Consider the following 144,179-nt stretch of genomic DNA (forward strand, 5'->3'; position numbering starts at 1 on the left):
AACAATAGCTTTTGCAATTTCACTCCAAATCATTTTTTAACTAAAAAAATGTATATTGAAGCGTGATTGTACTCCTAATGATTACAAAGAAAATTCTATAAAAATGTAAATTTAAAACTACCATATTATTTTTATAGAGTATTAGTAAACTGTTATCGTTATCCATAAAGGATACATTCTGATAACATTGGGTAAACCTACTTATTTAATCCTCAGCTATTTGTACTTAAATTGCAAACTACAATTGTCAAAACAAGACAATCCATTATATTTAGACTTATTTTTCACCAATTCCATAATGCTAGTTCCAAATCACAATAATTTGTTATTTACCGATTTAATGGAACAATAGGATCTAATTTCCTTAAATCTTTTCAGACGATTTGCTTTCGATTAAGGAATTAAGAGGAACAATGTTTTTGAGTGGTCTACTCGTATTCTTACTTAAGATTTATGGGTTTTGGGGGTTAAAGGCGTTAGGTACTTAATAGACTTTTGCTTTATTTTGCCGTTTCTAAAGCCAATGCTCAGCCACGTGCTTTGGGGACTTTCCGACTCTGAACATCAACGGAGACCAATAACGGAAGAATGGAAAGTGAATCGCTAATTTGTCAGTTGTCTACTAAACTAGTGTCGTTATCCTCGCCGGGTAAACAACTATCTTACTCCATCGTTATCTTGTGCCTGGTGTTCATACCACAGCGGTGAACTTCGGCTGTGCCCAAGTAGAGCGAGTTTTACGCACAGCTAGTAATCAGGTAAGTTAGGCTTATTGTTAAGTATTTTAATAGCGATTGAGATAGAAATCCAGACAAAAAATTGATACTCTAACTTAAACAGCAGTCCCATGTTTTAAAGTTCCCCAATTTCACCTTCTATTAGATTAAAATATTTTAGTTGGTAAAATTACGTAAGAATATTGTGACAAACACAAAGATTGTTATAAGTTTATAAACTGCATTACAACTGAGATGTCTGTACAAGCATTTGTTTATGTCACTAGTTTTGTTTTTACGATATTGACGACGAATTTAATGCGCCTGAATTAGGATTTTAATAGTGTAAATAATAATGAATCCAGGTCAAGATATCTTTAAAAGGTCTCTTCATCATGCTTGTAAAATGCTACACTTTATTTGATTTAATTATAACAATAATAAAAATATCGTTTTATTTTTTAACCATGTTTACGATTAAATGTGAGGTATTGTAAGTTAACCATCACACATTATAAGTCATTGAAGAGACATCAAGTAGGCTTTCGCAATTAAATACAATGGTAAAGTATGTAGTGGTAGCCTATCTAAAAAAATATTAACTAATACAAACTATATCCATCCACAAACAAACTTCCGATATTAAAATTATTACAAGGCATTTAAACGTCACTGTTAACCTAATTTTTAAGCCATAACAATCAACACCTGTACAGTTTAACTTTAACGTCCCTCAACATTATTTGCCCGAGTTATCTAAGCTAGGTATTTACTGTCACACGTAATGATCAGCTGTGTGTGAGATGCTGACGTTGATGAGGTGATGATACAAACTCACTGAGGCGCGAACCATCAATCGTGGCCAACTTTGAATCATTAGACGTTCGTGCACGATGCAAGCTATTGGTTGACTTGAGCTCAAGTAATTACTAAATAGCAGTTTACTTATGTATTGGTTTACAATAATGAGAAATGAAAAGGACAAATCAAGTAAGATGGTGCTTCTACACAGTCTGTGCTGCAATAACGTGCAAAAGCTACATATATGTTCAGATGTAATAATTGCATCAATTAGAGACAAGTTGAATGATTTATTTTGTTATTGTGCTTGTAAATCCATACATACCCTGGCATCATCTAAGACCCTTAAGGTCTACTATACTGACTGGATATTTAAAATAATTTAAACACCACGAATGTCTGAAACAGCGTCTTTAATTGGCAGTATTTGTGTGTTCAAACAGATCCATTTTAATACTTAACGAAACAGTAAACAACAGACGTTGTTGTGTCTTTGATAATCAAAAGCTTTGCAAAAAGGCACACGGCCTTTTCGCACACCCTTTTCTTATACAGTAGTATGATGTGAAATTTTCAATATTTTCCAACTTTTTAAAATTGGATAAAAGGGTATCTCCCTACAAAGTACAGTGACGAGGCTGATGAAAACCCCAAATAATTGCTATGAATGTAATAGTAGTTTGCATTTTTTGGTAACTGAGTTTTTTCTCAGCAACCAATAAATTATTGGAAAACGACTATAATTTTAAAATTTCATGTTGGCATTTTCCGTAATTTTTTACTTGAATTCAATTTGGTATTTTTTAAACTCCGTGGATAGGTTAATTGGACCTAATTGTAATCAGATTTTTTCCTACTATCAGGTATGTCGGTCATTCCGTCATCTATATTTTAATAGGCAAGCATGTTTCTTTAAAATCTTTTTTCTCAGCCTGTTTGCATCGCAGGGAAAATCTACGCATACTGTTAGAAAGATTTATGTTCCTAGAAGTGCAGAATCCCTTTAAAAATTAAAATAGGCTCAAATATAAGCACAAAAAATGGATTTGAAATTAAAAAAAATTAACATGGGCTTTATGGGTTGTCATGCTGGTGCCGAGATAACAACGAAATATAAACAGAAAATCAAAACAAATGGAAGAAATTACAATCACATGTTTTATTTACAGTGTGGGGTGAAAATAGAGAAGCCTGATGCTTGTACCTTTAAATTCCATCCCCATTGTCATCAGTTTTTTAATTAAATTCTAAGTAGTTGATGTGAGCCGCCAACAGATTGCGCTGATCCAAATGACTAATTTCTGTCAAATAAACTATGGTTTTTTTACCAAGTCAACTTTATGGATTGACTTACTGTGAGGTATAGCAACTGTTATGACCCATCAACTTTGTCAGCAACAATAAATAAGGTAGAAAATAGAAATTAAGACACTCATTTGGTGACTGGCTCATACAACTACATGTTTTTTAATAAAAAAATGGCGACAGCTGGTCTATATAGATGGAATGTCTACTTCAGTATCCAATAGTCAATACGTGTACATTACATGTTTTTGGTCGAGCTTTCGACCACTGGACGACCGCTAGTAACTATAAATATTAAGCGTAAAAGTAAATATTAAGTCCAAGTTAATGTATATCTCTTGTCTATTAAATTATAACTCATGTGTTACCCTGTTTGCTACTTTGAAATGTCTTTCTTTTGCACATTGCCTATCATGCTCATTCGTGTTACCATCACATACAGTAGTTAAATTCGAAATGGTTAATTATTCTTTATTTATGTTCTTGTTCTTTATTATGTAATGTTTATTTTGTCATTTTACTGTTGTTTACTCAAGTTGTTGTTTCCAGCTATTACACATTCTACCATAAGAAGTAAATGTATGCATTATTGCAATTTGAGTTGTCCATTGGAAATAAATGGATGATTGAGGTTAATACAATTTTATCACACATTTTGTTTTACCCCGAACCTGCCAGGTAATCTCTCAGACTTCGTTTAAGAGGCAACTGAAAAAACTGAGTTTTTTAGCATTGTTATAGGTCTTTGCACCACGTTATTACGTTGGACCTATGGTCATATACAGACAGTTATGTAAACTGAGTTTTGTAGCATTGTTATAGGTCTTTGCACCATGTTATTACGTTGGACCTATGGTCATATACAGACAGTTATGTAAACTGAGTTTTGTAGCATTGTTATAGGTCTTTGCACCACGTTATTACGTTGGACCTATGGTCATATACAGACAGTTATGTAAACTGAGTTTTGTTTCCCGGTTTAGTTCTGTCCTCTGACCTTGGTGGGCCAGTCGACATTCCGAATATCCAGGTCCAGGTCCAGGTCCAGGTCCAGGTCCAGGGTCCAGCGTGTCCCCTCGTCTGCCTACAACTACTAGTAGGGACCTCAGGGACGACGTCTCCACAGCGAGCACAGCACAGACACAGACAACAGTCTGTTGTTAGTGGCACGTCTGCGACGATCCACCACACTCTGAGGTAGGGCGGTAATAATGACGCAGTTTTTGTTAATTTTCAATCAATGCTGTTATGCATGATTTTATTGATGATTGACAACTAACTCTGTTTGATTTTTAAAATACTATAGTGGTTACACGACTGTAGGTGCTTTTGAGTGTCCATTTTACGATGTTTAAAAAAGGTTTGTAATCAAAAATACCTACTTTTAATTGTTTACTAAACATTTGAGAATGCAATCGTAGTCTATTGTTATAATAGATAAAAGTAACTGTAGGTGTATTAGTTTCATTGTGACATTTTTCATCATAAGTTCATGTCAAATACGTTCCCAGTTAAACTAGTGCATTAAAAACATATTTTTACCTAAAAAATTCAGTTTAAACTACACTGTTAAATCAAACGTTTACTTAAAATAATAAAAAAATCTTGCGTGAACATTGCTAAACAATTAATAATATTATATTGTGAATTCAGACTCCTCAAATATTTACGGACGCAAATAAATCTTAGTATAAATCGAAACATATCACATTGACTAATATCAAGTTAGCGTTTGTTTTATTTTTTATTGAGGTTTTTATACATTGAGAAGAGATGCTGTTTACAAGGACGTCACGTGTTGGATCGATGCTAATTAATTTACGGACATAAAATTGCACTTTTGCTATCATACGTGCAGGATTTCATAATTTTAACCAGGAATTACGAGCATTTTATTACTGGAAATACAAATTAACATGTTGTTGTGTTACACCTTAGCTTGTGTGATGGCGCATTCTCGTCCGTAATAACGATGAGCTGCGCAGCGAGCGTATGTTGACGATGTCTCCACTTATCAGGTTGTTGTAAATTATCAACAATAGCATACACCGTCGCGACTTTGCTAACGACAAATCAAATTATATGTAATAATGTTGTACCTCACAGACAGTAAAAATGCATTACATATTATCTTGAAATAAGATTCGTTTTTGTTCAATCCATTCGTATGTGACGATGAAATCATATGAAAAATGACACTGTGCAGTGGTATAATGTAAATGCCTGTTATTTTAGTTCAGTTATTAAATTAATTAATTTTACTTATTATTATAATAGTATATTATAATAGTAGATAATTATTATAGTTCGAACGGATTTACTTATTTAGTACTCACATAAAACAAATCAAACATACTATCTGACGACTCAGATACTGTATAACCATCGATGTTCAAATACACTATCAGGATGATTCTGTAAACACAGCGATGTCAACAAATGTCAACTAATGTACAAGTAAGGCATGTCGTGGTCTACAAAACATCCTCCACCTGACGAGGAATGACTCAAATGTAATGCGAACAATGGAAAACAAACAAGCTTGGAGGCTTGGTAAAATAGAATGCACTCTTTGTGTACATTCATATTACCCAACAATGTATTACAATATAGGACAAATAAGAAATCTATTATACTATATCATTTATTATATTATTATTATATTATTTACTTTTTTGTAAAGGGTTTTAATTTATTTCAATACCATTTATTAAAATTAACTCGCATTTAATGGCAAATACTATCTTCTTCAATAGTATATTTCATAACAAGAGTAGAAAGTGAGTCATTACACATTTCAGACCATGTTTGAAATACGAGATTTATCGAGCACTTTAAATGGTCGAGAATATGTATAGACCCACATTCAAGCGTTTCTTAATTAAAACAGACTTTGTATGTTTCTTTGTTACAAAACCCATAGAATTTTTTAGGTAATGCCTTCAATTTTAAAATTTATTTTGGTAGTACAGTTTTGGTTGTTAAAATTGAAACAGTTGAGTTTCTTTACGTTGGCAAAATCGAAAAAAGACAGTAAAGATTAATTTCCCATTGCAAACATTCTTTTTCCGTAGTAAAAAAATGTAATGATTAATTTTCACAGGTGATAAACATGTAACGAAAACATGTAATTTCACAGTAGTGAAAACATTATCGCCAGGTTTAAAACTTCAAGAGGACATAGAAAAATGAACCACAAAAGCATGAAGAGGCATTATGCGGGCATGAAGAGTGCTTCTGTAAAAATCTAATTCATTCTTTACTTGTTTGATACTTTGATAGCTTATTTGGCATTAAAGATGCCGCAGTTGACGGCGAGTCGTCTGTTAGCCCAGGTTTAAAAGGTCGGCGTATATGACGGCAGCATACTCTGTCGGTGGCTCGATTGAACTGTGTCAATGTTTTAATTCTAACTGGCTACATCTGTGAAATGGAAATTTAATATTATTGCTGAGTTGAAGAATGTTCACAGAGATGACGGCCCAGAAGGACGGAGCCCCGCACTACGAGGACGGGGACTCGCTGCCTGCCACGGCGGAGGACGGTGGCCCAGAGCCGCTACAGCCGCCAGCTGACAGACTACCCGGCATCAGGAGTCCTCTGCTGTTGATGGTACAGACCCTCGGACTGATGCTGAGCATCCTCCCAGCAATACTGTACAGCGTCCTCAGGAAGATCGTCCCTCCTGCAGGCAAATCCCTCAAAGATAAGGTTGTGCTGGTAAGTGTCTCCTGGATTTTAAACATATTGACTATCGACTTTTGGAAACTAAAGTAAATAATAAAAAAATTAATTTCCTTTTATTTATTATTTATATATTTTTAATTCATTTAATTTTTATAAATTTTAAATTTTTATTTTTATTGTAAAACTCCTAGCATGGGAATGGTATGTCTAATTCTACACACAGTCGATGGCTCAACTAATAACTGTACGACAAGATGCTGCAGGAAGATTTTAATATTGGTGTTGCTTGGTCTCGTGGTCAGTCACAGTCGCAGAGCTGTTGTCTGGCAACACACAGTAGTAATCTAGCAGTTCGTAGTTAGGTTCAAATCCCGAAAACCACTCCCAGTCACAGGAAACACCTACTGTTCGCTAGAAAGTTATACAAGAGGCTGCGGTGGCTGGTGGCTATATACCGTAGTATATTTGTCGTCACAGTTTAATGACCTAATGACCTAATGTGTTGTTCCTCTCTGTCTGGCAGTAGATGTTATCAGATGGACTGACACGTGACGAGACACGAGCCTCAGGGGTTTGTTTACTTCTGGTAAAAACATGCATTGTGTCATCCCAGAAATCATACAATATTAGGCAGCCTTGTTAAGAGTCTTATCCAGGAGTGTTAATCAAATGTGGGTTCAGAAAATAATAGGGGTGCCTACTTTTAAACGTTAAAATAAAAATGTGTTTGCGTAACAGTACTGTAATAAGCTACAATGCTCAAAGCAAAACACACATCCTGCTTAGTGTGACTTTCGTTAAGACGTTACATAACGCCGATTTTTGGATGGGAAAATAAATCTTTACTAAATTTCATCTTCAATACAAATCTATGTTTAGATGAGTCAAAATATTTTATAGATCTGTCGGTGCTAGTGCCGTAAGTAATATTCGTTATCTCCCCCATGTTTCAATACAAAACGAATTTAAATTATGTTAATTTACAAAGTTCAGGCTACGTTTTGGGTAGGGTTTATTTGAGTTTGAAAACACAAAGAGTTTCCTTGAGTTTATCAAGCCGGTTCTTGCAGTCAAGTCTGTAAATAAAAGCAAAGCAAAGAACGGAACCTGTTGTCGGGCAGAATTACTGTGACTGGATCTGAACTTGCACGATACGTACCAAGGTCGTGGCCTTGACAACCGGTCCTTTGACTACGTTTTTAACCAATATTAGTCGAGGATATGACATTCTGTATCAGCTGTTTTTGTTTAAACCCTTATGCACCCACTGACATTTTAAATCGAAATAAATCCTACATATCTGTGTTTTTCGTTATGTGGGAAATTCGATACTACGTCGGCATTGTATTGACTGCAAATGGTACTGTTATTTTGATTGTATCACTCTAAGACCCTATCCGATACATTCTCTATAAAACAGCAAAAAAAATTCTGACGCATTATTTATTGAATTAATTAGTAACTGTAGATTTTATTTTTATTTTTATGATCAACTGTTTCTGTTAGTAGTATTGTGTCTTGATTGTAGGATTACAAGGTCAAAGTACAGTACAGTATAGACTGTCGAACATGGTCGGGAGGTATCTGCTTTATTGAATTGGCGAGAATAGTGGCCGACGTTCGGATGCGTTGTAGTAATACATCTTCACCCCGTTCACCGCAAATTGTAATTTAACTCATGTTGAATTCAACTCTACATGAATCAACAGAAATGTGTTCAATGTCACGATGGTAATTTGAGCAAAAACTTAATACTATAGTCAATGTTATCCATAATCAAATAATTTAACTAATTATAGTACCAAGAATACCTAATCTGAGTGTACATGATATTAAAAAAACATTGCTTTTAAATATTTAATTTATACGATAAGGTATGATATACGGTTGTATCATAATATAAAAGATCAACAAATTAATTAATTAGGCACATTGGCAAAACAGGAACAATTGACTCGGTAGATTGGTACCTACATGATGTACATATACCTCTCTAGGTGACAGGGGCAGGGCGAGGGCTCGGCGAGGGACTTGCCATGAGGTTCGCCAAGGAAGGGGCCAAGGTAGCAGTGGTGGATGTGTTCCCTCAGTCCGCCCAGGAGACAGCTAGGGACATACAGGAGAATGGTGGGATAGCAAAGGTTAGGAGAGTTTTTACCTTTCATTTCCATTATTAAGTTAAACAGAATTCATATTGGCGTTTGGATTTAAGAGTGACTGAACGAACAATATGTCATGATATCGCTTTTTCTTTGCATAACAAGCGAGGTGGATTAAAGGAAAATGTTACATAAAACTAAAACCAGCAAGTTTTTAATCACAAATGAAGTACTGTATTCAACAAGTGATAACAACAAGGTCAATTTTTGAGTGTTGTATTTAGTTCAAAATTTTACTTCTTTACAATCGACCAACCCTTTGAATTACAATTAGACAATACAAACTATGAAAACACTATTACTCAATCTAATACATATTACTACACTACAACATGATCTGGTTGTAGGCGTACGTTGCTAACGTAGCCAAGGTAGAGGACATCCAAAGACTGAGGCGGGAGGTGACGGAGGATCTGGGCCCGGTGGACATCTTGGTCAACAACGCAGGATTGATGTACGGCAACACTGTGACTGACATGCCGGACACGGACCTCCGCGCAGTGGTAGAAGTCAACCTGCTCAGCCACTTCTGGGTGAGGACAATAATCATTCATTGGCTTCAGAAAAGGGTCATAAATGTAGAAAGTTTTGAGTACTTTGCACAAGTTGGTCTTCTAAGAATAGTAAAGCCTGCATTTAAAATTCAAAATCTTTCTACTATTACTTATTAACAAAGATGCTACATTTAAGACAAAACATCTGATGTTTATTTAATCAATCTCACAGCACACAAGACAAAACAGCTGATGTTTATTGCAACAATCACACTTTACACATAATGCCTATCGTAGTGTTTATTGGGACAACATGAATTACTTTCTTCTGTGGGGACTGAAATGACATTAGAATCCATTGAGTCCAGCATCTGCTTCAGTTTCATCTTTATGTGAGCTTTGTTTTTATATCTCCATCATAATTTAGAAAAAGGTATTTCCATCACATAGGTTCAGTCTTCAATAGAGGTATTTAAATATAATTATACTAGCGGAGTACCGTCCTTCGTAGAGGGCTGGCATATAAGTGTAAAATGCTTATTGCAGTTATACTCCAACTTAGCGTTTGCAATAGGGGAGGGCACATTTTGATAAAATTTGCTTCTTTAAATTTACCGTATCTATTATAGCCATTATGTTCTACCACTTCACTTAAACAATATAGGAAAATAAACTATTAATAATTCGCAAAATATCACAAATTTGTCATGCAATTAAAAACATGCACATAACTGTAAACAATTCTACTTTGACAGTTCTCATTGCGTATCACAGTTTTTGTTGCGATTCAAATTAGGCGATTTCATGAATGCAAAAAATAATAGTGCTGCACCCTGTTGGTAAATCTTATAACTTTTTAATACTTTTGCATATCATAGAACCAACTTTTTTAGTTGAAAATATACTTATTGTGACTATCTACTCACTCTCTGCCCTGAGTAATGTATGACTGTAGTACAAATGGCGAAGGAGTTCCTACCCTCCATGAAGGAGCGCAACTCTGGTCACATTGTGGCCATCTGCTCACTCTCTGCCCTGAGTAATGTATGACTGTTGTACAGATGGCGAAGGAGTTCCTACCCTCCATGAAGGATCGCAATTCTGGTCACATTGCTGCTGTCTGCTCACTCTCTGCCCTGAGTAATGTATGACTGTTATACAGATGGCGAAGGAGTTCCTACCCTCCATGAAGGATCGCAACCCTGGTCACATTGTGGCTGTCTGCTCACTCTCTGCCCTGAGTAATGTATGACTGTTGTACAGATGGCGCAGGAGTTCCTATCCTCCATGAAGGAGCGCAACTCTGGTCACATTGCTGCTGTCTGCTCACTCTCTGCCCTGAGTAATGTATGACTGTTGTACAGATGGCGAAGGAGTTCCTATCCTCCATGAAGGATCGCAACTCTGGTCAAATTGCTGCTGTCTGCTCACTCTCTGCCCTGAGTAATGTATGACTGTTGTACAGATGGCGAAGGAGTTCCTACCCTCCATGAAGGATCGCAACTCTGGTCACATTGCTGCTGTCTGCTCACTCTCTGCCCTGAGTAATGTATGACTGTTGTACAGATGGCGAAGGAGTTCCTATCCTCCATGAAGGATCGCAACTCTGGTCACATTGCTGCTGTCTGCTCACTCTCTGCCCTGAGTAATGTATGACTGTTGTACAGATGGCGAAGGAGTTCCTATCCTCCATGAAGGATCGCAACTCTGGTCACATTGCTGCTGTCTGCTCACTCTCTGCCCTGAGTAATGTATGACTGTTGTACAGATGGCGAAGGAGTACCTACCCTCCATGAAGGAGCGCAACTCTGGTCACATTGCTGCTGTCTGCTCACTCTCTGCCCTGAGTAATGTATGACTGTTGTACAGATGGCGAAGGAGTTCCTACCCTCCATGAAGGATCGCAACTCTGGTCACATTGCTGCTGTCTGCTCACTCTCTGCCCTGAGTAATGTATGACTGTTGTACAGATGGCGAAGGAGTTCCTATCCTCCATGAAGGATCGCAACTCTGGTCACATTGCTGCTGTCTGCTCACTCTCTGCCCTGAGTAATGTATGACTGTTGTACAGATGGCGAAGGAGTTCCTATCCTCCATGAAGGATCGCAACTCTGGTCACATTGCTGCTGTCTGCTCACTCTCTGCCCTGAGTAATGTATGACTGTTGTACAGATGGCGAAGTAGTTCCTATCCTCCATGAAGGATCGCAACTCTGGTCACATTGCTGCTGTCTGCTCACTCTCTGCCCTGAGTAATGTATGACTGTTGTACAGATGGCGAAGGAGTTCCTATCCTCCATGAAGGATCGCAACTCTGGTCACATTGCTGCTGTCTGCTCACTCTCTGCCCTGAGTAATGTATGACTGTTGTACAGATGGCGAAGGAGTTCCTACCCTCCATGAAGGATCGCAACTCTGGTCACATTGTGGCCATCTGCTCACTCTCTGCCCTGAGTAATGTATGACTGTTGTACAGATGGCGAAGGAGTTCCTACCCTCCATGAAGGAGCGCAACTCTGGTCACATTGTTGCTGTCTGCTCACTCTCTGCCCTGAGTAATGTATGACTGTTGTACAGATGGCGAAGGAGTTCCTATCCTCCATGAAGGATCGCAACTCTGGTCACATGTTGACTTTCTCCTTACTCTCTGCCCTGAGTAATGTATGACTGCTGTACAGATGGCGAAGGAGTTCCTACCCTCCAAGAAGGATCCTAACTCTGGCCTAATTGTGGCTATCTGCTCACTCTCTGCCCTTAGTAATGTATGACTGTTGTACAGATGATGAGGAAGTTCCTACTCTCCATGAAGGATCGCAACTCTGGTCATTTTGTGGCTATTTGCCCACTCTCTGCCCTGAGTAATGTATGACTGTTGTACAGATGGCGAAGGAGTTCCTATCCTCCATGAAGGATCGCAACTCTGGTCACATTGCTGCTGTCTGCTCACTCTCTGCCCTGAGTAATGTATGACTGTTGTACAGATGGCGAAGGAGTTCCTACCCTCCATGAAGGAGCGCAACTCTGGTCACATTGTTGCTGTCTGCTCACTCTCTGCCCAGAGTAATGTATGACTGTTGTACAGATGGCGAAGGAGTTCCTATCCTCCATGAAGGATCGCAACTCTGGTCACATTTTGACTATCTCCTTACTCTCTGCCCTGAGTATTGTATGACTGTTGTACAGATGGCGAAGGAGTTCCTACCCTCCATGAAGGATCGCAACTCTGGTCATATTGTGGCTATCTGCTCACTCTCTGCCCTGAGTGCTCCGGCCAACGCTGCAGCCTACTCTTGTTGCAAAAGTGGAGTCAAAGGTGGGGTATTAATCTCAGAGGAAGGACTGATATACAATATCTGGGCTCGAAGTATCAATGTTTGGTATGGGAATAAAATACAATTTAAAGAAACGTTAACAATTGAGATCAAACTGAATAAAATGAGAAAAGGTAAGGCAAAATGATAAATAGATCAAAGGACCAGAGGGGTAATGAAATAAGAGTTGAGAGTGGAGTGAAATAAAGGGTATCAGCAATCCAACACATACTTTCTCTCATTAGCTTGTCAACAACTCTTATCATGGGTAAAAGGTGGGTTTAACTATAATTTTATTGGAAAAATCACAAAAGATGCATTAACTTTTGAGCAGTAATTTTTATAGCAATTAGGGTTGTAACATTTTGTTTACAGTAAAAAAAAGACTATAATACAGTATATTTCATTTTAATCAAAACCGATTGAGCAGTTTTTTTTTGGAAATCATATTTTTGTTATTTTATGGGTTTTTATGGAAAACAAACACAAAAGAACCCAAATTTTTACAGCAATGGGGTTTATACTCCATTGCACTTATTTTTGTGCACTCTTTAAGAGTTAAAAGGGCTATAATATACTAAACTTGAATTAAAATAGTTGGAGCGCATTTAAACAAAATCTTTTGTTATTTTATGGGTTTTATACAAAAAATCACCGTTAAAAATAAAAATTAAAAGACTAAAAATACCCGGAAATACCGTGTAGTAGTACCTACATACCAAATTTCATCAAAATCGGACCACAGGTCCGATCTGTACCTATGTACAACCAGACACACACCCACACACACGCACAAGGACGTGTAGGAGGACCTCGGATGTGCGAAGTGCCGTTGTATTAGCACATGCGAGGTCTCGTACCGTATTAGCACTTTGGGGGTCTTCAACTAAAACATTTTTTATTTAATTAACAAAAACCATTTAAATTATGATTGCTATTGATTATTCATTATACAGGGTGAGTTTTAATTGTCCCCCCCCCCAACTTTTTTCTACATTTTTTCAGATATCAATCCCAGAACACTTCCAAACGTTGTTGGGTAGTAAGTACTTCATTTTGACAAGGTGATCATTTCCGGCCGCCATCTTGGATCCGCCATATTGGATGCAAAATTTTTTTTTCAAATGTAAAGGTGGGGTTGTGACCCATTATTTCGAACTACATTTTTACCCTGATTACAATGCCGCAAACCGTTTTTAAAAATCTTGATTCATTCTAAAGTTACGAGGGCTTTTTAAAACTTTATTTTTAGCCCATTTTAACATTGTGCATTTACAAACTAAGACCATAATCCCAAAATAGTGCTAGATAATGATAAGTATACACTACCAGTAATTGTCCACCTATTTTCACTTGGTTATGACTGATGTATTTTTTTCGGCCGCCATCTTGGATCCGCCATTTTGAAATGTGATAAATTATTTTAAATATGAAGGGGGTGTTGTGACCCATTATTTCGAACTACTTTTTAAAGCTGAACTCAATTCCATAATTCGTTTTTCATTTTCATTTTTTGATTTTGAAATATTGACATTTTTAACACAAAAATTTCAATATTTCATACATTAAACTTGATAACAAAAAATGGATTGCGGCATTGAGTTTAGCTTAAAAAAGTAGTTCAAAATGATGGGTCACAACACCCCCTTCATATTTAAAATAATTTATCACATTTCAAAATGGCGGATCCAAGATGGCGGCCGAAAAAAATACATCAGTCATAACCAAGTGAAAATAGGTGGACAATTACTGGTAGTGTATACTTATCATTATCTAGCACTATTTTGGGATTATGGTCTTAGTTTGTAAATGCACAATGTTAAAATGGGCTAAAAATAAAGTTTTAAAAAGCCCTCGTAACTTTAGAATGAATCAAGATTTTTAAAAACGGTTTGCGGCATTGTAATCAGGGTAAAAATGTAGTTCGAAATAATGGGTCACAACCCCACCTTTACATTTGAAAAAAAAATTTTGCATCCAATATGGCGGATCCAAGATGGCGGCCGGAAATGACCACCTTGTCAAAATGAAGTACTTACTACCCAACAATGTTTGGAAGTGGTCTGGGATTGATATTTGAAAAAATGTAGAAAAAAGTTGGGGGGGGGGACAATTAAAACTCACCCTGTATATGTATAAGATACCTTACAACATTATTTATTAATTTTTTAAGTCAGTTTGAAAAATACCAACCCTATGCACAAAAGCGAGGTCTTACTTTTCTGTACCGACAAACGAGGTCCTAAAAATGCTCAACTGGATGACCTGATCTAAAGTCATTGTTTAGTAGCAAAATCTGATTAAAAGCTATTAGAGTGGGCTGGACTAGTTGTAGGACGCGGGACTTCGTTCCCAAAGTTCCTGGGTTCAAAGCCCGCAAATCACCAATGTATTTTATCTCTTTAACAATGGCGTGACCCTCTTGCTTAGTCTGAAATAATGTGTAAACTAATTCTTGGCAAAAGCTTAAAGCACCATTATGTGAACGTAGTACAAAATTAAATGAAAAGGCGTCACCAGAATATTGTTCAGAGGAAAGGACTTACCAGGGGGTTGATGGGGTCCAGGAATCAGGAGGGTCTAGTCCTCTTGGAAAATCTTGGAAAAACAAGTGCTCAAAAAAAATATAAGTGAATTTAAAAATGCAACAATTTACTTATGCTCTTAAATTTATTCCCAAAAATATGTCTTCCATATCATGTTACAGTTAATTTTGTGACCCTTCTTCAAGGAAAGCAGCCCCCTTCATGCAACCTTATGCAACCCCCTAAAGCCAGTGGTGGCACAGAACTCTCTACTTATATTGAACACCATTAAGAATTAATGACAATGGCATTTGTTCTTTCTTTAAATATTTTACCTCTCTGAAAATCTTAGCCTACCATTTTTACCTTAAAAACTTCACAAGCACTAAACAAATTAATTGGTACTTTTCGGTGTTTTTAAGACAAACGAGGTCTTTAGCACACACATACACTTAGTCAGGACTTCCGAGGTCCCGTTGTTTTTCCACACAACCGAGGACCTAAGCACCCACATAATACTCAGTCAGCACTTCCGAGGTCCCGTTGTTTTTCCACACAACCGAGGACCCAAGCACACACACACTATCAGTCAGCACTTCCGAGGTCCCGTTGTTTTTACACACAACCGAGGACCTAAGCACTCACACATACTCAGTTAGCACATCTGAGGTCCCGTTGTTTTTCCACACAACCGAGGACCTAAGCACTCACACACACTCAGTTAGCACATCTGAGGTCCCGTTGTTTTTCCACACAACCGAGGACCTAAGCACTCACACACACTCAGTTAGCACATCCGAGGTCCCGCTATTTTTCCACCCATCGAGGAGCCGAGAAAACAATGTAAGTTAAAAGTAGTACATACAGGGCGTTTATAAAAGAATGCCGGGATTTTTAATGGTAATTGCTTGGATACTATTCAAGTTAACTAACGTTTTGTACGTCAAATTGAAGCTAAAATAACTAAGTTATTTTTCCCGTGTAGCAAGGGAGGAAACTTTGACCTTGGTATGCGTAAAACAGGTGCGCGGTAGTAGGCCACTAATATCAATGTACTGTATACAGAACCATATATATAAGGTTCTGAATTTATTGCTAATATAGCGGCCTGCTATTGAGCTCACACGCCTGACGCCAGTGCAATGTTTGTGGCGCAACAAAAGGCACACAGTGTAATCTCTGGTTCACAGAGTTTATATTGATTGCTAAATTAAACTAAATTTAAATCTACTAGATGATGAAGAGATTTGTCGCTGGCTTGATGAGTTTCGTGGCACCGTAGTTTTTTAAAAGACATTCACCTGGCCGGCTTAAATCAAGCGATGACATATAATAGTCTAAAGAATCCGACAATTCTGCAACAAAAGCCTAAAAATATTGATAACGCTGGTTTACGATTTTTTTCGAATAAACATAGATTTATACTTCTTAAAGAGGTTGCCTGGATGTAAACTCTAGCTGGGTTTTTGTTCCAGAGCTCAGAGCTCAGAAGTCAAAATTTTGAAATAGATGGAATAAGATATATAACCTTCTTTTCTAATTCTATTATTTTTTCTTTGAATTTAGTTCGAGCATGGTTCGGGTCTAAAAACTCAGACACATTTAAAATTTGCAATGATAATGCTCTATTTATCATCATATTCTTACACCTAGTTGAAGTTGTATTCTTGCGAACTATTCTTCAGAGGAATTTATCAGAGGTGTAGATAAGAAACATATGAGACCGCATCTGTTGGTTAACAGATTAGAAGGCTAGCGTCTGTATGCCACGAACTGAGTAGAAAGTTATAAATGTTGTTAGAAAGAGATAGAGATAGTCCCAACTCTAGTCAAACTAGTAAAGACGCCACGCGAACATAGGTAGCTTAAAGAACAGTATCAGATGTTATTTATAGAGCATTTAATTTATGTTACAGCTACAGAACAATGCTCCGATACAGATATCTTAATTTAGTTATGATTAATCACAAGATAATGTACAAACATAAGTAAATTAAACAATTTTAAATAATTCAAACCTATGCTGACAGATAACCATGAATATGAATAAAATACCCGGAGACCGAACTTTGCTTGGATTGAATTAAACATTAAATTTATTAGATAAGTTATTTTGCTAAATTAAAGAAATTTTGTTGTACGTTTATCAAATTGAACAAATTTTAGATGATACAAAGAAAACATTTTAATACACCTTTATAAATTCATAGATTTATATACAAATTACCTGTATCGGCTGTTTTATTTACTGCAGCTACAAAAAGGGAATGACGATAACATATCTGCACTTTAAAGGGCTGTAGGGCGGAAACTGGATTTTTTCCAGTGTAAGGGCCTTGTGACCAAATTCAATCGACTTCTCGTAGCCAAATACCCCATAGTACAAAAATTTTAAATCCTTGGACGAAAATAAAAGTTTGTCCGTACACGCGCTTGTTTTAGATTATATGATAACAGCTTAATCCAAAACACCAATCACTTAAATTGTATACTTTGATTATTTAATTAAATTTTTACTCCTAAACACAAAAAATGTTAAAAACAAAAATAAGAACTAAACAAAAATGTTGCAAAATTTCTTTAACAATAAATTAAGTTTATCAAAAAATACATCCAGATCATCAGAATGGTTATTATGAAATCTTAAAACCTAAAAACAATGGAAAACTAAAATGAGTTGTTGATTTATATCTAGGCGGTAAAAAGAAATTTAAATTCCTAACGTTAGGCCTGGGTACATACAAATTTACATTCTCCAGTAAAATCTCACTATCAACAGTACCATTGATAATTTCATAAATAAATGGAAAAAGAGATGACTTTCTTCTCAGAGACAATTTAGGGAAGGAAAAAAGTACTGCTTAAATTATTAACAGGAAAATCAAAGGGGCATGGATGAGAAAACATCTAATGTATAAATCTAAGAAATTTGTTTTGGAGGACCTCAAGACTTTCACTTTCGGATTTAGGAATGTATTACCACAGTAAAGCACAATATTCTAATTTACTTCTTATTAGAGTTTGATATAGTTAAAAAAATTGGTTCTAATGTTTATTATTTCTTTTAATAAACCCTAAAATCTCATAAGAATTTGCTAGCAATCGATGAACATGTACAGAGAAACTAGAAGAAGTAAAAAAGCTACCCCTAGATCCTTGTTGACTAATCATGTTGACTAATTTTAATGGTTTTTACCAATAGTGTGTCCAACTGACGCCCAAAGAATACCTTCTGCCAGAGTATGACATTGCAAAACATTTTCTAGCATTAATAGATAACTTATTATTTGAACACCATGTCTGCAATAGAGTTTATTCCCCTAAATATTTTCAAATTATCAGCAAATAAGAAATATTTGTAATTGCAGTATTAAGACAGCTTAGGTCATTGATAAAAATTTAGAAGAGCAATGGTCCTAAATTTGATCACTAAGGAACACATGAAAAACTAAAATATACAGAGGAAATTACGTTAGAGATTGATACAAACTGGGGGCGAGTCTTTAGATACAATGTTATGAGGCCATTAACAAGCAAGAATTAATTGAAAATCGTAATTTTAATAACTTATTTAGTATGATATCGTGATTAACCTTATACAAGGCTTTAGTAAAATCTATCTAAATTACGCCTAATACCACCAACATCAAGCTCGAAAAAATGTCCAGGCAAAATTTCATTAAATTTGTAGCAGATGGCCGTATAAGCAAATACCCATGCTACTCAGGACAGATCCTACTCCTTACTGCATTGAATATTTGTTTGTACAAAAGCTGTTCATAGACTTTGGCAAATTAATTTATCAAAGATATCGGTCTATAGTTCTCTATATTACACTTCTCTCCAGACTTAAATGTAGATTCGCCTCCTCCCACACGGGAAAACACAAGTTGAAAGAAAAAGATTAAAGATATAAGGTAATTAGAGGACCCATGCTGATCCGCAGCGTTTAAATAAATATAATATCGAAGAAATAATAAAATGTATGATTTTTGATTGTGTAATACAGTATCATGAGCTTAGCTGGTTCAAACGATCAATAGCACAAATTAAAGCTTATAATTTACTGATTATTTTGAGTCTAAAACATATAGAAAAACATGAACAATACTGGATCTATTGATATTTAATCATATACAAACCTTGTGAAAAATAATTTTTATGTTGGTTGTTCACATTGCGTTTGCTTGAAACTCGTCCGATTTGAATAAATAATAGCTTAAATGAAAGCCATTATTTCACTGAAGGTTCTAGACTAAAATATATAGGATTATAAAATTATAACTGGTGATGGTACATCTTAAATTGAAGGAAGAGTAAGAAAATAAATCAAACTATGTGTTTTGGTCGAGTAATACAGTAGGTAAATATTTGCCGATGCTTTATGTGAAAACTTGGCGTGCATTCCTTCAATTTGAGACCACAATCATGAAAATCGGTCGAGTAGAAGGGCCAAACGAACTCGGCAAAGAAAAACCAAATTTAACTCCCATAAGAAATACATGGGGGCAAATTTCGTATACGTATACACCGAGTGGGATTATAGATAAATATATGCCGATGATTGATGGCAAATCTGTACGTGCATACCTTAAAATCGAGACATCAATCATGAAAATCGGTCGGGTAGAAGAGCCAAACGAATTTGGCAAAGAAAAACAAATTTAACTCACATAAGAAATACATAGGGAGCAAATTTCGTTTTCACCACACTATGATGTTTTTGGCTGTATTACATACGTTAATTGGTGGCTGAAAGTTACGTTTTGCTGGCCATGCCAGCTGTCATCGTAATTTGGGGACCGAGCAGGTTTTTACAGGCCGGGGCCGCAAAATCAGCTGTCCGCCTACTTACTTAAAACATGAATGCATTTAAAATACACAATCAAAATCCATAGCATTGCAATAGAATTGTGTTATTGTCACCGTTGCCAAGCAACTATTTATTTTTATTTTTGCTGATTCCTCAAATTATTTCTTCACATAACCTTAAAGTTGTAGTTGTGTTGACTATCAGTGTGCATTATTATGGTGGTGAATAGTGGTAATAGGGTATAGTGTGGTGAAAAATAGCGTTCGTACCACGGACCGAAATGGTTTTGCAGCTCTCGATCGATTTAAGTTCTCGTCTTCGTCTCGAACTTAAAAACTATCTCGAGCCGGCAAAACCTCATTTTCGGCCCTAGGTACGAAATATACTATTACGTATATGCCGAGTGAGATTAGAGATAAATATATGCCAATGCTTGATGGCAAATCTGTGCGTGCATACCTTCAATTTGAGACCTCAATCATGAAAATCGGTCGGGTAGAAGAGCTAAACGAACTCGGAAAAAAAACTTTCCGAAAAAAAGTGTTTTTATATATAAGATTTTGCCAAAACCTCACCATACCCCATACCATTTTCAATCTGTTTACGACATTTGCTCTTCAAATTATCAAATAGAAAATGAGGCGACTGCTTTGGAAAACCTTCAAATATCACCGTTTAATGCAATAGACCATAAAAGAAATGCCATAAAAAATGGCCAAGCCATAAAAGAAATGAAATCTAAGAAGTCATCAGGTCCTGATTGGATACCAGCATATATTGTGGAATAGTTTATTATTAGACTTCAAGAGTATATGTTTGTTCAACAATCACACCTAAATGTAGCAAGTAAATGATTGTACAAAGTAAGCAACTAATAAGTACCGTGTTCTCACGGACCTCAAATATCAATTCAATTATTTATGTGGCAGGGAACTATTTACTTATTTAATATTAACTACTGTAGTGGTTTGTAGCAACATAAGTCCCCAAAAAGCTAAAAAGTAAAACAAATTATTGTAATATTTAAACAAACTCAGAATCAAATTATCTATGTGTCAGTATAGATATCCCAATACAACATACCTTTTGTGAGAAAACAGTTTATTGTTTGGTCTTTGTTTGCTTTTGTTGATGTTATTTCCAATAAATAATTTGAATGACTCCAGAGGTTTAACTCTGTCTGCTAAAGGCAGCAAACATGTTTGTGAATAAATATTGGTTTACTAAGGTAGCTTTGGTTTTTTGGTTAATGATGAAAAAATGGCTTCCATGATTGAAGTATTGGAAATTATCTTCGTAAAATATGAAAAGGCAAATAAAGTTGTGTTGAGATAAACTTTGTTCTTGACCAATACCGCTAAATTAGCACCCCGACCCAGTTATTATTGATAGGTTTATGCTCCTTTTGTAAAGGTTTAACAAAATTATTAGTGTAAAGTAAAGGCATCCCATTGACCAAACTTGACCATAGATTTGTCAATACAGTAACATTAAAAAACTACTATTATTAGCCCAGTGTGTAAGTTTGTGTGGCGGTATTTCTCCTAAAGGTGCGATTGACTTTACACATTCTATCAAAAAAGGGCATAACCAACGTCTGATTACTAACTATTTTGCGACTACTTAGGGTTCCATTACCAAGTTATCGAAAATAATCACGAAATTACTTTTCATCAGCATCGTCGACATGCATAATTTTGGTTAGTTTTAAAAAAGAAACAGAAACTACCTCTAGGTTTTACTGTTATATATGGATGCTCCCTTCACTACCGTGCATGCTAGGCTATATTATTTGAACCTTTTGGCTTGGGAGCAACAGGCAGTATCTGGTTAAGATATCCTCCAAACATAAATGTCAGTAAATTTACAAACATCGTAGAATACATCTTTAACATATTATGTTTTAAATCAAAACAAAGCAGAAGTTTTCCATCTAATCTTGAATAGTTTTTATTATTTTTTAGTCAATGTGGCTATTTCATGTTAAACATTCCTTCCAACACAAAAATAAACCTTCAAATTAGATTTAAATTCAAATAAAATTTTCAGCCATTCTAAGTTCAATTCCTTCGATTTGTGCCATCTCCTGTGAATAATTTACTTAAAAATACACAAGTTTTTAAATCGCACAGTAAGACAGTTGATTTCATCTTTCTTAATGCTTTTCTTAAGGAGAACTACGTTATATCTAATTTTGTTTTAACATTTTGGGAATTTCACTATTTTACCCACTGTCACGGGGTCGAGACCTTTAATTTGAGCCCTCTTCCGTCATTCTATGACCTCCCAGTCGCTCACAATTTTGACGCAAAGAATCGGCTTATGTAATTAATATCTAGATTTTACCTATTTACATGGCCCTATCAATGCCGACGTATGAATGTAATTAAATATTCATTCTCTGTCATACAAGCAACTATTTACTAACTAGGTGAAACCCGTCGAAATCGACGGTTACTTTCAAGGCTCACGTTAATTAATCTAACTGCGATAAATTGCGTGAAATATATACATATTTTGAACATTTAGCATTGTTTAAAGAGTAATAAGTGTAAAAACAATAATGATATTAATTGCGTTAGTTGCCAAATTTGGTTGATCATTAAATGATTAAAATATTTCCCTACTGTACGTCATCGGAGTTATTATTAGTACGTTATATGGTATCTCTTCCTTTGGAAGAACCTTTAGATAGTATTAAAATCGTATTAGTGGATCTTTTGTAGTTAAACACTTCCGTGATTTCGTCAGCGTAATATGATTTTTTTTTAAGAAAATATTTGTTGGGAAGACATATTCTAACTTCAAAGGGAGGTATATCCGTTACAGTGCAAGTTTGATTTTTCCTTCGTCACGTCGCGTCAGTTCATATCGTACTTCTGTGCCAATGACTCTAGCATAGTTTTGAGAAATTGATTGTGGAGTTACTGTTAAAGCTGGAATTCCTTGACATGGGGGATGTCAGTTAGTTGTCTCAGCCTTATCAATTACATCACCGCAATTGCATGGACCTGGATATAGTCGTATATCAAGAATATTTAATTATATAGACCTATTTATAGGGCATCGTGTTTTCACAGACATTCAGAGGACTATTTACCTATTTTTTCACTCTACCTAGGCATATCCTTCAGGATTTTTAAAACGTAAAATTTAGATTTAAGCTATTATCACCAAATATGTGTAATTAAAAAAAACTAAATGATTCTTCAGTGATTCCCCGTACCTGTATTGGATAGTTTAATTATATGTAAATATTACGATTATTTATTGATTCAAAGGTTACCGTGTTTGCCCCAACCAGTCTGATTTAAGATTGCCTCTATTCTGTAAGCACAATACTTAATTAATTTATCATCCACAATTTCCCGGATCTCTTCAGAGTCCAGAATGATTTATTAAATAAATAAGCCTACAAATCTTTACTCACGGTATGATTTAGTCAGTACGGATCTACTCCTGTTTTAGACTATTTTAACTATCTAAAAATAGTCCGTGTCTGTTTTGAACATATTTTTTAATGGTTTAATTAGTTAATATTCCTTCGATAATGTCTTCACCGCTTAACTGGCTTGTTTATGAAGTTAATCCCTTTGGTACCGTGTTTCACGGACCTGTATGATTTAAGGCCTAGCAAAACAATTATTCATCTGTGCATGCCCGAAACTATTGAGATTAATTTTTTAATACTCGACAAATATTATATTTTTAAGGTAATATATAGTATTTTTAATTTGGCATCGATAATCAAACTACGTTCATCAGAAAAAGGTGACAAGTTGAATGCATTTTTTGTAGATTTTTCAAGTACTTCCTATACTATTGATATAAAAATCTCTTATATTAAAACTTTCATCAATAGGCGTCTCGACGCATGTTTTATATGTTTTGAGGAGTAATTATTGTACTACTGTAGTAGTACGTAACACGTCCGTAGCGGTTTGGTGCAAGGGTGGCATTTCAACTTAGTTTGAATCAAAGAAGTCCTCTCCTGTTCAGCTTGTTCGTAAACGAGTTGCCAGAGCTGCTGGAAGGTGGCTGTAATTTCGGTGGCACGAGGGTAAAGGATTGCTAGCCTCCACAGCAACAGCGTTACAAAATAATGATTATAAATACTAATGATAGTTGGAAACCCTTGCAGTAAATATGACGAAATCCAAAATAATTGTTTTCACGAAGGGTGGTATAGAGTTTTGGGTCATGATAAGTGGTGGTATAGGGCAAACAGGTTAAAGTGGTAAATTGCAATAATTATTTGGGAATGTTATTTACTATGTCATAAGAAAAACATTTCATAGAGAAGTAGAGACTAACTACAGTATTAATTAGTTATGGAAAAAGCTGGTAGACAACAACAAAGTTCCACTGCAAATTAAAATATAGGGAGTTTATAATATAATCGTGTTAAAACATTTTATTGACGTTAATGTTAAACAAATACGGATATAAAATATATCAACAGAAAGGAGACTCTTAAATTTGTCATAGATACCCCTACAAGTGCTTAATGTGCCGTGAATTAGTCGTGGAACAAGTTTCCAATCTAGGCTGTAAATTGTCCCATACACCGGCTAGCATCGCAAGGTTGATTGATTCTACGGCATTGCGAATTCGTCCATGGAGCTCTTGGAGTGTTTGAGGCATTGGCGGTACATAAACCTTGTTTTTACATAGCCCCATAGAAAAAATCACACACCGTAAGACCAGGAGATCTAGGGGCCATTTGGGAAGAGTTGTCATCGCCGAAATGTTTTTTTATCATTTTGAAAATTATGCAAATACGTCCAAGAAACCCCGAAGACTGATTATTGAACAGCTGATTATAAATCTTAGAAACGTGCTTTTCAAGCATATGTTTTCAATATTAATGTGGGACAAGAATTGAGTGAGGTACACGCCATTAAAACCAGGGGCCCATTTCATAATAAACTACAAGTTACAAGTTACAACTTGTAACTTGTAATTTCCATTAGATTTGCATTGGGCGATCAGCTGATTTACTAATAATATTAGTTTGTACTTTATTATGAAATGGGCCCCTGAGGATTCTTTTATAAACGTCCTGTATTATGTTTTGAATCTATTTTCAGAGATATTTTTTGCTACGGTGCTCAGTTTGGAAGTTTCCAGAAATTTCTCAGATAGAAAATGCTTGGAACACGTTTATAAAAAGGATGTTTAGATTGCTAAATATCACTTTAACTATACTGTTTACTTAGGAACTTGTTTTGAAAAATTGTATTTCTTTAGTCTACAAACTAACTTGACTTACATTTTAAAGTTTTTTATTTGGCAGAATCTCGTTTACCAAAAGTTATTGCTAAGTCTGTGATTGGGAAAAAATATGTTTAGGCCAAAGAGTGGAAACGTCTAGGACGGAAACACGGGTTTTATATTGTTTTCGGGACAGCAGATGTTTTAGGAGATTAGTGAAGATAATAGAGGCACAGCTGGAGAATGATATGGTTGGCAGGGAGTGTGTGGTGTACATCACAATATCACCAGCAACTGCTTGCCGTCGACCTTGACCTAGGGCCCAGGAATCCTTCTAAGAGTTTTCTCACTATACATCGATGCAAGGTCTTACTTATCTCATGGGTTAGGCCCATAGATATATAATAACAACAACAAATTTTGTTATTATATATCTATGGTTAGGCCTAAGCAGAGCTAGTTGATTGGAACCAAACAGTTTTTCATTTTGTTGCTATTTGCTCTATTTTTATAAATATTAGATAATGCATAAAATACATGAATGATAGGGATTAGCATAAATTGGCAACCTTTATGAGAGAGGCGTAGAAGATGATGTGGGATGTAATTAGAGAATTTAATCAAGAATAAATAATGATGAAAAATATTGTCTATTCTTTCAAAATTCAGGCTATCAATAATTCATTGATTTAATTACGGGAACGGGGTTTTATGGGGGGTTCTACCAATAAAAGTTATTGGTCTCAAAACATATTTTTTCTAATTTCTCTCTAAACTATCTTAAAGAGTAAAAAAAAATAGTATATTAAAGTGTTTTTGTACGTTTATTGGTTATGGATAAAATTCTAAAAGATGTAAACTTAAAATCCCCATGTCATTCTTACGGAGAATAAGAGTAAACATTTGTAGTTTGCTTGTTTATGCATTTATTTAAATCAAAATTGGCAAACTTATTTATTTTATACTAAGCTACGAATATTAAAAAAAAAACACTTGATTACCCTCCCTGTAGCAGCAAACCTAGATACTTATTAAACCTAATGTTATTTAAAAAATATATTTAGGTGAAAATCAAATCATAAAAATGGAAATATTCTTAGGACGCAGTGGTAGTCTGGTGATAAGATATTGGCGATTTGCTGCATCACATCTGAAGGCGCTCGCAGGTTTTGCTGCCACAGGGACATTTATTTAAATAAAAGTCCAATTACCTAGCATAATGTGGGATTACCTACAATTAAAATTACCTAGCATTAATTACCAATTAATGTGGGACTAAGCCAAAGCTTTGTTGAGTATCAAGCATACCCTTAGTCTAAAACTAGCTTAGCCTTGTTAAGTCCTTCCTAAGAACGTGAAGATAAGTAAAAAAATCTAGCCAGGTAATATATAGGTTACGAAAATTAATAATATTCTCTAATAAGTATTTAGTTGAGATATAATTTTTACGGTTATGTAAGCGAATTAAACATTCGACATAAAAGACTATTTTCTTCACATTACCTTCCATATTTATAAATCTATGTATTTTATTATCTTTAGTAATCACATTATTGTTTAGTGCAAACATCTATATCAGAATGTGTGGAATATTTGAAAAGTAACAGTCACAATCATACTCAGAGGTCCTATATGATCTCTGCGTTTCAGTGTTTGAAGATATTACGTAGACCTCGGATGTGCTGACTGAGAGTCAGAGAGTGTGGAGTGCTTGCGTGCGCTACGGGAGCGACCTGGCGGGTGCCCCGGGAACCTCCAAGCACCCCGAAGCACTCTATGTTTACCATGTCACATCCGAGGACCTAGTTGAAAATCGTAAAAAACATACTAAACAGGCTGTAAAGATGGAGAATAACACGAAAAAAACAGCAGATACATCCGAGGTCTCGAGTGCAAGACCTCGTTTGTGCGGTGAGTCCTCGGAAGTGCGCTTGAGGTTTGTGTCAGGACCTCGCTTGTGCGCCGCTACAAACTCACACACACACACAATCACCACATTGAAAACCACCTTTTTGGGTTCAGTGGTACCCAAAACGAATATTTCCACTAAAAACTCAAAGTAGAAAATTTTGACGAAAACCATTCTTTCTCCATTAATATGCCATGTATAAGGAGGGAAAGTAAAAATGAACACACTTTTATAATGGTTACCGAGAACAAACTGTTACGTTTAATCTGATATTGAAGGTCTTACCTTAGCAATACTACATATTATTTTATTTAAAAATATAAAAACATTTAAACTTATCACATTTCAAATTACAGTTGACTCAATAGTACAATAGTTAGGGATAAAAACTATGGGTTTTTTAAATGTCAGGATATCCTCACTTTAGTTTGGGAACATTGGTAACTGTCCAAATCATAGTCACCATGGTTTTGATCACTAACTGTACCATTTTCGTGTCAACTGTAATTTGGAATCGTTATTTAGATTTTTAAAACATAAATGATAACACGTGTTTCATCATTAATGATTAATGTTAATGATTGGTATGCACTTGTTGGACAAGTAATTTAAAAGCACTTTCTACGGGATACTATAGTAAAACCTGCAAGATGCAACTATTATAATACTAGGACTGTATCAAGTCATAAACGTTTTATTCACTTTTATTTGGCGAGTTGGTAGATCAATAGACTATGGGATGTGGGATTATCACAGTGATTTTATGGTTTACATGCTTGTCTCCACTTGCTTGATTGGTAACATTTATTCTTGTGTATTCTACTGTATCTGCTCAACCTGCTTACCTGTCAAACAGTACTTTACTGTTCTTGTTTGTATTTTAAATTTTATGAGTAACTCAATTATCAGTTTATTCTTGTTAACACAGTAGTAACTTATATCCTGATATTTGTTCTGTGTTAGGTTTTATGGAGTCTCTTCGGGCAGAACTCAACTCTCAAAGTAACAACGATATTAAGGTTACTACTGTTCTGCCGTACTTTATAAACACCAGTGCCTCTTATGTGGAATTTTTTGATTTGAGGTGAGAACATTTTAATTGAACTCTTGTCTATTTATTACTTTTACGTAATGATTAAGTTAAAGGGGACAGATATTGGTTGTTTTATTTGTTGTTGTTTCTCTTAAATCTAGTGTGCAAATTATCAATAATATGCTGTTTAAGGCCCCCCTCATATCCAACGTACAATTAACCATTAATTGGATTTTCAATTAGATTACCAAAAATCTTTGACCAATATTAATTTTGTAAATTAAAATGTAATATTTAATACAACTCACAATATTTTATTAGAAGTTAGAACAGACGTACAATAGACTAAAAATCCCAAAATAATATACAGCCAATTACATTGTAATATTTAAAAATCCATTTGTACTGCTGTTTTAAAAAGCTGAACAAAGCCAATAAAAACATTTTGTTTATGGAGTTGTTTTATAACCTTAAATAATATTCAGATTTTCGTATACTTAGGAAAGGTCAAAAGATAAATTGGATACCCCATGTTACATTCCTGATCTTTGAAATTGGACCAAACGTTGATTTGGTTCTTTGGATATTCAAGTTTTAATTGTGTGTTTACATCAAAACGTTAAAGATAAGTATGTTTTTATAAGCTGTAAGAAAGGGGATTAACCCCGTACCCAAGGTGCTCATCTATGCAGACACTCTGTTCACATTACACTTAGTCGACCAGTTGGTGTGAACAGAGTTGAACAGTAGCATGAGCATCGATTTACAAATTCCTTTCCCAGCTGATGTGAGCTAGGCGATGACCGGTAGGGCTGACTTCCAAGAAACACCGTTAACCTATTAGCCACACACCCTATCGGTAATCAGCCAATGAGAAGGGCTAATGATGAAGATGGAGGGGTCAAGACTCTTGGAGCTGGAGGATCTGAAGGAAAACATCGAGGAGATCACCACGGGCCACCGGAGAAAGAAGATCGGGAGTTTGGGAGTGCGTGTATCGGTGTGTGTGCTTCTGGGACAATAGACAGTATGTAGAAAGAATAAAATATCTAACTAACACTTTGTCAAACATAAAAGTCATATAATTTGTCAGTAACTAATTCTTTTATACTTTCAATTGATTTTCTTTTCTTGTAAATTTAACGTTGCAAATTAATTTATCTTATTATTGTTGTTTTTTGCATTTTCTAAGTTTTCTTTTGCTGTTGTAACACTTTGTTACTTTTGTTGTTTTTTCGTAATTTAAATTTTTGTTCATTACACGTTGAGTAACACCCTTAAGCAGTCTTATGTCTCATTAACCTAACACCTCTTGACTAAGCTAAGCGAGTGTAACATTTAGGAAACTTAAACTTAAAGTGAGGCATGGGACTCGCATGGTGGAGGCAGCCGCACGGCGAAGGCTGTCTTTGCATTTTAACTAAACAGTAACGATCCTACATTTATTTTAATAAACTATCTTGAAACAAATTATATGACTTGTGAATTATTTTAGTTTATTTATAGTCAATTATAGTCACTTAAGTTAATATCAGACTCACGAATCGTAAAATGTATAGGGTGTTAGTTTAAGATAAATCTTAAAGATTATGAACAAAACAATATAGGCCACTAACCCAAATAAAAACACGTATCTTAGCTAGGCCAATAACCTTAATAAAACCACCAAATGTAACAATAGCTTATGTAGGTTTGTCACATTACTAAAACTTAAAAGATAATTTATGGATTTAGATTTTGATATTGTTAACATTGACATATATAGCTTAAACAAAACTGAGGCTTTACAACTAGCTTGTCAATATAAAATACAACTCCCACCCATCCCTTAAACCGAAACCCTAGCCAACCTAAGAACAAAATTAACTTTCACCAAAGATGTTTTCAAGACTGCATTTAGACATCCTAGTTTTGCTGAGGCATTAACAGACTTGTTCTTTAACAACAAACTAGAAGACAAAACAAAAGAACAGTTTAGAGATTTGCTAAAATTCTAGAACATACTTCAAGAACCAACATATGACACTATAAACACTTCTGACGACCAAACACAACCTGAACCTGAACATTCACAAAACCTTTATGAAAACAGGTCAATAATATAACACGAACAATTGTTACATAGCTTTAATTCGTTAAACTTAAATCAAGAAACCCATCAAAATCACAACCAACCAGAAACCCCTAACACATCAACACAAATCGTATCTCAACCTAAATCATATATAACCAACAAAAACATGGCTGATGAGTCAAAAGAGAAACTTCCCCTAATAAAAGCAGGCACATACTCAGGTCTTCCTTCAGAAGATGTACATGAATTTATTCAAAAATTCAATATTGCATCAAGGTGCAACCATTGGTCCGAAAAAACTAAAATTGAACTTTTCCCCACACACTTAACGTCTACCCCGTATAAATGGTTTGCACTCTACAAACATGAAAACAATGAAACTAGTTGGTCAAACCTAGAGTCTGAATTTATTAAAGCATTCAGCCCAGTTGCATTAATTGATGACTTACAGACGGTTCTTGAAAATCGAACACAAGGAGAAAATGAATCTCCAATGCAATTCCTATACGAAATCATTCACCTTTCCCACAGAATAGATCCCAATATGAATGATGCAAAAATAATAAAATTCGTAATTCAGGGAATAAAACCGGAAATTTGTAATGAACTAGTGAGGATGGAAAACAACTCCCTTAAACAGCTAAACGAAAATCTGCTAAAAATTGAATCTCAAAGAGCTATTAGGAATAAAAATCAGCTAAAATACCAAACCTCAGCTGAACGTGTTACCCTAATAAAACCTCAAACAAAGTCGGTAACATATGAAAATGACGAATTAGACAACTTAAAATTAGAACTTAGGAACATAAAAGATACATTATTAAGCCTCAAGGCCAAACCTGATGAAACAAACTACCCCAGGGACAATACACACAAAGAAACTTATCATTGTTCAAGATCCACACAAAGAAGAGACATTTCCCCTCATGCCAGATATGACAGGTCAGCTGAAAAATATAGGCCCAGAAGCACTTCTCGAAACTCACAAAATTTATCGAGAAGCTCTTCACCTCACAATTCACATCACTCCAACAGACAACCTATCCCAAGAACCAGATTAGATTACAGATCACCACACCGATCACAGAACACTCCACTCTTTTGTCACATATGTAACATAAACAATCACGCCACAGAAAATTGTTGGTACAATGCTAGAGCTAACCGTAGGAATCCAAAATACTCAAATACACCTTCCAAATTTTGTGCATATTGCAAAAGAAATAACCACACCATTGACCAGTGCTTTAAGCGTCCTGCTAAAAGGGAACAGTTTCCAAAAAACTTCTAAAGCAGGGAAGTCAACTACCACAAAATAGATATTTGGCTTCCCAAGATAAACAAATACAAACAAGATATTTCTGGAACACAACTAAACGTTTCCCACATTTCAACAAATCATCAATCTTAGAAGCATCCAATAATTCAAAATGTAATATATTTTCACCATTAAGCCCTCAATACCAATACAACTTTCCAACAATTGAGGATTCGTTTCGTGTAAAACATAAAGTTAAAGTAACCCCAATAACTAAATCACTTCCTCCAAGAACCACAATAACATCAAGAAATATTCAACACACACAACTCGAGAACCAGACCAACATCATTCCTACAGCTACGGCTGAACCTAAGACGACCTTGCAGCCAGCTGATGGAGAAGATAACGCACCACAACAAACGCCTACGTCACAAGCGTCGACCCACTGCTGCCTAGGAACACCGACTCAGCAACTGACGTCACAGCACCGCACAGCTGATCAGCCCAAGACTCAAGATGTGGCACGTACATCTGTTAACTCTTCACGACCTTCAACGTCGGATGACAACAACAGCTTCAGTACGAGTACATCACTTCCAGGAACCTCTACGGATAGACACGTGGATTCATCAACTGCAGGAGTTTGTTTAACAGCTAGCGAAGCAACAACCCTCCAGAATCAAATTGACGAAGAAGTTTTCCAACAAAGTTCTAAACACCTAAATTTGAGAACCCTAATTAAATGTGATAAAAGACAATCTAAATGCACACTATCGGATATTTATGACTTAATTTTTAATGTTAAGCAAACAAAAACATTCCCTACATTGACACTAAATATTGATATACCAGAAAATGGACAGACTTATTCAGCTACCTTAGATACCGGTTGCAACTATTGCCTGATAAAATCATCAATTGTAAATAACCTATCCCTTCAAACAGATAACTTACCCTTAATTGTAGCTGCTAACGATCAACCAGTCAAAGTATTAGGAAAACTTTTACTACCAATAACAATTAATGGCTCCGTGTATCCAACATACTTTTACGTAATTGAAGATTTGGCAACTGACGTAATCTTGGGAAATTGGTTTTTATTCCAAAACTGTATGGAATTGGATTTTAAGAAACAGGAAATCAGACTAACGAATAAAGATAAAGTTCATTGCATCACAATGGACAAATCTTGGTTACTTAATTTAAAACCGTTTGTTCTAACAACTATAGCGGAGTCTAGTAATGACATGATTGAAATTAAAGTTCCTACGGACACAGTTATTGCTCCCCAACAACACTACAAATTAATGGAAATCTTGCCAGAACATCATCAATATGAACTTGATATAGATTTAAATTACCGAGACAAAAAGAACCTCCACTTTTATATCTCATCAGAAAACGAAAATTCACAAAAGTTTATTTACGCCTCCCAAAAAAAAGTCCCATGCCTCACTTTAAGTTTAAGTTTCCTAAATGTTACACTCGCTTAGCTTAGTCAAGAGGTGTTAGGTTAATGAGACATAAGACTGCTTAAGGGTGTTACTCAACGTGTAATGAACAAAAATTTAAATTACGAAAAAACAACAAAAGTAACAAAGTGTTACAACAGCAAAAGAAAACTTAGAAAATGCAAAAAACAACAATAATAAGATAAATTAATTTGCAACGTTAAATTTACAAGAAAAGAAAATCAATTGAAAATATAAAAGAATTAGTTACTGACAAATTATATGACTTTTATGTTTGACAAAGTGTTAGTTAGATATTTTATTCTTTCTACATACTGTCTATTGTCCCAGAAGCACACACACCGATACACGCACTCCCAAACTCCCGATCTTCTTTCTCCGGTGGCCCGTGGTGATCTCCTCGATGTTTTCCTTCAGATCCTCCAGCTCCAAGAGTCTTGACCCCTCCATCTTCATCATTAGCCCTTCTCATTGGCTGATTACCGATAGGGTGTGTGGCTAATAGGTTAACGGTGTTTCTTGGAAGTCAGCCCTACCGGTCATCGCCTAGCTCACATCAGCTGGGAAAGGAATTTGTAAATCGATGCTCATGCTACTGTTCAACTCTGTTCACACCAACTGGTCGACTAAGTGTAATGTGAACAGAGTGTCTGCATAGATGAGCACCGTGGGTACGGGGTTAATCCCCTTTCTTAACATACTGACAAACATACTGACATAACATATAACATACATAACATACTGATAAATAATACAGTAAATTTAAAATTAGGTATGCAGGTGAAGAAATTAAAATACAAAAAAAACTTCAAAAGAAATCACTTGGTGGTAATCAAAATGAAAAAAAAAAATGAAATCAGCATTAAACACTATATTTTTTTACAATTTTAGAGTAGTCAAATGTATATCATAATAAATATAAAATAAAATATTTTAATTGTTAATATAAAATTAATTACTCGTATGAACACTGTCAAATAATTTCTCTTTGTTATTTTTCAGGATTCCACCAGTGTCAATAGAAGAGGCAGTAGAGGCCACAGTTGAGGGTATAAAAAGAGAAGAAGTTGTTTTTACCATTCCTCGGGACATGTACTTTTCAGTTCACCTATTTCAGTAAGTTGTTGTGTTTAACAAGAGTACTTTATAATACATTTAGGGAATAAATTCTTTTGAATCTATAGTCGACAATGAGCCTTAACTTTCAATTTAAATGTGCACTGCTTCAGATATTCTATAAACTTGTACAGTATATGCCTACCATGCTATAATACGAATCAATTGTGACATCAAAACTTAATTATGGTGCCAACGACGATCTTGCCGATACTAATGCTTACTGAAAACTCAATAATAGAAAACTAGAATTTGATACATATCTGATTGTAATAAGATTATTTTTAATGTTCTTCTTACGTGTATAGTTATGTTAATAGGGTTTAAGACACCCTATTTAAAATAATGAGAATCATATTTTTATTGAAAGTACTCCATATTATATTATTCTCTTGCCGAATAAATATACTGGCTAGTGATGACTTAAACAAGTATTGATTATTTTACTGAATAATTATAACAACTGTTAGGCCTAATGCAAACCAAAATTACCGCATGGATATATCTTACAAATTATACAATGAATATTGTTATATGATTTCAGATTATTTCCACAATATATTATTGACAAGTTTAAAGAAATATTCTACTTCAGGGTTGCACTCCCGTCAGAAGAAAGAAGGAAGAAAGAACCTACACAACATATAATATCTCAACTATCCTCTAAATAACTACAATATGTCAAGTAATCTACTAGGATACATTACCAGTAGGCCTACTGTAGTTTAATCACTAATGGTGATACAGAAAGGAGTGAATGAGATATTTCATCCAACAGTATTAGCCTACTGTTTGAGTTGTTATGTTTATTCAAGGAATCTTAGCCTGGCCTTTGATAAAAATTCCTTTTAAATGAAAGATTTTGATTTTAAAACTAACGTTCATGTGTGAACATTAGCAAAGGATATTATACCTAAATTTAGGTGCTGTACATAAGAATATTGATTAGTCAGTAGTTATATTCTGTTCAATATGATACTGTATATTACTTTTAATTCCTGTAAAATCATACAATTCCGGTGCCAAAATCATCAAGACTTGTTATAAGCAAGTGGTAGAATAGTGTATATTCACTTTGGATAATGTTTTAGATTTAATAGTATTGTACAAATTTATGTCATAGTTTTTAGTTACTCAAACACTCAAATCAAAATTTTAATTTTAAAATTTAAAATAGTGAAATGTAATTAAAAATTCAAACGTATTACAATTTTTCTTTGAATAAGGTTGTGAAATCAAGACACACTTTAAATAGTCTAAGTGACTGGAGGGAACAATCAATGTAAAAAAAAAACATCACACATACATATTTAACAATAGTAATAAACTAATTGATATTGTTGTAGTTTAGTATTGTAATACTAACAAGTGACACAAAATTTACATTTTTACATTGTAAAAAGGGTTAATAAAATTAAATAATAAATGTTTTAGTTATTCTTGTGCACACCTTAAAAACAAATTTGGAATAGTTTCTACTTAAATTAGTTAATGTTTATAGATAAATTAGTATGACCATAGTAGTAATGCAAGTGTAAGTTCACATAATGGAAAAAAGACGTTGAAATAGCCAAAGCGAAACGAAAGTGATTGTACGAGACATGAAAATGATCTGACAAAATGTAATTAATGATTTTAATTCTTTATACCAAATTCTTCCTTTTGAGTGACGTTATTGTAGAAGTAGTATGCATGCCTCATACAGTATACAGGCACAACTGATTATATGATGTAGTATAAAACAATCCATTTTGGTATGATTGTAATGATAGTTCGCATAGTTGATGGGTCATTCTTAATACAAAACGTAAAATCAATCCAAGCATGCCATGTTTTTGTTTTTTAAAGGAAGCTTAAATGCCATTAGGAACCTACAAATAATACAGTTGCATTGGCTGTAAAATCTAAATGTAAGTCATCTAATCATTATAAGATTGATTTTTAAATCTTCACAATTGTATAGTTAAGTACCTCCAGTAACTAATTCTAGTCGATGTGTTAGTCCTTGAGTAGTTTTATGCATAATCGTGAAAAGTAATCATTACGAAAAAAAATTAATATAACAATCTGGTTGAATTATTCCTTACTATTTTCCTTTCCTTCATCTTACCTAAATGCCCAATGTTAATGTTTGGAACAGCTAGATTTCATAAGAGGAGATAGTGTTGGCAGTATGAGAAAACCGTCATTATCAGTAAAGGGAAATAAAATACAACTGATAGTACAACCTGAACACACAAGCAGAGGTATTGGAGCTCAAAGTTTAATGTAGCAATTATCACATTGTATCTGTACATTTTAGGTTATAACCGTGTCTGACAAAATTTTAGATACTTGTTTGTGCGGTGGAAGATACAAAAAGTTTGTGCTAAAACAATAGGCTCAATAAGTTCTTTACGAAACATCAGTGATTATTGGAATTTTGTGTTTAGGAATATTTTGTTAGTCAAAAGAATGGTGTATGATGATGTGTAAAAACAGCTCTCGACTTGGACAAATACTGTAATACTGTTACGAATTTTATTTCATTACTCAATTGTTACAATCAATTGAATATTACAAATTATGGCAGAACCAAGGATAGTAACAGAACATTCTTCTAGTAAAAGAAGTATTTTATTTGTACTGTTAGAACTTGTGTATTTTATAGTTTTGTTAGTGCCAAACATTTTAAGTGCATTTGTACGGAAGATTTTTCCACCTAAAAGCAAACGGCTTGATGGATTAGTCGTATTGGTAAGTGAAAAATTATTTATTGATTTTAACATTTCAACTAGTAATACTATTACAGTGTAAAGTTCGAAATATACATTTTATTATTTTGTTTATTTTATTATTTGGTTGAATATTGACTTTTGAGGGGAAGGATCCGAGCCAGAAGTAAGTCTTACTACATTTTCTTGACAATTTAGTTGTATATTAATTATTCATATCATCCATACATGGACAGAATCTTAACTCTAGCTTAGAGGTTATATTGACAATGGTGACACACTATAATACTATGGGACCTGAGCTTCAAGCATACTAGTTTAACATGAAATTTAACTAACGGTGTTATACTGCTTCTGAATAAATTTTATAATGAATCAAATTTGGTTAGTAAACTTAACCGAATAATCACATAAACAAAATTTAATTCAAAATTGGATGCTAGCATTTTAGTTGTTCCAAAAAGCGGATATTTTTTTGAGAACTAGAAGGCGAATATAGAGAGTAAGAGATTACATTTGAATAAGTAATTAGAGCTAAACTATAAGAAAAATAGAATTTGTTTGATGTCTTTATATATAGCCAAACATATTACACATTTTCTTACCGTACTCTTTCAGTATCAAGTGACATGTTACATGTTTACATATCAGTTTGAACTTGTAAAACTTATTTAATTGTTTAATATACAAGTGTGCTCATTGAGCAAGTTTTATGGGCATCACGGTATAGGTGCCAAACCTTCTCTTTTTACACTACATTCAGGTATCAGTGCCTAGAAAATGTAAATGTAAAATAAAACATAGGAATACTATGTACAAATTGAAATAGCTAATAGTTGGAAATACCTACTGTATTTCAATATATTAGGTACAAAATAATCCAAATATGCACACAGCCACTTCAAAAAAGCTTTTACTATTTCATTGAGACAAAACTGTCCTATCAGAGTTTCACGACCAATTGATGACATAACGTATGAACAGAGGTTTTAATGAGATTGTTCTATTTTCAACTCAAACAGAACTGGCTATATTGAAAAAAAACTTGACCCACCAGTCCTATTTGTTTTGACATTCGCCATTGTTGATCTGTTGAGGTGACTAGTGCTGGTAGTGGCCTGGGGAGAGAGTTGGCCCTCGGGTTTGCCCACCACGGAGCCTCGGTGGCCTGTGTGGACGCTGACAAGAGAGCGGCGTTGGAAACAGCTGAGGAGATTGTCAGAGACGGTGAGAGGGCTAAGGTAAGTCATGTTCAGATTTATTTTACGTACATAGTGATTCTGACCAAAGATCATACAATTTCTGATTTGAACAGCTAACTTGCTGTTTGTTGACATAATTTTATATAGTTTACTAAACGGTAATCTGATCAGTGAAAGTGATTACTGATCGTGATTAGTGTCAGTTTCAGGTAATATGGTTTTGGTAGAAACTAGAACGCCAGAAATATAGTAATAGTACGCCCTAAATAAATCAGAAACAAACAAAGCTATAAATCTATAACAAACTATTTGAAGAACGATATTTTCTTTTGGCTGATCCGCATATGCGGCAGTTGCCAAGCGCTTAACAGTAAATTTACTCACCAAAAGTCTACTCGGCATTCAGTGAACATTGCTTGTCGTTTTCCGCTCTGTGTCGTTGTCGGTCTTTTCCACGTCGTGGATACAAATAGTAGCTCACAAAGTAAAATATTTTGTGCTTGGCGAATGCCTAGTGTACGGGGATCTGCCGTTATGGTAGCTGAACAAATTGAGTTCAACCATTTCCATAAGAATTGAGAGTAAAATAAATTGGGCCCCCAAGGCATACCATACGGATGTGAGGAGCCCAGAGCAGGTTGCCAAGCTGAGTGAGGCGGTGGCTAGGGACCTTGGTCTTTTGGACATCCTTGTTGTCTACCACACGTCCTTCGTCTCACAAGCTGTGGAGGACACTTTGGACTCAACTGCCAGGACATTGGTCGAAGACAACTTTCTCAGCCATGTCTGGGTGAGTAAACATCCAACTAACACAAGCAATCTTTAACAGTTTACTTATTCTCCATTAAAATATCATGGGAGTTTTAAATGTACAAGTTTTTGAAATACAGTATCTCCTTGAAAGTGCCAAAACACTTCAATGTATGCTACTAAATTATTCGTTTTTTTTTAAGCTCTTCATAAAGATTTAGAGAAATTTAGTAATTTTATGTTTTGATGGTCAAAAAATGAGGAAACTAATTTTTACCACAAGAAAATCCCAACAAAGACTTTTTCCCATGGTCAGATCATGCTGGACAAACTCGTTTCAATCCTCCATATTATTTTGCCTTCCAGGTTGAATTAACCATCAATTTAGGTATAGTTGTTGTTACAACCACATGACATGTTTGCAGATGGTGAGAGAGTTCCTGCCCCGCATGAAGCAGCGAGGTGCGGGTCATATAGTATCAGTGACATCACTAGCAGGGCAGGCTGGCTTGGCGGGGGCTGCTGTATACTCTGGTACCTGCTGGGCTGTCAATGGTCAGTACAGCGGGACACCACAATACAGATATCATCACACAGATATTGGTTTGCAGAGCCGGCCTTAGGCATGTGCGAAAGGTGCGGCTGCACAGGGCAATCTTTTAGCTTTTTGTTGAGGATATGATCCGTTTGCTATTCTTAAATCATTTTGTAGATTTCATACTCCTCAAGTGTATCCAGTTCGATACCTTTCCTACAAAAATGTACTTCTAGGCCCATGGTTGACACTCATAGAATGACCATTGTCGACAAGATGCTGGCCAAAAGCAGACTTTTGTTTGTTATTTTTCAAAACTGGCTGGTGTTTTTATAACCTCTTTCAAACTCACAACCAGTTTGTCCAATGTTCCAATGGGAAGTTTTCTATTAACCCCTCAGTTTTTGCGTGCTGTTGCATAGCAGGTGTTTTAGACAAAAAATGCCTTATTTTGTTTTGCAGTTTCTAAAGTCAGTTCAATAACATGTTTGGATAATTCTTGGATTGTTATAACGGTACTTAATTAGAGATTAATTAAGAATCTCTAAACTTGAAGGGATATTTTTTTCATGATGATCTCTGTATCTATATTTTCTATAAATAAAAAGGTTAAATATCTGTTGTACCAAGAAATGATAATATTTTTATAAATGTTTTCTTTTATCGGTACAATCGAGAACCTGTAAAAATAATGAGCAGTATTAGATACTAATAATTAAAAACCAATGGAAGTTTTGTCAAGCATCTTGAATATAATTGTGGTTTGAACTTACGTGTTTGATATCTGCCTCAATGAAACTATTAAATAATGACATTTCTTGTAGTACAATTTAAATATTATTCCAGGTTTTATGGAAAGTGTGAAAACGGAAGTTCTCTTGGAAGGGCATGATAACATACAATTCACAATAGTGAATGCAGCTGTTATGGATACTTCACTATCAAAAAACTACTCACTAAATGCAATGTAAGTAATTATTCATAGTTTTGGTAAAAAAATCTACTCAACATCAATATCTTTGAGCTACCATATCATTACTTCATTTGAAATATCAAACACCCATCAAAACAGGCTTATGATTTCAGACAAGAAGTGTCTATAGCTAATGATATAATCTTATAAGCTTACATTTAAAGAGAAATATGATTATTCATCCATCTACTTGTAAAGAACATTACTCATCTTGTTGATCTATTCTTTAAACACTGCATTACGTAGTTATAAGCTAAAATAGATTTGATTATGTTTGATAGTTTGTTTATTTAAAATATATTTTATCATAAATCTTTTACTACCCTTCTTTTTGCCTCTTCAAAGCATTGTAGTACATTGTAGTGCATTGTATTGTAGAGAATAGGCCTATGATATATTACATTTTTTTTACTTTCTAATTGTTGCTTTTGTTAACTTTTCAAACTGTGGTATAAGTTATTAGTTTGAAATGTATTTTTTTTATTTAATGTACATTGTAAAATCATTTCCCATTCGACTTAACTGTTCTGTAAGCAAAATGCTGTCTTCTCAAATATATAGTAAAATATGTTTAGGCCTACTGGAAATAAATCTTGTTTCTTGTTCCTCGGTCAGCATGGCATAGACTAAGGGAGTATGTTTTATCTATGGTAATGGCTACACAATCCTCCTCAACTGGCGATGGCTCATACCCTAAAGAAGACTTTTCAAATCTTTTTTCATATAATTCATTATACATATGATATGTTCCAGACAGAGGTTAGGTACTAGGTTGCCAGAGGTGGTTGCTGCCTACGTCATCTCTGGAGTGAGAAGAAACCTAGTATATGTCAACATACCTGAGCAGATATACTGGATGTGTATCTTGGCCAAGTAAGTATTTGTATTGTAAACCTCACAAGTGACTGTGGTGACATTTCTGTTCAGAGTAAACAGCTATTTGTTAGCCATTTAAATTACATATTATGAATTATCATATTTATCTTTTAATGTATGAGAATCTACTACAAATTTTAAACAGATTTATCATTTGTAAGTTAGTTATAATGAACAAGTTTTACTGACCTTCTTTTACAGATGTTCTTTCGGATTTGAGGAAGAAGGATTGATCCACATCACATTAAATAATTTATATGAACATTTTTTATAAAATATCCACATTATCTATCTATCTATTCTATATTATTAATACGCTACAAGAAACTTAGTGAACAATAAGGCTTTTTAGTTTTAAGATTTAACCCCACATATTATATACCAAAATGTTCGACTAGTTGTGTAGATTTGCAAACTGACCTTATATTTTTGAAAAAGTCCCTTTGGCTCTACCCCAGTGGCTTTTAAAGTTCCCATGTCATCCTTATGAATAACATATTTGTTTTCACTACACTATCATGTTTTTAGCGGTTTTACATACGTTAATTGGTGGCTGAAAGTTATGTTTTGCTGGCCATGCCAGCTGTCATCGTTATTTTTTGACCGAGCAGGTTTTTACATCCCTAGGACCGCAAAATCAGCTGCCCGCTTACTTACTTAAGACATGAATGCATATTAAATATACAATCAGTATCCATAGCATTGCAATAGAATTATTGTTTTATTGTCACCGTTGCCTAGCAACTATTTATTTATATTTTTGCTGATTCCTCAAATCGTTTCCTCACATAACCTCAAACTTGTAGTTGTGTTGACTATCAGTGTGCATTATTATAGTGGTGAATAGTGGTAATAGGGTATAGTGTGGTGAAAAATAGCATTCGAACCACGGACCGAAATGGTTTTGCAGCTCTCGATCGATTTAAGTTCTCGACTTCGTCTCGAGCTTAAAAACTATCTCGAGCCGGCAAAACCTCATTTTTGGCCCTAGGTACGAAATATACTATTACATTATGACAACCTGAATAATGTAATTGCTGTTAATAATTTAATAATTTAGTTGCAATTTGGAATTTGCTACTAACATTTTCTGACTTGGTTAAAAATAAATATTTACTATTTGAATTTGGGTTGGCGTAGATATTACAATGGAAAAAGTGAGAAAGCCTAGACAATTTGATAAACTAAAATGAAAACTGAACTAACACTGTGCTGCATTTTTGAGCAAAAATTGAAAGAGTCAATTTGCAAACTATGGAAACTTAGGAAGGTCATAGAACATCACCAAGTAAAATAAATACAAATAATATATTTTTTAAAGAATTTATAATCATTATTATGGGCAACCTAATGCAGCTATGAGTGGGAAACATTTGTAGAAAACACTGAAAAAAAGATCAGCTTTTGAAAAATGATAAGATATATTTACAATAAATGTTGATTATATCGATCTGTTATGTAGGTCTACATTGTGAGTATTTCCATAATATTTGAGTCGACTCCTTTAAAGTCATCGGAAATTATGTCTGCCATTCGTTTCAAAATAACACCTGTAATACTTCGCAATTGCTCGAATTCGAGCAACAGGTAGGCCTACACTAGTCTTGATTAATCTAGAATTTTAGTTTAGTCCAAATAAAATTATAATGAAATAACTGACAGTTGATATGGAGTTTGGCTCAAGTAGACTATTTTGGTCAACATCTGTTTTTAATGGGTTTCCAATATCTTGATTACATTGTGTGGTACTATTATTCTGTGTGATATTTTCACAGACTTCTTCCAACTACAGTAGTTGACTGGGCACATAAACTTTTTGGTATGGAACCCAAACCAAGCAGCACCAAGACTCTGTAGAAGATACGGACAGGAAATTTCACTACAGAAGCCTTTCACTCATAGCTCACCTATATTCTAATATATAAAAGTGAGATGGTGAGATAGGGTTAGCAGAAACATAATTATCGTGGTGAAGTTAAACTTTGTTTTTTAACCCTTTCGACTCTCATTTTAGGGCTACGCAAACCATGCCCTAGGTTTAATATATTATGCAGAGATCATTAAGCTTACTTGTATTTAAACTTCAAATCATAGCCTACTAATAATAACAAATAAATAAAAATTTGTAAGAAAATTCATATTTTTTTAAGAACCAAAATTTTATCTTCTACATCTTCATGCCTTTGAAAAGCACGGATGAGTTTGTCCCTTTTTATTATAAGTGAGTGTGTCTTTGTCTGTTGGTTGATGTGTGTAGAAATTAACATGATATTATGCAAATAACAGTTAAATAACAGTTGTAGGCAAAGTAGAAGGGTTATTAAATGTATAGAAATGTAATTACATATTTTTTCCCATTTTACTCTTAATTAAAAAGAACCATTTTATGGTTGACAACATAGTGATTTTATGGTTTAATTGTACCACGTAAATAGTATATGTTAAACAAAACTGACATTTTTGCTTCTGTAGATCACATAATGTGACTTGAAATAAGTTTGACTTAATTTCAAGAAACAATAAAATGAAACAAAAATATCCATCACCATCAACGTGAAGTTAGGACTGACAAATATCAAGGTTAACTATAGTACGATTGATTTCAGTTATAATGTCAATTTATCACTGTTGTAAAACTGTAAACACTAATACATTGATTGGTATGCAATTAAAAATAATGATAGAGTATTATCATGTTTTGAAGTATTTAAAACCTAATTAGATAGCCTAGTTGGTGAAATAAATTTGAGGAAATAATGTAAATAAACTGTTTAAGAAAAAAAACAATCCAAGAAAACTCATTTGCATGCAAACCAAATGATCTGAAAGTCACAGTACGTCTGAAAAGTTGGAAAAGGCATTCTGATAGTGAATGCCTCTAAATAAATCCACCTTCTGTCGTTTTGCAGATTAACCTTTTATGTTGGGCAGAGAGAATAAACAGATAGGATCAGGCGGAATGGCACCAATTTCATTACACTGAGTGAAAAATGAGGGCATAAATTGAGCGGGAAAGACGGAATTGGCGGGAGCGTTGGCGATTTGCATCCGAAATACGGTTTCAACTGAAAGGTTTTCAAAGTTGGAACATTCTCATCTTATGTCACATAATAGATAAGTTCTGCTAAGAGGCAATTTGACTGTTGTAAATAATTCTGTGTAAATTTAAAATTGAATAGCTGAATAATTACAACTAAACTATCTATATTACTTTTATAGATTCAAATGATCCTAGAATACTAAAGAGTTTTTTTATGTGTGGTGATAGCTCCTGCAACTTAATCCAGGCCGACCGCTTATTTATCCATGTGATTTCAGTATTATACAACAACTTTCTATTGAAAAAGTTGTATGTACCTCTAGTACATGTACAAAAGGTAGGATCATCATAATCATTATTATTACATACATTGTATCTTCAACTGTAACAAAAATGAAAAAGTCTGTTCAATAGGCTAGTTATTTCTTAAATAATTGTAATATACACATTTTCTATAATTTTGGAACAGTTTCAAGCGTTTAATAGACTAATGAAGAGTTCTATTTTTAAATTAATCATTACTAAATAACCATTATACTTAATAAATTTAGAGCAATAAAAAATGTTTGATTAGTTTACTTTACATTAAGGTGTGAAAGTAAATATATTTAATAATTTAATATACATTAGGTACACATTAAAACACACTCGAACTTATTTAATAAACTACTACAGCAAATAAACAATACAATTTTTCATATGGCCAACAACATAAAACACACACAAGTTTAGTATGCAACATAACAATAATAATTGTATAATGCCATTTTTACAGTACATTTTTCTGTTTACTCAAGTGCATTGAAGCAAAGAGAGAACTAACGATTAGTATTGTCTGAAAGACTAATCTATTTCATTAATTCATCAGAAAACTCCTCAAATTTTTATTACAATCAGTTACCGTCTTGTACAATAGTTGAATACAGACCTACAGTACAGTAGTACAGAGAACAACTAAGGTTAATAGGTATAAAGCCCAGGCAGTGAGGTGAATGATATTAGCACACATTTACATTGTAACAGCCTTCACTAGAATACACCACTGCACCACTCCATCAACGCTTTGTAGCTCTGCTGACTTGAACTATGTGATCTCTTGAGATGGGTACTTCACAATATCCTTTGAGATGTATATCCCTATCAGATATTGTACTTATAAGGATAAAAAAAAAAAAAAAACTATAGCTTTCATTTTTATTCATCTTTATTACAGCATTTCTCCCAAATACATAATTATGTGTCCGATTTATAAAATGGAATTGAGCATTATCATTGGAATCAATTTAGTTACAGTACACAACTTTTTATATAATAGTTTCATAATTGTAAAGTAGAAGATTCATCACTAGGGCCTAAAGTGACTCTTTTCAACCCCAAATCAAGTTTTAAGATCGAGGAGAAGCTGAGGTCAAAATACCCCCGCCGCAGCAAACCTGCCGACTAAGCGAATTTCCATTTGTCTGAATTGATTTTCAGTTAAATATATTTTAATAACATTAGGTTTAACGAGTATCTAGGTTTGCTGCTACAAGGAAACTAATAAAGTGTGTTTTGAGTAAAATATTGATAGCTTAGTACAAAATAAATAAATTTGCCAAGTTTGATCTAAATATATTCATAAACAAGCAAACTACAACATTTGACAATATTCTCCATAAGAATAACATGGGAATTTTAAATTTACAATTATTTTAACTTTCTCCGTTACTAATAATCGAACAAAAATACTTTTATATACTAAATTATTTGTTTTTTCAAGCTCTTTAAAAAGGTCCAAAGAGAAATTGGGAAATTTTGTCTTTTGAGGGTCAAAAGTGAGAAAAACCAATTTTTACCCCATAAAAACCCCCGTAAAGCCCCGTTCCCATGGTCCGATCGTGCTGGTTCGCGAACTCATTCAAGTTTATCCCGCTTTACACCTTTAAACCAAATTTAATCAAAATCGGACAAAAATTACTCAAGTTATCGCGTTCACGGACGTATATATATATATATATATATATATATATATATATATATAAACATATATAAAAATTTGAACGAATAGTGTTCTTGGCCTCTGGGGACATCAAAATGAAAAAGTAAATCGGTCCCGGGTCTAGGTCTTACCGTGCCACCCACGGTAATAGCTACTTCCCTATAGGGAAATTCGCTAAAATGAGCGAGGGTTGAAAAACCGATTTTTACCCGTGTGATGAACTATATTTTTCACCATATTCCACTATTATTTGAACAAACTAAACTAAAATAGTTTTCATTTAAATGACCTCTCAAAATGTCGTCTACATTGTACCATCGATATCTTGAACTATTTACAATAAGGCAAGAATAAGCTACAATCAATTAAACAATCGATAGGCTACACACTTTCAAACGAGCGATTGTTTACAATCGAAATCTACAACTGAGTTGACCACAGCTGATTTTTACTGCCTATAGAGTAAAAATGCCACTTTAAACCCGCATGAACGCATGCATTAAAAACTGCTGTTTTTCTGCAATATGACGAAAAAATATTACCATTGCAATAAAAAATATATTATCTATTTAGTTGGTAAATAATAAAATTTTTGAAATTGTATTGGCTATATACTGTTCAAACGATAAAAAAAATAACAGTTAAAAACAAACTAACCACTACATTTTTGCAGTGTTTAGGTGCAAAATACACAATTTAAATATATCAACTCTGAAATTTGTTGAAAGAGAGAGAGAGAGAGAGGGTAATTAAAATATTGAAAACCACAACAAACAGCCAATATACCAGTTTATTTAAGTTATGTATAATTATCTTTATACTGATGTATTTCCTCTTTACAACATTTTAATTTAAAGTAGCACTAAAACACAAGCTTTATACGTCCAAATTGAACTAATCAAATTATTACACTTTTCAACAATGTTACTCTTTTAATTGCTTGTTTTTTATATGCTCGGAAGTTAAGTTATGTGTACGATCAGTTAGTTTTTCCTCTTCAGACGGTGGTTTGAGTTTGCAATATAAGATAGAAAACAAATAATTTCCTATATCAACTGGGAGTAATCTACAAACAGAAAAAAAACACAAATTAAACTAATGGTATATTTCATAACTATACAGTGACTATTTTCGACCCGAGCTCAGGTTTACAATTAAAGCGAAGCCTAGGTCGGAAAAAGAGTGAGGGTTGAAACAACACATTTTTCCAGTGTGATTAACTATATTTTTTGTCAAATTGCGACATTATTTAAACAAACTATGCTACAAAAACCTAAATAGTTTTCATTCAAAGATAACGTCTCCAAACTACTTTTGAACTTGTTTTCAATTTAATTTTCCTAATGGAAACAAGCAGCTTTTTAGTAAGTAATTCAATCGTTTTGTCTCTTACGATTGTGTTAGTGTACATTGTACTATTGATATTTCGAATGATTAACAAAATAAAAATATCGAAATATCGAATAAATATCAATGAAATATATTATATATCATATATTATGTATATAATATATCAAAGAAATATCGAATGATTGATATTTCGAAATAAGGCAACAATAAGCTACAAATCGATTAAACAATCATTACATACTTTCAATACATGCGATTATTTACAATCGAAATTTACAACTGAGTTGACAACAGCTGATTTTTAATCCCTAGGGGCTAAAACACTTTTTACTTCCTAGAGAGTAAAAATGCTACTTATAACCCGCTAAACATGCATTAAAAACGGCTGTTTTTGCTGCAGTATGACAAAAACATTTTACCTATTGGTACATGTTCCAGGAAATATAATTGTGTAAAATAAATAAACTCATTAAATACTGTGAATATCAAGAACTGTGATATTTTTTATTGCACTGGTATATTGAATTTTATGTAAATTTATTGCTAATTCTAATAGAAATGTTATATATACCTTATAAGTGTTATACTATTTAAAATCAAATTTAAAATTATTTATAATACTATTAATTGTGTGATTCATTTTACCTGAGTATGATACCAATACTAATTCATCTTTTTTATTACATATAATGTAGTGAAAGAGTGGCTGTTTCAGTAATTAACTGATATACTGAGCCTACGTGTAGAAGCAGGTGGGAAAAGTAATTTACTCAGAATCAGGTTTTGCCAATAACTCCAACGATCTATTTTGTTCTACAATTTTTAACATAGGTAAGAAGATTTTTTCATAAGTTTATAATATGGTGAGGTATATTTCAATTAATAGTATATTTCATAGTATATTATTAATAGTATATTTCATCACTAGGACTTATAGTGACTCTTTTGTTATAGACACTTTTTGCCAGTGTGATGAATTATATTTTTTGTCATATTTTACCATTATTTGAAAAAAATGTTACCAAACTGAAATACTTTTCATATAGCTTGTTTTTAATTTAATTTGCTAATGGAAACTAGAAGCTAATTTATAAAAGAGTTAAATTATGGTTTTGTCTATTACAATTTTGTTTGTGTACATTATACTATCATTTTTTTCAAAACTATTTAATAAGGCAACAATTAACTACAATCCGTTAAACTGTTTTTGCTGCAGTATGAGGAAAACGTAATCATTGTTTTTATTTTAATGAAAGGAGAATTATATACAAATCTTAAAAAGAATTAAAATACCATAATTTGTGTAACTTAAGTTAATTAATTGGAGAGGAATGGACTGAAATAATCGGAAATAGAACATAAATAACGAAAAAAAACTATTGAGTGTTTGTAAGTAGTACATTTTGAGCAATTGGTACAAAGAAAAAGAAATATCATTAAGGATTTAACAAACCATCTTTTGACTGTAGTTGTTTAGGCACTTCTTGCGAGTCTGTCATTCTTGTTTACTGTAGCTAAGGGTGACAAGTTCTTTACTCAAAATTGTTAATAGTATTAATGCAACTATAAATACTGCAATACTAATCATGAAATTTACTTTCCTAAAACATAAAGGTTGTATTTCAATAATATGTTCAGAAACTGTGAATTGTTTTATTTTGTTTCAGAAGTACGTTGTCACAGTTATTTATTTTATTTTTTCTGAGATGACTGTTTTTTATGCAATAAAGCACTTAATTCATTCATCCATGCTGATAATAAAATTGTAGCTAATAATATAAATATAAAGTTATGTATAATATAAACAAATAATCATGACAAGTTAATGGTATGCCAAATTAGGGATTAAGCTACAGTAGTTCTTACTTGATTAGAGAGGTGTAATACATGTGTCTGGGGATGGACAGCAAGACCTCCTCCCTCTTCACTGCTGTGACGATCTCCTCCACTACTTCATCTATAGACAGGGGCGGCAACCTGTGTTAAAATGAACTGGTTATTTTAATTAGTTCTAGACGATTAGGAAATATTATTCATCTATGGTATGTTCATTTGGACAGTTTGAAACTTTAATTTACTATACATATATTATAGATAAAGGGGTTGTTTATTTATATATAGGCACAATTTGCGCTCAATATTCCTTGAATTGGATAATTTTCTTGGAATGTGATGTTTAATTGAACATTTTACATAGTTTTTTTTGCTATTATCATAAACAGCTTTTCTTAGTAACATAATTGGTATCAGTAGTGCACATTATTAACACTAATTTTAACAATCTTTGAAAATTGAAAAAAATCTAATCTCATCTGATTACTGTATAGGATTGGTTATACCTGATATCCCATCTGTTGACATATTGCTCACTAGTATTGATGAAGTATGGCAATATTGTTGTAGTTTTTACATTGTTTTTTGGATTTTGGTTCAGTTCAGCTCTCAAAACCTCCATAAACCCTGAAAATAATCAAATTGAAATGTTCAAGATAGATTTTATTGTTGGATTTGTAACTCACGGTAATACTTGAAAAGCTCAAATGTTCTAAGTTAATTACTTTTACCATAGAAAATAGCGGCACAATGCCACAAGAATTATTGTTGTATTGTGTGGTTTTCCATACCTTCTGATTGCTTCAAATCTGCCAAAAAATATTAATTGGATGGAACTGAACTACTACAAAGTTCATTGCTTTGTAGCTGTTTATTGCTATCCCTATAGCAGTTAAAAAGAGTGTGTATTTTTATAACAGATAACTTATTTTAGCTATACAGTACTCATTTACAGCAGTCATTTAAACCCTAATACAATTTTGGTTTCTGAATTAATGGATTCCAGAATTTGACCTCCCTAACAATTAATAGTACTTCACTGGGAAGAAGCTGTTGGAGAGATCTAATCCCGGGACCGATTTACTTTTCCATTTTTATGTAAGTACATATCATAATGAATCATTATGTTGGCATTATTATGATTATCTCTTTGTCGTGACGTTTTACTCTAGTTCTAGAAAATCCAAAAGTTAAATAGTAGAATTTAACTTTATATAGCACTCCCATTAATTTAACACTCATCAACATAAGCCAACATGCTTTACTGTCTGAGTGATCATAGTTTGTGTAGTGCAACATTAAAGAAACATTTCAAGGACCTGCAAATACTCGTAAATGTAAAACCAAATATTTCACATACAATTCTAACTTGTATAAATTGACTAAGCAACCCAAAGATTGTTACTGTATTGGGATTTATAAATACAAAAACATTGTTAGAATAATCCATTTAATGGCACTCACCGCAGACACCCCATTTGCTTGCAGAGTAAGCAGAACCATTTGCAACCGATGCAATGGCTGCCATAGAACTGATGGCAACAATATGGCCTGAATTGCGACTTTTCATTTCTGTAAGAAATTCTTGGGCAATCTAAAAAAATAAAATTTTCAAAATCATACTATCACAACAATCCCCTTTCAATCGTAGAGTAATTCCTTTTGAAAAAATACTTTATAGTGGCAGCATTAAAAAAGAAAAATTTATGCCCATCTCTGTACAAAGATTCAAGATTATTTATTGTCATAAAACAAAAAACAGTGCATAGACGAGCGCCAAGATTAAGATACAACACATAACTTACAATTCTGTCTAGATTATGTACATTCTGTGATTCTATGATATCAAATAGTGATAAACAAAAAGAAAGTTGAGCTCACCCAAAAGTGGCTGAGCAGGTTAACATCTATGACAGTCCTAATCTCAGCTTCTGACGAGTCCTTAATACTTGCTGTGTAAAGAAGACCTGCATTGTTGATCAGTAAGTCCACAGATCCGAGATCTTTGACAACATTCACATGCAGCTTGCGAATCTCCTCTATTTTTGCTACATTAGTAACATATGACTGAAACAAATAAATTTTTTTTTAAAGCAACCTAGGCTATTTGTGTTTGTATTATTGAGTTGAATCAAATTTTACATTGATTCATTTATGGTAATGCTTAGTAAAAAATTCAACTGAAAAATCAAGTCTTTAACAGTAAAATTCACGATTAGACATGGACAATGGACAAATTGTTTATAAAAACAAGTCCTTTAACTTGTAAGTTAAGCATATTTTAGCAATTAACACTAATTGGGTTGTCCAATACTCTCTGAAAAAGTGTTAATAGTAAAGTTATCTATTATTTTCATTATTTATCCTAGTTAAATGCGCTTAGTATTGTGATATAAACATAACTTTTTAGTTTGAAGAAATGCCAAAGTTATTGATTAATACACCAGCAAAACTTTCAAAAGCTATCCAAACTAAAAGTATTATTAATAGTTCAAATAATTAAAGTAGTAATAGTATCCCAGACGTTACTAGTCTGAAAATAGGTGACTTTGTCTTATGGGATTACCATACGAGTACGGTAAATACATTTTGGACAGTTACATATGAAATTTTCTGCCACTAATCTAAACTAGCAATACAAATATAATAAATGTTCTGATCAACCTAAGGACTTGACAATCACAACTTCTCTGAGAGAGGTTATGTTTTCATTAGGGGCATCACTCACTGCCATTTAGAAATTTAGAATACTAGTCTGCCTAGTATACAATTATTTGTTATTTTATGTAATTAGTTTAATGTAAATGTTGTCACGTTGATTATGACTTGTGTTTACAAAATATAAGTAATAGGCCTCTGGGGTGTTTAATAAGCAATAATAATTAATTATCAGTTGGTGTTCAATCGTTACTGTACAGTAATGTAAGTAATAAAATCCTATTTATCAAGCATGAGGCAAACAGCTGTTTTCTGGACTAAATCCATGGGTGGAAAGTCAATGAAAACAGAAGTAGAGTGGAAAAAATCTTTAACCTAGGGAAAAGAAAAAAATACCACTGCCACAGGATACCTGCCGACTAAGTGAATTTAAATTTGTCTTAATTGATTTTCTATTAAATCTATTTAAATAACACAAGGTTTAACGAGTACCTAGGTTTGCTGCTACAAGGAAACTAAATAAGTGTGTATTTTAGTAAAATATTGATAGCTTAGTATAAAATAAATAAATTTGCCAAGTTTTATCAAAATATAACCATTAACAAGCAAACTACAACATTTTACAATATTCTCCATAAGAATAACATGGAAATTTAAATTTACATTTCTTTAAATTTTCTCCGTTATCAGAAACACTTTGATATACTAAATTATTTGTTTTTAAGCTCTTTAAAGGCCTGAAGAGAAATTGGGAAATTTTGTGTTTCGAGGGTCAAAAATGAGAAAAAACACATTATAAACCCATAAAACCCCCCGTAAAATCCCGTTCCCATAGTATGATCATGCTGGTTCGTGAACTCATTCAAGTTTATCCCGCCTTACACCTTTTAACAAAATTTCATCAAAATCTGACAAAAACTACCCGAGTTATCGTGTTCACGGACACATATATAACTATATATGTATAACTATGTATGTATAACTATAAATGTATAACTATAAAAGTATAAATATATATGTGTAACCACATATGTATAACTATATTAATAAGCAAAATAAAAACCAGAGTACCCTAAAATTCATATTTTATTTAAACTGATACGTATTTCGGCACTAAGGCTATGATCACAGTATGAGTGTTATGAAAGTATGTAAACAATTTAAATAAATAAATAGTTGATAACATATGTTTTAAATTCATAGTAAAATTTTGATTAAATGGTTAGGTATATACAGGGTGGTAAAAAAGTCCCAGGACAGTTAAATATTTTAAAAAATAATGCAGATAGAGCTAAAATACTTGGTACAAAGTTACAGAGCATAAAACTCTATTTTAACACATATTCAGTTATCCAATAACTCATCTTCAGGGGGACGGCCCACAAGGAGTCGGAAGAAAATCTTAAATGGAAGCATAGGTCAATATGCACATCAAATTAACGTTTTTTTTTAGTAGAATACAATACCGCAAACCGCACTTCAACATCCTGCGCAAAATGACAGATGTTCAAAGATTCATTTAATTTACATTGCTATTATACGCTTACTCCTCAGGGGGCACAGCCCTAGGAATCAGAAGAAAATTGTTAACTTAAGCATAGGTCGATACGCACATCAAATTAAAGGTCTTCACTAGTAGATTACGATGCCGTAAATTCAAGCTCAAAAGAATGCCTGAGTAAAAAATGACAGTCGTTCAAAGATTCAAAATGGCGGATTCAAGAAATCTTTGAACATCTGCCATTTTGCGTAGGATCAACCTTTTGAAGTGCGGTTTGCGGCATTGTATTCTACTAAAAAAGACCTTTAATTTGATGTGCTTATTGACCTATGCTTCCATTTATGATTTTCTTCCGACTCCTTGTGGGCCGTCCCCCTGAAGAGTTATTGGATCACTGAATATGTGTTAAAATAGAGTTTTATGCCCTGTAACTTTGTACCAAGTATTGTAGCTCTATCTACATTATTTTTTAAAATATTTAACTGTCCTGGGACTTTTTTACCACCCTGTATATATAATTTTTGTTTTACATGTAGCAGTGTAAGATTCTTCTCTGATTTGTCTGATTTTTTCATGAATTGGATTTTGTTTTTGTTTATGCATTATATTGAGAATTTGGTCGTCGTGTTCTTTTGAATGTAGATATATTCGTAATTCTTTCTTTATATCAATTTTTTCTCCCTTTTTCTCAAAATTTAGAATTTGACATACTCTTCTAAAATTAAAAACACTCTAAAAAGTAGCCCTCAAAAGTGAACAGAACTATAAAAAAAGGATAACTATATATATGTATAACTATATATATGTAACCAAATTTCAACGAATGGTGTGTTTGGCCTCTGGAGACATAAAAATGAAAAAGTAAATTGGTCCCGGGCCCAGGTGTTACCGTGCCACCTACGGAATATATACTTCCCTATAGGGAACTTCGCTGAAAGGAAAAGATTAGAGAAACATTATAACATGCAATAGTATTACTCTGAGCCTGGACCTTCTTCTTGGACATAGGTTTCTACCGTCTCAGATTACTGTGAGCTAGCATTAACCAAATAATCAATTTTTTTAAGAGGTTGGCGGCCTCTTTTAACCTTGCATTTGCCCGTCCACATAGACTAAAGATCTGTGCGTGGAACGTATCCAGCAAAACAAGGGGTGCGCCGGTACAGTACGAAGGTGAACTGTACTGATAAATATTTGTGGCAGTGACCAGGGTCCGAACCCACGACATCGCTTCCTTGGGCCCGAAGTCCGTTAAATGAGCCACCGACTCACCTGGAATCGACACACAATTTCTTGCTGATTATAAGTACCAAAATCCACAAAGAATTACCCTGGCCACTCCTCCAGTTTCCACAATATCCCTGGCAGTCTGAGCTGCAGAGATGCCGTCTACGTCGACCACTGCCACCTTGGCTCCCTCCCGTGCCAGCCTCAGGGCGAGTCCCCTCCCTAGGCCATGGCCTGCCCCTGTTACCTGTCAATCACAAAGTTTTGTGTCCTACAAACTCTAACCGATTGAAACTTGACAACAATCAAATATAAAGAATACTTAACCGAAAAAAATTAGCAAACCTGCAAACTAAGCAAATTTATTTTTGCCTGATTAGATTTCTACTAAAATATGCCTACCCGTATCCTTTAAGAATGTCAGATTTATTTCCTATTCAAATAAAATTAAATTTAATGAGTGCTTAGGTTTCCTGCTACAGGAAATTAATAATGTGTATTTTTTGTTTTTGTGAAATGTCTATCTTAGTATGAACATTTGGTTAAAATTTAAAATACATCCAAACACAATAAACTAGAAATGTTTACTTATTCTCAATTTTGAGTCTATCCTTTTTCTCTATATTCAATTTTAAATTTAAAGTGTAAGCAAATTTCCCTTAGATAATAATCTATTACCGTAGGTCTCAGGAAAAGACTCTAACCCGGGACCGATTTACAGGTTTTGTTCCGTTTTGATATCCCAAGAAGGCAAAAACACCATCTATTCAAATTGATATTCATTTACTATATGTGTGTCTGTTAGCATGATAGCTCAAGTAAAAATAATCCGATTTTAATGAAATTTGTCACATGGGAAATTCATCATTGAAATTTGTTGGCATCTGGGGACATTAAAGCGAAAAAATAAAAGTCCGGATCCAGATCTTATCAACTATCAATCATTTGAGATGGGTTGCATATTTTAACCCAAATATGAGTGAAGGGTGAAGTAAAGGGTAAGTGTAGAATGGTGTAAGTGATCTTTGTAACTTTGATACTGTCTAAGATCAGCTGTTTCATTAGCTCCAGGATCATTTATTTAAAGACCAGGAACAGCTGGGTCCAGTTTCAAACCATAAAAAAGCTACTTACTCTTCTCAGTATCGAACCGGCGATCTTTTGATTGCTAGGCGAGCACTATTATAACCACTTGGTCACCCAACCAATCATGAGACCTACGGTAATAGCTTCATTTCCTATACTAAATCAAGTAAGTACTTACGATAACATTTTTTGTTTGGAGAGATTTTTCAGGTGGTGGATATAGTTTTCTATAAACGGTCAGCAACAGGTAATAGGGGAGGATTACAAACAAAAAAGCCAAAATTTCTACCACCAAGTTAAGCTTGTCTTTTATAACCAATATGCTGTTTGTTGGTGGCATGAGAGAAGGTAGCCTCAAACTTTCTGTTGCTGATGACTCCATTCTAAAATAACATACAATTAAAACTATGGTAGCATGGCAAATACACACAAACAAATATGTTCTAGCTTAGGGAGAGCCTAGTTTCAAAATAATGGTAATATAACCCAACCTTGTTATAAAAATCAGGGTCTACCTTGCATGAAATGGGGTAGTGGGTTTCTTTTTTATGTTGTTTGTAATAGTACCGAGATGCTAAATCCAAATTTTCGATCTCGGCGACCTTCCGGATCACCTCAAAAAAGCTTAAAAACCGGCGGAATTTCGCACTATTTTTACGTTTGTCCGATTTTGACCCTGAAGCATCACTTTTTCATACAGAACAACCAAATCATTTTTAAAGTACATTAAATTACCTATCATTTAAGACCAAAATGGTTATTACAGGCCTTATAGTTTTCTTGATATGTTTCCGCAAACAACGGATAAAATTAAAAAGTTTTAAATTTTTTTAAGTTAGGCTAACGTTAACCCTAAAGCATAACTTTATCATTATTTTTCATTAAAACAACCATAATTACTTTAAAACTACATTAAATTACTCACAATTCAATACCAAAATGGTGATTATAGGCCTAACACATTTAGAGATATGCCTCTTTAAGTTTCATAAAATCTTCCATAAATGTTTGTACTTTACAATTTGAGTTACGGTATTCAATTTGGTAAAATTTTATAAAATAACCATAATAAGAATATAAACAAATTTATTTCATTTCAACAACATATTATAAGTTTTTTTCTTTTTTTGTATGGAAGAAATCTATTGTAACTAAAATGTTATAATATCAAGAGGAATTTATATAAAGAATGAAAGGCAACAGTGAAAACAAGTTGTAACTTTGCTGTCGTTCTGCTATGGTACATAATACTTCTTTTATGCCAAGTTTTCAAATCTGTACCTGCAGGATATGTTGAAATTAGGAAACAAGATGGATTTCATTAAACACCAGATATTTACCACCAACTTCACCATTCGTTGAGCGTTTTGAAAAGTTCTAGACGGGTGTTTGGACGGACATGACTATATTGACTAGAGCAGGTGTTCGTTTGCCTAATGAAAAGCTATGTAGGCTTGACTCGGGACCGTGGTATAGCTGACACCGTGCTCACCCGATGGACAGTAGGAATGATATAATTTACCTGTAGAATTTAAGTGCTGAGGTTGAGGAGTAGGCCTACTGCAATAATAAGGCACATACAACTGAGTAGCATGTAGAAATGAGACCCTCACGAGTCACTCGAGTTGAAGCGAATACAGAGAAGCTGTGTGACTGGTTACTTCGTCACCCTCCCTAATACTGATGTTATAATGTTCTTAAGCAGTGTAATTGTTGGAAGGAAACTGTCAACTGTCATATGACTAGAGATATTGGCAATGAAGCAATGTTGAGCGTTTATGAGAAAAATATGAATAAGTCAGATACAAAAGGAAGAATAAAATAGTATCTCTTTCTTCTGATGTTAATACTGTGACTGTTGGCAATATAAAGGTGACTATTGACCCCCTAACTGTTTCACAGGCTATGCGTTCTGAACCAGTCGGATTAAGAATTAAAGCACTTCTTTACACATGGATTTTCACCATTACCCTTGTCTCAATTGAATGAAAACTATAAATTATAGTTCACACATCCAAACTTCTCAAGTTAGTCATACAAGTCAATCTTCAACTTATACCCCTACAGGAGAAGTCCATGTCCGAAGGTACAAGTATCATCTAATCACAGACGCAGTCGCCCTCAGTGTTCTCCAACCTGCTCCCGCGGCGATACAATTAAATAAATACCGTTCGTCACAGGCCTGTGTTCTATCCCCGAGAACCATTTATTGTAACAATGTACGTGTGTGTTTATGTAGAAAGATACAATAGATTTATTTCTATTAAAGAAAAATTATAACACAATCTGTTCTTGAGATGAAAAATTAGTTTATTTCTTATTATGGTTCTTTTATAAACCTTGACAAAATTTAATAGCTTTAAACTTAAAATACAAGCATTTAGGGAAGATTTTATAATTTTGTATGTAAAACTTTGTAATTTTAGCCGTTGTTTGCGGAGTCATATCTTGAAAACTATTAGGCCTGTAATAACCATTTTGGTCTTAAATGATAGGTAATTTAATGTACTTTAAAAATGGTTGTGGTTGTTCTGTATGAAAAAGTGATGCTTCAGGGTCAAAACCGGACAATCGTAAAAATAGTGCGAAATTCCGCCGGTTTTTAAGCTTTTTTGAGGTGATCCGGAAGGTCGCCGAGGTCGAAAATTTGGATTTAGCAATTCGGTACTATTACAAACAACATAAAAAAAGAAACGTACTACCCCATTTAATGCAAGGTAAAATGCGTTAGGTTACTGGGTTAATAGTCTAGTTAAAGTGTTTGGCTGTGTCCATAACAAATCCTCAAGTTTAACCTTAAATTAGAGGGCCTTAAGCACAATACTAGAAAATTGACTAGTGCCCTCTTAAAAAACGCTGTAGTGAAAAAGTATAAGTACAGATATTTTTTTTGAACTGTACAATAAAATTCTGAATATTATGTTATAAGCATAATGTGACAAAAAATATGTATATTCCCTTTCTGTTATTTTCGAAAATAATATTATCTGTACTTCTTGATGTTATCACTAATTTTCCCTGGAGATTTTATGACTACACCACTGCATGCAAAAGGCTGTGTAAGTATTTTTTCCCCTCAATAAACAGTACACCAGACAAAAAAACAAAATTTCTTTTAAGCACTTTTGTCAATTTATCACTTATAACGTTTATAAATAGTATCGTAACTTAAGTTAGGTACTTACTTTATGTGTCTCTGGAAAATATATTTTTGTTGAATAAACTCACACCATAAAATAATATGCAGTCTGCAGTTAAAATCAAACTTAACAAAACCAATAGAGAACACTTTCAGAACTGCAGTGTTTGCTTTAAGTCAGTGATATCAAAGCAAAGTCCATGGTGATATCAACTATCAGTGTAACTTTGATAATGATAGTTCCAGTGATTTGGCCTTTTGAAATACCAAATAAAGACCAAAAAAATGGAAAAGGTAGTTGAACAGAGTAGTTTTAGTAAATAAAATAATATACATGTAAGGTTGAATCTAAACAATGTGAAACATTGGGTCAGGTCAGATGGATTCAACTCTAAATCCAACTTGCAACCATAAAAATTGACAGCGAGCACATCAACTCGGCTACCCAGACAGTTATAACTTATATAATTATAGGTCTGGTAAACATATTCTTGCTGCAGTAAACATTTACTTTTAAATATATAGGTACAGTACTGGTACTTATAAAATTGATTCAATTTATAGACACACATTTCATTTCTAATATACAGGGTGTTTGGTAGTCAGTAAAACTGTTAAGGTGCAGCTTTTCCATGTTTCTGCTTGTATTCAATTATATAAAAAAAAATACCTTGTATTTCAAAATTATTCTGTAAAATAACTTATATTTTTAAAATAATGTTACCTCGTTCCTCTTTTGATGGCTCATCTACAGACCAAGACCTTTCTTTAGAGACCCCTACCAAGTTTATACACCCAGCCGGTCTCTCAAATTAGCTATGACAAAAACCCCGTTTTCCTCCATAAGAATAACATGGGATGGGAATTTAAAGGCCACTGGGGCAGAGCCCCGAGGAAATTTACCATGTTTCTCTTTTGATGGCTCATCTACAGACCAAGACCATTCTTTAGGCACCTCTACCGAGTTTCTACACCCAGCCGTTCTATAATAATAGCTATGACAAAGAAAAACAGTTTCAAATTAATATATAGATTATTTATTATCTTAATTACCTCTGACTTGTGCATTTATAAAATTCTCTATATTAATGCCCTTTGACTATGTACTATAGTATTAAATATGTAATAAAATATTAGATTTTATAAGTTTACTTGGGGTTAACTTTATTATACAGATACCTTTTGCACAAAACTTTCAATAAATGCGTTCTTGTAATTAATGATTGCAGTTAATGAAAAATATGAGTAATTTTATATTTAAAGCTATATTTCTCCCCTTAGGCTGACATAACATGTCACATATTGCATATCATTTTAAAGGTTAAAATGTGGAGATGTTGTTTATACTATTTGACAGTTTTTAACACGACATGGTAAAAAATTTTCTTAAGCGAGTTGTAGCACCCTTTTTATAGATTTTTCAAAATTTGTTACTTGAGTCAATTTTAAGAACTTTTAATTGGGTTTAGCTGTACCATATTATAGGTGTTTTGATAGAAAACTTTATGAAGATTCTAAAAATGCCATTGGAAATATCATTATGTAGGTTAAAAGTTGAGAAATATGAGATTTTATTAGGCAATGTCAAGAAATTTAGAAAATTCTAAAAATGGCTGTTGCCGGAAGTAGGAGTGAGATATTACTACCCAAATTGTGTATTTTTATAGCAATTTGTGTGCATAATAATGCCATAAAATATTTGACACTGACTACCAAACACCCTGTATACAGAGTGTCCCACGTAAGTGACGTAAGGTGTCTCAAATTTATTAAGAAAAAACGGCATAACGTACAAGGATTAAATAAAACTATTTTCCACTAAATCAACCCCAAGGAATAAAGTAAAATTATTTTTAACTTTTTCCCTTTACAGGGTGTGCCAAAAAATGAGGGTCATTAGTTTAAATCTCGGAATTTTCAAAAGTAAAATGTCATGTTATACATAATTTTAAAGGTATTCAATAGACAAATATTTTGGTCTAAACAGATATTAATTATCTTTTTCCGTTTCAAAACGGCAGCAGTTTTTTTGGGGAAATTCTATAATTTTTAATCCCGTACTCAGTGCTTCCTATAAACACATAGCCCTTCTCCGGTTGAATTTTCTTACTCGTTATGAAATAAGCTTTACTGTGTTATGCTAAAAGTACAGTTTTTTTCAATATATAAAAAATGTGCCGTTTTTCCGTAATCAATTTGAGACACCTTACGTGGGACACCCTGTATAAGAAAAGTTTTACATAAAGATTACATTTTCTTTTTTTTAGTAAACTCTACAACATCTAAGAAAGCCTGGACAGTTTGATATACTAAAAAGAACTGAACTAACACTGTGCTGCATTTCTTGAGCAATAATTGAAAGAGCTGATTTGCAAACTATGAAAACATAGAAAAATCATAGAACACCACCAAGTAGAAGAAATAGAAATAATGTTTTTTTTAGAATGTATCGTTATTATACATCATTAATTACACATCATCATTATACAACCTAATACGCTATGAGAGGGAAACATTTGAAGAAAACACTGAAAAACAAGACCAGCTTTTGAATAATGATAAGATATTTAAAAAAAAGTTGATTATATCAAACTGTTATGTACATCGTGAGTATTTCCATAATCTTTGAGTGGACTCTTTTCAAGTCATAGACAATTATTCGTTTTAATAATGCATTTCATACTTTGCAATTGCTTGACTTCGAGCAACAGGTATACTAGTTATATTGTATACCGGCACATTTATACTGTTTTGTGTTTTGTAATAAATTCAACAGAGAATCATCAATAGCAGAACATCATACGAGGCTGGATTTCGCTGCAATAATTCATGACAGAGTGAACCCACTCTTGCGATCTGATATTATTTCAGCTTGGATTTATGTTCTCATTTCCCAGTTGAATTCAATTTGCTAAACCCATCTCTTTGACACATAAAGAGAGCGAGCTAGGACGTATGTGTCGCTTGCAATGCCGCAGGTTCATTTTATTTTTATGTTCCAATCTGTGTTTCCAGAACAAGTTTATTTCTTGTCAGAATATTGATTTACAATATTTTCAAACAATACTGTTACATAAATTTTTTCCCTTTTGGTCTTTTGAAGTACTGTAATTGCATTTAAATGTTTGTTTATTAGAATAAGTTAACTTAATTGATTTGTTTGTAGTTTATTATGTCTGTATGTAGTTTATTTTTAACATTTGTTATTAGAAAAACTAAATGGGACTAGAGGTCATATACTTAATATTTAAATTAATCCTCATGTACTGTAATCCATCCCAAAGTACCCATGAACTCTTGAGAAAACTACAAGTCACACCCCCATAAACCATATCGTTAAAGTTAAAATGTTTTTCATGACGAGAAACCTTGCGCAAAACCATCCATTATTTCAAACTGCCCTTTAAGGTCACAATTCCTTTCTAAAGGGAACTTTCCATTATACCTAATGTTAAAAATACCCCAGCTATACTGTGTACTTATATGATTTATAAACACCGTCGTGATGCAGTACACAGAGTTCTATTCAAATGTTATTTTACATCTAGAAACATTTTAATTTAACTCTGAAACACTACAGTAAATTGTTGTCAACATTTTCTTGATTTATCAAATAAAATATTTAGAATAATTCTTTGACTAGTTTACTCCTTTACCAAATTATTCTTTAAGGTTCCGGTAGATTTAACTATGGTACTTATAACAAAACCTAGGTACATTCCTTTTGATGACGCTATTGTAACAAATTCACACACACACAACAATCTGATCTAAGGGAACACAAACACGGTCATCTAATCTAAGGGAACCATAGTTGACAAATAGTAACTCAGAACATCATAGAGCTAAATCAAGTAACAATGCTGGACAAAGATCTAAACTTGTAGCCTTCCTTGATTGTTGTTTAGCTTTGGGCTTCATCCTTCAATGCATTGAGAGTAGTCTATTTACATTTCATCAGTGTTTAGCAAAGGCTTGATTGACTACTTTGTTCTGAAAACACTGTAATTGGATGTGGTAAAATTAATAGTCTCAACAAATACTTTTGGAATGATTTGTATAATAAAATAATACGTTAACAAATTGTGAATAAGTTTTTTAGAATTTAACTATTTATAGGGTTTATCACTGAAATCAAATACAACATTTTACAAAACATGATTTTTATTAAGTATAAAAATTATTACAATTAATTATTGCTTACCATGTGACTAGTTATTTGAACTACCCAAATTTAATTGTAATACAATAATTTGAGTAAGTAGAAACTTAACCTAAACACTGATATTAAAATATTTTTTTCGTCACACTGTAGCAAAAACAAGTTTTTTATAAGCCTCCATGTGTAGCAATTAAATTTAATCAATCAATTATTTAAGATTGTGATGGGACGCCACTATATGCATATTTGAACCCAAATATGAGTGTAGGGTGAGTGGCACGATCTTGTTGTCTTGTTAGTGACTAAGGCGACATGTTCCTTAGACACAACTGTTAATAATAGCCCATACAGCCAATAGCAACTAAGGGACCAACAGATAAGTGGAATCCAAACCACGGTTTTCCTTGTAATTAATGAATTGGTCTAATTATCATTGCAGATCTAAGGCAGATCATTTAGTCCCTAGGGAGTACAAAACATTTTAACCCCATACATCCTAGGGAGTAAAAGTCAAATGTAGTAAACTTAGTTGCAAACTTCAATAATAAGCAATTTTATATATCAAAATTATTTATCGAGTGATTTAATTGGTTGCAGTTTATTTTTGCATTCTTATCAATAGTTAGTAGATAGATAGATTAGTGGATAGATTAATATTATATTGTTAGTATAATCATGGATTGACAGGAGTTGATCTTTTAAAGGAGTGTCTACTCCCTTAATCTATGGTATAATGTAGGCTACACTCACACAATTTATTGTAATAGATACACAATTATTTTAATCAATTACCAAATGCTTAATGTAACAATGTGACAAAAAATATAGTTCATCTCAAGGGCAAAAAGTGTCTTATTAACCCTTGCATGGACCACCTCGGTTGTGAAACTTGAGCTTGGGTTGAAAATAGTCACTTTACGGAGTGATGAAATATACTATACAAGTGACCTGAGTATATAAAACTATGTTATAGGCCTACTTAATATAATGATTGAATAATGTGATAAAAACAAATACAGTAGGTATCAGTCATATAAGTAAAATTGTCATGTGACTCCGCTCAACATGGAAATATAAGATACTCTCTTAAGCTGCCTCGGCAATCATTATCTTCCTCTTTACGATGTCGTATGCCGTGTAGTATTGGTAGAGGAATGCTCCTCCCAAGACCCAGGTGTTGTTGGCAGCGGACGGCTCGGCAGGCTGGAATGCGGACAGACAAAGTGTGATCCCGGAGTAGGAGATCTGTAAAGAAGATGTTCTTCAAGAGTAAAGAAAATAGGTGTTTTGACGATTTTATTGCTATGAAATTAATTCATATGTTTTATAAATATTAAAGATAAGAATGGTAGGCTACTGTATGTTACAATTAACGATACAGCTCACATCGAATCCAGGTATTTATAACTTGGTAGATGTTTATTTATATTAAATCGAGGTCTAAGATTGATACTATATTTAACTATTGAAACATAAAAAAATATATAGTTGATTAAAATAAAATCAGTACCATTGGTTACTCTAAATGCATTAGCAACCCTAAATGCATTAAAATAATAAAAAATTACATAACTTGGAGGTAGTTGAAAGATTAGCATCACAATAAAAACCAAAGTATTTCCTTGGTGTTTAGTGAATGACTTAAAGTTTACTGGGGCTGATTACACAATAAGCTAAATGCACTTAACAAAATACATGAAACAGTACCTTCTGGATGTAATCTCTAGCAAGGATCTGGAACTCCTGGTTAGCAATAGTAAACTTGACCTTTGGACCCTTAAACTCATTGATGCATGGTATCTAGAAATTATATTCAGATGTTAAATAGAGAAATGATTATTGCATAATATTGTGTTACTGTAGAATAAAGTAGGGTAGGCCTACACAATAAATTATGAGTTACGGAAATGTGAAATCTTTGACATAGTAAAGTAATTATTCTACTCCTGTTGGTTATGATTGGTTTTACAATGTAAAAAATATATATTTGTTCAACCAGTTTAACATGGTTAATCACTTAACATTGTATTCTGTTAATATAAGACATGTTTTACATTCATTTCCCAGGGTTGGAGGGGTTCATCCCCCTGAAATTAAATCATGAGGCTGCCACTGTATACTCTTAAAGTATAGAAACGTATGAATCATTGCAACTGATTGTTATAAAACAGTATAATCTGTTAATATCGTAATTAAAGTTCTTAATTAATTACTAGGTGATTTAATACTCTTCATAGTTTCATAATTAATTAAGTACTTTAAAGATATAGCAAAGATAAAACATACTCCATGGTTTTAGTTATTTTAATATAGGGAGTAGTCATTAGTTGTAGACCACATGAAAATGGACCTCCTTCATAAACTGAAGAATATTAAAATATTGTTGTAATTCAATTGCTGTTATAAACAGTAGTTGTTCTCAATCTCAATCTGGCCAATTCCTTGCAGTTTATTAAAGTTTTTCTTAAAAACCTCTGTCATATTTTGTAAATCCATATGAACATATCTTTAAGGACTGTATGTATATTACAATTTTTAATGTAGAGGCAAACCCATCAAAATATCAAAAATTATTTGTAGACCCAATATGACTTACAATAAATTAAATTTTAACCATACCATGAATCGATTTGAAAAAAAGATCTCGGTGGCTCCGATGAGTCGGTTGATGTCATTTACCTCGGCTGGGGGACCTACGATTGTGTTGGCGCTGGTGTCAGCAAGAGCATAACATCCACCCTTACAGTACTCTTGCTGGCTCTTCTTGCTCATCACTAGAGTGACTCTGCAGAAACATCAGCAATATTACAGTCAAATTTCCTATGCTGATGTCCAGGGTAAGTTTGTTATCACATCTTACTATCTTAGTTACATTGGTTCAGTAAATTATAGTCTATACTTACAGTCATGTTATTATCAAATAAACAAATTTAGAAAAACAGTAAATGATGTATAAACATTTTATGTTTAGGTTTTTATTGGTCTCCATACAGAAAAATTTTCCAAAGAAAGTTAAATTTGCTTGAATGTAACAAAAAAGTTTAACCATTAAGGGGCATTAACCTAAATTCGTTGGTTGCATAGTAAGACTTAACCAATTCATAGCAAGCTTGTAAAGGGCAACTACATTTTATACACTCAGAGGGATTGCGATTGAGAATGCCTGAATGGAACGGGTGACTCGTCCTAGAGGAACAATCTCAGACACTACTGAGACTTTAAACACATGAAAACTGTGTCAGGCGAAATTGATAAGTCCTACAATGTTAGCGTAACCCAGGGATACAGCGATTGTTTAAAATCGTCCGATGCTATTTTGGCACAGACAGAAATTGTACTAACCCAATAAAAGCAGGACCTCATAACATCTCATCTACTTGTGTTTACCTCCAACTCACGTCCAGGAACAACTCTATTAGGCTATACCACAATCCCTGGTAGAGACCAGGGACAATAAGAGAATAAGAGTATTCACAGCTAACCTGCATATCAGAGAGGACATGGGTGCGCTCCTTAGCAAACAAGCCGACAATGTACATCTCCTCGGGTCAAGTAATAACCATTCTAAGTACAATGGATGTGAAATTTGAACCTTGTTCTTTCCATGGTAAGAATTAAGAAAAACGCAACCAGTAGGTTGCATATTGTAAGTTTATCGGTAACAACATGACTAAATTATGATTCTTACTTGTCCATTTTGAACTGCCAATAGTATTTTGAAATGACGTCTACAGTAGTGAACGCTGTTTTATTGTGTTTAAAATCGATTCCTCCAAAGAAGACAGAGCCTCCTCGTTTTGTAGTAGGATCTCTGTAACATAAACTGTCAGTTAACCTAAAGAGTCTCTGTAAAAATGGGTTTCCAGTAATTTATTTGAGAACATTTTGTTCAAAACATACTGTCTTATTAGTCAGCACTACTGTAATTACTGTACAAGTCATCTCACTCCACTAACTTTCACTCATATCCAGGTTTTTAATATACATCTACTATGTATGGTCGCCATTTCATCAAACAGTATTAACAGTTGCATCTTTGCATCTCTGTCTCAGGACTAACAGCAGGTGTGAACAGCAATTTGTACAGGGTGTTCAAAAAAAGGTGGGGACATAATTTACGTAGTAATTCCTTGGGTCAAAATTAAGAGAAAATCTAGAATATAACATTTTTTCCAAAATGGCTTCGTCAACCAGATATTTGCCATTTTGTATTTTTATATAAACATTTTTATCTTCAAATTTTTAAAACCGATCTTTATGAAACTTGGTATTTATGTTAAGGTAGAAGAGAACCATGCTAGATAAAACAATTGTTTTGATTCAACTTAAAATTTCAAAATGGCAGACATTTTATTTTCTTACTAAATTTTGCTTTTTTAATGAAGAAATGTCAAGAAGACTTTTACTTAGAATTTTTAACATCAAACAATACCAAGTTCAAAAAGATCAATACAAAAACTGAAATATCATAATTTTTAGTTGTAAAATAAGGCAAACCTGACTCTCTTAGCCTTATACTACCCCATTTTACATCTGAAAATCGTGATATTTCAGCAATTTTTTTATTTGATCTTTTTGAATTTGGTATTTTTTTATAGGAAATTAAATTGCTGAATAAAAGTGTTGTTGACATTTTTTCATAAAATCAGCCATATTTCAGAAATTTCGGTTAAAAAAATTATAATGGCCGCCATTTTGAAATTTTTAGTTGAATCAAGATAATCTTTCATTCTGACATGGTTCTCTCTCTACCTTTAACATACAAACCAAGTTTCATAAAGATCAGTTAAAAAAAGTCAAAGATAAAATGTTTATGTAAAAAAATACAAAATGGTGGAAATCTGGTAACAAAGTTAATGTTATTTTAGACTTTCTCTTTATTTTGACCCAAGGAACCACTACGTAAATTACGTCCCCACCTTTTTTGAACACTTTGTATATAGTTATATAGGCTAAAGAAAAGTAAATGAACTGAAAACCAACCTGTGTGGCAAAGCTGATGCCACATGAACAGGTATTCTAAGAAATAACAGGATCTTAGAAAGTGCATGGGTGTTTTTTAGAGATGAGACTATGAGACCTGCTCTACACCATATTCAGTTATTTTTCATGGTGACAAATAAAATCCTTGGTAATATCGCAGATGAATGGTAAGTAAGTACATTGAGCTTAGGCAGAGGGAGGCCAGCATTTATGAAAAAAATCCAAAATCCAAGCCCGTTCAGATGGGGGAGCAGGAGCCCAAGGCCTTGGTTTTAGAAATTGGAGTTTAGAATCTTTTTCCAAATTGGAGTTTCTGTTTCAAATTGAATTATTTACACAGTTCTAGGTTCTAGTCTACTCTACCTTTTTGTTTCTTTTTCATCTTTTTGGTTTTGTAGGCTAATATTAATATAGGGTTTTGTAAGCGAGTGTTGTATTTTTTTCCTGAGCTACGTCACCTAAAGTAGCCTGAGGTTACATACAATACAACTGGGTCTGGTCGAAGGGTAAAATTCAACCTTCCTGGAAAATACCAGTCTCCTAATGGGGCTGGTGTGGTGTCAACTTCGCCACAGCAGTATATTTTTTAAAATTTTATTTCAATATTTATTTTGCACATCTTGTTTATTGTTAAAATGTTATGTTTGGTTTTTGTTATGATATACCTAAAATTCATTATTCTTTTGTTAATTTAATGTTCACATCATAATTTTTGATAATGTAGTGGTATTATTTAATGTAGATATAACATCACAATTACCTGTTTACATAGAAAGAAAATATTGGAGCAAGATTATTCTGGGTGTAGAAGTTGTAGAACAAAGGAGTGACATTGGGAGACAGTTTATCAAATCCTAGTCCAAGAGTTCCATCTGCTTCATACAGAGCGTATATCCATGGTATGTGGTTGAGTTCTGCAAACTTCTGACCTGTGACATTCATCTGGCCTACCTGGAGAAGTGGAGAGCAATGAATGTTTTGTTAAAAAAAATACAGAAATAAGGAACACAGTAATGGGAGAAATTTTAAAACTACTTACCAGTAAGGACTCTAAAGATTTTATTTTATTACAATTTTTTTAATAATTTTTGCATCAATGTACACTAGAGGTGTGGGTTTTGGGTTATGTATATTTTGACATTTCAGTTATCATTATTTCCAGCTTATCTCTTATCAATAGCAATGCATTTACCTTGTAGTTGGTTACAACCTTCTGTACCTTCTGTAGGTTACAAATTCAGTAAATTTGGTAAAAGTAGTGTTTATATAAATACTTATAAGAAACAACCAACTTTAATCATATTTAATTTATTTGTTTTTGTTTACGTATTGTAAATATTATGACTAATATTTTCTGTTTAATACCATTATCATTGGTTTGGTGTTAACATTTACTGTACATTGTATTCATGAAATAGCTCAGGAAAGTAACTTTAATCAAAGTTTTAACTAAAGAAGAAAGAAATATCTGAAATGGTCCCAACAAAACTAAATTTTAACACAACAAAATTAGACATTTAAATAAACTATTTACTACCTTACAGAAAACTTTGTTTGGTTTTAGTTTTCAGAAAGAAAATTTGTTGTATCAAAGCAAAAGTTTGAAAGCACAGGACTAAAAAGGGTAAAAAAACCTATGAAATTAGAGAGCTTTCCGTATGATATCAAATACATTTTAACTCATTAGTGGTTTAAATATCCAATATTTGATTTATGCATCATTTTAAGCTACAGATTTATTTAAAATACCGGTATTTCATTTGATTTAATACCATTGAATAGTTATTATCTTGATTATTAATAATGAAACCTGCTTACCAAGAATAGATCATTGGATAGGTAACCTATGTATTTGTTTGATATGTTAAATGGTGTTCCATCTTCTTTGTAAGTAGAAGATCCCTTATGATCGTATCTTTCATGTCGAGCTGAAAAATATGGTTTTCCTTAATCAATATACTTGCTATTTTAATAAGTTTATATAACCTATATTGAAATCATTGTCTGGAATAGACATACGGCAATGAATATAAACTGTTCTCCCCTGTCATAGGTTTTGGTAAGAAGCACAACAACATTTTAATTTGTTTAGTAGATTCCGTTAAAAACCACATACTTTGCTATAAAAATGACTACAAAATAATGCCAATCATGTTTTTTTTTCCAAGAAAAGATTTTTTTTTTGCAATAAAGCTCTGTTTCGATAGTTTGATCATGCCATTTTGAATCTTTGTTGTTAACATCATACATCACATATAATTCGCGTACACAATTAATCAGACGCTCGTTATTTTGCCATTTTGCACACAAGTTGCGTGGCATGTGTTGGAAAATCTGTGTCCGTGCTACTAACAGTGACATGCTGGCCCATGCGTGGGCCAGACGTATACATACGTGCGTCACAGCTTACGCAGAGCAGTACAGGAACATGTGGTGGCACAATTTTCTGTAAAGTATTGCTTTGCGCCGCAAGCGTCTCAGCATAGGCCCGGCCTTAAAATGGAGAACCTATATGTCTATGTAATTAATTTGATTGTATATAAGGTTGTCAGGTGTAGCCTGAGTAAATGAAGAATTATTATTAATTTCATTTAATTTTTTCCTTATAAAACAAATATGATGTTCTGTTTTGTATGGTTATTATTTTCTCATGTATAAATGAAACAAGATCTTCTAATGTAGTTAATTCTTTCTTTTAGCTGTGTTGATGTAAAAAAAATACCAACATTTTTAATTTGTATAAAGTAATAAAAATAATAATGTAATTACATAATGATTGTGTTACATTGTATTATCACCAAAATAGTTGTTAACATTGCATGGTGTAAACCTTCGTCTAATTGAGAACTTAAGTTTTACTGTACAAACATATGGTCATGAAAAATACCACAAGGAATACTGGTGAGCATTCTACAGACTGGACCCAGGTGGATACCCAAGTGTAATGGAGAAATTAGATTATACATATATTCAAGCACAATACCTGCACAAGGAATACTGGTAAGAGGGCATTCTACAGACTGGACCCAGGTGGATACCAAAGTGTAATGGAGAAATTAGATTATACATATATTCAAGCACAATACCTGCACAAGGAATACTGGTAAGAGGGCATTCTACAGACTGGACCCAGGTGGATACCCAAGTGTAATGGAGAAATTAGATTATACATATATTCAAGCACAATACCTGCACAAGGAATACTGGTAAGAGGGCATTCTACAGACTGGACCCAGGTGGATACCCAAGTGTAATGGAGAAATTAGATTATACATATATTCAAGCACAATGCCTGCACAAGGAATACTGGTAAGAGGGCATTCTACAGACTGGACCCAGGTGGATACCCAAGTGTAATGGAGAAATTAGATTATACATATATTCAAGCACAATACCTGCACAAGGAATACTGGTAAGAGGGCATTCTACAGACTGGACCCAGGTGGATACCCAAGTGTAATGGAGAAATTAGATTATACATATATTCAAGCACAATACCTGCACAAGGAATACTGGTAAGAGGGCATTCTACAGACTGGACCCAGGTGGATACCCAAGCGTAATGGAGAAATTAGATTATACATATATTCAAGCACAATACCTGCACAAGGAATACTGGTAAGAGGGCATTCTACAGACTGGACCCAGGTGGATACCCAAGTGTAATGGAGAAATTAGATTATACATATATTCAAGCACAATACCAGCACAAGGAATACTGGTAAGAGGGCATTCTACAGACTGGACCCAGGTGGATACCCAAGTGTAATGGAGAAATTAAGTTACATATAATCAAGCACAATACCAGCACAAGGAATACTGGTAAGAGGGCATTCTACAGACTGGACCCAGGTGGATACCCAAGTGTAATGGAGAAATTAGATTATACATATATTCAAGCACAATACCAGCACAAAGAATACTGGTGAGTGGGCATTCTACAGACTGGACCCAGGTGGATACCCAAGTGTAATGGAGAATTTAAGTTACATATAATCAAGCACAATACCAGCACAAGGAATACTGGTAAGAGGGCATTCTACAGACTGGACCCAGGTGGATACCCAAGTGTAATGGAGAAATTAGATTATACATATATTCAAGCACAATGCCAGCTCAAGGAATACTGGTAAGAGGGCATTTTACAGACTGGACCCAGGTGGATACCCAAGTGTAACCCAAGTCAAATCATCATCAACTTATCAACCAATTAAATTTGGGGTGCCACAAGGTTCAATTTTGGGGCCTTTGCTTTTTTTGTGTTACCTTAAGGGCATGGAAGATACTTTAACCTACAAGCAAAATTCTAAATTATGTCTCTACTCTGATGATTCTAATTTGATTATATCATCTAACTCTCCAGAAGGAGCTGAAATTCTTACATATGTAGAATTAGAGAATATTGGAAACTATTTCTACAATCATAACTTATTATTAAGTTCACAAAAAACTAAATTTATAAATTTCAGAACAGCACAGAACAGAATTACAAAAGAGCCAACAATAACTTACAACTCGAATAACATTCAAAAGGAAAATCAAATCAATTTTCTGGGATTAACAATAGATGAAAATTTGAATTGGGATAAACACACACAGAAAGTTTTAACCTAAACTAACTCTGGAATGTTCACATTATCAAAAATGTCCTTTTATAGTAATTTGAAAAGCCTAAAAAATATATATTTTGTACACATTTACTCCAATATTTCATTCGGTTTAGCATTATATGGGTCAACAAAAATATTATATATGGATAGTATTCTGAAGCGACAAAAAGAAGCTATCAGAATTATGCTTAAGCTTAAACAAGATGATTTGGCAAAAGAATATTTTAAGAAATTAAAAATTTTTACAGTTTATGGGCAATACATTTATGAAACAATTCTTATCGCAAAAAAAAAATGAATCTGAGCAAGTAATAAATTCAGTGCATTCTTATAATTTTAGGAGGAGAAGAGAGTTTGTCCAGCCTCACAAATTAAAATTAAAAAAACCTCATATGCTGGTAATGATTTTCTAAAATTTGCCCCTGAATTCATAAAAAAAAAAACAAACCTATCTAAATTCAAGAAAATTCTAAAGGAGCATTTAAAATCTAACATTATATTCTTTTGATGGATTTTCCACCTCCCATAAATAGAAATAGTATTTTTATTTTAAGTATTCTGACACTATTCACTTTACCACCAATGTACATGATTTAAGAATAAAGATTAAAAAAATGGAGAACTTAAGTTAGGTACATATAATCAAGCACAAGGAAAACTGGTAAGAGGGCATTCTACAGACTGGACCCAGGTGGATACCCAAGTGTAATGGAGAACTTAAGCTATACATATATCCAAGGACAATACCAGCACAAGGAATACTGGTAAGAGGGCATTCTACAGACTGGACCCAGGTGGATACCCAAGTGTAATGGAGAAATTAGAATATACATATATTCAAGCACAATACCAGCACAAGGAATACTGGTAAGAGGGCATTCTACAGACTGGACCCAGGTGGATACCCAAGTGTAATGGAGAAATTAGATTATACATATATTCAAGCACAATAGCAGCACAAGGAATACTGGTAAGAGGGCATTCTACAGACTGGACCCAGGTGGATACCCAAGTGTAATGGAGAACTTAAGTTATACATATATTCAAGCACAATACCACAAGCTATACTGGTGAGTGGGCATTCTACAGACTGGACCCAGGTGGATACCCAAGTGTAATGGAGAACTTAAGTTATACATATATTCAAGCACAATACCACAAGCTATACTGGTGAGTGGGCATTCTACAGAGGGGCCCCAGGTGGATACCCAAGTGTAATGGAGAACTTAAGTTATACATATATTCAAGCACAATACCACAAGCTATACTGGTGAGTGGGCATTCTACAGAGGGGACCCAGGTGAATGCCCAAGCCGTGTCCATCACCATCTTGAATGTCTTTCCTGGCTTGCCAATGTTGATTAGACCGTAATATTGAGTCTGAAAATTGAAAGTCACATTAATAATAAAGCAAGGTTAAGTACTTGATGCTATCTATACTAGTGATGATTTAAATTACTTAAACTTATAATACCAATTTGAGCACTTAAATTTCAGAAGTTGTTTTACTGATAACAGCCATTGGTGTAGTGTGGCGGGAATGGATGTGATTTCCAAAATATGGCTCAAAAGATTTTGATTAAAAATACTGGGAGTACTTCTGCCTTTAAACAATATGGTTGACATAACATCCATTGATGTAAAAATTACAGTTTAAACGCTTTAGCAACATTTGTGATTTTCCCCCAAAAATATGCTACAGTACAGTTGTTACTCCCACCTCTTCCATTAAATGGTTGTTGATAAACTAATGTGGTAGGAGAAAATATGTGTCGGATTGCTGACAGTTTATTTCCTAACTGATGATGAGAATTACCGTACTGGTCAATTTACGACTACATCCACCTTTAACACCAGGCCGTGGCCTGGTAGAATTGGCAACGTCGCAAGTAGGGTTGTTTAGTGTCAGACGTCCCATAAGATAACATGGCAGACAGGTGACATCAGCCCATTAATTCACACTTTATTGATTTAAATTTAAATTTATGAACATAAATTTATTTAAATTTTGAAAATAAAACATACAGAATTGAAAACCAGAACAATCTGAATTGAAAATCTACATCTGTACATTTAAAGCAGAGTCAATTTTTTCATAGTCCAGTAACCAAGCTTTTGTAAATAAGTTACACAAATACCATTAGCTGGTTCCAAACAAAACAGCTGTTACAACCCAACCCTACTTGCAACGTTGCCACTTCGAAGGCCGTGGCCTGGAGTTAAAGTTGGTCGTGCTACATCACTGATCAAAACCAGCTGATTTAGCCAACGTAAGCATTAAGTTATACATACAAGCATTAAAATATACCTTATCTTCTTCAAGTTTTGATTCTTTAAAGCAAGCCCGCTTTTATAAACGAACAGAATGGGCATATGTCCAGGGACGCCGGTGGTTGAGGGGCGCCTGGCATGCGCCGTACAACTACTGCCCACCCGCGCTGGGAAAAAAGGGGGCCCTGCTTTTGAGTTTGCCCAGGGCTCCACCGACCCTTAACGCAGCCCTGCTTTAAAGTGATTAAACCTTTCTCAGAATCAAACTGGCAACTTTGGGACTGCATTGAAAATCCTCTTATCTGCAATTGACAAGCAAGCCAATGTGATATAATTAAATTAAAAGAAAAAAAGACTTACATCAAAGTATTTGAAGAGTGGCAGAGTGTCGTTGGTTGGTATAGGTTTGCCGTTTTGCATCACCAGTCGGCTTGGCTTGGCTGCTCTGCGTTGCATGTCATAAATACCTTCGATCAACTTTAAGTCAGCTCCGCGTCTCAGTAACTTCTCCAAACCTGTTTCCATTCTTTCCATAGGAATTCTGGAAATTTAATAAAACCAAATACATATTTAAATCCCAAAGTACCCATGAACTTTTTAGAAAACTAAAAGTCACACCACTATAAACAATACTTAAAATGTTCTTCATGCAAGAAACCTTGTGCAAAACTATCCATTATTTCATAAATTGCCCTTTAAGGTCGTAATTCCCTTCTAAAGGGAACTTTCCATATATAATTACCCAATACCAAGCCATATATAATCACTAAGTTATTAAAAGTGAAGGAATTGAGCAACATGTACACTAGTAGTTTTATTAATACGTTAATACTTGTTAATACTTATGAAGTCAAATGGGCTGATACCTAATGTTAAACCTCAGATGTACATTTGTTGGTTTTATTCATTAAATTCATTGCCTTATTAAAATCAGGTGTTAATATTTGTTTGTATTACCAGTAATTACTGTATTCCGTTTTGTTTATTTCAGTTTATCAATCTATTACTTATTTAATACGCAAGCAGGTTTTTTGTGACAATTACTCCTCCGAAACTACTGAACCGATTGACATGTTTTTGTGTCATTGGAAAGAGCTTAACGTGAAGTTGTGCAGGAAACTTTCATTTTAGGGAAATAATTAGAGAGTGAGACCCCGGGGCCCTTTTAAGTTTGATATTTCTCCATAAGATTAACATGGGAAACAAACATTGATATGAAACTCCAGCTGTTGTCAGAAATTAAAAGTGAGAAGAAGAACATTGTGTTAATTGTATAATTGTGACAGAGAGGTTATGCAGAAAACCAGGTTGATAATGATTATTGGATTGGGTGCTATTAAAATAAAAACTGAAATTTTTTAACGTACTAGCGACAATGGGTGATACCATGCAGACTACATTTTCATTGACAAAGACAAAGATGGACAACCTATTGCGGCTATAAGTGGGAAACATTTCTACAATACAAAAGCCAGATCAGCTTTTGAAAAATTCATTAGTTACCGGTACGTAATCTTTGAGTATGCATGACTTATATTTGTTTTTAAATAAGTTATTTGTTTTTATATAACTCCTTTACCGTACTTCTTTGCGATTGCTTGATTTCGAGCAACATGTACACTATAGTAGTTTTATTAATACGTTACCTACTTGTTAATACTTATGAAGTCAAATGGGGTGAAGACCCTGAGTAACAGCTAGTATACAGGGTTAATAAAAAGTCCGGAGACCCCCTGTCAATTTTTTAATGGCCCATACTAGAAAAACTATACTCCTTCACACCTTTATGGCATGTTATGAAGTACTTCTTGGGCATAACCGCCATTCGTGTTTATCCCCAAAATGGGGTATTTCAGGGGAAACTAAAAAATGTTAAATGGTAGGACCCATTGAGTAAACTTACCTCTAATTTTGAAGGTCGTTATAAAATATGGCAGTCAATTGAAATCTTTAGAAATCAGAATTAACTTATAATTTTCCTTTTAACATTTTAATTGACTGCCATCATATTTTGTGTTCAGATAGACACCTATAGTTTGTGTTGTTAGTTTTCTTTTATCACCTTCAAAATGAGGGATCACTCAACGGGGCTTAACATTAGACATTTTTTAGTTTCACCAAAAATCCCCCATTTTGGGTTTGCAAACCAAGTAGCAATGAGGCTCAAAAAGTACTTCACAACATGCCATGAAGGGGTGTAGAGTTTAGTTTTTCTCGCGTGAGCCGTTACAAAATTTACAGGGGGTCTCCAGACTTGGAAAGCTGTATGTTAAATTTCACTTCTGAGAATTTCAATTATGACTTCCTTTTTTAATTGGTTGAGATCCCCTAGTTTACGTTGTTGGTTTTCTTTTATCAGGACCTTCAAAATTAGGGTTACTTGATGCTGGGTCTTACTATTTGAAATTTTTTAGTTTCTCCCAAAATCCCCCATTTTAGGCATGTACACGAAGTGGCGGTTATGTTAAAAAAATACTTCATAACATGCCATAAAGGTGTGCACAGTTTAGTTTTTCTAGTATGGGCCGTTAACAAATTCACAGGGGGTCTCCAGACTTTTTATTAACCCTGTATATAAAATTCAATAAATTAATAAGTCAAACAGTTGCTCGAATTGAAGTACGGTAAGTTAAAACAATTAAAAATGAAACTAGGGTACATGACATTTAAATCAGAAATTTGAAAGCCTTTAGGGCAAAGCCTAGCCTGAGAGGATGGTTTTTGTCTTTTAAACACCTTAAAACGGTTTATCTTAAGAGTAAAAGCTTTATGAGAGAAACTTCATCATTGGGTGCAAAGTGTTCACATTTAGAAATAAAAACAGCTTTAAAATTAAGAAAGAATGAATACTTTAGCTGGAATTAGTTCAGGCTGCTTTACCAGAGGATACATATGCTTGACTTTCTGATTCTATATTGAATTTGAGAAGCCAGTTGGCCTGTTAACCATCCAAAATATATTCCAGATTCCACTAGGCTATAGCAAAAATATGGCTGTATCCGCTTATCACAGTACAAAACACTTATTCCTGCCTCTTTATCATATGGAGAGGAAGCATAAGTAATAAGTTGAAAGTTCAATGTTATATTATATCAGAGTACGTATATAAGATTAAGGTATGTTTTAGTTAGGTACCGTACTAAATTTTAAATCGAAATACAGTTTAAAGCCAAGTACTCATCTCCATTCATACTTGGCTTGAAATAACTACATTCGTATGGTCGCAATTTCAAAGTAAAGTATTAAAAGGGATTAAAGTAGTAGGCCTACAGTAGAATAGAAAAACATACCTGATGAGTTGGGTTTCCTCTGCAACATTCAAGCCTACACAAAACAAAATGTAAACCAATAAAATCTTCATAGTGGTAATTGTTTTCTCTAAGAACTCTAAACCTTAACTGCGATGACAACTAAAACAAGAAAACATCTGCAGTAAAGACGAAATAACCCCCAAAAGGCGACACTAAAGACTAGACCAACGTCTAGACTGGTAAAATACAGACGAGACAATGATACAATATTGACAATGCCGGTGCCGACGGCGCGATAGTGGACGATGACCTTGGGCCGGACCCAGACTGTAAAGTACGGATCAACAGCTGTTAGCTAGCAGCTGGTCCCGGTCACAAACAAAAACAACCGAACCGATGGTGGTTCTGTTGTTCTGTTCTGTGTGGTAGTGGTCAGTGGTAAGTGTCAACGGTGCAGCTTCACACTACATTAATTGTAATCCCTCCACACAATATTCCTTCAGGTTAGGCCTATTCTATGTTTTATCACAGAACTATTTAAAAAAAGAAAAAGGTATTTTATTTGAAACAAAATTAACAAACCGGTAACGAAAAGGCTACAATGAAAGGACTAACAACGGAATGTAGGCTTACAATAAAGTGGAAGACTAATTTGAAATTTATGCCTATTAGGTTCAAATTTGCAATAGTCTAAATAAATGGGCTCTATCTCAGCGTAGGGTGTCGCGCTGGCTTGAATGCAAAGATTGGATGAATTAAATAATGTCCAAATAATTAAATTGTTTAACTTACAACATTCCAACAATGAAAATCAAATTTTGCTGTTGTCCAACCGGTAAGTCCAAATGTGCACAGAATTTACTAAGTTAATAAGTGAGTAAAAAAAAAAATGCACTTATTTTAGAAAATAACGTTGAAATTGAGTCCTCTTGAGGTTAACTTTAATAAATTAACCTTAATAAAATTATCGATTGGATTTTCTTGACGAGATTAAGTTAATTTAAATTGGATGAAATCTGTGCTTCTTTACAATTTTAATTACAGTATGGCTTCCTTCTCTCTTCAGACTCACTATCTGAATGTTCACATGAGTCTATTGTTAAAGAGACTGACTTGTTGAAAACATGGTCTGATCTGTGCTCACTGAATTTTGATTCCTTAAGTACTCATTTTGAATTAGAAGAGACGGGACTGGTTGTCACAATTTTTAAATTTTAATTTTTAATTTTTTTCTACTTAAGTAAATGAGTTGAACTTTATCCCATTTACATTTTTTTCCTTTTTGTGTACATTTGCTTCAATTTTCAAAACGTTATTGTGATTTAAAGTATATTTAAACAATATTTTTAATATTTTTGCAAGTGTGACAAAAAGCCCCTGGGTCGGGGTTGGTTGTCTCACAACTTGGGGTTGTTTCTCACATACATTTTATATGAGAAAATTGTGTCAAAGTCAAAATAACAAAATATTTTTTGCTATGATATTTGTTAAGTACAAGGCCTACTTTTTATGAACACTGTAAGTAGCTAGAAGTATTCATAGAAGAATTATTCAACAATTAACATATTCTGTCCATTTTATTAAGGTTGGGTCGTCATTCACTATCTGCATCAACAAAGTTGCTTTCACATTTTCAACAGACAAAATTTTTGATCCATCTGTGCAAGCACTATGAGCCCAAAGTTTACATTCCATGCACTGAACCCATTCTTCGCCCGGACGGCTACTTGTGAAGGAGTCCAAAAATATTATACAAAAACTTGAGTCGTCTTCTTCACTTTCAAAACCTCCGTCCGCCTTGATTTTTTGTGTTTTTTGCGCACCTCTTTTTTATTTATCTCGTTTCCTTTGAGAATGTTTTTAGAAATGGATTCGGAGTGTGTTGTATTTGTAGCGTCCAAGAAAATTTTTCTTAGATTTAAATAGACCTTTGCATATGTTTTTCTCCAAAAATAAAAATAGTATACGAATATGGGGTTGCTTGTCACATGTGACAACTAGACCCCGTAAATTTGTGACAACCAGGCCCGGCGCCATATTTTTTAAAAAGCCGGCTCTACAGACCTAACCTATCTGCTAAGCCTAGTTTCTAACACACATAAATATACCTCTAAATGTGAGCTTTCATAAACACCTTAGCAATAAACAAATGACTTAAGTACTACAGTACAGTATTGTAATGTCAATTAAGAAAATTTTACTCAGCCAGTCGAAAAAATGATTTTTGGACATAACACAACCACCTGTTTACTTAAGGGTCTGATAATACTTGGAACAAACAACGGAAGGATGCCGCATAGGCTGAAGCACAAATCGGTACATTCTAGTGGAAACTAGAGGAACTACAACCCTTGTGACAACCAGCCCATGTGACAACCAGTCCCGGTCTCCCCTAACTTATATTTTATGAAATTTTGATATATTGCAATTCTTTTACAAATTATGTAAGTCTATGTAATAAATATACAAGTTGCGGGATTTGTATATATATATATATATATATATATATATATATATATATATATATATATATACAGGGTTAGTAAAAAGTGTGGAGACCCCCTGTTATTTTTTTAACGGCCCATACTAGAAAAACTTAACTTGGCACACCTTTATGGCTTGTTATGAAGTACTTTTTGGGCATAACCGCCACTTGGTGTACATCCCCAAAATGGGGGATTTTGGGGGAAACTCAAAAATTTCAAATACAAAGACCCATCGAGTGACCTCTCATTTTGAAGGTCCTGGTAAAAGAAAAACAACAACGCAAACTAGAGGTCTCTATCTCAATCCAGTAAAAGATGGCAGCCAATTGAAATTCTCAGAAGTTAAATTTAACTTACAGCTTTTCGAGTCTGGAGACCCTCTGTAAATTTTGTAACGGCTCACACTAGGCAAACTAAACTCTACACACTTTTTTGACATGTTATGAAGTAATTTTTAAGCCTAATAGCCACTTGGTTCCCAAACCCAAAATGGGGGATTTTGGGGGAAACTCAAAAATTTTAAACGATAAGCCCCATCGAGTGACCCCTCATTTTGAAGGCCCTGATAAAAGAAAACTAACAACGCAAACTAGAGGTCTCTATCTTAACACAGTAAAATATGGCAGCCAATTTAATATAAAATTACAAGTTATTTCTGATTTCTAAAGATTCAATCAGCTTCCATTTTTTACTGGATTGAGATAGGAACCTCTAGTTTGCGTTGTTAGTTTTCTTTTGCCAGGGCCTTCAAAATGAGGGGTCACTCGATGGGGCTTATCGTTTAAAATTTTTGAGTTTCCCCCAAAATCCCCCATTTTGGGTTTGGGAACCAAGTGGCTATTAGGCTTAAAAATTACTTCATAACATGCCAAAAAAGTGTGTAGAGCTTAGTTTGCCTAGTGTGAGCCGTTACAAAATTTACATGGGGTCTCCAGACTTGGAAAGCTGAAGGTTAAATTTAACTTCAGAGAATTTCAATTGGCTGCCATGTTTTACTGGATTGAGATAGAGACATCTAGTTTGCGTTGTTGGTTTTCTTATACCAGGACCTTCAAAATGAGGGGTCACTCGATGGGTCTTTGTATTTGAAATGTTTGAGTTTCCCCCAGAATCCCCCATTTTGAGGATGTACACCAAGTGGTGGTTATGCCCAAAAAGTACTTCATAACAAGCCATAAAGGTGTGCCGAGTTTAGTTTTTCTAGTATGGGCCGTTAAAAAAATAACAGGGGGTCTCCACACTTTTTACTAACCCTGTATATATATATATATTTTCAATTTCAATTTTCAATTTCTTTATTCTCCTGGTTTTCTTATACCAGGACCTTCAAAATGAGGGGTCACTCGATGGGTCTTTGTATTTGAAATGTTTGAGTTTCCCCCAAAATCCCCCATTTTGAGGATGTACACCAAGTGGTGGTTATGCCCAAAAAGTACTTCATAACAAGCCATAAAGGTGTGGCTTACCATAACAAGCCATAATAGTGTCCATTCCATCCAGTATAGGCTGTATGGAATGGATATTATTCATGATTAATATAGCCCTAAAACGCGATTGGTGAAGGCCACTACCTCAGGAAAATTCGTATTTCGCTACACAACTCATTTGCAAATTTATAAAATAAACATTAGTCTAATGGGTTGCTAAGTAACTATGTTGGTCGAACAAAAAAACAAGGAAAAGTAAACAAAATACTTGTAGCATGTGTTTACAACCAGCCATCACAGTATCACAGTATACCAGAAAATTACAAAATACAGTACATATTCGAAGCCGAATATTCAATAAATAGATATATTTATAAAAGAATATTCTGATTCTCGTACATAGTATGTTAAGATTTTGTATACAGTGTTGTTTAATGACAATCGCATGACAATAGCATCGTAGACATGTTCTTTCTGGCAGATCACCAGTGTGCCTAGCATAGCTGCATAGCCATAAGCACCCGGCTTAGTGGCCCTGATAAACTTCTTATCACAGAAAGTTAGCAGCGATAACTGCCCGCCCACATGAATGGTGACTCACAGCTTCATGCTCAAGTAAGTCATATCCTCTGTTGTTATCGTTATCAATGTCTAGGTTATCATTCGATGACCTCAACTATTATCTGAGTTGTGAGTCTGCAACCATTAACGCTTCTAGCCCGCTCAAATTGAGTCAGCGGTTCTGCATTCATTTTTTCATAGATTCTTTTAACATCTTTTTTTAACTTTTTACAGAAGAAAAAGGTTAAATATTATTATTATTAAATATTAAATATTATTTATGTCTCGCTGCCTATTTTGTGCTAGGACTGAGAAAGCTGTCCAGCAAATTTTGAGATAATTGGTTGGGTAATTCTGGCCAATCTCTTAAACCAATCCTCAGTGGCTCGCTTAAAGGCTCAAAATACAGCATCATTCCTACACATGAAGTGGAGGAAACGCTCATTCATTTTTTGGTGATTGGCCTCGCATTAGTGTAGTCAAGTGTATTTTTAGATTTTGAAGAGCTACAGATTACAGCATTAGAATAATTTATCATTTTAGAATCTGTCAGAGCCGAGAGAATCGTGTTAATGATTCATTAACCTCAAGAAGGTGGCGTTTGAATCAATAAGAGGAGGGTTGATCACATCAATTAATCATCCGTCACTGACGCCCTGACACCTTAACCTCCACTTCACTCTCTGCAACAAACTTACGCAGATTTACCATTTATTTCCTAATTTATTGTCGAAAATGTACTAATACTTTCAGATATATTTTAGTGAAGGCGATTTCTACGAATAAAAATGGTCCTCCGTTAATAATGATCGGATTTTTACAAACGGCGTGTCAAAATAGAGTATTTTTATGTAGACCAATTCCTGTATAAAAGCCCTCGGGCATTGCCCCACTGACCATCAAAATCCCAATGTATTTCTTATGAAGAAAATATTTTGTTTACTTAGACGAATTATTTGTATTAATTACAGCTATTCATATTAAACACATGGTACACATAAGAGCGTACATTTTCAGAGAGTGAGTTCGTTTTCAGTTTCGATTACTGGAGTGGAGTGAGACTCGGCCGCCTTGGAGTCAAGTGATTGATTACATTATCTTATTGTTAACTCTTTTAAATCATCGGAAATTATGACTGTTATTCGTTTAGAAATAACGCCTGTAATATCTCCAAGTACACCACAGTGTATATCCTGTGTGAGTGTGTGGCTGCAATTGGTCGAGTTCAAGCAACAGGGGCACTAGTATTTTTTAATAGGCGTTGATGAAATGTTTGTAAAATTATACATTTTATAATGAAAGTGTTTTGTTTTTTGGCCGACTAACTATGTGGCACTTTAGAAAAATATACAGTTCTCTCATTAGGAAACAAATCGAAACTGGTGCGGTTGCCCAACCAACATTTTCACAGAGTCAGCGCTAAGAAAACAACACAACCATTTCTGTCCTTTATGTTTTTCCTATTAAAGGTAAATATTAATTTTAAGAAATATACTCCTTAAATTTGACTAAGAAATAAATTTTTCAAATGGGAGAAAATTTAACTATTAAAAACCTTTTGTGCAACAATAGTAATCTTTCCGCTTAATAGTAAAAACTTTTGTATTAACAATTGCGATTCTACTTTTTTATTTATTTTCTCTATTAAAATTTAAATTAAGTAAAACTGTTTAAAAAGTTGAATCAAATTTTTTAAATATTATTTTTATAACTAGCTGGTGTACCTGTGCTTCGCCACGGCAAGAGGAGCGATTCGGGAGAGATAATGTTGCTCTTCAGATCTGCTGTATAAAATATTACATATCCATCATCGATGTAAGACATACAACCTATTTAGCCGTTTTAGTTTGTTAAAATTATTTTCTTTTGATCAAGTTAAGAAAATTAAAAATCCCTACTCTCTCTTAAGTCCTTATTATAGTGTCACTGATGCAAGTTTAAACCCCCGCCTCAGCAAACCTGCAGTCTAAGTAAATTTAAATTTGCCTGATTATATTTGTACTAAAATATATCCTTATATATATCACATTTATTCCTTATTTAAATGACATTAGCTTAAAGAATACTAAGGTTTGCTGCAACAGAGAGGGTTAAAAAAGGGGTTTTGTGAAATTTAAACATGTAGTTTAGTATGAAGTAAATTAATTATCCAAATTTAATCATAATATGTTCATAAACAGGCAAACTACACCAGATTCTCCATAAGAATATCATGGGGTATTTAAATTTACAATTTTATTCTATAGTGTTTAAATAACATTTGTTAACTAGTACATAGGTTTGCTGCTACAGAGAAGGTAGTATTTTTTTCCTTTTTATTGAAACGGTTATAGTCAAATATAAAATATGTACATTTTCCAAATTTGATCAACATCTATTCATAAGCAAACCTCATAGAAAATTTAGAGGTTGTTTTAAATCTTCTCCTTAACCAAAAAGCGCGGAACAACGCTTTACATATTAAATTATTTGTTTTTAAGCTCTACAAAATGGCATGGAAAGAAATTCCGAAAATTTATTTTTTCAGGGGAAAATGGGAATATCCAATTTTTACCCGATATGAATTTGAACGGATGGTGTTTTCAGCCTCTGGGTCATCAAAACGAAATAAGTAACGCGGTTCTGGGTCCAGGTCTTACCATGAGACATACGGTAATTGCCGATTGCCTAAACGGGGAGTTCGCTAACAAGTTAAGACAGATTATAGTTATAGCTATAGTTATAGTAAGATGATCATGCATACAAACCAGAAGCCAAATTTTTAAAGTTTTCTAGGTTCCTTATTGCTAATTTATGACAGAAAGAATTCTGTGCATGATTCTTTTACGTATTAGTTTATTATTTTGACCTAAATATTAATTTACCACAGTACATTTACCAATATCGAGACAGTGTAAAATAGCGCGTTGTACCTCAACCATCCCACCCCTGGGACACACTACCTAGGGGCAGAGGTGCTGGCGAGGGCGGCTTCAAATTTATGGATTCAATAACGTAGGGGATGATCGGGGTTGTTTTTCAGGCCTGATTTCAACCCTTCCTGCGTTTCTAAAGGAATGTAGAGTCCTGTGCAAACTGCCATGATGAGAACATTTACAAGTACTTAGAAATTGTCTAATAGTTTAATCTCATTTACTGCACTAGTATCAATTGAAAAAATCAGGAAAATTTTTAACCACTAGGATAACAAGCGTACATTGTACTTCAATATTTTGGCTGGATCCTCTTGATATTAAACTGTATTTAAAAGGTATCTGTTCTAAAACTTAAAACTTACCTCCCTGAAAAGTTGGTAGTCATTAAAATACACTGCTTAGAAGTTTTAAACCTCTGAATTTAAACATGCATTATTTCTAATGAAAGAAATTATTAATGCAGGAGAGGACTTGGACCACAGGAGAAGTGAGATACTTATTGAATACAAAGGATGAAGGAGTCTGGTCCATTCAATCTTTCGTTTATACGTAGCTTTACTTGATATTCTACATCACAGTGGTATTTATCATTCAATTGTTGAATAATTAAATTCATTTTGAGGAAAATTGCAAACACATAAAAATCTATTTAATGATGGGTGAGCTGAGCTCATCATAAATACTCATGTGAGTTGCTTATCGTACAATTAGCCTACAAGTAAGCCCCATCACAGCGAGGGTCATTACGCATTTGAGATTATCTTTGGTCTAAATGAGTCATTGTTGTGCAATAGTTGAGTAGACAAAATAAATCATCTCTTGCTTCCTGCTGCTCTTTTAAAATGTAAATATTTATCAATTTAATGAGTTAATTAATCTAACTCTGTATGAATTTCATGAGTTTAAGTTAATTAATCTAACTACAGTAATCTACTATAGTAACATTTATAGGCTTAACACATTTTGAAACCTATATCCATGCAAGAGCTTCCAGGTTGTTTAAATCATTTAACGTACTATGAAAAAGATCCAATCCCCCGTCGCAGCGAACCTGCAAACTAAGTGAATTTCTATTTACCTGAACGGAATTCCACTGAAATATTTTCTCATGTTAGACATAACATTGTTGTAAATACTTAGGTTTGCTGCTACAAGGAATGTCACAAAATGGGTTTTTGTTTAAATGTTATATTAACTAGGTATGAAATAAGTAAAATTACCAAATGTGATCGAAATATATCCATAAACTAGTTTACTACAACATTTGGCTTATTATGAATCTATTATCAAATTAACATTTGAATAAAAACTATATAGATTATTTTTTTTATTTTCCTCCTAACTATTAGACGAAAGTCTATAACGGCACTTCGAGATACTAAAATATTTGTTCTTTTGAGCTTTACAAAATGGTTTGGAATGTAACTGCAGTTTGAAACTTTGAGGGGAAAAAATTGAATCCCCGTTTTTACCCACAAAACCCCCTATTAAACCAATTATGCTGGTTCATGAAGACGTTCAAATAAACGTAGGTTTACACGTTTGTACCAAATTTCATCGAAATTGGATGACTTTTGCCAGAGTTATCGTGCTAACGGACATTTATATGTATATGAATGTGAACAGATGGCGTTTTAGCTTCTGGAGACATCAAAACAAAAAATTAAAGTGGTCCCGGGTCTATGAGACCAATGGTCATAGCGTATTCCCTATATGAGAAATTTGCTCAAATTAAGTACCGGGATATTAATGAGTCCAATACTCAGGCGGGAAAAGTACTTGTGTTTAGAGGTAAAGTTAAGATTGAGAAACTAAATTTGACAAACCACAATAAAAAAAAAAATTATGTAATTATATATGAATATTTTAAAGTAATAATCTTAGTTGGATATATTCTAGTTTTCTAAGTAAAGGCTTAAAATTTTTTACGATTATTACTCAAAAGAGAAATGTCAGAGGATTACATTATTATTAAGGTTTTAGGTTGTAAGGAGGGGGACACGATTACATAAATTAATCATCCATCTACTCTTAACACCGACACCTGCCTGCAAGACCCTTCCAGTCCTCGTCTACATTGTAATGTATTCAACATTCGATTACAGAAGTGTTCGATACAATAAATACATCTATAAAGTTTTTCCAATCCTGGAAAAATTCAGCTTTTTTTAGGAAAATATTAAATATTAAATGTTCGAATTTATAAAGCCACCTATTAACATCCAAAAGATTACCAAGGGTAAACTTAGTTGCATGTAATTATGCTACAACTTGAGTGATTGTTATTGGTATCATCACAAAGAACAAGACTATGCAATGTATTATTTAGGGATGAATTGTATTTTATAGATGATATCGACTACAATGATTATAAAGAATGTTAACGTTTCTTTTTCTATACACTTGTTTACGCATTTTGATAATGATAGAATGTTTCCATAAATGACAAATTATTTCGATATAAATCAGTTGTACAATTTTTCACATCTCAATTCTTAAATTCAATCATAATCTCTTCTAAAATTTGCAGCTTGTTGGAATCCCCCCCCCCCCCTTATCATTTGGCGTAATTTGACAAGTCATACACACACAATTGTTAGTTTTTAACACACACATATGTACCTATAAATTTGATCGGATGGTGTTTTTTTTCTTGGGACATCAAAGCAAAAAAATAATTCGGTCCCGGGTCTAGCTGCTGTTACAACGAGACCTATGGTAATAGCAAATTCCCTCTATGGTAAATTCGCTAAAATATAAAATATTAGATTTTTATATAATAGTATAGATTTGAGAATCATATTAAAACTACTGTATTTTCATAAATAATATGTACAAGTCAAGTTTTGCATTTTAATAGAGGGTTTAGAAAAATATTTCATTCAAGATAAACTTGTAACAGTTAATTGTTGATATGTTTTTAAAGTTGTTAATAAATAGAATTATTTTTAAATTGTAGATTGATATTATTAAATACCGGTACATTGTAGGTAGATTGTTTTTTCCGGGTCAATCAATGGAATTAATTAATATTAAAAATTCGCACGCATCCACACTGATTACTTAATTGTCAACCATTTTATAGGAGCTAATACACAGTTCCAGAAAATATGTTTGGTTTGAAAACATCAATGCTGTAATTATAGTTATTTACGATTCAATTAATTTTTATTTAAACGTTGAATGCAATTTCTCATTTCGATACTACACAAAAAAAAACTAATTGAAAAATTATGTTCCAGTGTGTTAGATTAAACTAGGTTTGCAGTTGTCTGCTTGCAATATGAGCGGAGCTAGCATATTAATCCAACACTTTGCCAAAGTCAATGCTACATCTGGCTAACGTAAATGGGGTGTATACTTGCAGTATCATAAGTCAATGGTTCCAATGGTTCATCTGGTTCTCATAAATTGAAATTGTCTTCTTGCAGTATCCAATGTCAATGATATATTTAGATCACATAAATAGAATACATTTTTACAGTATCCAAATTTAATGGTCCGTCTGATGCTCATTAATAAATTGTCTTCTTTCAGTATCCAAAGTCAATAATCTATTTGATTCACTAAAATGAGACGAGTATTTTCTATTCAAAGTCAATGGCACTGGCAGGTCTGGTTCACTTAAACGGAATGTCTATTTGCTGTAGCCAAAGTCAATCGTATATGGTTCACATAAATGGAATAGCCTATCTAGTTTCAATGGTGCATTCAAGCGCTAAGGGCGCTAATTCAAGCGACCCTAGTTATTAATTTAGTAGTAAATTGTGCTCAAACTATATTAATCCGATTGTTCTTAGATTTTGTTCTGTATTTGTAATGTGCTTTTTTAGATGATTAGTTTACAATCATAAGTTACGAATCTTTTGTTTACCTTTTTAATGTTATCTTGTAAATAATACCATGGTGACCAATAAACCCATAAGGCCCATGATAAAATTCTAAACATTTAAACTCACGTAGAGCAAAGCCCTTTATTACAATTTGTACCATTTCAGATTAATACGTTCCCATAGTTGGTTACTATGACGTGTTAAATTTCGTGCGGATCGCTTCAGCCGTTCAAGAAGAGTATGTAAAAACCACGTTTTTTCTAGTAATCGTGGTAAAAACCAAAGCAGTATTAGAACTTCGCTCGCTCCACTCAACTATACCTTTATAGGCCCTTCTGTTACTTTAGTCTCAAGTAAAACCATTGTAAAACGTTACCATCTTCCTTGTTTATCATATCAATACTGCTATAATTTCCGTAAACGATTGATTGTATCTACATGAAACATTGTTATTTCAAGTGTGAAACTGCAGTTTTCATTCATGGGGAACTCCTCTACGATTCTAACACGTTATACAGTATAATTCTTCCTAATTTTAACTTCAGTAGTCACACAATGGTTATCAAACTTTGTCGATTATTATATAAATGGATTTAATAACAAAAAAGTCAATTTTCAGATCATATCCGTAATATTTTTACATTATTTCACTGAGACAAAATATATAACTTTTTTAAATTAAAATTGCTGCAAGCAAAGCCACGACGGGTTCTGCCTGTTAAATAACTGATGTAATGTGACTGTTATTTACAATAATGTTTAATATAGAATGTCATTAAAGACTCTTAAATAACATTTTGTTTTCTCTGTCTTACCCCAAATAATGAAATAATGTAGCAAAATGTTGATTTTTTTTAAGTTTTCAAGATCCCCGAAAGGGTGGTATGATTAGCTGATATGCTATTGCATGACAAACTCAGTGATACTGTATATCTCACACAGTGTAGATAAATAGTCAAAGCAACCATACAACGGTTGTAGGCCTACAATGTACACTGTACTGTGCCTGCAGACTGTAAACTGCAAACACCGGTCAGAGGTGGCTGTATTGTGCCGGCCCTGCTTAGCTGCAGTATTGCATGACAAACTCAGTGGTACTGTATATCTCACACAGTGTAGATAATAGTCAAAGCAACCATACAACGGTTGTAGGCCTACACTGTACACTGTACTGTGCCTGCAGACTGCTAACTGCAAATACCAGTCACAGGTGGCTGTATTGTGCCGGCCCTGCTTAGCTACAGTTTTTTTCCTAGGACGCTAGGCACGAGCTTGGGATTGTTTTTCACATTACTTCAGGCCAGACCTAGGGGTTGTGGCACTATCACTTAGATAAAATCCATTAGTCACTTGGCAGGGATCGAACCCGGGACCTCAGGGACCCGCGCTCTAACCACTACGCCAGCTCTACAGTACTGCATCACTGAATTATAATAGGTAGTTGTTTTATGATAACCTGACACTTTTACAGTATATAATAACTAAATAAATAATAAATAAATATAGAATGACAGACTATGTTTAATAATTTATATTCTTTGCTTATAAAATATTAGCTAATTTAGTATTCTTCGTTGATTTTGTACTAGAGATAATTTGAATATACTTAATTTGCTCATTTATTGATAAACCATTGACTTTGGACTGTAGAACAGCTTTTGGTGGGTATTGTAATAGAGCTAAAATGTATTAACATTAAATTTTTAATTAGTAAGTCTTTGACTATAAATATATCATAATTTATCACTATACTAATTTTAAATTTTATGGCAATCAATAAAGTATACTAGAGGAGAGGTCGTCCAGTGGTCGAAAACTCTACCAAAAATATGTAATGTAAATTTAACCAATGTTATTCAAAAAAATTGTTTCAGATGGTCCAAAAAGTGTGTTTGACCTAATAAATATTTGTATGCTGTTGTATAAGATATTTTTTATTATTTTTTTATTTACAAACTCTTAACAGGATAAACACTGTATTTTTATTACTTTTATTCTTACTTATTTGCTACTAAGCTTACTAAAAGATTGCTAATCTACTTTTTATACAACTGAAAAATGTATATAACAAGTTACAAAATGTTTGGAATAATTATTTTAAATCTTCACAACAGGTGTTACGATATACCACCATCTTTAAAAACAACAGTTTGAACAAATCATCTTTTATTTAGATTATCGTATGATGAATGGTACGTGGTTTGTTTCAATAGCACATGCTGTAAAGGTGAGTTGAGGGAGATTTCTCTGATAATGAAGCCCACAATGCTATTCTACCATGTATTTTATTTCTGTTTCTATCGAGCAACAAAAGTGACACGATCAAAGTATTGTCTCTTCGTGTATGGAATAGAACAGTGCTTTATCACAGACTATAGAGTAACGAGTCTGTGAATATCAACTGTTTATTACAACTAAGATTTAAACGATACTGACTTCTATTTCTACGTACAAAAAGACGCTATCAGCTCAACATCATCCACGTGCATTAAATTGCTCATTTTTTTTTACCAAAATACCAAGATTCCGGCAAGTCTTTAATAAAAAATTAAAATACATTTGGACTGGACATAAATCCATTTTTAGACCAATTTTGGATACAAAGGTGTTAAGCAAGTTTTTAAACATTAATACCCTTATAAATTTTATTTATATTTTTGAAAATTTTAAAAACTAATGAATTCTGTCTGTTGTACTGTCTGAGAATCTGTAAAGTTAACGAAAAGAGGTTTGTACTTATATATTCATCCTATTGCCTAATAAATTGGCGTTTATCTTTAAATAAACAAGTACAAATTATCTTTTCTGAACCCGGATTGGAACTCCAAAATAATTACAAATACAAATACAAATATATTTATTATGAAAACTACAACAGCTTGGCCTCACCAAGTAAAAAAAAACTTGTCGGTGAGGTCCAATTGATACAATATTGATACATAAAATTGCATTTCCTATAATCCAATCGTTCAATTTAAAATTCAACAAACTTGCGAAAATTGTACATTATACAATTGATGAAGGGAAGATCCCTATAATTTTCCGCTAAATTCACAATCTCTTTTTATGCAGATGAAATAATATATTGCAAGAAAGATTTAAGCCCCCTTTCCACTATTGTACATATATTTATACCTTTTACTATTTGTAAAGAAGAGAATCGGGAACATTAAAACAAAATCGGAAGGTACCCTGTCATGACCAGGCACTTTATTATTTTGTAATCGTTAAATAATAGTTTTCAATTCCAATAAACTGAAGTCCGATTCTAATATCTCGTCCGTTGACGTGTATTCGTTAATTTGTTTACGAAATATTTCTGCAACGGATTTGATTTTTATTATTTTAATTATTTGTTGTAAAAATCTTTGGTTATCATGTTATAACTTTCGAAAGCGTGAACATAACATAAATTACAACAGTGTATCGTAAAAACATACAACAAAATACGAGTTCTGCACTTCCATTACACATTTTATTCTTACAAATAAGAGAACATGTGATCGTCTATCCAACGATCATTATTTGACGAAGAAATTGTAATTTCTTTAATTTATTCATAACTATGTCGGAATTTATTTTAACTTCTTAATAACTTAATATTTTGTTAACTCTAAAATTATTATAAATTTAATAAGTTTTATATTTTCAATTATAACCAACACGTATTGACTACCCAACACAAGGGGTGCTCAACTGACCGCCTCGGTAGCGCAGTAGGCAGCGCGTAAGTCTCATAATCTTAAGGTCGTGAGTTCGATCCTCACCCGGGGCATTACTTTTGTCAAAGTTTAGAACAGAAATATAATTTAATATTATGATTAGAAATCTCGCACGCTATTTCATGTTTTTGAGCTCATTGTCTTTAAGTTTATAACAATGTTAGTGTAACCATTGTATAACTTTTGTCAAATTATTGGGGCACTAATCTACTGTACACCCTTATTCGATATTTTAGCGGTTGATAATGATTATTCTTATTACGAGACAAAGTAATTTATTTTTTTAATGTCTGTTTTCCTTAGTTTCTGTTGTTTTGTGATTCGCGACCATCACACTTAAACTACTGTATGTTTCAAATTAGAAAGATTTTTAACCCACGGCGCCAGGATATTTAGCCATTGTTAGCTCTAAGCTGAATTCAGCCGCTGCCCGCCCAAGCTCTTTACAAAATAACGCAGTTTCATTTTTCATTACGACATTCCCCGGGCGGTCTTAAGGCGAGACGATTTATCAAGTGTTTGGATACTCACAACACGCGGTGCGATATTTTCACGGCGACACATGCTTAATATCTTTGAATGTAATAGTCACAGGTTAATGATCAGATCAATATTGGGTATAATATATTATATGATTGTATATTTTATATTGATTACATAAAACAGCGGTAAAAAGTCACTTGAAATTTTCCTAATTAGTGTTATACAATTTTTCAGGATTAAATTAAATTCAACGAAATTAGAATGGTATTAGATATGTGGTAGAGATGGATTTAACTCTAGCTTAGAAAAACACAGAGTGGATACGAACTTCATGTTTTGTAATATATTGATAATTAGAGTAAACAGGTTGGATAGCTGTTACCAACTATAGCCTACTTGTAGTTTCATTGGGGTACAACACCGTTATATTTATGTTACCTCCTCACACATCCAATAAATTAGCAATAACATAACTTATATTGGGGATATTGGCAATGAATAGTGAAATGTATAATTAAATTTAAAAGTTCAACAAGGCCAATATATAATAAATTATTTTAATCCACTAATTGGATCCACAGTGGATTAAAATAATTTATTATATATTGGCCTTGTTGAACTTTTAAATTTATTTATACATTTCACTAGCAATAACATATTGGAATTTACAATAAAATTGTTCCTATTACTAGTTAAGACGATGCGTTTCCATGCTTAAACTTTTGTATATATTAATTGAGTAAGATATCTGTGCTTGGTTATTCTTCCACATATAAAACCCTGCACGACGAGCTAGACAGCTATACAAGATACTGTATATCTATTTATGACACATATTCCTTTAAAGAAAGCTTACAGGTATCTGATGCAAATATAAGCAAACACCCCAGTAGTTGATCTACTGTAAACGAGCAGTAACACGACTGGAAGAAAGAGCAATTTCTTTTCCTTTCTCTAAAGAAGACATACCTAAAGAATTACCGTAACAATAATATCTAAACAACATAAAAGTAGCAAGTACTTGGCCGCAGTTTGACGGGTTTACGGAGCCCCCCGGCGTCAAGAAGTGCTCGTATTTCGCTGATTAAATGGTTGATAACCGAGTTACAGCCCTCGCGGGAGGAGGGCATAATAAGTTGAACGAATTATGCTAAGTGTAATGCAATAACTCAAACATTACGCTCCAAGATGAATACAACCGTCTGCCCTACCGTACTACTCCTCCAAGATGTTGTATAGAATATGTTTGAAAATGGAGGTGGCCAATACGAGTAGCTTTCTTCAAATTACTTGTGTAACGGTTAGAAATGTTATGTAATTGGACATAAAGGTTTATTGAAGAAATTTTAAGTGGTGGACAAAAAATAAGCCATTATTACGAACAAGCCTAAACGTGTTTGTAAAACCAATGATAAAACTTACCCAGAGGCTATAGAATAAAAACCTTTTGTGGTGTCACAAAAAAGATAACACCAAGCACACGCATTTCAAACAATATTGATCTTTAGCCAAAACTATTCATGTTATGTTCATCTATGTTGTCTCTTAACAGGACAAAGTGCTGCTAAAACTGGGTAAAGGACTTTTGAGAACATGAGGAATCACTTAAGAACCTCTTCAATGCGGGAGAAACTCCCTTACAAATGACCAAACTTCTTAACGAAGCATTCACCTCCCCGATCAGTTTTTCTCCACCTCGGTCCTGAGCAGTGTGCAGTCAATGAAAGGCAGTGATTAGCTGAGTCAGCACTTAGCTGAGGGTGGGACCGAGGCGGACGTTAAGTTTTATATTAAATCTTCCGCGCACAGTTGGCGCGTGCGAAATCTATTTTTGACTTTGATTTAGCGGCCGTCGCACCCATTGTGTCCGTTTTAACGAGCCTAGAAAAAGGGGTGACCCTTGCCCTAGGTCGGAGGGTGACAAGTTATAAGTTTCAGTTCCATTACTGCGACAGATGCGACGCGGCGACATCTGGGCACCAGGACCAGGACCAGACGAAACGTAATGTACACAAACACGTCTTTGATGAGGGCTCTTAGGCACAAATGTCGCTGGAGGGATAGAAACAATACGATGATGTACGGCCTATTGTTGCCTCAAGCCCTCGGGCTAAAACAAATCATCAACTACGTTTGTTACTTATTGGGCGGGGACAAGAAGAGGGTTGAGTTTTAATTATGTGGGTGTTATGTGAAATCATTTATGTCAGTTTGTTAATGTTCTTTTCATACCTTAAAAGTAATAAAATAATAATTGTACCAGAGAACTAGGAATAAAGACATAGATATTGCCTTCATCCCATGTCATGTAAAAAAGATTAATAGACTAATAACAACGGGATTTTTTAGAGAATGCTATGTGTTTTTGAGTCACCTCTTCGTTCCCCAAATATACAAAGCAGAGTGCACACAGTTTTACCCACTTTTTATAATAACAAGGGTATATATATTGTATTTATTTAGTGCATTATTCATAAACATAGACTTATAATCTTCACTGTTAACAGGAAATTTAATAAAATAAACTGTACAATGCATCTCACTCGTTTCTATACCCATCCTTAATTCATGATGTAATGAAACAAATATAAAAGTATATCCAGAGTAGTAATAAATTAGACAAAAATATAAATAAACTCAAATGGAAAATAAATATTAAAGAGCTGTCTGCATCGGGCATGATTGTAATTAAGATCTTTCACTACGTGATCTGTTATAATTATTCTCATTTACATTCAGCTGTCTCGTGACCCGCGGAGCTTCAAATGAATCTCGCGCTTTTAATGTACTACAAAACGCTTCTGAGTTTGTACAAATGTAAAAAAAATTACCTAGAAAACTCATAGATGAGTAAAGGAAGATTGTTGTGAAATTGTGAGGTTTCTCGGTAATCATTTATCAGAGTTGAATACAAAAATTGATATTAAAACAGTTTTATACATTGAATCATAGTTTTCAAGTACAATATGTTTACATGTACATACTCAACCTATAATAAATACAATGTTTTCATTGAAACTATTTCTGTTCCATTTACAAAGTCATCAGCCCTGTCCCAATTAAATCGTTTCCTAAGCACGGCTAACAGTAGGGTAGTTTGTATGAAAAGACGTATTATAATCAAATTAGTATAAGTAAAAATTTAAGTCTCTAATGTGACAGACGTCGGAATTTCAGCCTTTGTTGTCCCCAAGAGCAGAAAAACCTTTGATAAATCGTCAGAGCTTTGGTGACACTTGAAAATGTCGTGGTGAAAAATGAGAGCCGGTACTGGGATATTATACTGGTCTTATAAAAGCCGGTTTAGTGTCCGTTTTAAAAGATTTGAACTTGTTAAAATAATAACACCCATTTAAAGCGATTAGTGGGGGTTCACTTTAATGTATTGCACTCAATTATGAAGCTTAAAGTATTTGTTTGACTGCTATATTGCTTAAAGCAATATAATTTCGGTAAGCGAGCACATTTTGACAACGCAAAGCTTCCCGGGTTTTTGTAGGTAAGTATATAAACGCTTAAAAAATAACATTTAAGACCCCCAACAAAAGGGTGTTTAACAAGTACTAATTCTAGATGTAAGGTTTAATGTTTTAAAAACTATTCTTTGCTCTTTACTCTAAAACCACTCAAAGGCTTAAAACACTATTGTAAATATACCGATTTACTTTTTAATTTTGATGTCCCCAGAGGCCAAAAACACCATTCGCTCAAATGTTTTATATATATGTCCATCCCCACGATAACTTGAGTAATTTTTGTCCAATTTTGATAAAATTTGGTTTGAAGGTGTAAGGCGGGATAAACTTGAACGAGTTCGCGAACCAGTATGATCGGACCATGGGAACGGAGTTTAGCGGGGGGTTTTATGGGGTAAAAATGGGTTTTTTTTAATTTTTTACCCTTGAAACACAATATTTATTAATTTGTCTCCAGACCTTTTTAAAAAACTTAAAAAAAAAACAAATAATTTAGTGTATGAAAGTGTTTTTGTACGGTGATTGGTTACGGGGAAAATTCAAAAAATTGTTAATTTCAAATTCCCATGTTATTCTTATGGAGAATATTATAATATGTTGAAGTTGGCTTGTTAATAGATATATTTTGATCAAATTTGTCGGATTTATTTATTTCATACTAAGCTATTGATATTTTAATAAAAAAAAACACACTTTATTAGTTTCCCTGTAGCAGCTAACCTAGGTACTCGTTACATACATGTTAATTTAATAGATTAATTGAAAATCAATCCAGGCAAATGGAAATTCGCTTAGTCGGCAGGTTTGCCGCAGCGGGGGTATTTACTACTTATCACAGGAATACCTACTGTAAAATAATTTCACGGTTCATTTCACACAAATGGAAACGATGACATCGCTTTTGTCGATATTTCGACGTCTTATATACTTTATAAGACGTCGAAATATCGACAAAAGCGATGTCAATAATACGATGAAATAGCAAACGTGGGTAGTAATACACAACACTGATTTTAAACAATAATACTAGTTTTCAGTTAGAAACGTGGGAATGAATATAAAAATACCAATAATTTACCAGAAAACAAAAATGCCTACTGAGAAATACTGTATTCCAAGCAAATGATTACCATTTTTGCAGCCTTGCCACTTGGACCATTCAAGTGTGTGAACACTTTTGGATGAACCGTATTTATTCGTATTAGGCCTAAATAACTGCAAAACACTCCCACTTTGACAAGACTAATTGGTGATAGTTAAAAACAAAGACAAATTATGCGACTGAATTCTTGAATTAATTTACGTCATATATGCCTTCCTTTGAGACAAACCTTAGAAACTCGTAGTACACCAAAACAAAAATAATGATTGAAGTAAACATACAGTTGTTATTATTCAACCTTAAATCTAGTGTGTACACAAGCAACATCGTGAACTCAACCAGATTCTTCATTTTGCAAATATATCCGTCTGAGTACTTTTTTAACTGATAACGAAACACTTGTTAGCAACCATAGAGGAAGAAGAGTCCTGCTGAGATGTCAGTTTGCTAAAGAGCAATACACACAGCCCCAGGCAGAGTTCACCCTCTGATTAAATGTCTGGTTCCTGGGACACGAACAACCTCCTGGGGGTGAGAAATTAGGGGGTAGATAGGATCGTAAAATTATACCAAGTGGGAGGAATACCTTGGAAGACATGGGTAGAGCAAAATGAGTTCCGGGTGGTTTTTATATGACGTGCTTACGCAAGTTAGGTTATAAAGGCACATTTTATAATTTTACTATAGTTGATGACTACCCCTTTCATCTGTATCCATATAATCTGGAGTATTTTAGGTAATTAGGAGAATTTTTGCTACCACTTATAAGCATGCATTTCAATAGAGAAATCTGCTTAATTCAATAAACAAATACCCATAAGAAGCTAAAAAGCTATTCGTTCATTCTCCTCCACCACACAAAAAAGGTCGAATTTAGATCGAAGCTCAAAGCAAGCGTTAAACAAACAAACCTTTAGATACATTTGTTATTAGTAAAGGGTGAAAATGTCCGTGGGACTACATTCAGATGAGTCATTGGCCACCCAGTGACACATTAAACAACGCTCCGGCTCCCACCCCTCCATCAGCAATCAGTGGCGACGAGTGCTGAAGACAGGAGTATTCAGATTGATCGCCTCAGGGCTTTGGTTTTTAATCAACGACTGTCTCCTCGTCTTCCAGTTTGACATTTGAGTTGGCGAAACACCACAGGGAAAGAGTGGATTGTTCGAATCTGGTCAGTGTTGAAACTGTATGTTGGCACTAGTCTAGGATACTAACACTAGTTAAAAATCTGGATATTGGCATCAGGCAAAGCTCTGAACACTAGCACTAGTTAAAACTCTAGACCCAGGCATTAGCTGAAAGTATGGATACTGAGACTAGTTAAGGATATGATAAATAGCGTAAGTTGAAGCCTTTGATATTGGAACTCGTTAAAACACTGATCAAAGCTCTGGACACTTTTACAAGTTAAAGTACTGAGCTGAAACACACTTTAGAAGTTGATTCGGATAGAAATACTACAAAAATATAAAAACGGTAATGTTCTTCATATTTTACGATATTTTGATAATTATTTGAGGTCCTGTGGTTATTGTCATAGAAATAGTTTACAGGTAGGGAGAGACAGTAATTTATTTCCTTTAGTTATTGTAGTTCCTTTAGCGAATACCTTAGTTGCTCTTTTCCATGTGTATACACTGCATACTGTATAGACAACCTTTTAGCTATATCCTTTTATCTACACCAAACCAATTCACCGGTCAACAGTTTGTAATCAATATTTCTTAGTGTCTGCAATTCGAATGTGGAATTCTCTTCCTGACCATTTAATTGAAAATCTATAGAAAACCGTGCAAGATTTGGAGCAGAGATCAAATCTATTATATTGAGCAGCAGGCGTGAGCGAGTCTCTGGCGCTGGTGTGACGGGTTGTTGGTGGCTTGTGTGAATGGACCTTTATAGTATTTGTAAAATTAATTTTATCATGTTATTATTTTTACCTATATTATATGATACTTTAGATGAGCCTATGTCATTTTATTTATATAAGTGAATAGTTTTATTTATGTTTTACAGGTTAAGTGGGAGAGAGGACTTGCAAGTTCTATCTTCGCCTTTTAAATAAAGACTTTTTTTCATTTAATTTCATTTCAACCTTAGAGTTATATGTGTTGTGTAGACACCTATATGTGTAGATACTTGTGCAATCCTGGATTTGATCTGTGTCATATGTCTATTGTAACGGGTCAAATGTGTAGGGGGTAAAATAACGGCTAAACCACGAAACTTACACAGCTGAATGTAAGCTGTTGTTGTGCCCTAGTCGCGACGCTAAACTGACATCTCACCTAACCTCCAATTCCAAGACAGCAGACGACGTTGGTGTCAGTTTGGTTGTTTGGTTGTTCGACTGCGTCTGAGGGCGGACTACGGGAGAGAATAAGAGCAGCTGATCCACCTTGTGAGCGAGGCAGCTATAAAGCATGTTAAAGCTGTCATATGCCTGCCTTTGCTGACACGGGACTCAGCTGACTCTGTTTGTGCTGACCAATCAGGAAGCGTTTTAACTTTCGTCTCGATTCTGAGACGAAGGTGAAGGAAGAAGAAGGATTGGGGAGAAGAAATGTCATTCGTATTCCCGGCTTTTCGCGAGTTCGTTCGTTCGTCTTGAATTCTAAGTGATTTCGTTCAATTTCTTCGTCGTTTTTAAAGTTACGTTTCGGCAAGCTCTGAAAGCTTAAGTTCGAATAGTTTTGTAGTGAACTTGTGCAGGAACATAGTGGGTTATAATTTCGTCGACTGGTGAGTTTCGTAGTTAACTTCTCTGGTTTTCGTATATTACTTGACCAGCTTTCGTGTACGAAGCTTGGTTGAACTTGAAGACTAGGCCTGATACGCAGACCTAGTCACACGCCTTAACCAACAATTTGAGTAAAGCATTGCAGTTGGTGAAATATATTTTCGCTTAACGTTTCTTAACCCGTCTTGGGACTTTCTTTTTAATTTTTAAAAACCCTTTTTAAAGTTCCCCAAACGTCCCAAAGCTTGTTCCAGCAGACAGGTTTCTGCTGGACATTTTCTGTCGAAGTTGGTTTAAGTTGAACACGTGAGGAAGTTAAAGTTTTAATTTTTCGTTTTCGGCTCAAGGAGCAGTTTTATTTTTAGTTTCAGTTTTTCTCTCGTTTCGTGTCTCACTTGTGCAATTTAAGCCAACTTGTTTTCTTGTTTAGTAAATTCGGACTCTGTGGGAGTTAGACTAGGTTAGGCCTATTCTTGTTCTAACCTTGTTTGTTTCAGGTTGACGACGTAACTCCGTAGGTAAGCGGAGTGACTACTTAGCTTACTTGTTGATTCGTTAAGTTAGCTAGTAGTGTGTCATTTAGATATTTGCCCACAGAGTCAAGTCAAAATTATTTATTTCCCCACAAGCCCTAGGCTAGAGTGGTGATTTCGAGTAGGGTGTTTAGTAACCCGCAACGTTCGTCTCGAGCTCTGACAACCAGGGCTATCAAAGTTAGGCTATCCGAATCACTATCGACTCCTGGGAAACTCCCCGCGACCAGACTAGGGCGAATCCTGGGATCTCGTTTTCTTACCGGTGGCGTAATTTACCTCTTGTCGTCCGCCAGGAAAATTACGTCACATAAATGGCGCCCGAAGCAGTTGGACCAGTGATTGGATAGTCTGATAGTACTTGGTGAGCTCAAGCTAAGATCGCTGTAGCAGCTGACGTCGAGTTGTAAGATTTTAGCCTACGTTAACCGCTCTAGCCTTTCAAGTATTCGCCTAGGCCTACTGTTATTTTTTATTCTACGTTACCGTTCTAGCCTAGCATTTCTAGTTTATTAGGTAGCTTAGGCCTACATATTTTCTAGTTTCGTCGTTGTAGCCTATTGCTAGCCTAAGCCTATTGGTGTTTAGCGTTAAATATTTTAGCCTATTTGTGTGATAGCCTATTTATTTTAGGTAAAACGTTTACTTTACAGTAGCCTATTGCATTTTAGCCTTTTTATTATTGGATTTTGGAGCAGTTTGGACTTGGTCCTATTTTAACAAATTTTCTGGGTTTTGAGTACCTGGTTGGGACTTAGGCTGAAAAAAAAAAAAAAAAATTTTTTTTTTAAGTTGTCTCGTTTGGACTTAGATAGTTCTGTTCAACGTTAGGTTTGAATTTAAATAGGCCTATTGTGGATTTTTCATAATTGTTAAGCAATTTCAGCCTTTTTAAATTGTTGTTGCCATTTGTTTTGATTTGTTGTGCACTAATACTTTGCAGCTATGCCTGACTCACTCCCTGAAGTTTGTACGACGCCAGGAGTTCTAACCACGGCACGTCATCGGTTATCCCCACCTGCTCTTGCGCATCGACGGTTACCACAACATCGACGGTGTACACACGACCGATGACCTCGACCGGCTACTCCGCTCCGCTCGCCCCAACGGAAGATCCTCGCGTTGGATGGATCTACCGGTTGTCTAAACTACAGTTGATCGCTGAGGTGGAGCGACTCGACCTACCCACCCATGGCACGGTAGAGGAACTTCGCAGGCGCCTTTGCCTATACTGGCGGATCAACGCTGGCGCTCAGACCCCCGCAACCTCCCAGGAGGAGGTGCCTATGACTGGCCAGGTGTTAGATAACCAGGCCCGTACTTCGATGCATGATTCTACTCCACGCCCATCGCCTTTTGACTACCGAACGGGGTCCATTCATCATCCTACTGCGTGGAGGCCACCCGGTACCTATGGACTCGTAGGCCTACCCAGGGCTACGTTCCAGCGTCAGAGCCCACCTGCTGCGGTCACCTCGGCACCGCACGAACTGTCCTTCGCCGGACAAGAGGACGTTACTGATGCCCAGCATACCTTCGACTCGGCTCAAGGGTCTCTGCCTCGGGAATACCCCTTCGAGGACCCAATACATCGAAGTTTGGACCGCATACGCCAAATGCTAGGCCTATCGCCCGATGCCGACCTGCACCGCATGGAGCACACGTTAGCCGAGGTGTTGAACCTCGAACGACGGGGCCCACAAACATATGAGGGTGACTACGCCGACCCGCCAGCTAACAAGGTCGACCAGCTAACCTCTCGGTACGCCGTCCCGTCTTGGACAAACGATGCGTATGGAGGTGTACGGTCTTCTCACGTCCTGCGGAGTCATGACCTACATGAGGACGTTGCTAAAACGTCGTCCGCCCTCTGCGACAAGGTGCGGAAGTGGAACCTGCGCTTTGACGGCAGGCGGGACGCAGTGTCATTCCTGGAGCGTCTAGAGGAGCTGCGAGAGGCCTACTCTTTGTCGCCAGAAGACGTTTTAAAGGCGCTGCCTTCACTTCTACATGGCCAAGCTCTCCTCTGGTACAGGAACAACAAAATGATGTGGCGTTCCTTTCACGATTTTAGGCGGGCATTTGAGGTCCAGTTCTTCCCTGCCGGCTATCATCGCCACTTAGATGACGAGATACGGAAGCGCACTCAGGGTGAAACAGAGTCATTTAAAGATTTTGTGATTGCTCTGACAACCCTGATCCGACGGAGCGGCACGTTCTCTAACCAGGAAACCATCGACCTGGTGTACTTGAACATGAGGCCGGAATACAAGTTCATGATACGACGTCATGACTTTGTCACGCTACCTGACCTCATCGAGCGAGCCGACGAATACGAGGAGCTGCTACGGGAGCGCAAGCTGTTCCGCCCTCCCCCTCCAGTCGCTCAAGCATTGGTACCTGAGACTGCCTACACGCCCAGACGCCGAACGGACGGTTTTGTCGATGTTGCGGTGATGGACTATTCTGAGCCCGACCGTAAACCGCAACCTACCTCGCCAAAGACGGGCCGCACTGGTGATAACCCTGCGAGGAGCGGGGGTAACCATCCAAAGCATACGACAGCCAGCGTTCCTAACAATAGAAACCGGGGCCTACCGTCTACGAGCCCACCTCGATCACCGAATAACCGCAACCCTCCGATCTGCTGGAATTGTGATGCACGCGGACATGTCTTCCGGGATTGTACTCAGCCGAAAGTGTTGCGTTGTTACTACTGCAAACAAGTCGGAGTGGCCACTACGAGCTGCGGTTGTCGCGCGGGAAACGCCAGACGGACTCAGGCCGCAGGAGGTCGCCTGAGCCCACGTCCCTTGGCTGCACTACCTCCGAAGAATGGAGCTCATGGCTCCAGTACATAACGGCCTTCACTGAATCGGGTTCAGGCATAGTGAGGTCACTTGAGCCCGCAGCGCAGCCGCCTACGACCTCTACCGAGCTCAATTACGTGAGCACCTCGTATGTGTCGGCTGGAAAATCATCTGAGTCAACCGACATCCGACCTTTTATCGACACCTTGCTCCTTGGAAAGAGATTCCAAGCTCTGTTGGATACCGGAGCAGTTGTAAACCTCGTCGGGGATGAGGTTGTTCGTCACTTCGACGAGTGTGGGGTAAAACCTGAGATATCTTCGGCGGACCTGAGGATGGCTGATGGTACACGTTGTCGGATTGAGACGAAGTACCACATCCCGGCCCAGATCTTAGGTGAAAACCTCATACTCGGAGCCTATTTTGTGCCTGGGCTCACCACGGACGTCGTATTGGGTATGAGGTGTATTCGAAACCTTAACCTCATACGAATAAACGTCAACCACGATGGCACTTTCGACACGACCACGACTCTTCCTTGTGCGACGGGCACACTGGAACCGCTGACGTCAACGGAAGAACGACATCTCCAGAATTTTCTCGAGAAAGAACTTCCTCTCTTCGATGCTGTTGTGGGACCCACGGCGTTGACTGAGCATGTCATCCGGCTCAAACCAAACGCTGTCCCGATCAAACAGCGCCACTACCCTCGTAACCCTGCAATGCAAGCGGTCATCAACGATGAAGTAGCTGCCATGCTGAAGGACGATGTAATCGAACCATCCGAGAGTCCATGGAGCTCTCCGATCGTGTTGATCCGGAAGTCGACTGGGAAATACCGCTTTTGCATCGACATGCGCAGGGTGAACGACTCCTCGATCAAGGACGCCTATCCTTTGCCCAGGATTAACGCCATCCTTGAGAAGCTCAGGCAGGCCAAGTTCATCAGTACCTTAGACCTGAAGCAAGGCTACTGGCAAGTGCCACTGGCCGTCGACAGTCGTCCCGTGACCGCCTTCACTGTGCCAGGCCTAGGCCTTTTTCAGTTCAAGGTCATGCCGTTTGGCCTACACTCGGCCGGTGCCACCTTCCAGCGCCTTCTGGATAGAGTCATCGGGCCTGAGCTGGAGCCGAAGGTCTTCGCGTACCTTGATGACCTTGTGGTGGTGTCGACGTCTTTCGAGGAACATCTAGAACTTCTAGGGGTTGTTTTTCGCCGCCTACGCGAGGCGGGCCTTCGTTTAAACCCCGAGAAGTGTCACTTCGCCCGTAGGGAGCTGAAGTATTTGGGACACATCGTGAGCCAAGATGGAATTGCCACGGATCCTGAGAAGGTCCGCGCCATTCAGGATTTCCCCGCACCCACGAACGTCAAGGGACTTCGCAGTTTCCTAGGCCTTGCGTCGTGGTATCGGCGATTCGTCGAGAAGTTCGCTTCAGTAACCATTCCGCTTCGAGGTTTGCTGAAGAAGAACGCCAAGTGGCTCTGGGGACCCGAACAAACTAAGGCATTCGAAGCTCTGAAGCACGCCTTGGTGACGGCCCCGATTCTCGCCTGTCCCGACTTCAGCCAACCCTTCGTGCTCCAGGTCGACGCCTCGAATTATGGCCTGGGAGCAGCGCTAACTCAGAGTGTAAACGGCCGGGAAGTGGTCGTTGCGTATGCCAGTAGGCTACTCTCTGAGGCCGAACAGAACTACACGACTACTGAGAAGGAGTGTCTCGCTCTCGTGTGGGCTGTTCGGAAATTCAAGGCTTATCTCGAAGGCTACCACTTCATTGCGATAACCGACCATGTCGCCCTAAAATGGCTGCTTAAGCTCAGTGAGCCTAGTGGGCGCCTGGCTCGGTGGGTTATGGAGTTGCAGCAATTCGACTTCGAGATAAGGTACCGCAAGGGGACAGCGAACAGAGTGGCAGACGCCCTGTCTCGTCAGCCGGTCCCTGAAGTGCCCAGCTCGTCTGGTGAACCCGATCAACCTACGTATGAGGTCGGAGTTTTAACCAGACGCGGTGCTAGGGAACAGTTGCGGTTACGACGCCTAACCGATGCTGAAGGTGACGAACCTTCACTCGGTGATGATCCGGCGGGTGACGTTATCGACGACGAAACCCCTAGTCCGACGCAGCAGGAGACTGACGACCCATCATCCGACGTGGACAACGATGGTAACCCGCCGGGCAGCCACGGTGCTTGGTATGACCGCCTTCGCAATCTGGTCAGCAAACACCCTGGGCGATACTCGAGATACCAGCTTCGCGACGGTAAGCTGTACCGTGCTGTCTCGAGGAAGGATCGACCTACGACATGGAGGGTGTGTGTGCCAAACGACCAAGTATCCGTGGTGCTGCACGAAAACCACGACACGGCTACGGCAGGACATCTTGGGGTGAAGAAGACGTTAGCCCGAGTTGGTGGGGAGTACTTTTGGCCTAACTGGCGTCGTGAGGTAAAGGCCTATGTACGGTCTTGCGCCCAATGCCAGGCCTATAAAGTACCCCAAACGAAACCAGCTGGGAAGATGTACTTCCGACAACCCCAAGGACCGTGGTACGCAGTGTCTGCTGACCTGGTAGGCCCATTGCCTAGATCACAGCGGGGTCAGCGATTTCTGCTCGTGGTGCAGGATACCTTCAGCAAATGGACGGAACTCGCCTCCATTGCGTCTGCAACCGCAAAGAATGTGGTGACGAAGCTGAAGGCTATCCTACTTCGCCATGGAGCTCCGGATGTGTTGATTACGGACAACGGCACGCAGTTCGTCGGTAAACTGGTTCGAGAGTTGGCTGCTGAGTGGGGCATCACGCTACAGACGACGGCCCCCTACAGCCCGCAGTCGAACCCAGTCGAGAGGCAGAACCGGGTGGTGAAGACTATGATTGCGCAGTTCGTGAAAGGCAACCATAGGTCTTGGGACAACTACCTGGTGGAGTTTCAGTACGCCCTAAACACAGCTGTCCACGACTCTACTGGATTCACTCCTGCGATGCTGTGTTTTGGACGCGAACTGAAGCCTCCCTGTGCCGTCCGTGGCCTTTCGTTTGAGGTGTCTGAAACTCCCCAAGGTCCCTCGTTAAGTGAGACCCATCGCAAACGACTGGATGAGTTTCAGCGTCTGATCGCGCAGACACACAAGAACCTCAAGGCTGCCTACGAGAGGCAATCGACATATTATAACTTCCGTCGTAGGGAGGTGACTCACGAAGTTGGCGCGCAGGTGATGAGAAGACTTCACATCCTGTCTTCCGCTGCGGACGCCATCGTGGGGAAATTAGCACCAAAATATTATGGCCCCTGCATTGTGGTCGGCCGTCGAGGTGCTAATCTCTACGAGGTACGAGACGAGGATTCTGCTGCGGTACACGTCGTGCACGTGAAAGACTTAAAACCTTTCTGTGCACGTGACTAATATGCAAGGATCCCGCAACCGCAGCAACGTATTGCGATCCGTTTGTTCATCAGTCCTTTCGGCCACGTCAAGCTGCCGACGAGCAGCCATAGATAACCCTCGTCTGGGGGGTGACGTATCATCGTGAGCAGCTCTTAACCGCGCGTCCGAGACTCCGAGCCTGCCGTGCTACCCTACCTTCGTCAACCCCACCATCTTCGGTTTTCCTTCGCCCCGAGTCGTTTTCGTTTAGACCTCTGAGGCAACCCGGCTTCGTTCGCTTTTCGTCGTCAACACCCTGGAGCAGCCGGACTAACGGGGTCCGGCATCAGCTTCTGTCAACTTTTCTTGCCCACGATCCTACTGATGTGTCACCTGCAGGAAAGCTCAACAGCTTTTTTTCTTTTTCTCGTTTTTCTTTTTTTTCGTTCCGAAGTGTGGAGGGGGTGTAACGGGTCAAATGTGTAGGGGGTAAAATAACGGCTAAACCACGAAACTTACACAGCTGAATGTAAGCTGTTGTTGTGCCCTAGTCGCGACGCTAAACTGACATCTCACCTAACCTCCAATTCCAAGACAGCAGACGACGTTGGTGTCAGTTTGGTTGTTTGGTTGTTCGACTGCGTCTGAGGGCGGACTACGGGAGAGAATAAGAGCAGCTGATCCACCTTGTGAGCGAGGCAGCTATAAAGCATGTTAAAGCTGTCATATGCCTGCCTTTGCTGACACGGGACTCAGCTGACTCTGTTTGTGCTGACCAATCAGGAAGCGTTTTAACTTTCGTCTCGATTCTGAGACGAAGGTGAAGGAAGAAGAAGGATTGGGGAGAAGAAATGTCATTCGTATTCCCGGCTTTTCGCGAGTTCGTTCGTTCGTCTTGAATTCTAAGTGATTTCGTTCAATTTCTTCGTCGTTTTTAAAGTTACGTTTCGGCAAGCTCTGAAAGCTTAAGTTCGAATAGTTTTGTAGTGAACTTGTGCAGGAACATAGTGGGTTATAATTTCGTCGACTGGTGAGTTTCGTAGTTAACTTCTCTGGTTTTCGTATATTACTTGACCAGCTTTCGTGTACGAAGCTTGGTTGAACTTGAAGACTAGGCCTGATACGCAGACCTAGTCACACGCCTTAACCAACAATTTGAGTAAAGCATTGCAGTTGGTGAAATATATTTTCGCTTAACGTTTCTTAACCCGTCTTGGGACTTTCTTTTTAATTTTTAAAAACCCTTTTTAAAGTTCCCCAAACGTCCCAAAGCTTGTTCCAGCAGACAGGTTTCTGCTGGACATTTTCTGTCGAAGTTGGTTTAAGTTGAACACGTGAGGAAGTTAAAGTTTTAATTTTTCGTTTTCGGCTCAAGGAGCAGTTTTATTTTTAGTTTCAGTTTTTCTCTCGTTTCGTGTCTCACTTGTGCAATTTAAGCCAACTTGTTTTCTTGTTTAGTAAATTCGGACTCTGTGGGAGTTAGACTAGGTTAGGCCTATTCTTGTTCTAACCTTGTTTGTTTCAGGTTGACGACGTAACTCCGTAGGTAAGCGGAGTGACTACTTAGCTTACTTGTTGATTCGTTAAGTTAGCTAGTAGTGTGTCATTTAGATATTTGCCCACAGAGTCAAGTCAAAATTATTTATTTCCCCACAAGCCCTAGGCTAGAGTGGTGATTTCGAGTAGGGTGTTTAGTAACCCGCAACGTTCGTCTCGAGCTCTGACAACCAGGGCTATCAAAGTTAGGCTATCCGAATCACTATCGACTCCTGGGAAACTCCCCGCGACCAGACTAGGGCGAATCCTGGGATCTCGTTTTCTTACCGGTGGCGTAATTTACCTCTTGCCGTCCGCCAGGAAAATTACGTCACACTATATTTTATAAACAACCCTGTAGTTAGATCCTTGTAGACAGTCAGTCTTGGAGTTGCTCTGTGTTATGTAGATCGGCGGCTTGTGAGATGTAAATGTGGCTAGGGTTTCACGGCTTGTTACTTGTATATCATCTTACTTTCCTTAACTTGGGACGCTTGAACACATTTATATGACCCCACAGGGTTATTATTTTCAAGATCAATTTAAAATCTGAAACTTGATGTAAACTTACATGTATTAGTTGATATAATTAGAGGGAATAGTCAATCATGAAATAGGTAAAACATGTGGATTAAAAATTCAACCATGAATTTTACGCTGGGATGTTCTCCAGTTTACCCAGTAAATAGTTTTAGCGATTCAATTGAAAGTGTAAAATCTCTTTCACCTGAGCTTTGGAGGGGATGAACAAAAATGTTAAAACAGGGGGGTTTAGGATTTAAATAATTTGTTATCTATTTTCTTTCTTCAATATATGTTTATCTATATTTAGATTACATGCTCTGGTATACAGAATATATACTCACCCCAGCCCCCCTGGGGTGGGTGGTGGTTTATTAGCAGAAATATTGGAAGGAAAAAGTCTCGGGGAGAGTTGTTACTGGATAATTTTTAATTACGTAAAACATTAATTACTAGTATGTAGTTTTAATAGGCCAATTCGTTAAAACCTTTTCACTATATTGTAACGCCAATAGAGGGCTTTACATCAATAAACAGAATTGCAAGACATAAATTGTCTATTCGTTGTGAGATATCCCGTAATTTCCCTAGACCTTTAAGTATAAGGTGGTTGATATTACTCCTATATCGTACCAGAATATGTTAGGATTTGTTTTAAACTCAGCATACACGGTTTTTGACAACTATGAAGAGATAACGTAAATATTCTTTTAAAAACCTCCAAATGAATTTAAATTAATCACGATTTTCTAACAGAATTATGAGTTCAAGTTTCTTGATAAGTTTAAGATAATACAGGTCGCAAACCAATTAGTCTGATCAGAAGAAATTCTTTTTATAGAAAGGTCAGACGCGGTGATTATCAAGTCAGCAATAAGGTTCAGTGGAGTTTCAGCGTAAGACCGTTTATTTACAATTAAAACTAGTGTATATGTTTGCCGATGTAGTAAATATAAACTTAAACACATACCTTGTTAAGTCCTAAACCTTTTATCTTATGTAGACCACGATACATATATTCAGGTATTTCAGTATCCATAGATAATGACGTAAAGTTTCAGTTGGTTACGAGCCCTTATGGTGATTGAATGACGGAAATGGACTTAAAATAGAAGGGTGTGATGAACCTTCTAAAGTCATTGGAATCTTGTTTGATTCTGAAGGGTCGTACTTAGTTCTGGTGATTCTGTTGAATTAGAAGTTATACAAACAAACTTTGGTACTGGAGGCGTAGATTGTGATGAAGCGAATACAATAGGGTATGTAGTATGTAGTTATGCAGGGCGGCTGTAGTGTTTGTTGGAAGTCTAGAAGGCGGTGTCGAAAGCAAACCGCAGGAGGTTGGGTCATGCAGAATAGTTTTGCCGCTCTTATATACAGAGTGTGATAAAACGAACTAAGGCAGTGATGGGGGTAAGTGGACACAGTTGGTTTGGTTCTTATCGGCTACTCATGCCGTGTCAGTTGCTATCCTGATTTGGAACGGACTACATCGAAGTTACGCTATGTTTGCGGATGAAATAAAAAACAAAGCAATTGATTCTGACGTAAAAATGCTTTTCAACTGAGTAAAAAACTTTTTACGTTCTGCTTCACCCTATGTAAATATTACAAGACAATCTAAGTGGCTTAAATACCTGCATTTTTGTAATCCAAAATGGTTGCGGTAGCAACTAGTTTCGCATAACACTGGAACAATCATCAGGCTTTACAAGGAAAATGTTGCTTCTTGAGAAGGTCGTCTCGTCACAGTTCAAAGAAAATCACAAACCATCGAAACATTAAAAACAAAAACATTAAAACACGACACGCACGACTAGATACGACGCAATCGGCGGGAGTCTAGACTGTCGTGTTTTTAATGTTTTGATGTTTTGTGATTGTGTGAACTGTGAAGACCTTCTCAAGAAACGACAATTTCCTTGTAAAACCTTATAATGGTTCCAGTGTTGAGCCAAAACTAGCTGCTACCACAACCACTTGGATTACAAAAAATACAAGTATATAAACCACTTATATTGTAGATTGGTAATAAGAAGGCTATACATATTAAAAAATTATATTACAAGACCTTACATTTAGTATACATTAATATCCTCAAAATTGAATCAATTCGTTTGGGATCGAACTTTAAACTATACGTTTTTAAACCTCGGATGGAGTTTTATTTATCTGTTTTTAAACTAACGAGTAAAGGTTAAATTTAGGGTGGATTTAAAATAATAGCCAATAATAACCAATATTTGATATTTAAATATTTAATGCCAAATATAATTAAGATGCAGTACTTAATCAAGTAAGCAAGAGACCGCAGACACATTTGTTAGGGGTGTTATCGTCTGAAGCAAGAGAATTGTACTACAGTATCACAGTATCCTGTAACATTGTGGATTGTGGAACGTTAATAAGCTTACAGCAAGAACATAGAAACCCAATGGGGTTTTGCAGTATGTACTCTTCTGATTAAAAAACTACCTAACCGTTTAATGAAGTATGGTAACTTCAAACATTGATAGACCTGAAATACAGTAGGGAAGAACGTCCCGTAAATTACATTTGGAAAACTAGATGGTTTTATCTTTTAACCATAAAAGATAAAACTATCTTGTTGCATTAAAACTCATGTTCTCATATAAAATTCACCAGTTGTTAAAACTAATATGAGAAAATCGCACTTGATAGATTATATTTTTATTATTGATCAGGTATTTTTTCTTGGAATTAAATCTAATAGCCACGCAAAAAATAATCTTCGATGTTATATGAAACCACATGAAATGTGTACAAATATTCCGTAATTTAATACCATGTCACTATGTAACAAACATCCGATAACTACACGCCAATAAATATACTTATTTTAGTTTTATTATATGACATTCGTATGTGAATGATACGACTACGAAAGATAAGTGTTGTTATTAAACTAAGCTGTTACAAGGAATTTCCGAATGCCCATGTAGACAGTATAATCGGCTCAGATGCGGTGCAATAACTAGCAACAGGAGTCGTCTGTAACTCTACAAGCCACATCGCTAGCCAATGTAGCTTAAGTAACTGTCCGTCTAGTGAGGGTGGCTAGTGGGGGACTTGTAACGGTATATTACATTGCTTGTCTGTAAAATGGGTATTTTACCGGTCGAGTATAGATAGATGTTCTCGTGCGAGACGAATACATTTTGGACGAGTGTCGTACTACACTGAACAAACTGTCAAAATCCGTCATGTTTCCACCGACTAGGAACTAACAATCAGGTTTGAGATATAATCAGCTGGCGTTCGGCAAAATTGATCACCGTACCCATTGACTATTGGATACTGAATGTAGTACGTAATAAGATCCCAATTTTTCCTACAGTCACCTGAAAATTGGGCTTCCATTGAAAGTAAATAAAGCAAAAAAGATTTCAGGAATGTAATATTCTTGAAAATGTCGTTTTAATATTAAAGCGATAACATTAATTTCTTTCACTTATAACTTTATAAGTATTTTTGCAAGTTATTTTAAGCAATTTTGACAAGTTTTAAGATTGCGCCCAAGCATTTATAAATTACAAATTCTCAGTGCAAAATTTGTCCCTTGTCATTATAGTGTCCTGTTTCAATAAACATTTTTTTAGTTTTTGTTGGCTGAACTATTATTTCCTAAAGGCTACGAAATAAATCCTTTAAAGCTGGACTACTGTAGTTGCAAGAATATGCAAAGAGATCACCAAGTAACCTGATGTCAAGGAACTTAGTGTGATTATGAAGTAACTTGATTGCGCCTGTACGACGGGGCCAAAAACACACAAAGAAGGCATTTTTCTGCAAATTTTGTTTATTTTTGTTTCATTTCATTCTATACCATCATTAGTACAACTAACAGGTTGTTTGAAAAGAACGTTTTACTTTAGATAAAACATACTTGTGTTGGTTAATTCTCTTGAATTGGTACGTATAGTTTCCTCCTGAAAATAATACTATTATTACTAAGACGCTAGAATGTAAGTCGACTTAATTAAGTGTAACAGAGACCGCAGTAATCGCTGCAGACACATTTGTCTGAGGTGGAATGGTGTGGAGCAATATCGTGTATCGTACACTGTACACTGTACACTGTGCATGTACAGGCAGACGCTGACAACATACTGTGATTGAAAACTGACAATTAGAGAAAAAATAAAATAATAAGACACAGTGATTAACTGTGGTTAGCACCTGGTATCTACATTTTACTTATTTTGGTCGTCATTATTAAGCCTTTACAAAATTAACCCTCGTGTTTTTTAAATGTATTTAATTTATATTAAATGGAACGGACTGTTGACTGAAGTATTGTAACTATTACTGTTACCTTTGACTCGGTTACTCAATGACTAGTTGTTAAACCCTGCAGGTGGTGCCACGGGGGAAACCTTTATACCATACCACTAACCACTAGGTTGGTTATTAATTTAACGCTCTATTACAATAAACTAAACTTGAAATTAAAGCTATCATTTTCAAATAAAACATTAAATTTCGAAAGAATTAAAATTCATAGACAATTGTCTAACCAAGACGAGTCTACTAGTGTTCAGATTTATAAATGATTTAAAAGTTTTAGGAGTAATGATTGACGTAAACTTATTTGTTCAATCCTTAATTTGTGAAACGAGAAAAATTTGTATCAATAAAGTTAAAAGGCCCTGGCGTAAAAAACTTGCTTGAAATGTTTTCTTCAAGCCACAATATTCCGGCTATTTTTCCAAAAGGAGGGAAGTTTGAGAGAGCTAATAAGTTTACAAAATTATGCAAAGAGGGGAAATGCAATAAAATAGAACATTACTTCTTCAGAATATGCCGTTTGGTGGTTAAGACCCAAGATGAAACCTTGTTCTTATTCTCAACAACTTCTCTAAGTGAATAGGGAAACTCAACACACCTTGAGAAGTGACTTTAAAGCTAAGGGTTTTCCGTATCGTAAATATCCCTTGACTGTGTTCTTTAAAATTAGAGTTTTTATACTGTGTCTTTGGAAAACAATGCTGTTAAATAGGTAGCACCCATGCTGTTGACTTAAACTATAAAAGCCAACAAGGTACAATGCCATGTTCATTGCCAATCCGATGTGTCAACTTGTGTCGAACTCCAACTGTCAAAACTGCCTGAGGAAACTTTCATCTATCTAGAACGTTAAGTAAGGATAATACGTCTTCAAGTGATACTAGTAAAAAATATGTTCTGGCTTTAATAAATAAAAAATACCCCCGCCGCAGCAAACCTGCCGTCTAAGCGAATTTCCATTTGGCCGAATTGATTTTCAATTGTTCTATTTAAATAACATTAGGTTTAACGAGCACCTAGGTTTGCTGCTACAAGGAAACTAATAAAGTAGTGTGTTTTTAGTAAAATATTGATAGCTTACTATAAAATAAATAAATTTTCCAAGTTTGATGAAAATATATCCATAAACAAGCAAACTACAACATTTGACAATATTCTCCATAAGAATAACATGGGAATTTTAAATTTAAATTTTTTTAGTTTTCTCCGTAACCAATAACCGTACAAAAACACTTTGATATACTGAATTGTTTGTTTTTTTAAGCTCTTTAAGAAGGTTTAGAGAAAAATTGGGAAATTTTGTGTTTTGAGGGTAAAAAGTGAGAAAAACCAATTTTTACCCCATAAAACCCCCCATAAAACCCTGTTCCCATGGACCGATCATGCTGAATCGCGAACTCATTCAAGTTTATCCCGCCTTACACCTTCAAACCAAATTTCATCAAAATCTGATAAAAATTACTCAAGTTATCGTGTTCACGGACACATATATATATATATAAATCTATATATATATATATATACCTATATATATATACATATATAAAAATTTGAACGAATGGTGTTTTTGGCCTCTGGGGACATTAAAATGAAAAAGTAAATCGGTCCCGGGCCTAAGTCTTACCATGAGACCTACGGTAATAGCTACTTCCCTATAGGGAAATTCGCTAAAATGTAAACATGACTGGAATGATGTCAAAAATGCATTTGTATCTAATGCATTAAATATTTAACGCACGTTTTAAAAACGTGCGTTTAATTCAGGATCCTAGAAATTGAAAATATTTTTTATAAATACAGGAATTTCAAAAATCTCAGAATGAAGTAATTTTATGAAGATTGACGAAATAATTCATTAGTCGTATCAAATACAATCCAGCTGTACGGTAGCGTATCGGTGACTTGTGAGAGTGGGAGCTAGTGGTTGTTATGTTAATGACACTCTACAATCTACATCACAGGCTAAGCACTAAGATGCGGGTGTAAATACACCTCCGCCTGTTTACACGTCACATTACCATGAAGCTTTGTAGCGCTCGCTCCGGTCCCTGCCTCGGGCTGGGTAAAGAGCATCTTCTGACAATAACTGTGTAATGACGCATTGCAAGTGAAAAGGTTTCAAGTATTTTAATACAACCATAACATACATACACTAAAGATAATTCAGTCAATTCTAAAAATAATTCGCAGTTGATGCTCAGTTGCTCTTTATGCCACTAGAACCGAGTGTAAGAGAAGTAGTTTTAGCCACAAAAACGTCCTGACTTACTGAACACATGAGAGATGCAACCCGGGAATTAATTGATTTAAAAGGTTTTACCTACAACTGTTTTTTAAACTAGCCTTTAGCCTTTTCAATTCAGTTCTTTGAATTGAAAACATTCTCATTACAGTATTGTCTACTTACATTACAGAATTGTTTTGTTACGATAAAGTACAAGTTTGGACCAATGAGATTCAAGGTTTGAGAGAAAAGAAGTAAAATGTAAATGATTTTAACGTCAACTAATCAGCTGGTTACTAATTTAATTGTTAATGATCAGTGCAATTATTGGTTGGTAGAATGAGTCGTTGTATCACTGTCAGTGGCATTGAGAGGTTATAAACTAAAACATAACCTTTCTCGTTATGAGTAGTGATTGTAATAAAAAAGGTCGTAGGTAAAGTAGTGTACGCAACTAGCGTAATTAGCCTTTAAGACGCTCGTAGTCTCGTATCTTAAATATTCTATTCGTGTCTTAAAGACAATTTTACCTGATCGTTGCGTAAACTACTATAATGTAACCGCTCAAAAGAACTCAGCTGAAGATAAGTCACAGTCATGGATTACGGAAATTAACACAAAACTGGCATTAACTCTGATAAATCTTATTAATACTTGCTTTCAGCCTGTTAAAATATTTACTTTAAAACATGAAACCAAAGTGTGCGGGTCGATTGCGTAATGCAGTTTAAGTACTGTAGTTGTTTTGTTACTTAACAATTTCCCTCAAATCGAATGTATTTAATGTGTTGGATGTAAAAGTGAACTATCGACCTGAGGTTGTGCATTGTGTTGATCTTTGATTTAAGAAAATGTAAATGACACACTTTTTTTAGGGTTAGCATATTATACTTTCTATGATGTGGTTACGTTAGTCATAGAAACAGTTTTAGTCATAGGAAAGTGCCGAGTTCTGTAAAAATATCAAGCAATATTTGTAGCATTTGTATAAGTTATAAATCAAGCTGTTACTAAACTATTAAAAGATAGAGTCAGAAATGTACAGTCAAACTAACGTAACATTAAAACAAGCATCGGTTATTTATTTTACAAAAAATAAATTATCAAATTCTATAAACATGTTGACTTAAGTGAATAATTTATATTAGCTCTTCTTTCGACAAAAGTGTTATGCATTAATTTACTGTAAAGCAGTGAAGAGAGAAGAATGTAAAATTAAAATTCATATTAAATCCCTTTTAATTTCCAAGGAATTCAAAAATTACTGTCTAATAAAAAAGCTACAAGATTATATTAAAACCTATAAAAATAGATCTTTATGCAATTTTTTTTATTTATAATTATGACGATTCACACACCAAGTTATTTATATAAATAATATTTTTTTACTATTTGGAATTTTAAATTGTGAGTAGCATTGTTGTGTTAAACAATAAGATTCGAAACAGGAATTCAGTATCAGCAGAAAAATTGATCAGTTTCAGTGTGCATTTTTAAACAAAACTTCCAAAAAAAACCTTATTAGTTTCTTTATCATTGGTCGTCCAACAAAAGAAAACTAGAACTTTTTGGCCGTAATGCATGTACGCTTATCTTGTTATATATATTAGAGGCACTGTCCAACTGTAATGCAGACGGATATTTTTCAAGCATAGCACTATTTTTCACATTTCACCCACCGCTACTGCAGCACTGGATAGTTAATTGTTTTAATTGTCAATCAGCGACTGATAGTTGCAATCAGTTTTCACTAATGACCAATAGTTGTATTGTGTTATACGGATTGTGTCTGTCTGTGGCTAATACGTTCTACATGTAGTGGACAGCACAGCATGATTAGAAAATAGTATAGACCTAAAATCATTGTTAACTAAATATACGATCTCAGATCTGTAAGATCCAAAGAAATATCATGGATAATGTTACGAGAGCTCGCCCCGTGGTCGAAAACTCGACCAAAAGTATGTATTGTGCTCTTCACCTCACGCTGTAAATAAAACATGTGATTAGAATTTCTTCCATTTGTATTGATTTTCTGTTTATATTTTGTTGGTATTTGGTTACCAACATGGCAACCTATAAGGCCCATGTAATTTTTTTTTAATATAAATAATTTTTTGTGCTTATTTGTTAGCCCATTTTAATTTATAAGTGGATTCTGCACATCTACAGGAATATATCTTTCATTTGGTACCAACTGCGTGTAATTCGGTCCAGTAGTATGGTCAGGCTAGCTGTCATAAGTTATGCAAAAGTTTTTTAGTATCTAAGATAGCAAATTAATGAAACTTTTAATGAGCAATATTATACTTGATCATATGAGGATCTACTTTATTTTAAAGCAGATGCTACAAGCAAAATTCATGCGGAACACCTCTGCGTTATATTAAATGTATTAGCCTACCATTCGAGGCTTAATTACAGTACCGATATAGTTCCATCGGAATCACATGGACATTTTCAGGAAAATGCAGACAATAGATTACAAAGTATTAAACATAACTCGATCAATACTCTATACAGACTAACAAATTCTTTCTTTGTCACCTAATTTAGGGCGTGTTTATCAGCTCAGACATTTCAAATTGTCATGGGTTTATTATAGATTTGTTACAATTATAATTGTCCCACGCAAGAAACATTGATGGTATTAACTAATAAACTATGTAGACGATGATGAGACAGAGCGATGGTCGCGTTTTACCAACGATTCAATGGCCAATCAGCAGCTGATGAAGGCTGTTCGGGGAAGCAATCACTCTGCTGATGAACACATATAGTTCTGCTTTATTTTGGTCTCAAATTATTATTTCATTCGAGTACATTTAATAGCTTGAAGTAAAAAAGGTATGTAATACAAGTGTTGTAGAAAACTGAGAACGGTTGTAGCCTTATTAAATACCTTCGCAGAAAATCTGCAGACTAAGAAATTTTTTTTGCCTAATTTTATTTGCAATAAAATATTTCCTTAAACTGGTTAATTTATTGTGTACTCAATGAGCAAACTAGTATACATTTTGTGCATCTGGGGAATTGTAAATTTGTAAATTGTTATTATTTTATTAATTGCCCGTCAAGAAACGGTTATTTAACCATTTATACAGTTCATACATTCCATGCTACAAAACCCCACTTTCCCTAAGTAAGTATAGGCTATATTGAAAAAAATCTGAAAAAATTTATGTAGAATGTTTATATTTATTTACTTATTTTTATAATGATAAAAATAGAGATTATTTATTACAGTACACAGTCCTCTGAACTGTAGCTGTAGGGTATCAAGTAAAGAATGTTTTATCTGCCTTATATCTGGTATTAAAAGCTAACTTTCTTATTTTAATTTAAAATTCAGAACTCAGTTTAAGGGAAATTACATTCCTAATGTGAACATCACTCACCGCGCCGCAGCGCTTGCTAACTTTCTTTATTGTTTTATTAAGAACCTCGTCTTCTCATTTGTTAAAAGCTATTTTCATTCAGTTAGATGTATTGATGAAATTTGTATAGTTATTCTTACAATATTAAAAATATTCTTTCTAACCCTCAGCATAAAAAGCTTCTTACCCAATTTAGTACGAGTAGACTAACTAAACAATTTAGTAATGCTGCAGCTGTGTTTTTCCCTTTTTACTATGGAAAAGGATGGCTTAAAATGCCTCTATTTTTAAATACGTGTCTTAATTTATCAGTGAGCCCTTGGTGTTAAGAGTGGACGTTTGCAGTAGACTATTAAGGAAAGCCTTTATCTAAATCCCCAAAACAGTGAGCCTAAAATAGCTAGTTTAAATCTCTTCCAATCCACCGCCCTCTCTCAGTTAGATTTGTAGTTGTTGCCGGTAAGTCTTGGGGAGATGTTCTAAAACCGAGTCCATTGTTGCCCTCACAGTAGCACTTGTGTCAAGTTATGGCTTCGGGGGTCTGCTCCGAGATTGGAATTTTCTGAGGAGTGGTATACTACTAAATATAGATTATGTCTTAATATGTCTAGAAAGTCTAACAAATAATATTGTGATTGTTGATTATTGAACGCAAAGCCCAAAATGCATCAATTATAAATCAAATTAATCTTAACTTTTTGCAGGAATGGGAATCGGTTGTGCACAACATTGCAAGATTCAAATATTCATTACAACAGTAAGCCAGAGTGCACACTTGTACAGTTAGAGTTGACGTCTCGATACCAAGACGAACAAGTAGAAATACACAGTGGTGACTGTATCTAAACATCGACAATATCGTACTATCTATATATTAATGAAGGTAACGGTAAACTTGCGTTTAACTGAACGTTACTATTCTACATCAAATGTTATTAAAACGTATGGAACTTATTATAACTTAAAGTTAGTATAACTTATACTTACGATTTAACATTAAAAATATTCTTCTAAACAATCTAAACTATAAAAATGATCCCTTAAAGTTAAGTAAGTGTATTTTTGACTATAGTTTTCTAAACCTTTATTGTGGTGAAATATTTGGTAAAACTACTAAACCTAATTAACCACAACCGAGCAAGGCTCGGTCCCCCGGTACTGTACCCGACATAGCGTCTCAGAAACAGTATGTGAAACATAGGTTTCAAAGTAACTATGGTGTAACACCTGAATAAGGTTTTGTTGTAAATATTTTACACATTTAAATTCGAAAGACTAAGTGTAATAATGTTTTGTTCGAACAGAATAAAGTTAGAAATATAAAAATGATAAGTATTACGTTTATGAGGTGATATAGCCTATACTTGGTGATTAGACTAGGTGATGAATGCAGTAGAATGAGGATTCTCATTTTATACTCCGGGGAAGTCTTAGGTCCAAGTTTCCTCGGTCGATGTGATTTATTGCCGCATTAGGGACGCAATTTCCTTAGACTCGGATTCAAATTAAAATTTTGAAGGAAGAAGTTTAATCTTCAGATGTCTTCCGGTAATGAATTCATAAATTTTTATTCATACGAAGGGTTGGGGTAGACCAAAGATAGATTTCAGGGAGGTAAGGTTTTAATCAACGGAAACGTTGTGGCTTAACCTTCAGCAGTTGATTAATTCTGCAAGGTCGGTTAGGGGATTTGTTAGTGTTGAAATTAAAGATGAGGAAAGAATAATTGGGTTTAGACATTTTTGTTATGTTTTTATCTACAAACTCATATTATACAAAACTGCATCAGCTGAGAGAAAGAAAAAAACATAGAGGAAAATTCTTTAAATGATAGATAAGTTAATCACATATCTTAACACTTTCCCTCATTTAAAGATTTTTTTTTAAATCACTAGTTAAGTCCCATAGCTTGCCACAAAGTCTTAAGTCTTGGTTTGTGAAGAGGTTTGGTCATACAATCTGCCAGTTGGAACTCAGCTGGTACATGGTTAACCTTGACTTGTCCTTCCGCTACAAGCTCCCTGATGAAGAAATGTCTAATTTTGATATGCTTTGTTCTTCTGTGGTTTTCTGGGTTTTCAGCTAACCGAGTTGTTGCTTCGTTGTCGATGTTGAGAACTGGCACACTCTTCAGTGAAGTTATCTCTTCCAAAAGTCTTTTCAGCCAAACGATTTCACGACAGGCTTCACTGGCCGCAACAATTTCGGCTTCAGTGCTTGAGATTGCCACACTCGATTGTTTCTGACTAAGCCAGGCGATTACTCCTCCTCCAAAATTGCAGACTACTCCTGTTGTAGAATGTCCGGTCGATGAGTCTCCAGCATGGTCAGCATCGCTGAAGCACTCCAAAACATGGTTGTTTTCTTTGGACTGGTATTCTATTCCGTAGTCGATCGTTCCTTTCAGATATCGCAGTATCCTCTTCACCCTTATGAAGTCTTCGTGAGACGGGTTTTCAAGAGTACGCGATGCTTTACTCACAGCATAGGCTATATCTGGCCTAGTTGCAGTCATCAGGTACATCAGAGCACCTACAGCTTCTCTGTATGAAAACTTGTCTCTTGAGCTCTCTGCTTTCCCTGCTGGTTGCGTTTCGTTCTCTTTCACGATAGGTGTTGGAGCTGGTTTACAGTCACTCATCTGAAAGCGTTCAAGAATTTTCTTTGTATACGCTTTCTGCGATATTCTAACATTTCCGTCACTTTTCTGTTCTATTTCTAGGCCTAAATAGAAAGATGCTGGTTTGGATGTGATTTTGAACTCCTTCGTCAGATGATCCATGAAGTTCTGAAGCATTCCTGTGTTGTTTGTCGCTATAAGCCCGTCATCTACGTACAGCGCTACAATCAGTTTACTTTTTCCATCTTCTTTCATGAACAGACACGGATCAGCATCACTTTTCTTGAATCCTTGAAGTTCCATGAATTTGTTGAATCTGGTACTCCAACAGCGAGGCGCCTGTTTCAAACCGTAGAGACTCTTGTTCAGCCTACACACACGATCTGTACCATCCTTGTATCCTTCAGGCTGCGTCATGTAAATAACTTCATCCACTTGGCCGTATAAGAATGCGGTTGATACATCGAATTGTGTCAAAATCAAATGTTCCACTGCTGCTACACTTAGTAGGGATCTGATTGTGCTGAGTCTTGCTACTGGGCTGAAAGTCTGGTTGAAGTCCACTCCTTTCTTCTGCGAGAAACCTCTAACCACCAACCTTGCTTTAAACCTGTCAACTGAGCCGTCAGGATTAGTCTTTACTTTGTATAACCACTTGCATGTTATACATTTCTTTCCTGCAGGTAGTTTCTCCAGGGTCCAAGTTTGGTTTTCCTTGTGCGACTTCATTTCACTTTCCATAGCTTCTTTCCAGTAGGAAGCTTTTTCACTTCGTATTGCCTCCTTGTATGACTCAGGCTCATTCAGTTCTTGAACATTAGTAACTGCAGTCATGATGTAGTCGTCGAACCTCTTCGGAACATTGATTTCTGATCTGTTTCGTAGATCATAACTGTTCGATCTCTCAGGTAAGTCAGCTTCCTCCTCGTCTTCATTTTCTTCCGGTTCTTGCCCCACGTTATCTTCAACGTCGTATTCTAAGCCTCGGCAGTCGTTTTCTTGACTTATTTCACTTGGCAAAGGGATTCGGTATTCTTTTCTCTGTAATAAGGGCTCTTCGTTGAAAATGACATCTCTCGATCTCACCAGTGTGTTGGTTTCTTTAACCCAGATACGATAGCCACATTCATCGTACCCAACAAGTATTCCTTTCTGTGCTTTCTTCTGCATCTTTTTCCTCTTTTGTTTTGGGACATGCGGATAACAGACACTTCCGATTATCCTTAGATGCTTGATACTAGGTCTTTTTCCAAGCCATAGTTCGTATGGGGTTTTGTCAGCTTCTGAAGAAGGGCCGGTGCGATTGAGGATGTAAGCAGCACAGTTGATCAGTTCTGCCCATAAGCCTTGTGGAAGGGACTCATGGCTGTGCATCATAGCACGAGCTGTTTCCACGATTGTTCGATTTTCCCTCTCGCTGCAACCGTTCTGCTCCGGTGTGTAGGGCATCGTCAGGGTGTGCTTGATTCCTCTGTTCTGCAACATACTCTTAACTACGCCGTTATCAAACTCTCCACCATTGTCACTCACCATTTCTTTAACTACATGTCCAGTAGTTTTAGCTGCTGCCAGAAATAGTTTAAGTTTTTCAGAAACTTCCGATTTCTCCTTCATAAAGTGAACATGTCGATACCTAGAATAGTCATCTTTAAACAAAACATAGTACTTGTAGCCTGACATTGAAGACTGGAAAGGTCCACACACGTCCGTATGAATTCGTTCCCCAGGTGTTGTGGCTCGTTCTCTAGTGCCAAATTTCAACCTGTGACTCTTTCCATAGACGCAGCCTTCACATAACTCTTTATCCCCAGTTAGTTTTATTCCCAGCTCTCTCTCAATGGTCGCTTTCACATGTTTCGTGTTTTGATGCCCCATCCGCTCATGATACACCTGTAGAAGATTGTCATTGTTGATTAGTAAGTTTACTTCGATAGGTTCGCTTGGTTTTACATTTTGGACCTTCAGCTTATACAGACCTCCTTTTCTGCATCGGTAACCCACCAAGACAACTTCTCCATTCACCTCAAGTTGACATGTTTCCGTTGTTGACGTGAACCGACTTTGTAAATGCAAGTCCTGAGATGCAAGTACTGAAAATAAATTCCTTTTTATTCCCGGTACATACCACACGTTCTCTAGTGTGACTCTCTTAGGCTTCCCATTTACCTCCACATCAAGTTCAATGGTTCCTTTTCCCAGCGCGTTGATGGACTCTCCATTGGCTGCCATCACTGACTCCTGGTTGACGAACGGCTGAAACTTCTGAAACAAGTCTCCTCTATGCGTGACATGATTAGTGGCACCGTTGTCTACATACCAACAGTCACTGTTGTTTTCAGTCATCATTACATCAATCGACAAAGTCATATTTGAACTAGGTTTACTATCCTCTGTTACTTTGGAAGTGGGTGGTTTAGGCGGCCTCCCATCTGCTTTCCACTTTGTACACTGCCTAACTTTGTGTCCTATCTTTTGACAATAATGACATGTGACTTTCTTATTAGTTCCCTTAGTTTCTAAACTAGCTTTGTTTTTGGTTCTAGATTCCGATTTTACCCATAACGCTTCTTGACCCTGAAAGTTACGCCCTAATGCTTTTTCGTATGCACACAGTTGAGTGGTTAGGTTTTTAATAGTCCTTTCAGACTTTGCCATCATCATCCAACTAGACTTGAACGCAAAATAGTCCTCAGGAAGCATTCCCAAGATTTTACAGATCAAAAACAAATCTGGTAAAACAAATTTGTTGTCCCCTTCTTTAGATATTTCAAGTTTCAAACTATTCCATAAGTTCTTAAGCTTAGATAGGTTACCAGAAATATCAATGCTAGGATCCCGATTGAAACTGAAAAATTCTTGACATATTTCGTAGGCTTTGTCCTCAGACACCCCATCAAACAACCTATGCAGCTCTAGCCACATCTCTCTTGCATTTGTAAAACGAATTACTTTTTCTAGGGTTTCATCTGACAGATTGGTGGTAATAATTATCATAGCTGTACTGTCAGCCTTCCTGAACTTATCTAAATATGACTCATACTCAGCTACCTCTGCTGTTGACGGATCTTCTTTCTGTGTAGGTGCTTGTAGATTTCCCTCTATGACATCCATTACTCCAGACTGACTCCTCAGCAGAATACTAATCTTGAACTTCCAGGTAGCCCAATTATCTTTTCCATTTAGAAGTCCAATTTGCACTTTTGTAAACTCCATATTATTATTTAGCCTTTTCCAGTAAATATAATATGTTACAAAAAGAAATAAGTACTTCACTATCAACAGTTTGTTATATTAACGAAACCAAAGCTCTGCTACCATGTTGAAATTAAAGATGAGGAAAGAATAATTGGGTTTAGACATTTTTGTTATTTTTTTATCTACAAACTCATATTATACAAAACTGCATCAGCTGAGAGAAAGAAAAAAACATAGAGGAAAATTCTTTAAATGATAGATAAGTTAATCACATATCTTAACAGTTAGAGGTACAGTATTTAAACAAAGAATTATTCCATGTATTACTTTATAGAATAACTACGGTATTCAATCATCAGGGCTTTTGCTGGCGAAATGTCAGTAAATTGAAAATAATGGTGGTTCCTAATGTTTTAAATGTTTTGGAACCAAAATAAGGAGAACTATACTGTAACCACTAAAGTTAATCCTATTATAGGTATTCATACATATAGAGGAAATACAACTTATATACAGCTTGTATTATACAAATCTCGTTTGGAATAAAAACATGAAAATATAGGGTAGTTTGAGTACAGTAGACTAGTATTGGTCAGGTGTATGTATATAATAATGTAAGCGGAAAGTTGAGATTAAAGCTTATAAAGGTTCTCAATTAGAAATTAGCCAATTGTTGCAATATAAAATCCAAGATTATTCATTGAACTATGTATTTGAACTGTGTTAAGAATAATCAATACGAACTCATAATTAGTGTTTAAACACATTTTTTACCCTTTTCCTTGATTCATTGCAAAAACATTAATAAATCTAAACGTAAGGGCTTGTTCGGATTGTCTTCTCTATCAATCCATCCTAACTTGTTCTCCGAATCTCGGGATGAGGTTTTACCGCAAAAATCGATATAAACTAGCTAGCTAACTAAAGGGGGAATCGTTCAGTTTCAGTGATCACTAACAGAATTATTACAGACGGTTACAGCCAGTCTGGGGTTGTGTGTTGTGGGGGCGGCGGGGGGGTTTGAATGAGAGATCACCCTTGCACTTGCCCGGCGCGTGCGGCGGCGGCGGCGGCGTCGGGAGGGGGTGACAGATGGTAAATGATCAGTTCTCAGTACAAGCCGAGCGTCGCAGGCTGCGAGTGTGGTGCTCGCCGGGGTGGCGACGTCGTGTTGTTGACATGTGTACATACTGTTGACAAGTGTTGTGTACAACCGCGTGTTATCGGTCAAGTTCACGGAGAAGGAACAAACAACGCGGCGGTATAATGGTGTCCGACATACTGATATGATATATGGCAAAAATATGTTTACATCATGCTTGCCTAATCAGTCACTGAAGAGTTAATTTGGAACAACCTGTTTCGGTTTAAATGACTAGATATAGTTGTAAAATAATTAATTAATAAGCTAAACAATCTTCCGAAATAGTTAATCCAGAATAATGTGAGATTTAATTGATTTTAAAATTGAACAATGTTTAAGTAACCCTTTTATAAAGACGCAAGTGTAATGTGCCTAGAAAAGTCCATGATATATTCTGGACATGTAGAAGACATGTATTCGTTGTAACTGAGTCACGCTACATATTGTTTGTGTGGTGTACCTAGTCATCAAGCATGAAGGATGCTGCAGTGAGGGATGTGTGCCTACTGCTTCTCCTGGTCCTCCATCAAGTAAATGGTAAGTCCCTCAGAGCCCGCTCATCTTTGTCACCCTCCTTGTAATCTCTTGACTCTCCGTCTGTTTATCTCAAGTAACCTCCAATAAACCCCGACCACTCTCTTTAATTAACTCCGTCGCTATTTGTAATTAATGTCTGTTCACCTAAATATATTAAATTTAGATAAAATAGGCATATTCCCTTGTAACTTTGATTTATTCACATTGTGATAGGTAATTTGCAGTATTAAAATAGCCTAAGTATATGTAATATGACATATTAATGACAATTGGATGCAAAATGAAATTTTGGTATGATTTTCTTTACCAGATAACTATTATGTAGCTCGTTTTAGCGAATTTCCCATATAGGGAATAAACTATTACCTTAGGTCTCATGGTAAGACCTGGACCCGGGACCGATTTATTTTTTCGTTTATATGTCCCCAGAGGCAAAAAACACCATTCGTTCAAATTCATATATATACAGTCAAATGTGCCCGTTAGCACGATAACTCGAGCAAAAATGATCTGATTTTGCTGAAATTTGGTATAAACGTATAAACCTAGATTTATTCGAACGAGTTTGCGAACCAGCATGATCAACTTTATGGGAACAGGGGTTTATGGGGTAAAAATGGAGTTTTCCCATTTTCACCCTGTAAACAAAATTGTGCACTTTCTTTCCAAACCATTGCTAAAAAAACTAATAATTTAGTATATTAGACCATTGTTGTATGTCTAACGACTACGGAAAACATACATTTAAAAAAATTTAAATTTAAAATTACCATGTTATTCTTATGGAGAATATATAAACTGTATATATATATATATATACAAGCTACAAAGCTTACTTGTCTATGAACATATTTTAACGGAATTTTGAAATGTTGTTTACTTCATATTAAAGTATCAATATTTCAATAAAAGCCTCCATATGTTCTTCCCTGTAGCAGCAAACCTGAGTATTCATAAAAATTAATGATATTTAAATAAGAAATAAAAACAAAACAAATGTTAAGGCTGCAGATTTATGCGGTGGGGTATTTTGTTTTACATATCTGAATTTTGGCTAAAAATTTCTGAAGATAAATATAGACCAGGAACCGATTTACTTTTCCAATTTGATGTCCCTAGAGTCCGAAAGCACCATAATTTTAAATTAATATATATGTGCGCTTGCGTGTATATAGGTGTGTTCACTAGATCGATAACTTAAGCAAAAATCATCCGATTTGGATAACATTTGGTATCCAATACTTCAATTATTCGAACGAGTTCGTGAACCAGCATGACCGGACCATGAAAACGGGGCATAATGGCGGGATGGATAGGGTAAAAATAGGGGTTTACCACTTTGTCCTTTGAGTTATACATTTTTCAATTTCTCCTATACAAATTTGTAGAGCTCTGGTATTTGTGGTAAACAGTGGTATAAAATAAAATAAAATAAAAAATAGTACTGTATTTTAAAGCGTTGTCGTATGCTTTATTGTTGAAAATTCCATACTATACAGGGTGATTGATATAAGTGTGCCAGCCGTTTTATTCGAAAACTATAAGAGATATCAAAAAAGTTAAATGGTAAGTGCCTTGGCTTTTTTATTTAAAAAATTTTAGTCAAGTAAAAAAAAATATTTTAGCCGTTATTTTTCCAATATGGCCGCCAACTTTGATTTTTCTTATGGAACACCCTGTATTTTATGAATTATTCTGGTAGAAAATGTAATTTTAAGACGATTTTATTCTTGTGATTTTTTCATAAACCTAACCGTTTCAAAGATAATAATGGTTTAAGTTGTGAAATTTTGAATGGTTTTCGAATAAAACAGATGACCTTGTTTAGCTTGCCTTGCTAGGCCTTTATCGAAACTCTTTCTCATGCAGAAATTTCAAAACTTTAACACCATTATTATCTTTGAAACGGTTAGGTTTATGAAAATAATCACAAGAATAAAATTGTCTTAAAATTACATTTTCTACCAGAATACATCATAAAATACAGGGTGTTCCATAAGAAAAATCAAAGTTGGCGGCCATATTGGAAAAGTGGGGAATAAAATAATTTTTTCGACTTAACTAAAAATTTTTAAATAAAAAGTCCAAGGCACTTACCATTTAACTTTTTTTGATATCTCTTATGGTTTTCGAATAAAACGGCTGGCACACTTATATCAATCACCCTGTATATGGATACTCATTGAGCCCAACGCATTAACTTACTAATATTATAAATGTGAAATTTTGTGTGTTTATTTGTTTGTTTGTTTGTTTGTTTGAAGTTCAATCACGCATTAACTACTGGACGGATTGGGCTGAAATTTGGTATGATGATAGCTCACATTCCCGATTAACATATAGGCATATTCTTATCTCAAAAATCCTTTCGGGCACCGCCCCAGTGGCTCTGTAGTTCCCCATGTTAACCTTATGAGTAATTATATTAAAAGGGAATTAAAGACTTTAGTCAGCTGTTTCAAATAAAAAAGTTGGTTCTATGATATGTAAAAGCATTAAAAAGTTATAAAATTTACCAACAGGGTGCAGCACAATATTTTTTTGAATTTATGAAAACAGCTAATTTGAACTAAGCAGCAATAAAAAACTGTGATACGCGATGATAACTGTCAAAGTAGGATTGTTTACGGTGAAGTGGTAGAACATTTATGACTATGGTAGATGTGTAATACTATAGGGTACTGTGAATTTAAAGAAGCAAATTTTATCAAACTGTGTCCTCCCCATTGAAAACTAAAGCTTGATCATAACTGCAATAAGCATTTTATACTTATATGCACACCCCGTACGAAGGACGGGTTCTCTGCTAGTACCTGAATACTCGTGTGATATCCAACGAAATATTTTAATGACAATTAAATCAGGTAAATGAAAATTAGATTAGTCTTCAGGATTGCTGTGACAAGGGTATTATCTATTTGTATTATTGACGTTGAATTAATACGGTACAATCGATGCGGATTGCCATAGCCCGCATCACAGTAGTGTTTGGTGTGTTCAGTCACCAAACACGCGTTCACATCTTCATTGTCCCCAGTAGATCATAAGTTTTATGGTGATACTCAAGGTGCAACTCGTTTATTAACCCTAACATCAAATGGTATAGTTTTTCTATTCAATTGAACCACTTACTTTTGTATCTGACATCGAGAAATGATAATTCTAGGTCTTTCCTAAAAGAACATTATGCTTCGAGTGTACACTAAAATAGAATATTCACTAATAAACTGATGTTTGGATGTTTGTACGGATGTTTGTCAGTTTGTCTGCTAGTAGTAAACACTAAACAGTGCACTATTGACTGTTGATGACAAGGTATGTAACCTATTTTACTGTAACAGTATTAACAATTATTATTACCTCACTTCAGTCGTTGTTTGGTTGACACGCAGATAATCACATGTCTGGACCGCTCCAGAGTCTGCTGCGAGTCAGGTTCACAAAGCAGAATGTTTTTTAGTTATATCTTCTATAGAATTTTCTACTCTGAACCTCCCTAGTCCGGGGCCACACTCATTTTATCTCGCTGAATTTTTTTCACGGGCGTTACCCGTGGGTTTGAGAGATACATTACGGTATATGGGGCAGGCCACACTAGAGTCAAAACGTCCGTGAACGCGTTTGACAAACGGAATTGCACGTGTATTCTCTACTAACATTCCACGGGCGTTGCACGTAAAAACTAGTCGCGGGGCGTTGCGGCTTATGGGAGTGAACACACTCATCTTATCTCGCTGAACTTTTTCCACGGATGTTTCTAGTTTTACCCTGACTGATTTACTGTACAGTGAGCGTGGAGGGGGCGGGGAGTGCGGATCACGGACACGGACAATTTTTTGGCCAGTGTGGCATGCTCTACCATTCTCGCTGGTTAAGCCCGAAAACCCTATCTCGTAAGACGAGTGTGGCCACGGTCAAACTGTTCCATGTGCGTCGCACGTGAAAGCGGAAAAACCAATCTCGCTGGTTAAAAATTATAAGTGTGGCCCCGGCCTTTAGACAGGCGCTCTTCAATAAAGTTGTAAGTCACGTTATCTCCTTCTCATTTTAACTGGTTTCAAACCTGCTATGCAATGGTACGTTAAAAATATTTTCTAGTGATTATCTAACAAAAATAATAATATAAATCTAATGATATCATTAGGTCGCATGTTTCTTTTATTCATTCATAAATGACTCGAACTGATAGCAACGAAAAAATAATAAAAATACCAACGTTTTATCATATTTTGATGCACTAGATTTAATGTACAAATTCCCATTTAAATTAAAGCTTTTAAACAAAATTACCTGCAAAAGCTTTTGATCTGCCCTCATATTTAATACACCTAATTTACTTGAGCCCGATGACGCTTTACCACTGAGAAGACTTACACGCAATGCAATACAGTCTATAACCAAATAATAATTGAGTTTTCGCACTCAATTATATGCAAATATTTTTAGCATAACATTACCTTTTAAATTTCCACGTGTTCGTTCCATAATAGAATAGTTTTAAAATTAAAATCAAATAACTGTATTATATCACGATGTTTCACATATTATTTAAAAAATCCGCGGGTCTGTTGTGATAAATTGCAATTAATTACTTATTTATCTCTAGAAATAGTAAGTTTACATTTAAGAATAACAAGGATAAAAATACTGAAATTGGTTATGACAATATGCTAAGAAAACTGACCTCGATGTCACTGCTTACTTTTAACTGAAGTTTTTGAACTACCAAAGACCACATAATTAAGACAACTCGTTATTCTGTGAAGAGAGGTTTATAAAAAGAAATTCCATTTTAACTTTAAGCTATCTCATATCAAACTACAGCAAAAAAATAATCATGTTATCGCACAGTTTTTTTATTGCGTTACATTAAAAGTACACTTCCATAGTTTAGCTAGGTTAGTACAAAACAAAAGTAAACCAGCGGCATCCATTTATAGAGCTATTGAGCCGTAACTTTTATTTAATGTTTGAAACGAACATCCATAACCAAATGCAAATGGAAACAATAAAAGTACCTGGGAAATAAAAACGAAGCCTGAATCGGATTAAAGCCTTTAAGCGTGCAAATACTGAGATTTAGAGTTTTTAAGCCGTAATTCTTCAAACAAAACGCTTTTATTGGACGCTATCTAAATATGATACCTAAGCTCTGTAAAGTTATTACACATATAGACCTACGTATTTCTTTTAAACATGGTTTCAAAATGAAATCTATAAGTAATTGGTTCAAGGAATGTAATATACTGTTTTATAATTAAAATTATTTTAGGCGTGTTAAAAATATAATGGAAACTGAACGAAGGGACAATGCTGAGTTTGGTGAAAGAATAGAATAAATAAAGTTACGACATAAAAGTGCCATGTAATAATTTGCTACCAATTATTATTCCTAAAAACTTTCATTAGAAATTGAGGGTATTAATTTATTTGAAAGATGTAGTTCTTCGATCAAATAAAAAGTGAACAGCCCCCTTTAATGATTATTATAAACTTAAAAAAATTTTTACACCACCTATTAGCCTACATACATTATAAAATTATATAACATTGAACAATTTTTATTTAGTTGCAGCAATTTTTTTTTAATATTATTTATGGTCCTTTGATATTATGTTCTAGTACCTGGAGAGCTAATAATTTCCTCATTAATGTAAGCTATTATTGCAGCCAACAATTTAATAACCAATAAATAATCCAACCTATTTGTATCAAGCAATATTGAAAATACAACCGATGGGGTTATTTTTCACCGTTTGAATTGTATACGATCGTAAAATATTTGAAACTTCTAATTTTAATGGAGTTTAACGTAGAAGAATTATTGAGCCCAAAATTAAATATTTTATTGGTTTGTAGAGGCAAGTAAAAACAAGCTTACATGTTTAGCTCTTTACTGTTATGTCACAGATAGGTAAAGTAATGTTCTCTTGTCTATAGTCATAACATCAACGACACTTGCCTGTCACCTGTCACGGCTAAAGTATTTGAAAGGTTTAGTGGCGGTTCGGTTAGCTACATATTTGGGTATGATTTCATACCGAGTCAATTAAGTACGATGTAATTAACTCATATAGCTCAGCTTCAATATGCATGTAGTTACGGAGATGGATTTATTGAATATAACAAATATTGGCTTGGTAAAACAGTTTCTTCTTTGATTGTTTTTAATAAGTTAGATCGAATGTTTTTTTATACCAAGAGAGTAGATAGGGTTGCCTGATTTTTTCTCCGGCGAATAAAAGTGACTGCGATGTTGGGAATGAGTATACGAGTGTGGGCAGGGGACGATTTGTCCTCGAGCGAGCGACGACGACTTGTGCAGGTTAAAACTGTATGTTAGTTCCAGCAGAGTGCTTGCTGGTAAAGACTTATGGTGTATGAAAGCTAGGATATGAAATTATGAGTCTTTGTTAAATTAAGTAGTAAGTTTATTTAATTTTATAAAACAATTGGAGTGATCACTAAACTGGCATGTGTTAATGTGTAACACTTTGGATAAGAGTGAGTCTTGCAAAATTGTTCCAACCTGAAGAATTCTTAGTTTAAACCGTTCCTTGTCGATGGAGCCGGTACAGCGCCTGTCTTCATTATCAGCAAAGTAAAAAGTTGTCTTCATGGGATTAGAAAAGGTAACTACCTTTTCACATTTGTAAAACTGAGACATGAGCAACTTTTTATGACTTAAGTCAATAAGAGTAGCTGTGTATCTGGATGATAATGAAAGATGGTAAGTTTATATATAGGTTAAGCTTAGTAAAAAACAACATTGGTAAATAATAAAGATTTGTTTATTCAAAATATGAAGTTGAATACATTTCAAGCCTTACACATATTTAGAAGATCATCATGAGTGACTTCCAGAGACAATGTATATCTCCCAGTGACATCCTGGCCCAATGTATCTGATCCGTCCTCGCAGTAGACTATATTCTTGGTGCTGCCCTTGTCTGTTGTCTGTTCCTTGAAGCGAAGATAGGAGCAAAACGGTGAGTTGTAGCGATGATCTTCTATTGCGTCATCACCTTCTTCCCACTTGAAAAGATTAACTCCACAATAAACGCATTTAGTGGTGTCCTTCATAGCAGCCATTTTGACAAAGCCTTCATCGGCAAGCTGCTTAGCAGAAGGAGTTTTAAGTTTCCATTCGTCAAAGGTCTTTACTCTCACTTCAGGGTTGTTCATGTCTAGCATAGCTGGGTTTTTCAAACACCAATCAGCTAGTTTGTGTACATTGGTTTGTGAACAATAAAATCCTGGAGCATGTAAATGATGAAACAAACACTGATTCTTTTGTTTGGATAGTTCTTCAACGGGAGGAAGTAGTAGAAAATCGCTCGATAGAGGGGGGCCTCCAAGTAGCTCAAGACTGAACACAACTCTTCTGTTCTCTAGCAACTTTTCCAAAACCTTTGCCTTTTCAGTTGAAGCAGCATACAATAGGTTTACATTGCAGCAAATGTCTCTCAGAGATGACGTGAGAGAGCTATATTCAACGTTTCCTGTTCCGAATCCGAGGCCGTGATAGTGTTTACTCAACCACCTGTTATGATTGTCAAACTGTGAACTGTGCCACCCTCCGCAATCATGTTGTGTGCTTGGAAAAGTAGATCTGGATCCATCCTTAGGTGGTGAGAAAATCCAATGTTGTACACATCTTGAATCCAAGTCCAATATGCTCAATTCCTTGATAACCACTGTCTTATCCTCTCCGATAAAAGCACTAAAATCTATGATGGCCTGTTTAATCATGACTGAAAGTTCTAACTCCAACGAAATTCAAGTTGAGACTGAGAAACCAAACCGACAAGAGCGGGCTTTATAGCCTATCCCCACCCCAAATTCCAACACTTTCTGTATGAATCACATTATCCGATGAACCAGGTTAGTGGCTGGCTCATAGCTGAATGACTTGTCGTGAATTATCAAACAATAAGCAGCAGTCCCTGGAGGGAAAGCTTCGCTGGCCTCAAATTCTAAACGAATATCAACAGGGGCTGACCTAAGGGATTCGTTTTGCTTAGAACAGTCAATTACGATTAGTGGTGCATAAGAAATGAAATTTTTAACGTCCAAAAGTGGTTGTGATGGAACATTGTAATACGACTCCTGAAAACGGGTATACATGTCGTAGAGTATAGCGTAGTGGTTCTTTGCAATGTCTAGTTTTAAATCATCATAAGGATAGTTAATAGAGTTTAAATGAAGTTTTATGTTTGATATCTTGCAGTGATCAAAGCATGCGGCAGACTTTTTCATATTGTTTTTGCGATTCTCCTGGAAAGCCACTATGACGTATCTTGGCTTCTCTAGCTGTGATGCCGTCTTTACTGACCAAGATTGCTTGTTTGATTGTGGCAAAGAGGGATACTCATAGAGTTCCCAGCTTCGATACTCTACAGGAACACTCGTTCCCCTTTCCAAATGTCTAAGCAATGCAATTCTTTGTCTATCACTCAAAGAAACGTAGGGAACCCTCCAGCATAGTTTCTCTAGTTTAACTTTAATATCTTCAGGAGTTGTGTCAGTAGCACCACTTGAGGTCCACAAAACTGCATTTTTGTCCCCGGCCGACCTCAGTAGAACAAGCTCATGACGGCAGTTGACAATAACCTTTCTATAATCTTCTGCGAACCCCAGAAGCCTACTTAGCGGTATGCAAAAACTAAAATTTCCATCAGTGTCAGTCACATGACTTTCCAAAGTGGAAGACAACTTATTCACCTCGGTTGGCCAGCCAGAGTTCCCTAAACTTCTTAAAGAGTTCTCTCCAATAGAAGCAAATCCTTTCATTGTAGAAGTTATACCTGGGTTCCTAATGCGATCTATTTCAACTCCATTAATTTCATACCGTATCTCGTCAAACAAAAATGCAAATGCGTTTGGAGTGAACTTTGTTTTTGTAGTTGCTGTATTGCCTGACTTCAATAGCTTTCCCTCAACATACAAATAACTCATAGAAGGCACAATGCATATATCTTGTTGTTGAATTGGTATTCTTATCTCGTCATTGTTGTCTAGTGTGGTAGAAGAGTAAGGGAAATGAGTGTGAAATTCCATGTGAGAAATAGTGTCATCAAATGGGACACTACTAAAAATATCCAGTACATCCATTATTGAAGTATTTTATAGCCCAAGGAGCGTAAAAACCTTCGGTTTGTGTGTGTTAGTCGCTTGGGTGACAAACAAACACTGCTTGGTACTGTTGAGTGTGCACCCAATAAATAGTCGTCGGAGTTATGGGTTTTCTTGACTCTGTCTATATGACCCTTTGATATTCTTGGTCTTGATAAACAGTTTGAAAAATATAAGTAACCCATCTCCTACTACCTGTTCAACTAGGGACCTTCCTCAAGTGTAAACACACTGTAATACGTTCTCCTCTAAAATTCACCAACCTATCGTCCTGGTCTACAATCCGTAGTGTTATGTTACTTATTGCCCTCGTGGTGATTGGAAGGTAAATGATTGTACTGGGTATTTCAACAAGCTTATATCCTGGTGGTACTGCTGGGAAAAACTGATGGATTGTATGACTTTGCTTATTATTAACGAAAGACCCGCCCGCTATGCTGCATTCAACTCTAATCGTGTTTGTCTTAAAAATATCCACAACATTCTTCGAGTAGTGCTCATTTCCAGGTCCTATGACCTCAGAATCGAAACCCAGGAGGCTGCCAATAGAGTTGGGTTGAGAGAAATCCACCTGAGCGTTACATTTCAGAGTAGTTTGCAATGTATTGTTGTTTGTTCCCAAGCGAAAAAAGTACTTCTTTTCCTGTGTAGCCAACATCTTTAGCTTATCCTGTATGAAACGTTCAATATCCATTACTTCATATGTACCAGTAGGTATTTTAATAATCTTTCCATTATCAAAATGAAACTGGTTGTTTGTTTCGTCGACATTTGGTATGGAGTTATAAGACTCGAAGCTAAGCAAACCAACTTCATAATCATAACCACCTTCAAGTTCGATGGGAGGAAAGTAGTCTACTGAAAGAGTAGAAGTTCTACCTGAAAGCATGAACGTCTGAGACATGACTAAAGGGTGGAAATGATAACAACAAATATATATATGTGTACACTGTAATATCATTTAAATTGAGGTTAAAAAATACAAACACAGATGCCCACAGATCTCAGAGTAAGTGTTGACATCCTGATAAGCGGTTCGGTTGTAAGATACATATTTCCCATTTAAATACTTCTGAAGTTCCAGTGGAGGTATCAAATCCCCGTAGCTGTCAAAGTACCTCACGTAGTCTCCACTCTTCTTGTAGCATACCCAATGAGTACCACTACCATTTGTATTGTCCAAGTTGACTATGGCAGACTCGTTCCTCCATGGACTTTTAGGAAGGTTGTCACGCATAAACACTCCTCTAAAATGGGGGATTTTAAGCTTCCTGGCCCAATGTGTTAACTCAAAATCATACATTGCCCTTCTGGGCAAAATATCTATAAGTTTTTTGGCTGCTTCTGATAAGGTGCCATGTAAATACCAAGTCCTTTCTTATATGGTCTAAAGTACAGGCCCTTGCCATGTCGCAAAGCTACTGCCTCCATAGTTTCGTTATGTCTTTGCATCTCGCTCAGCCGTTTTTTGGCATCTCTAGCTTCAAGCACTGCTTTGGCCACACCAGCAGCCCCACCTGTCAGACTTCCCAATGCACTAAGCCCTGCAAAGATTGGCAGCAATGGTAGCACACCTCCTGACTTGGGAAGTGATAGAATCCGTGATCTACGTCGTAAATGACTGAACGCACTACGCCTCCCTCTCTTCATAGATCTGATGGCGTTCAACGCTGATGATGCTGCCTTTGTTATGTGTTTTCTACTCCCTCTGTTTAATATTCCACCTCTGCCAACAAGATGCATTCCTGATCCCCGCACAGCCGTCCTTGCTTGTCGTAATACATCGGAAAAAGTAAAAGGTTTAAGTCTTCTGCTGCACTTTCTAGTGGTGCCTTTTCTTTTTCGTTTTAGCGCACTTCCACCTCTTGCTGTGCCCCCTTTGGCTAACGATCCCCTACCTAACCTCCTTCGATTTCTTCGCCTAGTCTGCCGTCTCCTCCTCCTCCTGCCTTCGGTTGTTCCGGCACCAAGCTTCAATTTCGCGTTCATTGCGCTTGCAACCGCCCAGGAAGCGAGCCTCTCACCAATAGGAACACCTTTTGTTTTGAACCTTGCCCACGCCTCGTTTGCTAATACTCTGTCAGCAGTGTGTCGAGATGAAAGATCTTTGCTCTTACTGTAGGCAATATCGTGTTGTTTACAAGCTTGATCCAATAGGTTGATTCCTTGATCCTTCCTTTCCAACCTTTCCTTCAATCTTGTACCAGGTCCACAAAATTGGTATCCTCCAGGCAGGTGAAGTTCTAGCGGAAGAGAGTTTATAGCACGATTAAGCAGACCACATCCTCTAGTGATCCTACGCATACTGAGCAGGTCTTACAAATATGAACACCTTATATACGATTCTTCATTTCACTTTTGTCCCCCAGTGTGTGAAGATGAAATTTAAAAAGCACTGTGACACTTTTGTTGTGGACAATGCTGTGGAAAAACTCATTCAATCCACTTCGGATGGAATTAAATCCAAAGAAGTGAAAAAACATAGTGAACTCCTTCCTCAATCCATTCGAGGCATCATTTGTGGTCCATCTAACTGTGGAAAAACAAATTTGATGTTTAGCCTTTTGACTGAACCAAAGGGATTAAAGTATGCTAATGTATATGTGTTTAGTAAATCATTGCTGCAACCTAAATACAAGATGCTTGAACAAATAATGCAAAACCTGTCATGTATTGGTTATTTTTCATTTACTAACAGTGAAGATGTTCCCAATCCTGATGAAGCTAAAAAGGACTCAATAATGATATTTGATGACGTGGCCTGTGATAAACAAGACAATATGAAAGCATACTTCAGCATGGGAAGACATAGAGATGTAGATACGTTCTACTTGATCCAGACGTACACGCGGCTCCCTAAACATCTCCTTAGAGATAACGCCAATTTAATAATTCTTTTCAAGCAGGATGACTTAAATCTAAGACATGTATACAATGATCATGTTAATAGCGATATGACTTTTGATCAATTTAAGTGTTTGTGTCACACCTGTTGGAACAAACACAAGTATGGATTTGTAACCATAGATAAAGATTCTGAAATCAACAAAGGTCGTTACCGTTTAGGTCTTGATACCTTTATTGTCGATATATAAAGGGCTCCTTTCAGCATCAATACACTAAACGTTAATCAGAGTGACAGTGAGAGGATGGAGAAGTATGGCAGTGCTCCGATGGCTCTTAGAGCTCCCAAGAAAAGAAAGCTAAGAGCAAAACGAGTAATCCGACGTATAGTGAAGAAATATCCAATACCAAACTTGAAGGAGCGGAACCAAGACAGTGCTAACAAGCACGAACATATAGTAAAAAATGAACTACTTAGACTAACAAATGCTGTGCGTAAAAAGTTTCAACAATTGAAGCATAATGCTGATTATGTTGAGAGGTTGTTAGAAGTGCAAGCTAAACCCATAGTCAAACCTCTGCAAGAGACAGTAGAGAGACGTTTGAAGGAACAGCAGTACTATTATAAACCTGTTAAAAAAGAAGAACTAGACTTTGTGGTTAAAAAAGATGATCAGAGTACAACTATGGATAGAACTTTTGTACAAGACGAAGAAAAGGAGGATGACTTCAATAAGTCCTTAGATGTGTCTACTCAAACCATTAAACCCAATCAGCTGGATACGTATTTAAAAAGGCTTTCCAATCCTCAAACAAAAGATAAAATGGACACGACTTATGGTGTTCGACTTGATGGAAGGGGTAATACGACAATTGGTGATTCTAGAATAAAAATTACAAATTCAAAGATACAGGTAAGGAATCACAGCTTTGAAACAACTCCAGGACTCCTTGAATTACTATTCATGCAGGTTCCTGATAAGGATATAGTAGAAAGGCAGGATTTGACAGTGTACAAAAAGATCCTTCAAGACACCAATGCACACCGACAGATGTATTCTGCTGAAAAACCTGTAAATGCAAATAGGGGGAAAAAGTACTTAAGCGTAATATCGGTACTTTTTCCACCAAAGCAAGGCATGACCGTTACAACACCGGAACACGCTAGTGGAAGTGGTATAACTGTTGAAAACGTGGACAGGTACACATCTGATGTGAATTTACTGGTGAAGCGACTTAAAACCTTGGTTTTGTCACAAGAAGCCGGTCACAACGCTCATAGCGAAGAAATAGACTATATTATAGAGTTGCTTCAACTAAACGGTATTATCGCTTAAGTGTTCATAGGTAATAAAGGCATTATGAATAAAAGAAAGAAGACAATGTCAAGTCAAGCAGATGCTGCCAAGAGAGGTATTGTTAATGAGTTACACAAACCAGCTAGGAAAAACTTTGTCAGAAGAAAGGTTTTTGTTCGAGGTATTGACGATTTGTGGCAAGTCGACTTGATAGAAATGATACCTTACTCAAAAGCGAATAAAGGGAAAAAGTATATCCTAATGATAATTGATGTTCTTTCAAAGTATGCATGGGCGGTTCCTTTAGACAACAAAAAAGGGAAGACAGTGGCCTCAGCTATGGAAAATGTTTTGAAAAATAGCGGAAGAATACCACAAAACATTCAAAGTGATCTTGGTACAGATTTTTATAATAAAGAATTTAAATCCTTAATGCAACGTTTTGCGATAAATCATTTCAGTACATTCACCCATTTGAAGGCCTCTGTGGTAGAAAGGCTGAATAAAACGATTAAAAATTGGATGTATAAGGAATTTGCTGTACAGGGAGATTATAGGTGGCTAGACATGCTTCCTCGTTTAATTTCCATGTACAATTCAAGGCTACATCGGACAACAGGCATGAGACCACGAGATGTTACATCGTTTCACGAGAGGGCATTGGTGAGGAAATTAAATCAAAACAAGGTACAAGGGATTCCAAAGCTAAGAGTCAATGATAAAGTCAGGGTTTCTAAGTATAAAACTTTGTTTGAAAAAGGTTACACCCCAAACTGGAGTACTGAATTATTTAAAATCATACGAGTGCGAAAATCTGTCCCACCAGTGTACTACCTGCAAGATGAAGAAGGGGACATTATCAAAGGGGCATTTTACGAACCAGAATTACAAAAGACAAATTACCCAGATACGTATTTGGTTGAAAAGGTTATAAAGCGCAAAGGAAACAAGATTTATGTCAAATGGCTTGGGTTTCCCTCACGCTACAACTCGTGGGCTTAAATAGTATATTAACCTGTTTCTCCCATCATTCTGGATTAGATCTTGTTATTGTAAACATATATTGTACAAGCTATGATTAGAAGACACATTATAGATAAGTTTGGACATGCTTTGTATCAAGAACAGAAGCATCACTTATCTGATGACGAAGATGATGCATATGTGATAAGTGAAGATGGATCAAAGAGGTTTAGAGCTGCAGTGGAACCTGACGTATCACGACAAAAGGTGTCTAAAGGCTATTTAAATCGTTTCTATGTGAACAAAGACGATTTGAATGAGGTGGAAGGAAAGTTAAAGACCTTTGTTGTTAGCCTCAAAGAGGCCCAGCAAGCAGTTAAGGATGTAAAACAATCAATAGTCTCCATAGAGGGTTCTATCAAGACCGAGCTAAAAGACATAAAGGAGAATCAGTTATCCTATCACGATAGACTAAACAACTTAGAAGAATCAGATGGGAAATCATCACAATTAATTGCTTCCTTGGATAACAAACTAATAAAGCTAGTTGAATCAGACGAGAAAACGTCTGCATCTTTATTATCTTTGGATGATAAGCTCAAGAAGCTGAAAGACTCGGATGAGAAAACGTCTACACATTTGTTATCTTTGGATAGAAATGTCAAAAAGCTGTTTGAATCAGATGAGAAAACGTCTGCATCTTTAGTATCTTTGGGTGATAAGCTCAATAAGCTACAAGACTCGGATGAGAAAGTTTCTACATCTTTGATGTCTTTGGATAAAAGATTCAAGAAGCTACATGATTCAGACGGGAAACAATCTAAATCGCTAGTATCCTTAGATGGAGAGGTAAAGAAGCTGCAAGAATCAGATGAGAAAACATCAAAATTATTAAGGACCATTGATGAAAGGCTAAACACGTTGGATAGATCAGATGCCGAAACTTTAAAATTTTTTGCAACTATTGATAGAAAGCTCACTGCATTACTTACGACAACAGGATTATCTATCTCTTAAAATTTCTAGCATGTATAAATAAATGGAAACCTGTCTAGACTTGTTGTCAAAGCCTTCTTTATACAACAACGTTATGTAATCGCAAAAAAGAAAGAGATCCTAGAGGTTCAATGGATTTGTCCTTGGCGCTCAGCATCCGCCTCGTAAGGTCAATGATCGTACTAAGACCTGTCCAGACCTGCAAATACACTGCATATAAAACCTAGAACTGGTTTGCTGGTTCAGTCAGTATGAACGCGTCAGTGAAGCGGTCGGCACCAGTTCCACGTAAAGATCTATCGCGAGTGAAACGCAAACGTACTAAAGCTCCCCCTATACCCCCAGTGCATAACGTAATATACTCCGATGTAAATACTATGGACATTGACCAGCTTCTTGCATCTCTAACTGGTGAGACTCTACAAGACGTATCTGATTCTGTACACACAACAGCAGGTGCAAGTGCGATCCAAGCGAATTACTATACCCGCGAGTGTTCAACAGTTTGCAGTGAAAATGGTAATGCAGTGGAAGAGGATGAGGATTACGATTCAAAGGAAGTGGAAGAGTATCGACCGGAACAGCCGTCAATCGTACAACAGAAAATACCAGCCCACTCCAATTCGGCAAAATCTGGCACACGCGCCAGGTCGAGCCAGGTTTTTCGTCAGAAAGGTCATCAAGAAAAACTTCATGCCTCGATTTTACCATCACTGTCATCACAACTGCCACCACCGCCGCCGCCACCACCACCACCACCTCAACGTTCGCAACAACTATTATCAAATACATCAGCACCTAAGCTATCTACGTCGCCGACCACACTATCGACTTCACCACCAGTGTCATACGTGTGTTCTTCTTCGACGTCTACTTCAACACCTGTGATGACAACATCTGTGGTGAGTCACTCTCATAGTTCACACAAAGCAGCTGTGCGTTCTAACCAGCAGTCTAACTCATGGGAACCACGTCTTTTACTCAGACAGATTTACAAAGTTGCAAGCCAGGCTCATGCGGTTGTTGGTCTTGATTCTATTAAAGACTTTTCTCCTTCTATTTGTTTAGTGAATAATGAAACCTCAATTGAATTGACATTTGAAGATCTTTTAAGTCTGCAAAGCTCTACAGTTCACCACTCTGTCAACAACTTTTACTCCAATGAAACTCCATTCAATCCATTCTATCTACATACAGTCATATTGGAACCCAGACCAAATGGATTAGTATCATTTTGTAACTATCGTCTGAGAAATAAGCCAGTTAATCACAATTTGAATTCTGTTACGCTTTCGAGAGCTTCTAGTGAATCTGATATTATTCGACAGACTCCCAGAGTGGTTCTACAAAATGATGGATGGATTTCTTTAAAACGCTTGTTCCCATCCCTTGAAAGCTACTTTAATATCCTACTTGAAATAAACCCAACTGTGCAGTTTCTGATCTCTCGTTACACACGATATTTTACCAAACACTATAAGGTAATGGCCTTGCTTTCTTCAAACACTACAAATGACTTGACTTCAATGACTTTGGATAAACAACTCGTTCGACACATTACAAGTGATTTGCCACGTTTACTTTCTGACTTGAATGAAAGGAGGTTGCCTGCAGAGACTCAAGATTTTTGGTATGAACGGACTGCACTCAGGACATCAATGATGCCGTGGATAGACAGTGAGGTACGCCGCTTTTGTGCAGCAAACATTACCGAAGCTGTGATGGAGAACTTAAAATACTTGTCAAAATGGTAAAGAGAAAATTGCTGTATTCAATGTATCTTATGGTAATATATTTGTATTACAAACTTTGATTTTATTTATTTGTTTACCCTTTCCTTCAGCTAAGCTAGCAACAACACAGTAGAGGATTGACTTTACTTTTCTTAGCATCCATAGCAATAATACTTTTTAAAGTAATTTTTCAGAGGGTGTTTGGAAAACTTTTAAATAATGGGTTTAGCAACAAACAAAGTAGTCAAGTTTAA

The 144,179-nt window shown here is 35.4% G+C and overlaps 5 protein-coding genes and 1 non-coding gene across 6 annotated transcripts in view; 4 read left to right on the forward strand and 2 right to left on the reverse strand.

Moving 5' to 3' along the window:
• The first annotated feature begins 4,126 nt into the window (after nucleotides 1–4,126).
• LOC128982440 (17-beta-hydroxysteroid dehydrogenase 13-like) lies at nucleotides 4,127–35,286 on the forward strand. The gene is made up of 8 exons (XM_054401403.1): nucleotides 4,127–4,182; nucleotides 6,295–6,542; nucleotides 8,507–8,650; nucleotides 9,016–9,201; nucleotides 12,345–12,474; nucleotides 27,897–28,017; nucleotides 33,776–33,889; nucleotides 34,434–35,286. The coding sequence occupies exons 1-8, from the start codon at nucleotides 4,170–4,172 to the stop codon at nucleotides 34,558–34,560; spliced, it is 1,083 nt and encodes a 360-aa protein (XP_054257378.1). The 5' UTR covers nucleotides 4,127–4,169; the 3' UTR covers nucleotides 34,561–35,286.
• Nucleotides 34,568–43,028, forward strand: LOC128999275 (epidermal retinol dehydrogenase 2-like). Its single transcript, XM_054425680.1, has 8 exons — nucleotides 34,568–34,574; nucleotides 36,540–36,625; nucleotides 37,701–37,844; nucleotides 38,410–38,595; nucleotides 38,981–39,110; nucleotides 39,937–40,057; nucleotides 40,817–40,936; nucleotides 42,715–43,028. Exons 1-8 carry the CDS (start codon nucleotides 34,568–34,570, stop codon nucleotides 42,794–42,796), a joined length of 876 nt encoding a protein of 291 aa, XP_054281655.1. The 3' UTR covers nucleotides 42,797–43,028.
• Nucleotides 43,029–46,802: 3,774 nt separating this feature from the next.
• LOC128982966 (17-beta-hydroxysteroid dehydrogenase 13-like) lies at nucleotides 46,803–58,909 on the reverse strand. Its single transcript, XM_054402076.1, has 8 exons — nucleotides 58,798–58,909; nucleotides 55,791–55,995; nucleotides 54,630–54,773; nucleotides 51,022–51,207; nucleotides 50,605–50,734; nucleotides 49,647–49,767; nucleotides 49,174–49,284; nucleotides 46,803–47,023 (listed from the first exon to the last, which is right to left on the reverse strand). The coding sequence occupies exons 2-8, from the start codon at nucleotides 55,992–55,994 to the stop codon at nucleotides 46,882–46,884; spliced, it is 1,038 nt and encodes a 345-aa protein (XP_054258051.1). The 5' UTR covers nucleotide 55,995; nucleotides 58,798–58,909; the 3' UTR covers nucleotides 46,803–46,881.
• A 3,988-nt stretch (nucleotides 58,910–62,897) lies between these two features.
• LOC128997936 (lysosomal aspartic protease-like) lies at nucleotides 62,898–78,296 on the reverse strand. The gene is made up of 9 exons (XM_054423821.1): nucleotides 78,068–78,296; nucleotides 75,138–75,318; nucleotides 73,763–73,886; nucleotides 69,715–69,824; nucleotides 68,657–68,847; nucleotides 66,602–66,724; nucleotides 65,533–65,698; nucleotides 64,621–64,713; nucleotides 62,898–64,158 (listed from the first exon to the last, which is right to left on the reverse strand). Exons 1-9 carry the CDS (start codon nucleotides 78,136–78,138, stop codon nucleotides 64,000–64,002), a joined length of 1,218 nt encoding a protein of 405 aa, XP_054279796.1. The 5' UTR covers nucleotides 78,139–78,296; the 3' UTR covers nucleotides 62,898–63,999.
• A 14,656-nt stretch (nucleotides 78,297–92,952) lies between these two features.
• Trnam-cau (transfer RNA methionine (anticodon CAU)) lies at nucleotides 92,953–93,025 on the forward strand. Its single transcript has one exon. It is a non-coding gene; the product is annotated as a tRNA-Met (tRNA).
• A 33,562-nt stretch (nucleotides 93,026–126,587) lies between these two features.
• Nucleotides 126,588–144,179, forward strand: part of LOC128998336 (roundabout homolog 2-like) — a 281,028-nt gene continuing 263,436 nt past the window's right edge. Inside the window, exon 1 of the mRNA XM_054424476.1 lies at nucleotides 126,588–126,956. Within this exon, the coding sequence (XP_054280451.1) occupies nucleotides 126,893–126,956 (64 nt within the window). The 5' untranslated portion in view covers nucleotides 126,588–126,892. The remainder of the gene's footprint in view (nucleotides 126,957–144,179) is intronic.

The sequence above is a fragment of the Macrosteles quadrilineatus genome, unplaced genomic scaffold (assembly GCF_028750875.1).
Source record: "Macrosteles quadrilineatus isolate MER2022 unplaced genomic scaffold, UCM_ALF_1.0 Scaffold_1__1_contigs__length_201487025, whole genome shotgun sequence".
In the NCBI taxonomy this organism is placed as follows: domain Eukaryota; kingdom Metazoa; phylum Arthropoda; class Insecta; order Hemiptera; family Cicadellidae; genus Macrosteles; species Macrosteles quadrilineatus.

Coding starts and splice junctions, on each gene's coding strand:
- LOC128982966 (XM_054402076.1), bottom strand. CDS start 55,994: ATGGAGTCATCAGCAACAGAAAGTTTGAGGCTACCTTCTCTCATGCCA. Junction 54,774..55,790: donor TCCAAACAAAAAATGTTATC/GTAAGTACTTAC, acceptor TGTGATTGACAG/GTAACAGGGGCAGGCCATGG. Junction 49,768..50,604: donor AAGCAAATGGGGTGTCTGCG/GTGAGTGCCATT, acceptor GATTATTTTCAG/GGTTTATGGAGGTTTTGAGA.
- LOC128997936 (XM_054423821.1), bottom strand. CDS start 78,138: ATGAAGATTTTATTGGTTTACATTTTGTTTTGTGTAGGCTTGAATGTT. Junction 68,848..69,714: donor TATCCAATGATCTATTCTTG/GTAAGCAGGTTT, acceptor CCACTTCTCCAG/GTAGGCCAGATGAATGTCAC. Junction 64,159..64,620: donor CTAGAGATTACATCCAGAAG/GTACTGTTTCAT, acceptor TCTTCTTTACAG/ATCTCCTACTCCGGGATCAC.
- LOC128982440 (XM_054401403.1), top strand. Junction 6,543..8,506: donor TCAAAGATAAGGTTGTGCTG/GTAAGTGTCTCC, acceptor ATACCTCTCTAG/GTGACAGGGGCAGGGCGAGG. Junction 9,202..12,344: donor ACCTGCTCAGCCACTTCTGG/GTGAGGACAATA, acceptor ACTGTTGTACAG/ATGGCGAAGGAGTTCCTACC.
- LOC128999275 (XM_054425680.1), top strand. Junction 40,058..40,816: donor AACTACTCACTAAATGCAAT/GTAAGTAATTAT, acceptor GATATGTTCCAG/ACAGAGGTTAGGTACTAGGT. Junction 40,937..42,714: donor TGGATGTGTATCTTGGCCAA/GTAAGTATTTGT, acceptor ATATTTTCACAG/ACTTCTTCCAACTACAGTAG.